The sequence below is a fragment of the Lichenostomus cassidix genome, chromosome 1 (assembly GCF_008360975.1).
Source record: "Lichenostomus cassidix isolate B80296 chromosome 1, HeHo_3.0, whole genome shotgun sequence".
Lineage (NCBI taxonomy): Eukaryota > Metazoa > Chordata > Aves > Passeriformes > Meliphagidae > Lichenostomus > Lichenostomus cassidix.
Genome location: NC_139479.1, coordinates 69,089,736 through 69,233,914, shown reverse-complemented (window position 1 = coordinate 69,233,914; position 144,179 = coordinate 69,089,736). Strand labels below are relative to the sequence as shown.

The following is a 144,179-nucleotide window of genomic DNA, read 5'->3' as shown; positions in this document are numbered from 1 at the left end:
ATAGCTGCGCAATTTCCTTGCACACCAGACAAAACCAGCTGTTTTGCAAATCCCCTCAGTGTCTTTGGAAGCCTTGCTGGGAGAGCCCTGCAGGCACTTCTGACACAGAGCTGCCTGTGCCTCCTGAGTGATGGGCAGACAATGCTTGGGGCTGATGAGCAGCTGCTTGATCAGATCTCATCCAGCCCTCACTCCATGGGTGAAGAGGTGAGGCTGTCATTTGCAATCACACACTTCTCCAGCTCCCCTGGAGGCTCAGGCAGTGCTGGGTGGGTCTGAGGGGAGGAGGGAAGGTGGTAGCCTCGGGCAGCAAGGTGCTGGTCAGTCAGGCTGGCTGGCCTGTGTGTGCCCTGGGGCTCAGCACAACATGCTCCATGGCTCAAGATGCTGTGGGGGACCCACTGTCAGAAGGGACAGTCTGCTGGAAAACCTCCTTTTCTCTGACTGAAAAGTTGAAGAGCGTGTGGGTGCTTGAAGGCAGATCTAATGGGCTGAAGGAGCAGACCAGCTCATGGCCTGCAGCTGCCTTACACAGCACCTGGTTCCTCATGGCACTTCAAGTGTCTGCCGGGATCTCCAGTCTGGCAGCCCCCTGGGGATTTATTGCTCGTGGGGTTCAGTGTGTTCAAGGGGATCCTGAAGGGTGCAGGGCCACAGGCAGGAGAAGGGGTTGCTGCAGCTTTTATTTCCACTGTGTTTTTTCACAGAATGTTGCAATATGGGGCAGAAAAGCCCCAGTGTCCTCCGGAGAGGACACTGGAATATATAGATGTCATCACTGTTATTGAATCTGCAGTTTATTCCTTAATTAAAGGCATTTCTAGAGAAAATGGTTAAACATCCACACTGAAAACCATTTTCACTGGCTGGAAACCTAATTAATTGATTGTAAAAATTACTTTCCTTGAGACTGGCACCTAAAACAGTAGTATTTAAACAGGGTAGTTTATGCTCCTTACAAGTACAGCTTTGTTGATCCTTAACATTCTTTGTGTAACTCTTAATAATGCCAGGTTTTAAAATATTGATTATGCTAATTATCTATAAAATGTTAATTGATATCCAAGGGCTATTCAGGACAAAATCATGTGCATAAAGAGAAATGACGCAAAATATGGCTTGTAAGAGAGGTTACTGATCTTCACGGAGATGTATCAGGGCAGATTATTGTATATATGTATAGATTTCTTTCCCTTCTTGGTATTTCAGTCATCTTTTGATCTGAAAATCTTACCGCATCAATGGCTTGGAGCAGATGCAGCTGGGGATCAGGATCTCCCAAATAAATCATCACCCATCCCCTCAGGCTTTCAAATCACAGGGTAATGCAAGAGGGGACAAAATCCCCCCAAAACCCAAAACATGTCAAACCACAAAGCAGGGAAGGATGTATGTGGATATGTCGTGGACTGTGAAAATACTGAAGGTGAAGCCATCGCCAAGAGAAGTTAAAAGTTGTACCAGAATGAAAACTACCTGGGGAAAAACACAAACCAGCATTCTGGAGATACCTAGGAGGGGCATGAATACGAGGGTGCTGAATGGCAGGTGAGCAGTGGTGTGGTTTGGTGCTGGGCAGTACCAGGACCTGCTGCTCCTCCACATGCCAGGGGCTGGGCATGCAGCTGAGTCCCCTTTGCATTCCCAGATGGCATCAACATTCCCTAGTGCTGCTCCTGCCCAAGCTAAGCTCCACTCTCTCTTGAGCTGGTGATGTGCTGGTGCCTGGCAGGGGCACACTGGTGAGTGAGCCCAGGGAAGGCACTGTCCCTGCTGTGCAGGGGCTAGCCGAGGTGGGTGTCAGGGCTGGGTGGTGGCCAGCGCTCATCTCCGCTTAATGCCACATTCCACGGAAGAGAATGTGATATGAATCAGCAAATGTAGCTCAGACTCCATCTCAGGCTTTTACTGTTCAAGCTTCACACAGAGGGTGCTATTTCTAATAAATATTTTAGGCAGTAAAATGTCCTTCAGAGAGGGCTGCTACGTTTCTGTTGTGTGCCTTCTTGCTCAGAGAAGCCCGCCTTAGCTGCTTCAAATATTCAAATGCTTGATATATAGTAACTGTTTTATGGAAAAATGCCTCCGGGTGAGATGTGTTTAATAGAGAGAGGCTAATATGTGAGTGATTTATCTCATTTTCCTAAGTTCATGCCTGTAATTCAATAACCCCATGAGCTACACTTAACTGTATTCAATAAAGATGATCTAGAGGAGATGTTCGTGCAGGTGAAGGATTCAAGAACTGGAGGAAAGGTTGTTATAAATAAGTGGGTTTGAAGTAAACAGGGAGCTCAGGCAGAACTCTCCCCCAGGATAAATGTCTTGAGCATCATTAAACCAGTACAAATGGCTCTGTGAGCTGCAAAGATTTCTTCCTCTGAAAGGAAAAAGCTGTGAGAGAGACTTTCATTAGGGAGAAAATGCCACCGTGTGCTCCGGCCGTGACCCACATCCTGCAGCAATCCTTCGCGAGCTGTCATCTTGGGGAGCATCCCCAGCAGAGCGTGCCGGATCCTCTGGCAGTGAGGCGTTGTTATGAAGGGCACAGGAAGGTAGTTTAACAAGCAGACAGAGGAAGGAGGTGTGACAGCCCAGGGCTTTATTCTCCACCTGCTTTAGAAAACCTTCAGACACATATTTGGGTGTGCAAAGTGCTTTACAGACCGTGCTGCGTGCAAACTGACAGCATGACAAGGAAATGCAGTCTCTAAATAGCTGTTCAGGGCTGTAATTGCCCAGTTTGATTGTAAAAGTAAAGTAAACAGCACTGGCAGCTGAGTCACCCAATTGCAGACCTGAAGCACTTCTAAGTTAGGTCTAAAAATATCTTGTGTGCTTCTAAGTTACTGGCTGTATGGAGAAGAAAAGGGCACTGAAAAATAAAGGCATCACAGCATTGACAGTGACTGCACAAAGGGCTTTGAGATGAGTTGTGAGTGCTGTCCCTGGCCCAGTGCTGTGGGCAGCACAGCTGTGTGGCAGTCCCAACACTGGTGGCTTACTGTGTGCAGCTGGAGGTGCCAGCCTGGGCCACAACCAGGCTCTCAGCCTCTGCCCCACTGCCAAGTGTGACAACCTGCCCGAGACAGCCAGGGAGCATTCCTAGTTGAAGGTGTGGAGCAGTTGCAATAGCAGGGGAAATGTAGTGGTTTTCAGCCAAAAAGGTGGTAGAAGGGGCCTTGGGACAGCAAATAGGCCATGGCCACTCATTGCCTTTTCCCAGCCAACACCTTGGAGGCATGGAGCAAAAGCAGGAGGCAGCAGCTTCAAAGCAGAGAGGTGCTTTCACACCGCATGTCATTACATAGTGCGGCTCTGCCATGGGAGTCTGTCAGTGCCAGCCACAGCTTCAAAACGTGGCAGGAAAAAATCATGAACCAAAAATAATTTAAACTCTATTGCCTAACTAACTAACAAATGGCTCACTAACTCTGGCCCAGGAGGTTCCTTGGATCCCCAGGGATGGGGAGGAGAGGTTGGAAGGTGCTACAACATAGGTTCACCCTGTCCTCACCCTCCTCCCATGGCATCTGCTGCTGCTAGGGACAAGCTGTGGGGTCAGATGGACATTTGGTCTGACCAAGGGTGACTGCCCCTCTGTGAGAAGCAGCCTCACACAGTGGGGGCAGCTGTCCCTGAGCCACCACGTGAAGGTCACTCTGTGGCTGCAGCCTGGCAAACCTGCTGTGCTCATCCCCCAGTCCTGCAGTGTGTCCACTTGCCCAGCACAGCTGAAGCCTTTTGATACGATGCATTTGCCAGGTCATCATCGCCTGACAGTCAAAGCCCAAAATCTTCAAAAATTTGAAAATCAGCCCTGGACCAAAGTGAGTAAGAGGAGACACTGAGCTGGCAGGGTTAGAGCTGACCAGAGCAAAGGAGCCAGAACCCTTGAGGCACCTGATGCTGCTACCACAGCTCCTGGTGCCAGTACCACCAAGAGCTTGGGCATTGCTGGAGGGAGTGGGAAGAGCCTAGGGAGCTGTAGAATAGTTGGCAGAGACAGAAAGGAGAGCAGATGGAGGAGAGGACAAACATGAGCAGGGGGAGCACCCCAATCTGTGCAACCCACTGTGGTACACATGCTACTAGCTCCTATTTTTGACTTCTCTTCCCAGTAATTACTGCATTGGAATAAACAAGCTAGCTCTTACCCCCTGCAGAGATTCTGGTGTTTCTGGTGCCCACAATCCTCTCAAAGACCCAGCAGCCAGGGCAGGAAGGGAGCTATAGATCTTGTTTCTAGACTGATGCATCATTGCCACAGATGGAGCTGGCAGCAGCAGCCTGGGCTGAGGCACAGCCAGCTGCTTAGTTTGTCTGGGATGGAGCTTGGGATGACTAGAGCAGTGAAAGGGATTTTCCAAAGCATGTGTCACAAAGATGACAGCTTTTGGTTTTCCTGCTACTTTCAGAAGGGACTTTTCTTGGCATGAGCTCATCTGTTTGTAAGGTTTGGCAGGGGCAGCCAAATGCCTCACCCTGCATGGGCTGCATGCAGCCTCACAGCACCTCTCTTGGTCCTCGCCAGGGCCGAAGAGATGCCTGGCCCTGGCATCCCACACCACCCATTCCAGCCAGTCCAATGAGCCAAGAGGCTCAGCAAGAAACCTGAATATACTCAAGTCTCTGGGGTGAAAGTTTGGAGGGACATGTTAAAGCACTGCAGCTACATCCCAGGAAACAAGTCTGTCTGAACCCTGAGTCCAGGAAAACCTCCAAGGGTTTCTTTAGGTCAGTCACTCTTGTGCCTTTCCAAGTGTTGAGGAAAGGTCATTTTTTCCAGCTGATTCAAACAAAGACTAATGTTGATGTTTTCCCAAAAACCTTCCAAATAGGTTTTTGAGCAAAGCTGTACAGGCCAAGAGTGGGAATAACAGGGATGTGGAAAGGCCCTGGAGAGCAGAAAAACCTCCCTTCTGGATTACATTTGTTCCCCAGTCTTTCCATAAAGTAGTTAATTGAGCTCTCCCCCCCCCCCTCCCCCCGCTTTGGTTGTCATTCTTTTTGGTTGTTGAAATGTTTGTAGCTGCCATTTATGTAAAACACCCTACTAAAATTTGTCCCAGTTGTCTTTTCTCTCAAAAGCTGCAGAAATATGACTTATTATATTAGGCACAGATCTATCACCTCAGTGATCTCCCTCCTTCACATACTTTGCAGTTCTCTCTTTAGCATCTCTGGTTGTTGTGTTGTTTGCACACACTGTAACTATTTTGCATCCCATCTGCCCTCAACAGTGGCACCCTGGTCACCTACATCAGCATCCATGCAGGTAAAAGTCTGGGGTAATCTGAAAGACACAGTAAAACCAGCAAATCTTTCTCTCTCTCTCTGGATCTGAATAAACCAACCCTTATAAATATGCAGAGTAATAAAACCTTTAATGCAGTGTGATTAAAATGTTACGGTTCCCCCAGCAACCCAAAGGTGGCTGCCTTGCACGTGCCGAGGGTCTGAGATGGCTTTGCTGAAAAATTAATGCCTTCATCTGCCTTGGTGCCACAGCCGGGTCAGGGTTGCCATGGGAATGGGAGGTCAGGCTCTGCCTGGTGTGAACGTGGGGAAACGCTCTGCTCCCCTGCCCTGCCCTGCTCTCCAGTGCCTTGGGGACTGGCAGCTGCCTCCTCCACCTGCCTGCTCCCAGCACGGTGCCTGAGAGCAGCTTCCTGGCCTTCAGTCCAGCCCCACAGATGTCCCCCCCCTCACCTGGAACCTCTGTTTCAAACATCTTTTCTTCATCTTTCCCTCAGCACTCAGTGCTTCCCAAAATGTGTTCTCTTTTTTTTTTCTTTCTTTTAGTCCTCAGTCCCCAGTGAGGCTTGTCACGCTGCCACGGGTCTTCTCCTTAATCAGCTCTGGGTCAGTCCTCTCAGCTCACTCTCTCCTTACTTTTCCCTGTACACCCTTACTGGGGGCACAAGCACCTGCTGAGCCCTTTTAGGTGAGGGCTCAGCAAATAATTTGTATAAAATATATTTGATGAATGTTCTGAATACTTTGGGTGGCTGATCCCATGCCCCATGCCCCTTGTTTGCTCAGGGCAGTTTGTGAATCTAGTCCAGAAACAGCATTGGTCCTCCAAGGCTGTCAAGTACAGTGAAATATGAAATTTGGTTTTTGGAGGGGAGCTCTGGAAGTAATGCAGGTAAGGAACCCTGTGGGCAGGAGCATGCCCAAAGTGAGAATAAGCTATGAATTCTGTGAGAGTAATTAGCCTTTAGGAGTTCTCAGCCAGGATTTATGAGCTCTCTGTCACACTGGGATTTTAATGAAGACAGAGTGTCTTTCTCAGAGATTCACTCCTGCTTGGGCACAAATTGCTGGGCTGGATGCAGGAGCTCCCAGCTGTGGTTTTATGGCCAGTTACACAGGAGGTTGGGCAGCTGATGGCAATGGCCCCTTGGCCTTCCCAGTTATGACTCTATGAATTTCAAATTGCTCATTCACTGGTAATATGTGTAATTTACACTGAATGAAATGTCACCCAGCCAGTGGCCAGGAGCAATGCCATGTGGCTGCTGCCACAGCCTGAGGCAGCCAGCACAGGGAGAGGCAGCTTCCCACTGGCAGCCCCCACTGTGCCCCATGCAGCTTCCATCACTGCAGCTTGTTAAAAAGCTCACTTTCGAGGAGTTGGGCACACAAGGAAATCATAATAATCCAATGCTTCCTCCAGGTGTAACAGGCACTTCCCATACATCTGTGCACTGGGAGCGTGAACAGGACATTGGCTGTGAACAAAACAATTGGTGATTTTCACAAATCTCTTTACAGATATTTTTCTTCCCTCTCCATCACCACCTCCCCTAGTAGTAGATAACCCTCTTGCTCTTCTTTCTTCCTCCCACTTTCCATGCTAAAGTGCAACTTCAGTAGGAGATGTCTACCTCTGCTTGCTGTACCATCACTATGCATTCAAGTCTGTAATCTCTGTTTTATTTTCACCCATTTTATCTGTAGGTAGCATTACTCAGAGACTGTTACTCCAGAACTGTGAATAAACGTTCAGATTTTTTTTCCATTTTCCCTATAATTTCAGTGTGATTAGAGATGTACCCTGTTAAATCAAATAGATGAGAGGCTAATGAGAGGTCCTGTTTTAACTCCATGTGAAGGGCAGGCAGGGAACAGTAGGTTGCAAGGGATCTTTCTCCTGCAGGACAGATACTGCAGTAAATGGTGGTCTTTTACTGAGGACTGGAAGCATGGAGAAATCCTTGAAAATGAGGATCCAGGATTTACAGACACTTGTGTCCTGCTGTCTGCCTTGGTTTTGTGGGGATCAACAAGTCTCTGGGTCCAGGGATTTCACCTAGAGAGCAACATGACTGGTGCAGCAGATCTGTCCATGTGTGGTGTCTCCTGGCAGAACTAGAGAGAAGGTACCTTGGCAGTTTGGAAGCAAGTCATTCCCCACTCACTTCTTGTTAGTGGAAAGTTAGAAGCTAGGCTGCTATTCCTAGCCTGTAGATTCATGCCATTACATGAGAACTGCAGCTTTCATTTTTGCAAAAAGTGAGAAAACTTGTAAATAAAAGACCTCATGTGTATTGGAATTCACCTTGAAATTCATTAGCTTTATTGCTGATTTGTTGAGCAAGGTCAAGAGCCTTCACACTGTTAAGGATGTACCCAACAAAATGAACAGCATTTGAGCACTTGGCCACTCTTCAGGATTGTGAAGGGATGAGCAAAGCCAAAATACAAACCCAGCTTCAACTGTGTTTGGCTTTTCCCCTTAACTCCCACTGCAGTGCATCAAGATGATTTAATCCAGGGCAAAATAGGCAGACAAGGACTGGGCCCAGGAGCAGCCTGTGAAATTCAGCCCCAGCCAGCAGCACTGCTTGGAAGCAGAAGCAACCCCTGGATACCTCTCAGATCCATCTCAAAGGATGGGATGAGCAGCTGGCTGTTAGTGTATTTAATTAGTGTCACATTAGCTGAGCTGCAGATGTGGTTGGGATGTGGGAAGCAGAGAGGAGCTCTGTGGAGGGGCAGTGATGAGGATGTGCCCCACAAGTGTGAGGCCCTGGCACTGTGTGTGGCACCTGCCCTTGGACTGCTGCTGAGTACCGTGCTTGAAATACATTTGTGAGTGCTGCTTGTGTCCACTGGACACAGATTACCTAAAAGTAATCAGTCAAGCCCTGGAGAGGTCTATGAAAATCACAGAGTGTGAAGAGCAAACGGGACAGCTCGGTTTTTAAATTAATGTAACCAGTTTCACTGTGAATTCTTGTTAACCTAGGTTGGCTTTTCTGTCTGAATATTCATCATGAAGTGAGCTCTCCTCAGTTGCCCTGAGCTCTGCCAACAGCACAGTCACCTGAACACAGGGAAGATCTTGCATTCCTCTTTGAAGACTAATAAACAGACATAGCAGCAATTGTTCCATGAAGGTCTCCCATTTATCAGATTGATGATGGAAACCAGGATCAGCCTCTGTGCCTGACCGGTCTGGGACTGCCGTGCTGGAGGCTCTAGGTTTGCACCATCAGAGCCCATGGGCAGCCTGTCTTTTGGGAAAGGGTGCTGGGCAGGACCTGGGCACAGGCCAGCTTCTCTCCAGGTGCTGCAGCAGTGATGCTTTCCTGGCCGGCAAGGAGCTGCTCTGCTTCCTGGACAGGCAGCTGCGTCTCCATGGGGCTACAGGCACTGCCCAGCAGGCCAGCGCTGCCCCAGCCTTCCTGACATTCCCTGCAGCTCCTAAGGTTGTTTTGGCAAGCTTAGCTGACTTCTTCCCTGCGCAGGCATCGGATGATTTGGGCAAGGCCTGCCCGGGTGATCAGGGCGGGGCGGAGCTGGGCTGAGGGCAGCGCGGCCTGCCCGGCTCTCCCTCCCCTTCCACACAGAGCCTTGCGAGCTCTGCCAGCCACAGCAGCTCTGCCGAGGAGAGATGGACGGGATTTGGGAGAGTTCGGACGGACTGGTGATGGCAACGCCTCCAGCCTTAGCACTGAGCGGTGCCAGGTGAGTGCTGAGCTGTCCGATTGCAAACAGAGCTGCGCCACTCCCTCACCCGGGAGAGGGACCTCCCGGCCCAGCACAGCCACAGCCAGCACAGCACGCCTTCGGGGCGAGGGAATGTTTTAGATTTGGTGTGGAAAGGACCGTCTGGGAGCTCTGCCTCACTGGTTCCGATCCTCAGCAGCCCCCGGCGATCACCTCCTCCCATTTCACCCACAGACTGAGCCACCTCGTCACCGCCTTCCTCCCCTGGCAGTACCCCCTCTTGCAGCTCCCAGCCCATCCCCATGCTGGATCACTCCCTGCAGTGTCTCTGCCTGCCCCGCTGCCCGCTCCAGCAAGCGCCGGGGAGCTGGGAGAGGCGCCCGAGTGTAGTACGGGATCGCACCGTAAGAGGGAGATGATTCCCTGTGGATTTTCCGGGGGACCTGTAGCCCTGTCCCGAGCGGTGGGTGCCGCTGGAAAAGGTGGGCCATGGTGGGCACAGAGCTCTGGCAGAGGGAAGAAGAAAAGGACATCTCAGGATACCTCACCTTGGGAGTGTGGTGTCCTTTCCATGGGTTGGCAATAGATCTTGGAAAGGCTGCTATACCCGAAGGATAATTTCAGGTAGTGTGTTGCAACACAAAAAGGGCTGCAATCTCTTCTAGCCAAACTGTTTTAAATATTATTCTCTGTAAAGTCAGTTTCTAATAGCTCCAAAGGAGAAAAATACTAATTTTGTTGCAAAACCAGCCTTCCTTCTCCAAGTGAAGGAACGTTTTTCCCTGGGTGTGAAGTTCATACTTAGACCTTTTGAACTTTGCTTTTTGAACTTCACAAAATAAGGGAAAACCAGATCAACCAAAACATATGTACTATTGAGGGTATCTTGCATTATCACCCTGGCTGCCTCAAAAACAGCACCACGCTCCTCTGTGTTCATTTCTGGAAGAGACTTGAATTCAGGGACAAGGTGTGAGACATTTTGAAAAGTCGTCCTTAAAGTGTTGAGATATTTCCCACCTCCTCCTCCTCTTCCCATCGCACCTTTTTTTTTTCCCCCTTCCTTCTCTCCAAGCCTTGTCACGGGAGGTTAAGGAGCAGAATTACATTAACTGCCTCTTTCTTCCAGTCCACAGCAATCTCTCGAGTGGCAGACATTGTTTTTGCCAAGACTGTTTGAAGCTGGAAAGGGCCTGAACTTTGCCAAGTTCAGATGTTCCTGTGATGGCTGACGAACAGACTGAAGTGTCCAACACACAGCAGCTTCCTCTGCTCCTCCTGCACCCTGGTGCTTCCAGAAAATGCTTTCAAGCCACAAAAAATCTTGCTTGAGGTTGCTGTTCTCTGCTTGGCTCCACAGAATGTGCATGGCCTCCCAAGGCATTAGGGAGAAGGCAGAGAGAGAAGGAGAGCAGCCTGCAATGAGAGGCTACGGTGGAATCTCCTCAGCATCTCTGCTGAGCCAAAGGTTTTGGGCTGCCAGCCTTTTGCATCAAGAGACGCCAGAAAAAGTCAAAAGGCAGGTACCAAGCAAGGAAGTCTCAAGCCTGTGGGTTGGTCTCCAACAAGAGGGATGGGAGTAGGGAAACACTCAAGGGTGGGACTGTGAGGAGAGAGTGGAGCAGATCTATGGTAGCTTTGGCCTCCCCCACATTCCCGTCCCAAGAAACTTGTGTCCATAGGTTGCAGCATGCAGCAGGTCCTTGACCCTGAGAGACGAGGCAGAGATGTTGCAGCCCTTCAGTTTAACATTGAACACTATCAGGAGAGGGAAGGATCCCCTCTCCCAGATCTTAGAGAGCATCACGTGGAAGCACCAAGTGGAGATTGCTGCACCATAGCTGGTAGCAGATTTGCTCAGAGGGATGAAGACAAACTCATAGATTTCTTGCCTTCCCTTTATGGCCAGCAAGTCTGAGTTGTGAGCACTTGTTCTCTAGAGCTAAAAGCTGTAAACACCAAGGCAGCTCCATTTCCAGTTTGCCACTGGAGAAAGTGGCTGAGTGAGCAACCTACCAGAAAGTTTCCCAAAAGGCAGGATCACCTCTAGTGAGCTCCTGCCTAGGTCAGAGCTGCTTTGTGTCAGACATTTTACCAAAGGACAATTGCTTTTCTGAAGAGCTTGTATTAACATCATCTTCTGCTTTCTTCTTGCATTTCTTTTTGTATTTCTTTCTATGGTGCTTGCTGAAAGAAAAAAAAAAAAGAGAAAGCAAAAAGCACCCCAAAACAAAACTAAACCCCAAAACAAACAATCAAAAAAACCAAAACCAAGCTACCCTAAACATCATCCTAAACAAATATCAAAGAGTTGTTCCCTATGCTAAGGTGCTGCAGTCAGCGTACATGAAAGCAACAACTACATGGATGTGTCCAAGGAGCTCACTGAAGAGCCAGGAGAATGTGAGACATGGCTAGGGCTATTTGGGAGCTGACAGCAGCGCCACATTTCTCTCCCAGAAACACGTGGTTTTCCAAGGCACATGGCCAAGGTGGAACTACTGTTCTAAACCCTGGAAAGGACTGGCCCAGAGCATGCTTCAGTAAGAGGCAGCAGAGCCTGCTTTGAGCAGGTCCTGCTTTGTCTTTTTGCAGCAGATGGAATAATTTTGATGGAAGACAAGAGGGTGATTGACTCTTTGGTGCAGGCAGGCAGAGTACTCATGCAGATCTCCAGCACCCTCTCCCTCTGACAAAGAAGAAGGAGGACCTCCACAATACCCACACAGATTAAAAAAAAAAAAAAAATCTAAAATTCAACATCATTGCCTTTGGACATTGAGCTTCTTATTAGATGCACGTTAATTTCCAGTGATGTTTTGAGCCCAAAGAAATTAATTTTCTTTTTATTAAAATATTTTCCTTGTAACTTCCAGAGGACTAGCCTTTGAAGTATCTCTTTTCCAAGAAAAAAATAGGAGTGGGTGACAAATGTCTACCCAGAAATAAAAGGAAAAGAGAAGTCAATACTTCCTCACCAAGCTATAGTGTTCAAATCGAATTCCCCTTCCCAGCTGTGCCCTTGGCCCAGTTAAGGAATGATGGGAGGTGTTCAATAGTCTATCAATAGTCTGTCAGCTGGACTGGGGCTCTGGTGACCCTGGCCTTCATTGCATCTCCATGAACAAACAATCAGCTCTGCACTTGCTCAAGATCCAAGAAGTTCATGAGGGCTTAAATCCATCCTCACCTCATCTGCCACTGCCACCCTTCCAGGTTCTCTTTTAATGTCCTGGTCAGACTTTATTGATCAGACTTTGGGGCTGCTGCTCAGGAAGAACAAAGTGTGTATCACCTTCTGGGAGGGAAACAGCTGCTTTGTCAGACTTTGAAATTTGACAGTTGTTTGATTGCCTGAAACTTCCCCTAAATTATAGAGAAGGATCCTGGGAGGAGTGTTTAGGGTGTTCTCAGGATCCATGGGAAGCTCCATGGAGCTGATCAGGAGACTAATTTTTTCTAAACTCACTTATGGTCCAAATCAGAATAGTAGCGTAGACGCATCCTTTGCATCCTTTGCCAAGCATCCAACATAGCTAAGCTAATGTCCGCTTTAAGAGAAGTAAAATTGTCGTCAAAAGCCAGACTGCCTTGACTATAAAGGCAGTTTTACTCCTTTTGTGCTGCCACAGCTTTCACCCAGAATACAGTGAAGCTGTGTGTCTGCAAGGATGCAAGATCAGAATCAAATATGCTCTTCAACTCTCCAAAGGCACCAGTCTGTGCCTGTGCAAGGCCACTGGCTCCTTCCAGATGAGCTGAGCTCACCAGGATGGAGAAGAACTCCCCATGGCCCTGTTTTGCCATAGAGCCATTTTACTCTGTGTATATGCTGGCTGTTCATCTGCAAATGCAATGCAGAATTGGCCCCTAAAAGAGAGTTCAAGTCAGCGATGGAAACATTTTTACTTAAATGAGCTTGTAGACAAAGACAAACAAAAGAGACTCTCTGGAGTCCATTAATTAACAGCATTATGTCATCTGCAAGACTGCAGTAGGTAAGTACTGTCCAAGTGTTCTCAGCAATTTCAGCCTCAGAGCATTGTAGATTTGCTTTGGTTAAGAAAAAGCTGTCTTTCTAGGGTTGCTCTCTGTTAATAAGGCTTCTGCTACTGCACAAATTTGGGCTGTCTAATTATGCATGCCTTTTGTTTGAAAGTTTATGTAACTAGCAAGTCAGAGCTTCTTTTCAGAGTGTTTGAATGGTATCTCTTCAAGAGGTCAAGGGAGGAAGTGTGAGATAATAGAGCAAAAAACAAATCAGAATCAGCCTCTTTCAAGTGCATCCAGGGGTTACAGTGGCTTCAGCATGATTTGGGAACCAAGGAATTTCTCAGTAGCCTGAAACTGATGTAGTAAAAGAGACAAAGATAGGGGAGGGAGCTTATGAATAGAAACAATAGGTGCTGCAGTGGCTGCTGATAATATCTTTGCAGAATTAGGACATTATTCTTCCTGGTGCCCAAAGCTTGTGTGGATTTTTGTTGGTTGTTTTGTTGTTGTTGTTGCCTTTTTTTGTTTTTTCTGGAGAAGCTTTTCTGTGTATTTGTTCACTTAAGGTTACAGCCTTGCTGATGGAGTGAGCTTTCTGGTATCCCTCTAGCTCCATCAAGGACTATAACATACAGCTCATGTAGCCTCTTTCTTTAGCTAACATGGGGGTAAACATGTGAGTGCATTTAAATTGTGGATGCAGTGCTCAAACTAGGAGCTGGGAGGGAATTTTACAGCCATTAGCCAGCCTACTGAAACCAAAGCAGTAAAACTTACCCAAGCACTCACAGCCTGTAATTCTCCGAGTGGCATGTTATCCAAGGGAATTTATACACATTTACCAGGGAGATGTCAGTCAGGAAATTTATTGTGTCTCTTAAACCCAGCCTTTTCAAAACACAATTATTCCTCTCTGTCGACTGTGCAGGGAACTGGGGTGCAGTAGGATGGTGCTGCGCGAGCTCACCATTGCTGCAACAATGCTCTGCTCCCTTTCCACCCCCTCTCTGCCCTCTCTGAGCATGGATTGTCTCCATCCTTCCTTCTGCAGGCTCCATCACTCCCCTTTGCCCCCCCAGAGCCCACTAATGCCAGTGGGTCAGCAGGAAAACAGCCCCTGCTTGCTTTGTCTGTGGAGACTGACTTTAGGGCCTGGAAAATGGGGAGCCAAGGCCTTAATGTCTGACCCATTTCATACTGTCATTTTCAGCCAAAGTGACCTAGAGATTTCACCCTGAGGTGATAACCAAAGCTGAGCCATGTTTATTCAACTGGCTTAATTCTCCTCCCTTGTGAAACTTTCTAGCCACAGCCCATTGATATTATTTGGGTTAGTTCATGCTCGCAGAGGAAAACAAGGCCTTCAGAAGCTCTGCTGTGCTGATTGTGACATTTGCTGGAGGGAGAAGGATGGAAATAAGGCAATATTTAAACAGGCATCTGGGCTGCAAGTAGACAGCAAAATATATGAGTTTCACCATTTCTTTTTCCTGTGATCAGTTACAGGATGTATTATATTATAGCAATGTATTACATTATCTTGTCTGGAGACCAGGGAAAAGGCACTCTGTAGATATTTAAGGTAGTCCTTATTTCCAGTCTGACTCCTAAACTTCCTTCTCAGCATTTGCTTTCTTACCTCCGACTCCAGCCCTAAGGTTTATAAACCAGTGCCACACAGGGGAAGAGGTCTCTGCTTCTGGATGGCAGAGGTTGACACTGTGATGGTGGGATGGTGCCTTCAGCCCTTTCTTCTGAGAGCAGAGATATGTTTTAGGTAAGAGAGCCTAAGCAAACAGACACATTGTGTTGCAGGGCTGAGATTAAAACTGTATTTATGCTTTGGTGGCAATTTAGTTTGTAATCTTCTAAAAGAAACCTGAACTTATCTCTTGGTGGGTAAATGGGGCTTTGTCTTACCAGCAGTGTCTGTGTTTACTCTTGGGGTGAGCTCAGAAGAGCCTGGTGAAGGTGAGGTGCTCATCTGCAGGTATCACAACTATATTTACAAGCACAGATTTACTCCTGACCAATCACACAAAAATTACTGGCAGAGGCTATAGATTTCTGTAAGAAGAAGTCAGAAAGCAAAGGAAGCATTTTCTCTTCCTTGATTTTTTTTCAGCCCTCTCACAAAGCACAGCCTTGTAGGAGTTTCTGTTTCCTGCAATTGAATTTCCCATCTTGTCAGAACAAGATGGCTTTTTGAAAAAAAAAAAAGTCCAAATAATTGCTCTGAAAATATGATGTTTTTGCAACCAGTCTTACTTGTACTTTTATTTTAAACCATGATCTATCCACCAAAGCATTTGGAAAACTTTGTAATATTGATTAACTGTGAACTACCTTCTAATTATGTCACCTCTATATTTAACATCATTAGGGACACATTAGCTTTACTAAACCTTACAAAACTTGGTCTCAAAAAATAAATCTAAATTCTCAAATACCAAATCAACTTGACTGCCTAGTCTGAGTTCATTCCACTTAAAGAAATTACCAGATTCCAAAAATTTATTGACCTAGTGTTCAATTAAATATAGGTAATTATTGGTAGGAAAAAGGTGGATCATCCATATTTCTGTTTCTGTTTTCTTTTGATGTATATTACCTGAGTTAGAAAGGCTTTTCTTGGCTGAACACAGGCCATGTTTTGGGGCAGTTCTCCGTGAAGCAGATGGAGATCTTGCCTGTATGATTTCCTCTTTCTTATCATCCTAGGGATCCTGGGGATATATGGCAGTGGGGTTTCAGCTATGGTATAAAGTGGGCTTATAAACAGGGTAAACCAGAGACTCCTCAAAAGGCACTGGATATTATTTCTCTAGAGGAAAGGTATATCCCAGTTGGGGAAAAGAAAAAATCGTACTGGAACACGTAAGGGGAAAAGCTTAGCCATTTAACTGTAACACTCAAGAGGATGCATTGGGTACTGATACAGTCCAAAAATACAGGAATAATCTGTTAGCCAAATGCAGTGTCACAGGTCCTGGGCAATTGCATGTGGCTTGTGAATAATGGCTCTGCAGCACAGCTGAGCACTCTCCCTTGGGAGGCCCTTGGTGACACCAACTAATGTGTCTGAAGAGAGTCATCATTGATGGGAAAATTCAACAAGACCAATATCACAAATCAAAATAAATTTGGGGTTCACCAATCCTACGTGGATTTGACCACTGTCATAATTAGAAGCAAACCAAAGCTTTAGTCTGTAGAAACATCAAATCTGTCTGCTTTGAATCCTGCCTGCGTGATTCTGTGCAGTGATTCTCTGTGCACACCCACACCCTTTCTTAGAGGTAAGAGATGATGCATATTGCCTGGGAAAGCAGTAAAATGCAAATTCTTTACCAGAGAAATGGCCTATTGTTGGGCAAAGGTGTGCCTCCCCAGTCCATCCAGGGCTGACACAGATTATGCACTCCTAGCTGATCCTCAGACTGCTTTGGGTAAAACCCATCAATTTAATCCAAATCATCTTCAGTTTTATCAGGAAAGAGATTGGATATCTGGAATGGAAAAGTGCATTTTGAAGCAGTAAATTGCAGGTGTCTGTTTTGTTTGCTAAAGCTATTTGTGTTGTTACTTGAAAAATGGCATACAACAGGTTTGAGTCATTGCTGAACAGCTGAATTATAAAATTACTAATCTATGGGCTAATTGCACTGACGGTTTATTATGTTAAGTTGTATTAGACATGTGGGGTTTATTTGTTGCCTGACACAAACAAGGATAATTTTTCCTGGCACCACCCACTCATACCTTGTACGTACTGCCACTAGGGACTTGGAAAAAAAGCTGCAGTAATAAAATTTTAAATATTCTTACTGTAATCTCTTGCTTGAGGGGCTAATGCTGCTAAACACAGAAGGCTTTGTAAAGTGTTGTGTGTAATGAAGGATGAGCTACAAGAACAGAACTAAAGGAACAATACCATTATCACAAATTGCAAACTTCTTCAGAGTGATGCTTGGCAGTAAATTACAGGCTGTCTGCAACTTCCTTTTTGCAGCTGTGAGACGTTTACTATCGGAACATGCAACCTTAAATTAAAGGGCAGAAAGAAATTTGGGAAACACAGGAAAAATACATGCACATTGCAAAGGCGTATATAATGTGCATAGGGGATTTGTCTCCTGGCCAAAGCACTGTCCTTTTGCCACTAAAATTTCTCTTTAATTCACTTTTTATGCAAAGGATTTAGATGCTAATCTGCCAATGAAAACTTTTTTTTAACATGTTGCTTGTTAGATTTTTTTTTTCTCAAAAGCAACCTAAAAATCTATACAGCAGCCAGATTGGACAGCCCTTTCTCCAAGGAATGTAATGTCTCTCAGAGAGTTATTCTTCCATTTCTTTCACCAGTATCCTCTGCAGTTTGCCTTTAGCCTGTGGCTTTGTTCCTTGTTGGACTCTCAGAGGCATTGAATTCCCACTGGAGCTGCTGATATTGAGTGAGATTTGCAGGTAGCAGCTTTAGAAATTCAGTGGATTATCTCAGTAATTATAGAAGGAAATGCTGGTATTTTGTCTCCTAAATTCATCAATTTCATCAGAGATCTGGAAATTTTTTATCAAATGTTGGAAGGGCTGAAATAACTAGGGGAAAAACTGTTCCAAGTAGTCAGTAGTAGAGGGAGGAGTATCCCAAGGAGTGTGGGGCATTTTCAGCAAGATTTTACTTGCATCTAGATGCTCAAATCCTTTTGAAACTCCAGGTCACTGGCCTAATTTCTTGATGATGCTGCACCTGCTTTAAATTGCTCTCCTCAGGCAAAATGACCATAAAACCAGAATAGTTAAGAGCTGACTCTGTCTCTATGGACAAGGAACAGGGATAATGGATCCTACATGTCCCATATCAGCTGGGAATTTCTTCTGCTATGTGGTGCTTGGCTAAAAAGCATCTTAATACAGTGTTACAGCCCCTTTGCTACAGTGCAAAACCAAAGGTGCTGGGCATGATCTCACGTTTTTCAGGACCTTGATCTGTCATACTCAGAAAAGCACATTAACACACATAGCATAGAGCTGTTAGGAGCTGATGGGAATTATCTGCATGCACTACAGAGCCATGGGAGAAAGTAAGGTTTCTTACAGGAATTAGAAAACCTTTATACCAGACAGGTTACTTAGGGCCTCAGTGAAACTGCTGCTCCAGCTGAGTGACTGTAATGGATGCTCTGCAACTGCTGAACATCTCTTTCCCACTCTTACTCACATTGCTCTGGGAAAATGGTGAGAATGTTAGTGCCTTCAGGTGTTTGATGTGTGTAGCTGCTAACAGAGAGAGAAATCAGAAATTCCCTCGGCCCCCAAAGTATCAGGGATTTATTGAACGTGTTAAGCTCAAAATCTTGTTATGGACGAAAAGGAAGCACACTGTGTAGGGGTGAGAATCTGCTGTTAACATAACTGAAATCTAAATGATCTGATCAAAAGACTTCTTATTAAACCAGATCTAATTCATATAGAAAAGAAAGGAAATAAAAGCAAAAAATACTACTATAGAAAAAGTTTCAATAACAACAATACAGTTAAAATTGTTATACCCACTCCTAATGTCAGGTCCTTCTTCCAGTGTTTTGCAAACTGCCCTTCTGGGTGCTTAGATTGATGGCTTCATACCGAGGGGATAGAGGGCAACAGCACCCCTGTATACGTTGTCAGGTTGATGGTTTCTTCCTCCTCCCCTTAGGAGCCAATTGGGATAACTCCTGCAAGTTTGCTAATTTGGTTCACACCTTGATTTTCCACTCTGCATTGCAACCAAATCCACATACATGATATCTTTTACTAAAGTTAGATACTTGTTCTTTGCTGTTTGCTACCCCTGAAATGTGCATTGTGTAACTCCCAGATCTTCATTTCTGTGACTGACCATTGGTGAGTTGTTTACAGCCCTGGGCTTTGCCATCTCAGACTCTGCCCTTTTTCTTATCATCCTGCCTTCCTCTACACCCCTTCACTGTGTTTAGACATGAAGGCTTCATTCTGCGTGGAAGAGCTCTTTGTTGCTACTGTCAATGTAAACATTATGGTTATAGCTTGCAAAAACAAGCAAAAGGAAAACTAATCAAGCATAGCCGCCTGGTCATTAAGGAAAAAAAAAAAGAAAAAAAGCAGATACAGCTTACCGTGCTTAAAAGGAAGCTCTAGGCAGATTAAGGAAAGTTCAGATGAAAAAGGCTAATGAACCTTAGCCCTGGGACCTTGGAAACTCAGCACTGCATGTAAGGACCCATTTTGAGCAGTGGCAGTGCTGTGGTGGCAGGGTTATGGGTGCTGGTGCTTGAAATGTTTAAGCCTCTCAGTAAAGCTTAGCACTTGTGACTCATCCTTCGTCCTATCTAGCGTGATTTGTGACAAACAGGGCGAGCTCTTCACTCCTCACCACGTGCACACTCACTTTCTGCCACAATACGCTGACTCCAGCCTTAGTGGACACAATTATTCTTTTGGTACTACCAGGCTCACCTTACATGCCACTGGCTCACCCATCTGTCCTTGCTGATGTCAGCCTCTGCTCCTTGTGGTGACCCCTGATACCCCAAAGAATGTTCTGTGGTGACTGCAGTCATTTGCATGAAGACAGCATCCACAGCCATCCCAAAGCCAGGCTTCCTGGAGGGCCAAGCAAAGTCAAAAGAGTTCAGATCACATGTGGAGTTGAAAGACCCCCCTACTCCTTGCAGATATATGGAGTGGGGACTGGAAGGGTGGGGGCTACAACTCCAGAGTAGAAAGATTCTTGCAGATTGTGGCTAGGAAAAGTTAGGGAAGAAAATAAAAATGGGGGTTGAGCTACTTTGATGCTGTCACTCTCACACTGTGTCAATATCTTCCCATCAAAAGCTGACCATAGGATCAGCCAGCTGCACAAACAGCTGTATCTCACATATATGTATATGTAATAACAGCAAGTTAACAATAACATATTAATAAGGAAGAATCTTGTGGTTGGACACTGAAGAACCCAAGAAATCTTTCCAAGATAAAAATTTATCATTAGCAGCATATAAAATATCCAAAGAGCAAGAAATAAGAAGTAGGCTAATCATTAAAGCGCTGAAGGTGTGGAGAAGTCAAGAAAAAAGGCAGATTTCTTACTAACAGAAAAAGTAGTTAAGGAACACAAGTGAGAAAAGGTTATTATCCATTGATTTGCATTTCTGAAGCAGCTAGCTCAAAATTTTCTCAGTGCTTGGATGTAGGAGTGAGGACAGCACCACTGGAGATCTCAATGTGGAAATACAAGTGCCCAGGAGGTCTAGACAACAGCAGAACAGTCTAGGATAGTCTCGGAGAGCTCAGGTCACACTAGCTCTTCTGCAACATGAACAGAAATGGCAGTAAAGAAGGTTAGAAAAATTCTGATCCAAATGCTGCATTTAAAAATTCATGGGACCTCCAGTACTGGCTGAAGACAGATATTACAGAGGTGAAGAAAGGCTTCTGGGAACCTCCAGAATGAGTGTTAGAGCTTAGAGTATGATCTTTTATTCAAGTTACTTGCAGAAACCTGTCTCAGAAAAACCCAGCACTCAGAGGGGCTGACTGAAACACAAATGCTTCCTCTTCTCAGCTGGTTGTGTAATTCTTGGTGACAGAGTAGGTTAAGCTTTGAGAATGTTGTGTTCGCCAAGCAGAAATTGCCAAATGCTGTGCAATCACTCCAGGTTTTAGGAGTTGGCAGTCAGCTGTGCTGTGCCTCAGAGCTGGACTTTCTCCCTCATACTTCATGCTGGGAATGTTGGAAATATTTTTTGGGCACATCTGGGTAAGTTCACCTTGTGCTTCTGGCCACAGCAACCTGTGGCACAGCCAGGTCATGTTTGTGGAGTGGGAAAGGAAGTTCTGTTCAGCCCTTTCTGAAAGATACTGGCAGTGAGAGAGAACTTGGGCAGCAGGGTTGGAGACACTCAGCTGAAGACAAAAATAAGTATTGAAAGAGAAGACAATTATGAAGCTAAACCAGTAGGAGTGATCTGGGCCTCTGTTATGCTGTCTTGGAAAACTTTCAAAGCCTTTTTAAGCAATTGGCATGAAGCTTTCTGCTAGCTATAAAAATGCCTTTTGAGAATCATCTCCCATTTGTACTTTTCCAATTCATGCTTTTAATGTCAAAAGTGCAAACTTGCTTGACAGCCTGAGGTAATGGAGTTCAGCCCAGGCAACATCAGTAGGTATCTCAGCATTATTCCTGCCCTGCAAGTCAGCCCTGCCTTGGAGAGAAGTGTCTTGGGGTGATAAAGCAGGTCTGTTGGTAAGGCTGTTCCCATCCTTTATGTGGCTGCTGAGCAGGTATGAAATAAATCTGGGTTGCCGTAGAGGCTCTGATCCTGATACCTGTTGAGAAGAAGCTGCCTTAGCCAATAGGTGAACCTCACCTATCTAACACAAGGTTAGATAACTCTCCTCCTTGGCTGGCTTAAAGGCAGCAGCCACGACCATGAGGCAGGAAATAATTTCACTTAGAAAGCATTGTGTGTATGGTGCACTTTACACAAGTTTCTGCTCCACTGAAGTGGAAGGAAATTCAGCATGTAAATGAGAACTTGTCTGAGTAAAGACAGATTCAGTGCCTCGTTCAGTACTCCTGAAAATGAAAATGTAGCTATGCAAGACTACAGACTTCAACCTATATTTCTTTCTTGATGCTCTGCATCACATAGAATTTGGAAAGTTGTCTTCCTGAGTCATCACTAGAACTATACATCCTGGAGCTGAGGAAAGGAGTCAGCACCCTCCATGCTGGCACCACAGCATGAGCACAGGGCTTCCCTGTGCCACAGCAGTGCCAGGGTGACTCCTGAGACAGCTGAAAATACATCAGAGTAGGCCTAAGGCTCTGCTCAACTTCAATGATCTTTTCAGGTAGTGAGGCTCCTTCCACGCTCAGCAGAGAAAGAGTGGGACAGTAAATGAGCCCCTGCTCTGTCTCAGTCACGGGAGATCCTGGTGTTTCTCCATTCACAACAGCAGGACTCTTACCAGATGTGCCAACTGATTGAGTTGCCTAAAACCATGGTGTCAGCATGCCTCCTGTGCACCCAGATGTGCTCTTGTGCCAAACCCAGCTTGAATAATCTGGACCTCTATATTCCATTAGCATTCCTTTAAGTTCTCCAATCTTCTCTTTTGAATGTAATGCATTTTTAATACTGCAAACATCAGTGTGTAATTCAGTGCATATGTTTTGGGAGTGGGGAGTCTATGAGAATGCCAAGCAAATCAATAAAGTTTTAGCACACCATTAGTCATTGTTGCGATGCCACGAGGCATTTTGTATGCCCTTTAGTAGGGAGGGGGAAAAAAAAAAGGAAAGCTGCTATATGTGTAGTAAAATTTGATTTGAGAGGAAGAGTTTGCATCTGAATTGCATGAAGTCTATTAAAATTTTGGTCTTCCGCAGACTAATAGGATTATGCCATTCCCAAACTGATTGTTTCCAAGCAACGATGCAGATCCTAGTATGTGTTTGCTTATCTCTTTAGTTTGCTGCTAAACCAGAGAAGCTTCCAAAGATAGCTGCAAAACTGATGATATCAGGTGTTATACATAAATTTGAAGACACTGTTCTGAAAAGACGGTCCATTTATCTTCTCTTTGGAGGCTGAAAGAGTGAATTAGGATTTGTGTAAGGCAATTGGAAAGGGATTTTTATTTTATTTTTTTAACAAAGGAAATGACCTGCACTGTCACCAGCATGGAATGCTCCAGTGTGCCATTTCCATTTGTACACAAACACTTTGCTGTGTTCAGGGGGAACTGCTCTCTCTGAGGAACAAATCCTAAGTGTATCTATGAATAGCATTCCAAGGCTTCAGAAACTGCAGTTCCACAAGGCTTTTCAAATGCTCTTAAGCATGGCTGTCTGAAGGGCCAAATCTTCCCTACTTTACTAATTAAAAGCTTCCTTCATGTATTATAAAGGAATGCACAGCTATATAGACTGTATACTAAATAATAAATAGCCAGTTGCAAATGAAGTTGCCATTTTATATTCAGAACTGTCCAAGTAGTGTGGAGATTTTGAAAAGTGCATTGGGAGGAGATCAGAGTATTTTCTCTCTTTTCTGGATGCTTTTGGATTTGATGACATAATGGGATAAATATAATTTAAGAATCCATGTTTACTCTTCTGGTATTCAAAATAGGCTGCCTAAAGAACTCTGTTGCTTAACATCATTCATGCATTTTCTTTATAGTAAAGAAGTGTGCATTAATACATAATTTAATATGAAGAAATGGCTTTTCAGTGTTCTCTGACAGCTGCATAAAGAACATAGTGCAGCTCTGTGGACATCTGAATTTCCATAGAAAGCAATCGATCACCTCAGAAGAAAAATACATCAGCTATTTAGTGGTATAAAGCAACAAAACACGAAGTTTAGGATTTGAAGTGAAAAATACTACTATTGATAGAAATTTTAGAAGAAATTTATTGTGGCAGAATGTAATTACCCAACTGGATGGAGTGCTGTGATTTATGTTTGTACCCGTGTAAAGTGCTTGGAGATGATTAATAATGGGCTCAATCCTTTATACTCATAACAACACTTGTGGCACAATAGCACTGTAATGATCTGTCACTCCAGCTATTGTGTTATTGGATGTATAAAACCCCTGCATTAGGTAAGCATGGAATCCTGGGGCTGGTGAGCAGGCAGATGAAGCCCCCTCCTTATTTGCATTGCACTTTTACCAGGGAACTAATAAGGGCTCAAAGCCCTGGTGCGCCAGATGCTGAGCAGTGCTTGAAATGAAAGATGGCTTTCCCTTTCAGAGTTCACAATTTAATTATGTGATGGGAATCAATAGATAGATAGAGCAGAAAAGGAGGGCTTCATCATAGGAGTTGTTGCACTTCGTATAATAAACACCAGCCAGAGTCCGTCATCTGTCTGCATCTCTTACAAGACACACTATTTGATGGAAAATGAAATTATCTTGTGTACAAGTTGAAGGCAGATCATTTCTTTTCATTGGTACTTCAGCAGTAGCCAAAGATAACTGAGATTGTACTCTTCAGAGTTTGAATGCCCAATGATTTGCAGTCAAAGAAAGTAAAATATAGGAGAGAGACTCCGAAAACATCATGTATGATGAGATAGTATCCCCCTTAATTTGGCTCCATGGCTTTTTGAAGGAAGTAGTGCAGTGAGGAAAAGGCAGTGAGGCTGGAGCATTTTCCTTGGCTAATTTAATGGTGGTGCACAATGACTAAAAAGAAAAACAAAGTGAGAGAGATGGTGAACAGAAGTGAGAATATGGTGGAGAAGAGGGAGGCAAAAGAGAGGCATCTCTCTTTATAGAGATGTAAAGAGAGTGAGGCTGAGATGAAGACTTTGCAGGGGATTGTGAGGAGCCAATAAGCAGAGATTGAGTGTCCCAAGGGAAATTAGCAGTGTAATGATACCTGGTGTCTGATCTTGCAGTTGTTTAAGCCAACCTGGCTGCCTTGGCCCTGAAGCTGGCACTTCCTATACTGAACAACAGGACTTGACATTTGCAAGCAAAATCACCTGGTTGCTGAAAGAAGTGATAATTTGCTCAGAATTTCCACCATGCCAGTGAAAGAAAATAGTATTTGTCGGATAAAGGAACAACACAGGAGAGGAAGCAGGAAAAAATTTCTGTAAAATGTATGTATTTTTAATAAAATCACCAAAGTCAAAATTGTGCTGTCTGGCACTGGAAAGAGGAAACAGTTATATTGGAAGAGGCATCCGTATTTACACCAGTGTCAATGAGGAAAATTTGACTGATGTTCTCCCCCTCAGGAAGGCTGTGATTTTGAGTAGCTGTGTGGTTAGAACAGTCCAGAACCGGTTTTATTTTGTGATGACTTTGGCCGATGCTTCCTCTCTTGGCTGAAGCACACACTGCTTTATTTCTCTTCCTTAATTTTGTGCTTTGCTTGCATCCTCTCTCCTCCTCCTCCTTTACAAAACTGTGAGGTTCCGAGATACAAGTAAAAAAAAGAGAGAGAGAAAAAAAAGAGAAAAATAACAGAAAGAAAACTGACAACCAATTTCACATTGCCCTTTTCAAAGGACATGACAAGTTATGGAAAATACAGCGGAGCACTGGCGATAAATGCATGCAGCAAAGACGTCTCGCCAAGCCTGCTGCCCCTCCCGGCCGGCTGCGGCGGGCCCCGCGGGGATGGGGAGGCAGTCTCGGGGTCCGGGGGGCGGGCAGCCCCTCTCCCGGCCTGCCTGTCCCGCTCTCTGCTCGCCTGTTCCCTCCCTGCCCTGCCATCCCTCCGTGCCCCTGTCCCTCCGGCGCGCCCTGTCCATGGTGCTGAGCGCCATCTCCAGCCCTCGCTCCTCGCCCCGCGCCCGCAGCACGGGAAGCATTCTTCTTTCAGGTTCCGTAGGCTTCTACCTTGATTACTGCTGCCTCCGCGGTGCAACAGATGTTTGCCAGCCTGGATTTTCCTCTTTTAGCCACCCTAAGAAGGCAGGGAGATTAATTAAAGACAGGGTCCCTATAGGTGAATCAGCTCTTCATGCACTCAGTGGGCTCTCTCACTTTCCCTGGTTGTATCTTCATCAGTTGCTTGCATAGGAGAGAGGATTAGATCAACACTGAAAATGCCTTCTGCTTTGACTTGTTTGTGTGTTTACTTTTAATTTTTAGGATAACTGCAGAAATAATGAGAAACAGCAGGGAACAAGAAACTGATTGAGATTGATCGTTTTGTGTATTTGGCTTGTGATGACCTTTGGGGAAAGTGGGTATTTAATTTTTACTGATGTTGTAAAGGCACAGACAGAGTCCTGACCTTTCTGATCCGGGGTGACCACTATGAGCATCCCACTGAGAATTAATTACAATTGCCTGGAGCGGCTCCAAGCAGCATTTATTCGAGCACTATAAATGTGGTAAAACCGCTCAGTATGCCTGGGAGAAGCCATTCCATGTGCCTGCTGTGATATCAAAGAGAAGCTCAGACTTGTCGGTTTGCTGTATTGTTTTGCTGTTCATTAACAAGACCGAAATAGGAGAGACAGCATTAGAACTCGAGGGCAAACATTTCCCATCATTCTGCTCTCCACACAGATACTTTTGTATTAGATTAAGGCACAACAGATAGAAGTAAGCAGAACAAAAATCAAACGCCTCCCCAAGAGACAGGACATGGTGCAATTCTCTGATCGTACAAAGCACACTACAACAGCTTCTTCTAGCAACCTCCTAGAAATGTAAAGTGGAAGTGAACAGAATGCTCCACACAAGAACTCTGTAAAAGAAGGTACTTAACACTCAAGGTATGCTATGATGCCATTCAGCACCCAGCACAAAGCTGGAACTATTAATCCCATGGGACCTTAAATCCTTTTCCTCAGAGATCAGCCTAAAAATGGAAGATCAGTTACATGTTCAAAGTTTCGGCAGAACTATTTTCTATAAGATATGATCATTTTGTCTGATTCTCTGCCAAAAGAACTGGAATTGAATAAGAAGGTTTAAATACAAATTGTAAAACCATCAATTTTTTTTTTTTGAGAAAGATTTAATTGGGAATGATGATGAAAAAGCCAGAAATGTGGATTAACCTAAAATGGAAAGGGCAGCCAAGTTACAGCAGATGGTTTTTCTTGTTCTTTGAGTGCCTTATAATGAGAAAAATATGCTATGTAATGACAGTTGTTTCTAAACTGACTTTTTTTTTTTTTTTCCCAGCTGGGGGAGCATGTGTGAGATGTGGTTTCCCATGCAGCACTGGTTGAAAAAGGAGAATAGAAAAGACATAGCTGCAGACAGTCTGTATTGAACTGTTTTTGTTGCAGAGTTCCGGAGCTCAGTTTGATGTATGATAGGAAAGACAGCCATCTCCCATTGCAGCTAAAACCAAATGAGCAAATAGCCTCTATTTCTCCTTGCTGCCTCGCCTCCCTGAGCATCTACATTGCATAAAGACTCTGCCACTCTCTTTCTGCAGCAGAGCCTCCCAATAGCCCTTTCTGTGGGTTGGCCAAGATTTCTCTATTCTGACAGGCTTTTGTTCTGTCTTATTGTGGTTGCTGTTATTTCTTTCCAGTATCACTTAAGAATATCATACTTTCCTACGACTGAAAAACCGCTGTTTAGAATTACTTAAAATCTCCCCCTCCTTCCATTTTTTTATTCCTTCCGATCCAAAATGGTGTTGAGAGGGGGAGAGGCTGAAAGAAAACTGAAGAGGCAGCCTATTCTGTATGACATATGCTCAATTTCTCAGCAAGGCTTAATTACCATTGGGAGTTCGGACTTGTGTTCCTTTTGACACAGCGAGCACTCAGAGTGCAGCCAATGCCTCTTGCCTATTCCAGTTTGCATGCACATGGATAAGATTTGATTGCGTGCTGGGGCACATGGATATGAATTGTATATGAGAAAGGAGATTGTAGGCATGTCCCCTGAAGACCATAGGCATCTGTGCAGCTTTCAGGCAGATGTAAGACCCACAGAAAATGATACTTCTCGTGTTCTTTTCATATCAGGTTTCATCTTGCAAAGAAACTGACCCAGAAAGTACAGCTGGAACTTTGAAACCCCCATGTAGCTCAGGCAGAAGGGCCTACAATAACACAAGGGTGAGGGAGCTCTGCAGGACTGAGCTCATGACTGATATCTGAAGGGACTCGTGCTTCATGCTTCATGGGTACACAAGTCTAATTGGAGACAGCAGGAGGCTTAGGATATAATGTGCAAGATGGAAACCTATCACGGTGATTGCTCTTCAACTTTGCATAACAACATCTGCATTGTGCTTTGAGGAAGAGCATGATTTTCCTTGCTTTTGAGTCTAAAATGCAGCAAAATTGTATTAGCTCTAGCCAAAAAGAATAAAAGCTAGAGAATTTGCATGCTGAAGCTATGTTTTTAATGACAAGAAAGAATAAGCTTCAAAAAAGGAATCCAATAAATATAGAACTCTAAAACTTCATTACAAAGAAAATTGTCATTTTCAAGATTAATCATAGTGATGTTGACCTTCAGTCATGTCAGCAAACACTCAAGTACAAATTACTTACTGCTGCTCAAAATCTAAGGACTTCCTGTAAGTGAAAATCCAACTTTTGCCTACCTGGTATCCAGGCTTTCAGAGTCTATTCTGAAATACAGTTTTGTGTCTCTCAGGCAAATACTAAGTGTTCCATACTAGAAAAAATATATAAGTAATCAAATTTAATGCACTCATGAATTTTAAGGAAATTTTTAACTTCAGCTCATTTTAAAATATTGGTAGAGAGAGAGGTTTTTAACATTGCTAGATGTTCTTTTAAGAAGATGTAATCAGATAATAGTTTGGAAAGCAGTAATCAGATAATAGTTAGCAAAGGTTCACTACTACAATAGAAAACTCTTGCTTGAGATTCTCCAGGGATGTGTCCTGAGTTTGGTAATGTTTTGTATTTACTTCAGGGACCTGGATGATGAAGTAGAAAATATGTTCAGCACATTTGCAGATGTCACAAAGCTGGTGGAGTAGCAATCAAAGTGATCCTGACAAATGAGACAACTGGCCAAAAAAAACCAAGGATGAACTTACTTCAAAGAGGAGAATGCAAGGTCTGCACTTAATCTGGAAAAATCAAGTGCATTAACACAGAATGGGAAACAGCTGACTAGGCAGAAGTTTTGCTGAAAAAGATGTTGAGGTTACAGTGACTCACAAGTGGGATATGTATCAACAATGTCATACTATTGCAGTAAAAGCAAACACACAGCTTTGCTATTGAGAGCTGCATGTCTAGTTCTGGGCAGTGAACTTCAGCAAATGTGGAGGCAATTCAAAAGAAAGAAAGGAAAATGACCAGAGAATTAGAAAACATGTCCAATGAGGCAAGAATGAAAGAGCTAGGGGTTTAATTTATTGAATGAATGACTGGAGAGATGTGAGAAGCTTTCAAATAATCACAGGTTGTCATCTGTTCTCCGTATCCATTGTGGATATCAAGAGAAAAGAATGTGCTAAAATTGCATCATGGAAGAGTTACATTAGGTTTTAGTAAAAAGTTTTTGACAATAGACACTAGGCAAGAATGCATGAGAAAATTGTGAAATTCTCTACTTTAGATTAAATACCTTAAAATAATCAAGCAGACATCAGTTCAGAACCATATTTCTCTCATTTAGGTAGACTTGGCACAGGGAAGTGGATTAAGATATCTCTTTCTGCCATTTTGGCCCCATTTCCCATATCTCTATCACTACACTCCCAATTTAATTTTAGTGTGAACTTTTCTATTTGCAGCTAATTTACATGTATTTTTGAAAGGTGGTCTGAGTAAAAATCCATCTCACCTCTGAGATTCATACATTTAAGTTTCTTCTGGTGCTCTCCAACCTTTACCTCTACATCCATACCTTAATCCTTTACATCTCAGCTTCTTCCACTCTGGAACACCAAATGCCAAGTCCACTGGGCTTGATCACCTAACTGGTGATCCTACTTTGTCCAGCACCTGGGGTCAGGGAGTTGGAGAGTGGCATCTCAACTGGAAAATATACTCCTTTGTCAAGCTGCTGGAAGGAGACGGTGTCACTGGCCTTGTGTCACTCCCCTGTCACATAACGGGATATAACAGGGCACTTGTCACAGGATTCCTTAGAGGAAGCCATGTACAATTGGACAGGGCAAGTTCAGAAACATTTTGTACTCATTGCTGTGCATTTTTGTACACATATTTGAACCCTGCCATCTAAATGGCTGTGCATGCACAGAAGCTGATTCTTGTGAGGCAGACACTGAGATCTGTAATTCCATGCTCCTATGACAGATTTATTCCTGTGAGATATGTATGGCTGAAAGAAAAGGATGCTTTTATATTTTCTATATTTTTATTAATTTTTTACATTTTAAATAATTTTTTACTGTGCCACTCATGTTTGTTTGCTAAGTAATATGCCTTCTAACAATTCCAGGAGAATATTTTTTGTTGGCACCCACTATGACTTTTGTAATTGAATTAAAAAAAAGAAAAATATTTTAACGTAACTAATCCTTTCATCACAGCCACCTCCTTCATTATTCCTCCCTCACCTTACCTCACATACTAGACTGCAGCTAATGTCTGTCCAAAAAGGTGGGATGCTGCTGAGACATTCTAAGGTCTTGAACAAGCTTGGGTTTGGCTCTGAAATTTTGGGCATGCATGTGTCATTCAAAGTACTTTCATATCTAAGGCAAATCACAGGGGTTCAAATATAAGCCAAAGGCACATCTTGTTATGATAGCTTATCTTCACTCTGTCCCCTTGACTTTCCTAAAGTTAGAGATGGTAATGGAGTACAACACTGAGGCACTCACTCTTTTCTGTGCATGAGAAGAGAGATTTCTAAGGGGCCCTATGGGACCTAGATGATAACCTCTTGCTGAAAGTCAGTGGGAAATGGATGGTAAACTTTACCCTTGATACTACAAGAGAGACAGACAAATCAGATGGAGTGAGGATACCAGTAACTATTGGACATTAGGCTGGGAGCAATCCAACAAAGTTATCATGAATCTTTCAATATCCATGTCTGTTTATGGGCTTAGCAGAGTGAAAAAGCAGCTAGGGACTTCCCAGAACACTGCATAAATCCTTTGACACTGAACAACATGTTGCTATTCCTTACCCTTTTATTTTTCTCCAGGAAAGCCTATTTTTACCTGTATAAGAGATTTTTTTCTCCCTTGACATTATACCACTGTTATGATTGGTGGCCATAATACAAAGAGGCACAGAAGTTCAGGAAAGGACTGCTGGATTTGTAAAAAGCTATAGTGAATCCAGCTACGAGAAGAAAAAATTAGCTCATACTTTGCTGATGGAAGACTACTCTTTAAAACCTTTTACACTGTCCTGTTTGCAGAAACCCAGCTATCCTTGTGACCTCCCCTCCCTTCCTCTCCCCTCCCCTTCCCCCCCTTCCCCCTTCCATTTTCGCTAGATATTCACCCTGGTCCTTGATTTTTAGTTTCATCCCATCAGTCCTAACTGTGCCCTGCACCACACTAAATCCATAGTGAACTACTGACTACAGCTTTCTGCATATAATTTTTTAATCTCTCAGGGAACTTGGAATCATGTCTTTAATGTGTTTGTTTTTATAAAGGGAGCTTGTTCAACTGGCAACGCTGTAAAACCATTAAGAGACTCTGTTCACTCCCACTGTAGATCACCAGTCCTTGCTTCATAGGATATCCTGCTACACTGCCCTCCCAAAATGTCATGGCCAGCAAGGAAAAACGAGTGCTTTGCATAGCAAATAGTTTTTATGACTTACAGTTAATGGACCTTACTATTAATCGGCAGAATTACAACTCCTGTTTAGTTGATGAAAGTAGCTGTCTTGAAAAGTTATTAGGCTTCCTTTTGTTCTTGCTTCCCTGCTTTTTTTTCCCTCAAGATTGATTACACAGTGACTCTTTGAACTTATATTGAATGTTTCCTTTGAGGATCTACTTGCATCTTGGTTTCATATTCTTTGTTAGTCTTCCAGTATTCCAGCCATCCAGGGATAGCAGAGGGAAAACAATAAAGAAAAAGCAAAATAATTAATAGTCTCAGGAAATAAATAGTCCTGAAAAATATGAGTCATATGGTAATATCAATAACAATGGAAACATGAACAGCATGAGAATTACACATGCAGCCTTATCAAGGCTAAAAAGTTTAGTGACAAAGGAAAATAAACTCCATTAAGAGAGATGTAGTGATTCATAGACATCTTAGGTTGTGCAATGTCTGTATCTGCTGGCTATCCTAAATCAATTACTTCAGTCAAGACATAGTTCCCCTTTCTCTGGGGTGCGGCTGCGGATGGAGGGAAAGCAATTTATTTCAAAAGCTGATTCAGCAAGAAACTCTGCAGGGGCCTATCAATGTACCATTAATAATCAGAGATGCTGTAATGATTACTGGTGGCGTTGTAAGTCATTTGCGCAACACTATTTATTTTAACATTATTCAGCAATTTTGTGTTTCCTGAAAGACAAAAAGGTTCTCATATCATGAAATATACTCTTCAGCAGGAAGCAACAAGCAGTGTAACAGGCTTTCAAAATATTGTTTCTTCTTACGCTGTATCTTTTTTTTTTTGTGAAATTAACTATTCAAGAAAAGGAGTTCCTTATAAATTTGATCTAAACCAGTGATATTATAAGCAGACATTAAGAAAAACGCCGTGCTCACTTCCACTAACTCATCTTGGTGTCAGTCTCCAATAACCCTCCCTTTTCATTACCCTGTGAAGTCTGATTCTTCCTTCAAGTGAAATGAATAGAAGATCAATCCTGAAAATCTCTTAGTGTGCCAGTCTAAACATCTATTTACTGCCTTCAGAGGGCTTTTCTGAAGCATGATTTAACTTAAAAATAATACTGGTTCATGCAAATGCTGATTCAATTATTCTTTGCATTTAATTTAACCACCTTTCTTTTTCTCTTAATGAAAACTCAATACAGATTCAACACAAGTTGTCCGGCATATTTGCCTTATTTGCAAATTCAAAGGCAAGGTCAAAGCAGCAGTAATAAAGCTGTGCTTGAGTTCCTTTTTTACAAGATCTAGATGTTATTAGAAATGCCACTAAAAATGTCATGAATACAGAGGAGAAAAATGAAAGCTAAGAAGTAATCCAGGAGACTGGGAAGCAGCTGGAACGAAATAAATGTTAATTAATACCTTGCATCACACAGTCTACTCACTTGTATTGAGCAGAAGAAAAGTACTGGTAGAGATAGGTCTGTTTGAAATTAATATTTTTCAAACCTCAAGATCCCATTTTCAGCATGAAAAAAGGACCACTGAATGAGCATGAATGCAGCTGTATTTTAACAATAGCAAGTCACTCTCCATTTTATTTTACAGTCTCTGAAGAGTTTCCACTTGCTGCATATGTGTTTTAGGGAAAATACTCTTTTTTGGATAGAGAACAGATTTTTCTCAAAACCTTGGGACTTTTTTGCACTTAGGATTTTTGTCCCACTAAGCCCTTTTGCTGGGTAAAAAGCCTGCTGCTTTCTTCTTTTAGGGTTATGTTACTTAATGACTTATTTTCTGTTTGCTTTGCTAGCGACCATAAAACTGTCACCATCTGCAGTTCAAAGCTGGCTTGCTGCTTTTTGCTATGTAACCTGGAGTGATTACAGCAATGGCTCTCAGCTATAGCTTCTTACCACAACTGATACCACTATCTAAAATATAAATAATTTTCCTGAAAATTATAGCAATGCTGCATATTGGTTTTCTTGTGAAAAGGAGGAGTTTGTGAACCTGCAACTTTGCTGTAAGGCAAGATGTGGGGTAACTGAAATGGTACAACTGGGTTTGAGTCCAGTAAACTTTTGGTTGCTGGAGACGGTGTTTAAAAAACTCTGCTTTCAGCTGTGATTATTTTTATTGACTAGATAGTATTTATTCAATATTCCTGAGGCAGTGGCTGCCCCTTCAGCTTTCCATAGCCCGAGACACGAGTGCCTCACCGTACCTTGGGGTCCAAGTGTCTGCAGTGGAGCAGCCTGAGCCTGCATGGATAAGGTTGGATTGGCTGCCCATCATCGCAGTGGGCTACTGCCTGGTCCTCTTCTGTAGAGCATCATTCCCAGTCGTGATCGTGGGGGAGTTCCCGACCTCTCTGTCCCATACAAAGGCCAAGCAGAGACTCTATCGATCTGGACAGCCTGCTGAACTGAGCAGAGCAGCTGGTCGTCATCTTCATGAGCATGCAGGTTTTGGGTGAACTGAGTTAGTCATCATCAGCTATTGAAGCCCCCCGGCCGGTAAAATCCATTTGGCCATTGTTCTACCCACCCTGCCCCTCCGAAGTCTGATTCATTTCCCACCTACTTTTTTCCTAAAGGCTTTGAGGCGCGCAACAAAAGCCCCGCTCCGGGGATAACCACAAAGCACGGCAACTCAGGCAAAGCGGGAAAGGGCACATTGTCGGGCTGGGTCGGCAGCTGCAGCCCTCGCAGTGCACCTGCCCAGCGGGGCCATGGCCCCGCCAGCGAGCGAGAGCCCGTCTGCATAAACATGCATCTCCTGGGGGCCCGGATGACCGGGAGCCGGATTCAGCAGGAATTGGGTCGCAAGGGCAAGGAAAGGGCAGGGGGGACGGGTGGGTGCGCCTGTGGCAGTCAGGATTGAGGGCAGAAGCGCCGCAGAGGCCTCTCGCGGGCACAAGAGGGGCCGGGGAGGTGGGGGGTGGCAGCACAGACCCCACGAGCGACGTGGAGGGAGACGCCAGATGGCCCCGGGGGCTGCGAGGGACTGGGCACCGCTGTCCCACAGCCGGGGCCGGGCGGGGAAGGGGTGGCTCGGGCAGCGGGGGAAGGAAGAGGCGGCTGTTCCCGAGGGGCACGGGGGGCTCGGGGGCCGCCTGGGAGCCCCAGGGCAGCCCCCATTCCTGGGGGCTTGGGCGGCCGCACGGGGCCAGGCGGGAGCCAGGCCGGCGCTGGCAGGGGTCGAAGCGGCGTCTCTCAGCAGAGAGACGAAAGGATGAAGGGAGGGATGGAGGAAGGAGGGAGAGGAAAGGATGGAGGGAGAGAACTGCCCTCCCTGCGCACGGCCGCTCGCCAGCCCCAGGTAGCGGCCGCTGATTGACAGCTCTCCCCGCCCTTCCAGCGCTCTCATTGGTCACTCCCCACGCCGATCAGCGATCCGCGCCGCAGGGCCCTGCTCCCCATTGGCCGGGCTCGCCCCGCCCCTCCCGCACGGGCCATAGGGGCGGTGAGGGGGCGGGGCCGAGGCTGAGGGGCGGGGCGGCGGCGGCTTAGCCCGCGAAGGCGGCGGCGGCCGGAGCGGGGATCGGCGGCGGCTGGAGCGGGATGGGACGGAGCGCGGTGCCAGGTGGGTGCGGGGCTCCGCTCCAGCCCCCGCAGCCACCGTGCGGGGAGGGCGGGCGGCGGCGCTCAGGGGGTCCTTTCCCCGCCTGGGAGGAGCGCGGAAGGGGAGCAGCCGCTCTTTAGCGGTCTGCAGCCCTCGGGGATAATCCCGGCGCTGCCCTGCGGGAGCCCCTTTCTCCTCCCGGCCGCGGCGGGGGCGCCGGTGGGTGGCTCTGGAGCTGCTGGCTGTGCTCCGCTGGCCCGGGCTGAGCTGCCCGTCTTCGGGCCCTCTCGCCTCATCTTTGTTCCGAGTGCTCCCGCCGGCCTCGGCCCCTCGCCGGTCCCCGGAGCCGCGGGGCGCGTTCCCTTTCCCCCGCCGCGCTCGGGTGGAGGCTCCGGAGCCCTCCCTGCGCGGGGTCGGGGACAGGCCCCCGAGCTGCTCCCCCTGCTCCCCGGAGCGCTCCGTGCGGGCAGCGGCAGCGAGCACGGCGCCCATGGCCGGAGCCTCCCGCCCGGAGCTCTGTCCCCGCTCTTGCTGCCCCCCGAGCGGCCCCGCGGCGGGGCACCGGCACGGCTTGCCCATGGCCAGCGCTCTTCAAGTGCTTGCCAATAATCGTCTTTGGCTTTGAAGGGCGCTGCGAGTCCTTGACAGCTCGGGAACTTTGAAACCTTTCCCCGCCCCACCGCGATTTGGCTTTTTTTTGGTGGGTTAATTGTTTTTTTCGACTTGGTTCTTAAGTGAATGTGTCGCTGAGAAGCAGCTGGGAGTCTGAGTGAGTGCAGGCGTGTGAAGACAGGGATTTATCTCAGCTGCTGAATGTCTAACACTGACCTAAAAGCAGTTAAGAAATGCTTTGTTTATTCTCCTTTTTTTCTGATACAGTTCAGCAATCGCTGCAGATAACAGAAGAGCTGATAGTTTGAGGTTGAGCAGTAATCTGTGAAGTGGGGCCAGTGCTTGAGTGATGGGTTATTGGATACACTTGTGAGATTCCTTGATAGAAAACACTTCAGAGCACAAATGGTTTAGTGTGTGTGCTGTTTGTGCAGGAATAGGAAAAAGCTGTCTAGCTGTAGTTCTTTGTGCCCCTTTGGTAAACTACAGGGAGTGAGGAGACAGTATTCCTATTAAAAAAAGATAGAGCCAAATTATGAAAGCAGCCAGGAACTTTAAGAAACTTTAAATCTGGGGGTGAGGAGGTTGTTTTGTCTTGCCTATCAACCAAGACAGGCCTTTCCCCCCCCCCCCCCTTCTTTTTAAAGCTTTTCATAGGGAATAAAAAATACTGCATTTATAGGAGACAGCCTGTTGTTTTGACTTTGGCTGATACAGTGTTTTCCATAAACTAATAGTGAGTGTACTTGAAGAAAGGAATGAAGTAATGGAATAAGGCTGCAATTCTTATCCTCCAGTCTCCTGTCCCACACCACAGTGATCTGTAGTTCAGATGCTAAGTTATGTGGCCTCTAACACATGGAGGCGGACATGCTATGAAATAAATATGTTAGAGCAGTGCTCTAAGCTGGAAATATGTTAAAGTTACAGGTTACAGTGCTTGCAGAATTAAAGGATTCGGGGTTAAATCCTGTGTTGGAGCCATGGAACTGAGCTTTGTTAGTTGTTATGCCACAGCTTTTTGCCTTCAAGTTCTCATCAGAAGAAAATACGCTAAGATGGAAGGACAGCTATCTGCCCACAGGCCCTAAGTCATTCTTAGTCAGAATTAGGATGTTTTATCTGCAGCTATTCATTTGAGACCAGGACCATACTATGTTTCCCTTAAATGATGTGGAAACTTGATTTGTTTCCAGCTGAATTTTGGAGATGAGTTGTGCAAAGCAAACTTTTTCTGTCCCTTGCTGGAAGATTAGTTTTGTGTTTATATAGCTAGTGGCAGTATGAATGGAGTTATTAGGCAGTGAACACAGAAGTTTTGTTGTACATGAAATAATATATAATTGAGCCAGTCCTCTTCTCGTTTTCCATGGCTATTTTCCTCAAATAAAGAGAAAATAGAAAACATTTTTTTAATCAGATACTGAAACAATAGTCTTGATTGTACTGAATAGTTATGGAAATTGAATAGTCTTTGTTAATCTTTCCATTTGTCCATGGAAGTATTAAAAATGATTTTACATGTCAGAAGTAGAATTGCTTGTGCTTTAAAAAGGTATTTTCATAGCAGGAACAAGTTATTGAGGCTTCATGTTTGGTTTTTACGGTACAACACATGTGACATTTCATAGTTAATAACAGCATAAACCTGTTTTGTTTTTCAGTATATGCCTTGTCTGTGCAACATGTCTCAAAGGATTATGATTTTAGGAGTAGCAATATAAACTCCTTGCACATCAGCTACTCTTTGGTGTGCCTACTTTAGCTCAGGTTTATTTAGTTTATTCTCCAGTGAGAAGGTACAGAGCACTTATTTTTTTGAAACAAGAATAACACAGTCTGTGGGCAATATTCCTGTATGGAGGAAAGAGAAAGAAAAGCCATCATCTGACAGATGAGAGAGTATTTGAACTGTCTTATACAGTGATGAGAAGGACAGGGTTTCTGAAAACCTAACCAAACCAGAGCAGATACTTTGGTGAAGAATTCCAGAAGAGCTGATGGTAGCTGAGTGTTTCAGTCACTGCATTAGTGTCACCTGCACAGTGAATTAAATTTCACGCCTTTGCAAGTCTTTCTTTTTTGATTAAACTTCCTGCATGGACAGTCACATCTTCGTATACGCTTTGTTCTTTTGAGCAGTCCCAGAGCACTGCCTTCCAGAGTTCTCCTGACTGCTTTCTGTGTGGAAGGAGCAAAAAAATTGTCGCAGTTAATTTCAGCCTGCTCTTGCAGGCCTGTCCTTAGATGATGTGCACTTAATATTGTCTTGTAACTGCACTTGAATCTGATACAGGTTGTGTAATAGAACCCTTCTTGGATTTTTCAATTCAAATGCAATGTGTTGTTACTTCCTGGTTCATGTATGGCTCCAGTGAAAACTTTTGGGCAAGTTGTGGTCATTGCTTGTGACTTGTTTTTGTTTTATTTTTACTTGCATAGGATCCTGAGCTACAGGCAGTGTTATCACATGAATTACACTACTAGTGTAAGTTACTGACCAGGCTGTATGTGTCCAGTGGGTTATGATACTAAGTTTTGTTAATTATCTCAATAGACGAAATACGTTAATACACAGTACTGATGGGGAGCAATTGGTTTTGTAAGGCTAATTTTTTAGTTCTCTAATCTTAAAGCCATTTAGTCTATGGAGATCATTGATAGGATCAGATTACAAATGTCTTCCAGTGTAGGATATAACTGTACTTTGCCTTCAGAAGCTTCCCTGTACAAGGAGTATGATAAGTTGCAAGCTGTCACTGCTTATTCTCTGAAAAGAAAAGGTGGAGGTAGAAGGTGACTATTAACTTCTCCATATGGAAGACTCACATACAGAATACCTGTAATCTAAGAAGAATTAGTGTCTTGACTGAGAATTAAATCCAGGCACCTTGAGCCTTAGCTCTGTAGCAGAACTGCTACAGCACTCACATTCTCTCCTGAGAACTTAGTCTGCCTTTAGAGGTAATAATGAAAATAACCTCAAGTACACTAGTTATTTGTTCAATTTTAACCAACTGTTTTCCTTCACGTTTAACTATTATTTAGATCTAAGCAAACCATTGGTAAAAGCTGTTGAGGTGTTGGATTGGGCTGTTTTCTTAACTGGAAAGGCACGGTTGTTTTCCACCCCTCTTTTGAAAATTCAAATAACTGAAATATTTTTAGCTACTGATAGATGTAATTTTTTCTGCCACAAGAGGAAATAAAACATCTGGGAAGAAATTAAGAAATTTGTTTGTGCAAACAGCTGGAGATCAAAATGGTAGCCTTTGTACTGATTTAAGCTGCAAACTTGGAGCTTATCTTTGGTTTCTTTTCTTTTGGCAGGCAAGGTAGCTGGAGAATTTTTTTGAAGGCTTCTAAGTACAGTAAATATTTGTTGGATTTGCTGGTTTTTATTTGTGTTAAGGATTTATAGGTGTCTGGAATTTCAGCACATTGTGAATTAGTTTTTCCTTTCACATACTGGAATATTCTTACATTGAACTGATGGTGTTTTCTGGGTCTAGAAATGACCCAGAATGTATGGGGATTTTTTTTTTTTTTTGTGGACCTCTCAGTTCAGTAGAATTTTAGTTGCTCTTTAAAGATTCTTGGAGCTCCTTCCTATCGTTGCTAACAAATATAATCTCTTTATTCTAACAGAGATTTGGTAGCCAAATTCAGTGATAGGGGACAGCATGTGTTTCTGTTGAGTGTAGAACATTGTGTGCCAGATTTATTAAATACTTCAGTTTTGTATATTCATTATATTTGTATCACTTGCATACTTGAACTGATTTACTAATTTATATTTTCAAGTATATGTTTTAGAAGCAGAAAAATTGAGTGTCATTCAGTACTTCAGCTGATGGATCCCAGATTTCTTGGGCATCTTCACATTGACAAACCACTTTGCTCGTAACAAGTAATAGTTGGAGAGCTTGTGTATGTAATGGGTGATGCATAATGCATCAAAACATGTTAATAGTATCCAGTGAATGTTGGAATTGATTTCTCGATGTTTGTTTTGAAATCCTGTCATTGAAAAGGTCAGTATCAAGTGATGCCAAGGAAAACCATTTATCTGCTATGGACTTGGTTTTGTCCTAACAGAGCAATAGGCAGCTGTGGGGACTAATGTGCTAGAAGACAAGGCCTGCAAAGCTTGTTTTATTTTGAAACTTCAAACGGCCTTTGGAAACACTTCTTTGAGAAGTTCTTCTGCCTCATTACGTGTGAATGAATAAGTGAAGTTTGAACTTGTGAATTAGAAGGGAGGCTTTAGAGGAAATGTGGCTTTTTGGCTTTTTCTGCAGCAGTTAGATCTTGCTGATGAGTATTCTACAGAATGTTGAAATTCTCTGGAACTTATATCAGCACAGGTTTACTGCAGAGTTATTTCCTGGGAAAGTAGTGGTTCTCTTTTTAAAGCTTGACTGTTGCTTTGAAAGCTTAAACAGCTGCAAACATGGACAAGAATACATCACTTCAACTGAAGCCTTTGATTTCATGCTGAATTTGAAGACACTCTTGTATCAATGTTTTTCGCAAATGGAATATTGAAGCTTCTTTTAACCTCTGCATGCCAACTCGAGTTGGAGTGGGTCTGCAGTTAGGTCTTAAGTCATAGTTGAAGAGGATGTATTGGAACAAATGGTTTGGTTACAGTTTCAGGTTATTTAACTGAATAGTAGGAGAAGGGTGTTTAGATTGCTAGACAAGCAGATATGCTAGCCATGTGCTTTCTATCTGCCCTTCTTTTGGCAGAAGGAGCCAGGAACTAGTATTTCACAGCGTCTTTTTTTTTTTTTCCTTGATGGAGGAGATCCTGTCTCCTTCTGCTTGGTCAGCTTGCTTCTCTTGAAGCTTTCCCTTCTTCAGGTCTTGGACATCTCCACTGTAGCTATCACTGTGTGTTTATAGGAAGTAAAGAGTTGTAAAGCTTGGGCATGGTAAGTGTGATACAGCTGAATGCTGAAATGAGGAGGTACAAATGCCTTGCAGAGGAGTGTCTGTGAGTGCACCGAGGTATAATCTCACAGCCCTCACACGAAGTGTAGCTATTGTAACATTTGCCTCTATCATCAAGCACTGCTCATGCTCTTGTAGACTATCCTGAAATTTCAGGTGTTCTTTGATTCAGGGTGGGTAGCTCCACCCAAGCACACAGTGAACATTGGGAGCTATGCCTCGTTGTAGCTCAGGCCATTAATTCTGTAAAGACTGATCTTCATGTCTTGTTGCAGAATTTCTGTGCTGGATTTGCACTGGTAATGACAAGAGAAACTGCCATGTTGCTGAACTAGTAATTGGTTACATTTTTAACCTTAAGAATTTCTATTATCCTGAAATAGCTGCATCTGAGATACTTTTGTAACATCATTGGGATTCTGATCTTTTTTGTAAACTACTTACCATCCTTCTGAAGAAGGTGTGTGCTTTGCAAAGCGTTGTTATGGTTGCTGTGCTAACAATTCTGAGGGCCTTGAAGCTTGCATGGATCTGCAGCTTGCTGCCATGCCTGGTCACTCAGCTGGCTGAAGCATTGTCTGACTAGTTGGCTTGAAGCTGAGCAGGTTTAGCAATCTTAAGTAATTTCTACATATTGGAGGGTGATGGCACAGTTCTGTTCAATGGGATTTAGAACTCTATTTGCAAAAGCTGGGGAGAGGCAGGTAATACTCCACTGTTGGGGAAAATTTCAGAACTTAATGTTGTCTTAGCTGCTTGAAATGGACTGTTTTATGTTACTTAGTAAATTGATCCAGTTACTATTTCTGTGAGTTATTAGTGAAGGACAGAGTCAAATATTGTAGCAGATTGCATCTTAAAATTCTGGTTTTCTGAAATGTGCAGAATAAATTCTATGTAGTATATAGTTGAATTTTCATGTTTCTCTTAGCCATTTTGAGTTTTAATCTGAAACTATTGAGGCAGCAGTGAAATAACTACCTTTATTGGTAATATTATTGCTGCCTGTGGCAACTGCTGAAACCCCAAATCCATTGCTTTCTCTCCCTGTTCCATGCTTTAAAATGAAGCTGTTAATGCTTTGTATGCTACTTCCTCATTTGCATTTTCTGTTCCACTTCCTCTTGCTGCAAACTCTCGCTGATGCACTCTTTTCTGAAGTCTTTTACTTCCCTTCAAAATTGTCTTCTATATCCTAGTGTTCCCTGTTAAAAAAAAAAAAAAAAACAACAAAATGTTATGATGAACTTCTGCTTTGTGTCATTTCTAGTAAAACCCACAGATGCCTTATTTTTAGAGAGTGAAATAGTTGGAGACATAAAAAAAACCAAAAGCCAACAAACCACAACAAAAGCCCTTCCCAGTGCCACATGCATCCCTGAAGAAATTTAAAATGGAGGGAAGTAGATGCAAGACATGAAGTGTAAAATCCTTGCCAAATATAAATCCTTTTTCCCTTCACTGAGCAAACTGCTTACTATCAAATTTCTTTAAGCCACAGAATGTTGTTTTTGGCAGGAACATCAGAAAGAGTTTTCTTTCTTTTAAACAGTTGTTGTTTGGAAAACAAGCATATGTTTGGCATCATCATGGATTTCTAAAAGAGGAAAAAGTGATTTTATTTTCAAAACATATAGTGGAACTGTATTTTCAGCAGAATCAAATGTTAAATGCTTCTGGAAGCTTAAATACAATACTGTGTCCCTACAGTTGGTTGTCAAGGTTGAAACAACAAGCACAGTTAGCCCCGAAGCTGCTAAATGCTAATCTGAGTTTGGAAAGAGTTTTTCTCTGCCAAGTTAGCTGAGGAAGTTAGAGAAGCACACAGGCAGCCTGTAACATTAAAGTTTTTTCAGGCAAACTTAAATGTTGAGGTTCAGGTACAAAAAAAATGCAGCTTCATTTTATACTTTTGGTAATGGTGATGTTAACTGTAAGACCTGTGACTCTAAAACTGTATCCCCACTATTATTCATCTTGGTGGAATTATGGCTGTTAATGCTTTTGAATATGAAGCATTAGAAAATACACTGAATTAGGTTTTGTGAACTTAAGGAGTGGCAGTCTAAATAGTGAACAGCTTTGATTTGTTGGTCAAAGATAACTTTCTTCGTGCCTCATCACAGAACAACAAACAGAGCATAGAGCAGTCTGGGTTACTCAAAGAAGTTTGTCTATGTTCATTGAGTTGCAGGGACAGGCTAAGAAAGGAGAAAAATCCCATGCTTTAGCACTGAGTGGGAAACATCAGGGAGATTTAACTGTGGGTGTGGGAAGTATGGGTGTTGAATCTAGAGCAATTAAACCAGTGAATTTAATTGAGGGTTACTGAGAGTTGTATTCTCTTTAAGATGTTCAGCCTGATACTTTAGAGCTAAAATATGGAGGAAACTTTCAAACAAAAGCTTGTCTGAAATACAAAGCTTGAAGGACAAGGGTTCTTTTGTCACAAGTGTATTTTTGAGACTTCTAAATCCACTTTGAACAAAATACTAAAATAAATGTAACTGTAGGAAGATAAGACTGTAGAAATAATTGAATTCCACTGTGGATTAGTTAATTTGCATTATATTAGTGGTGTTCTCTAAAATATGCCTTCCATACTTTTTTTGCTCATTTCTGAAGGTGTATAATGAGGTGTTCATCCTCTTTTCTTGTTCAAAGTATTAGGACTTGCTGATTTAAATCAGATTCTTATTCGGTGTTAACAGAAGAACAAATTTTGCCGAAGTGGGAAGCTTGAGCAGAGTGCTTTTCTTTGGGCTTGAAACAACTTTTGGTGATTTTGAATATAAGAGAACGTGACCTATGGAACAGCTGGCCCATAAGTAGTAGTTTTGTTGCAGAATATAGTTTTTGGATGTTAACTTGGTAATAGGCCACTCCTAAATAAAGGCCTTTCTCAAGAGCAAAGTATCTCTATACTGTTGTTATACTTGAAAATGAGGTAGTTGTGAAAACATAGGATCTTGAAAGTGTTGGGGACACTCACCTCTTTAAAAAAAAAAGGTGTGATTCCCATGGTAATCTGCAACAAGATTTTCTAAAATAAAGCCAGTATGCATCTGCACTGTGCAGAAAGAAAAACTGTATTATTTGGGATCAGATGATAGTTTTAAGTGGAAATTCATAAAGGAGGCTTTGAAAAAAAACAAACCCCAAACAACAGCAAGACCTCCAAATAAACAAGGTTCCACCTTGGATGATCTGTGTTAGTTCATTGTACTTGATGCAGAGTGTGCTGTGGGTTTCATAACCTGTAATAATCTAAATGGTCAGCTCAGATGATTGTGGTGCTTATACCACCTCACCACTTGTTGGCTGTAGAGGTCACGTCTGAAGAGCTACATGAGCATTTCAAACCAAGGTTGGGTGTGGTAGAAGAGTAAAGGCATCAAATTCTGGATCTGGTGAGGCTTTATTTGCAACTTCCAACACATCTGCAGTGCATGTGCTGGTGCTCTTTGAACAAAAGCTTAATCCACTGAATATCAGTAGTTTTAATCAAGCCTCCTTGTTTGGTTGTATTTTATTCCTCTCCTGCTCTTTTGCCAGCACCAAGCAGCTGTTAAATGAAGAGGGCAAGAGGAAGCCATGTGTCACAGCTGTGCAGCTCTGGCCCTGCCCTCTGGGAAGAGGACCTGTTACTCTTCAAAGCATTGTGTGGTTTCTGCTTTTTTTATATGGAGGTGGGAAGATGTGGATTTGCAACTGTGCCAGGTTTCCTGCTGTCTCTTCTCTCTTTCTTCCATCCCAGAGCGAAGTGGTCAGTAATAACCAAAATATCTGGTTGCTTCCATTTCTGAATGTAAGCCACACGTTGCTCTGGAGCTGTCAGCTGCTGCCTGGGCAGGCATGGCATTGCCCTGGGATGTGGCATACCTTCTTTCCTGTGATACATCCTGTGCCTCCACTCCTGCCTACATAGGGTTAAACAGAATAGCTGCTCTTCAAATGAAAAAAAAATCCTGCATGTTAATTGGCAGCCCATGCCTTTCAGCAGCCAGTTGCCACATTTAATGCTTTTTTTCCCCCCCAAAGTCAAGATATTTTGCATCTTACATGATGTAAATCTGTAATTAATTACTGGAAATCTAAATTATTTATAGTTTTCAAAATGTTCAGTAGAGGAAGGCGAAGTTGAAATGGGTATTTTCTAGTTGTTGGAAGACTGAGGAAGGGATGCAGACAAGACACCAATCCAGAATAGGATAATTTACCTGCAGTCATATTATTATGGAGAAATTTGAGATGTGTATGTTGTAGTTATGGATTAAGTATTTTAGGTTTTCTTTGTGGTCAGATCATATCTTTGTTACTGTTTCTAAATCTGTTAATGGAAATGACTTTCTAAGATGCTGCATTTGTGGCAGCTGACTGCCTCTTCTTCTTCCCCACAGTAGAAAATACTTAAAATGGCTGTGAATGTCATAGTGAAATAATCTGAAAAATAGGATTTATTGAGTTTGTGGGAATGTTTAATGGGAACAGGTGAAACTAGTCTCTTCATTTAGCATCAACTGCATGGTGTTGAATCTGATGGTAAAGCAGTAGATAACCTGTATGGGTTATGTAATTAGGATAACGAAGTTGATACTTTTCATTACCCATATTAAAAAGTGTTTTAAAATTCCCTTTTATGAAAACAGGTCTTAATTAAAACCATAAAAATCTCATGGTAACAGCAGGCATGATGGTTTTAAGACCTTCTTTTCAAAAGAAAGACCTTCAACCTTCTTTTCAAAAGAAAAAGTGGACTTTATTTCATATACTTCTCTATTTCTGGTGATTTGTTTGATCTTCCTAAACTGCTAAGCTCCTCTACATTGAGTGAGATTTGAGGTCACAGATCCATGCAAAACTGCTTCAGTTTAACTGGCTTATAAATAAAAATGTTAATAACAAAAGAAACCCAAAAGAAACAAACAAAACTACCTGTCTCATCTGGCCCTTTAAAAACAGGAGGAGGGAGGGGGGAAAAAACCCTAGAGAAAATGGGATAGACCTGAACCGTGTAGTTAATACTAGAGTATGCCAGTCTCTTTCAAGAGCAGCTTTCCAGCTGGGGTGTAAAATGGAATGATTCAATACGTAAGTTTCACCTGTTAAAATGCTTTAATTTCTCTCTCTACTTACCCTCCTTATTTCTTTACATAATAATGTCCTTGACTGAACCCCATAGGTCAGCTGTAAGGAGTCACTAACTGTTTAATTCCATTGAGTTTTAATTTTATAAATGGTGGCTCTTTAGTGATTAATCTGTATGATACTTCTGTCTGTTAAAAAACAATTTAAATGCTTTTTGAGTCTTTAAAATTGGGGGGAAACTCCACACTTTTCACAAATATCTTCCACTCTGTGTCCTAGTGATAAAACATACTGAGTTTATGTATATAGAGGGATCTGTATCTGTAGATACACAAAGCTTTATAAGTACTGAGAACTTAACTACAGTATTAGCTATATGCATACCTAAGTATGTGCATATGGGAGAGAGCTGTTTATGAGAGTAGAAAATTTCTGTTGGAAGAGACCTACAGCCATCATCCAGTCCAACTGCCTGACTGCTTCAGGGATGGCCAAAACTAAAGCCTGTTGTTAAGGACATTGTTCAAATGTCTCTTAAACACTGTCAAGGACTGAGGCATAAACCACCTCTCTGGGAAGCCTGCTTGATTGTGTGACACCCAAACCCTCCCCCCTTGGTAAGGAAACACTTCCTGCTGTCCAGCCTGAGCCTCCCCTGGAACAGGTTTGAACCATTCCCATGTATCCTGTCCCTGGGGTGCCTGGGAGAAGAGCTCAGCACCTCCCTCTCCACATCCCTTTCTCAGGAAGCTGTGGAGAGCAATAAGGTAGCTGCTCAACCTCTGTTTCTTCAAGCTAGACAAACCCCAAGTTCTCAGCCACTCATCACAGGACTTTTCCTCCCAGCCCCTTCTCCAGCTTTGTTAAGCTGCTCTGGACACATTCAAGCACTTCCACAACCTTCTTAAGCTGTGTGGCCCAGAACTCCAGGAGATACTCGAGGTGAGGCTGCAGCAGCGCTGAATGCAGCAGGACAATCCCTTCTTTTGCCCAGCCAGTGATGCTGTTTGATGCACCCTGGGACAGGGTTTGCCCTCCTGCCTGCCAGGCATCACTGCTGACTCAGATTGAGCTGCTGCACACTAGGAACACCAGATCCTTCTCTGCAGGGCTGCTTTCCATCCATTCCTCCCCCAGTTTTCTCTTGTGCCTGGCATTCATTCATCCTGGGTGCAGAATCAAGCATTTGGACTTGTTAAATTTCATGCTATAAATCAAAGCCCAATGTTCCAATCTATGTAGATCCTTCTGCAAAGCCCCCTGTTCCTCAAGAAAGCTAAAAGTACCTCCCAGTTTGGTATCACCAGCAAACTCCAGGTTCACCAGTAATGGTGCACTGAACTCCTACATCCTGATCGTTGATAAGTGCTGGAACAGGACTGACCCTGGAACGGATCCTTGAGGAGCACCGCTGGGGACTGGTCACCAGCTCAGGATGTAGCCTCATTCACTACAACCCTTTGAGCTCTGCCCTTCAGCCAGTCCTTCACCCAGCACACCATGGACCCACTCATCCTGCAGCTGAACCAGCTTGTCCAGAAGGATGCCTTCCTAAAAATCCAGAAAAACTGCATCTACTGCATTCCCTTCATCCACTAGATGTGTGAACTTAGCAGAAAAGTTTATCAAATTCGTTTATTAGTTATGACTTTCCTTTTGTGAACCCATATTGACTGTGCCTGATAATTGCATTATTCTTTAAATGCCTTTTGGCATTACCCAGTACAATCTTTTTGTCCATAATTTTTCCAAGAACTGAGGCTGCATGAGCTGGTCTGTAGTTTCCTGCATCCAGCTGCACTCAGCTCTGAGGCTCCCAATCTAAGAAGGATGTGGACATGTTGGAGCAAGTCCAGAGGAAGACCATGATAATAATCAGAGGGTTATAGCACATCTCCTGTGAAGACAAGCTCAGAGAGCTGGGGCTGTTCAGCCTGGGGAAGAGAAGACTTTTTGTGACATGACAAGAAGTAATGGCTTTATACTGGAAGAGGGTAGATTGGCAGAAATTCTTTACTCAGTAGGTGGTGAGGCACTGGAACAAGTTGCTCAGAGGTGTTGTGTGGTCTCCCCATCCCTGGAAGTGTTCAAGGCCAGGTTGGATGTGACTGAGCAGCCTGGTCTAGTGGAAGGTGTCCCTGCCCATGGCAAGGGAGTTGGAGCAAGATGGTCATTACAGTAATTTCTAATCTAAACCGTTCTGTAATTCTATGAAAAAAAGCTCGGAATACCATTGTTTTTAATTTACCCCTAGTAGTCACTTAATCACCTCCAACAAGTCCAGTGTTTTTTTTAGACCTCTTGCTATTTATATACTTTAAAAAGCCATTTAAGGGATCATAAAGCAGTTCCCAATGGGAGCAAGCTTCATATCTCAGTTGGGTTTTTTAATAAAGGATGTGGCCTCTTAGGAGGACATAATAACAGGGAAGATGAAATTTTTTCCATGTCCCCAGCTCTATACCACAAGGCATCATTCTGTCAGCTGGGGTGAAGGGTGTGCCCTCTATTCTCCAAGCATTAAATCTGAGTGCTCTTACATTTTTTTGTTTCTTTCACCACCAACCTATAGGGGAATTAGCCATGGAGTCATGTGAGTGGTTGCTTTCAGCTAGATCCAGATGTAAAAATATGTCTTGGCCCTGAATGGTGTGTGCTAGAGAGAGCAGCTGCTTACTTGATCCAGGCTGTGACCATCTGCATAATTCTGATTCCATGGAATTGAAGCTGGCTGTCAGCTATGGCAGTGCTGAATCATTTAGTAGGACCTTGGTGCTGTCTCCTTCCCTGTTGCACTTCTTTATAGATGTGGCATTTTCCCCCTTTTAAAAATTATGTAAGTTCTGTTTAATTTCTTTTTTCCCCCCCCGCACATTCTGAAGCTTACTGGATTTCATTTATCAATCTTGAGGTGTCTCATTTTAGTGGTTTATGGGGGTGTGTGTATATATATATGATATTGTTGGCTGATGCTTTTCAGCAGGGTTGTGTGACCTGTGCTGATTCATGCTTCCCTTACTCTGCCACTTCTCTCTAATGTTACAAAACTGTAGCATACAAGCTGCATGACCATCTACTATTTATGGAGAAGTATGTGTGAAGAAAATCTTAAGTTTTGTCCAGCACAAGGTGAAATCTGGTATTTGCTTTGAATGTCAGCTGTTAATTATCTGACAATATTTTTGTATTGCTTTTGTTACCAAACTCAGGTATTAAAACGAAGCATTTAACTTGAAAGTCTTTCCCATCATCTAGCCTTTGACTAATCCCCTTAATGAACCCACAGGTTTTCTGTCTGGAATACTTACACAAAGCATCTCTCTAGATGTTCATGCTTTTTAGCAGTGTCTGCTAACAACAAGAAGTGAGGGTGAATGCTCCATAAAGTAGAATTCAAGGGATCTTTCTATTTTAAGAAACATATTCTTAAATATTAGTAACTGAAAAACTGTGCTATGTAATGCTGGGTGGGAAATAACTGAACTTACAGAGATGCTCTCTGCTGAGGATGACCCATTTTTAATGTTGTTACGTGAGTGGTGATCCACTCCACTAAAGCCATCAGCATTCCTTTTGTGAAGTATTAGGGAGGCATCTCTAAAGGCTGGGAATGGAGCTAGGAGGAAGCTCTTTGCTATTCCGTAAAGATGTGTACACTGAACTTACGGAGAAGAGTGCAGGGCTGTATTGGGAGAAGGAGCAGGCTGATAGTACATGAAAGACTTGTACTGTGGTATCAGGATTATTACCTGTGAAGATCTAGGGATGGTGAATGCTGCCAGCAAACCATTTCAAGTGTTTGAAAACATTTTGATATTGATATCCCATCTGAAATCTGTTCCTTGTCAGAGGAGTTGGTCTTCTTTCTTTCCCGGTGGTGGAAGAACCCTTTCTTTTTGGATCAAAGATAAGAGAGCTACTTCCTGTCTGCTGTGGTTGGCACTAGTAATTTGTGGTATAATCTTTGTTTGGCTTCATTTGCAGTAAAGAGTAACTGCTGACCATTAAGAAGGGAGTGTAGTCCTGAGCAAACCTCTAGCTGTTGTGGTACTAAAGAGGTGATAGATGTGGGGATGGTCATGCTTCTTACCAGCCAAGAATGTCTGACAAACCACTGCTGTTACTGGCTGGCTCATAGGCTCAATGGGCTGGCTTTTGTAGATTGCAAAATCTCTGAAGATCAAGTGTTTAACCTCAGATAAATTCCACAGGATGTTTAGGATTTTGCAAGCCTGATGTTTAGATGGCTTTCCTCTGTCCAGTACTGAAGGGCTGCTTTAGTCAGTCAAGTTGTGTGAATATTTGGACCATAATCCCATGAGTAAAAAAGGAATAAAAGAGATACCAGGTACTCCACACAGGTTAGGTATTTTTAATTTATTTGCCTGAGCTCTAAAGGAAAACTTCAAGAGCTTGAACTTGTTTGTTCCTTGAAAGGAATTGGTGGCAAAGGACACGTTGGGTGCTGTGACTAAGTCTGACCATCAGAGTGGTTCTCAAGAAGATGCAGAGTGGCTAATTGTCCCTTGGGGGCTTGTCAAAGAGCAGATTGCTCTCCACGTTCCAAGTACAGTGTTTATCCCAACTAATTCTGCATTTCTGGATGCTGTGGAGACTCAAGACTGTGGACTAGACAACAGCAAGTGAATCTTTAATTAAACACCACCTGGAAAACATGAGCTGCCGTGTCTTTATGCTGCTCCTGTTCTGTGCCCAAATTTAAGACTGGGATATGGATCAAGTCTAGTTTCAAGATAAACTTTTGAGTTTTCTTGATCAATCTCATGAAAGCTGCTTAGGATGGGCTACTGAGAGGCCCCTTAGTTTTAAGTAATTGATTGTATGGCTCTTTAACAGAAAAGCCCCCATCCCACTGTAGAAGTACTTAAGATCAAGGGGGACCTAACCACTAACTGATGTGCAGTTCTACTCTTTGAACACTTCAGAGCCTGTCTGGGTTTTTGAAATGTGTGTTGCAGAGTTACAGTAGTTTTCAAGATTGAGTTTCATGCTTTTAAGATTGAAACAATCAGGAAGTTAACAAGGCAAACCAGTATTGAGGATTTAAACTACTTCCTTTTTTGTGTGTATGCACTGGTAAAGCAGTACTAGAATTCAAACTATAGTGGTAAGCTTTGGATCTCCATATATGAAAGCATGTTTTAACACCCCCACCCCCCCCCGAAAGCAGACTTCAAAATAAAATCCTTTTCTTGCCATTTTCATGATGACCTGCCATTTGGATACTTTTAATCCTCAATCTGGGTAAAAGTTATGTCTTGCATTAAATCCTTTATGGGTTTTTTCCTGTGGATTTTGGAAGTAATCCTATGTGTGCCATATAGCTTGTGCTTCAGATTGCTTGCCTACAATATCGTCATTTCTAGTTCTGTTTAGAAAGCTTTAAAATGTCAATTTTAAACAAAATTCAACTGGATATAAGTTTCTTAACCAGAAGTCAGTGCTACACATTCTGCATGTCTAAATTCTTATCCTGTTGAAACTGTTTAGTACTTTCTGTAATTTAGTCTGTGAATGCATCAAATGGGGCACTTTGCAGAGGAGTCAGTGATGTTCTTGGTAATGAGTAAGAATCTTTTTATAATGGCTTTTGTTGGGTTTTTTTTTCCTCTTGGGGATTTCATGGGAAAGAAAGAATCCATTATAAAGGGAATGTGTGTGGTTTTCACAGTTGTGGCAGTAGATAGGTATTGCTGGAGTGTTAGTGGTGTACCAAAACTTATTTTCCTTTCTGTATCTCGTGTTGTGTTTTCATCATAGCCATTCATCTTAAATGCAGAACACAGAGTTAAAGAGTCCAGCGTTTCTCCTCTGGCTTATCCTGGGTCTTTTTCAATATTCAACTTAAAAAACCCCAAAAACCTGACTACAGAAAAAAACTCTAAAACTGCTTGACATTGACCATGTCTTGATTTTTATTTTTTTTAAAAATTTTTTCCCCTTTTAAGGATTTATACCAAAATATATGTCAAGATAGTTTATTTGATTTTATTTCACTGTGAAAGCTGAGTCTCATCCTCGCTATGTGGCAATTCTCAGCTTTCTTTCCATCCCCAAATAGGTCATATATTATCTGAGTGAGGAGTTCTTTCAGCACAGGATGGATTCAGGCATCCTGTTCATGTAGTGCAGCACTACAGAGGTTGTGTAGATGTGAATGATGGACGTGGTAAACTGCAGCGTGTGGTGCCAATGTGGGGAACTGAGAACTTCATAAGGTGCTTTTGCTGCTGAGGATAATGTAATGTGTAAATACATTCTCAGCCACGCTGGTAGTACTGGGGGGTTTAAGACCTATATAAGTTCCAGTCACCTTGTATTACAAGTGCTCTGTGATGTCTGTTCTGTAGTGTTTTTAATGGAGTACTATTTGCTCTAAAGCAGATTTACTATTTCCTGAACCACAAGCATACTTAAATCATTTGTTGAAGTTGCTTATAGAATCACAAAATAGCCTGAGTTGGAAAGAATCTTAAAGAACATCTACTTCCAATCCCATTGCCATGGGCAGAACACTTTCCACTAGACCAGGCCGCTCAAAGTGCTATCCAATCAGGCCTTGAACACTTCCATAACTTCTCTGAGTAACCTGTTCCAGTGTCTCACCACTCTAACAGTAAAGAATTTCTTTATAATATATAACCTAAACTTATCCTCTTTTAAAGCCATTCCCCCTTGTCTTTTCATTACATGCCTTTGTGAAAAGTCCATCTCCAGGTCTCTTGTTGGTCTCGGTACTGGAAGGTGCTGTAAAGTCTCCCTGGAACCTTCTCTCCTCCAGGCTCCTGTGTTCATAGGACAAAGTGCTCCAGCCCCTCCAGAATTCCTCCTGGAATCTCATCAGCAGGTCCATGTCCATCTCATGTTAACTTTGGGTAATAGGATCCTGTCTGACATAACTTAGTTGGGTTTGTAAGCTGTGTTTGGAGGCACTTTCCCCATGTAGTACACTTATCTTGATAATGAGAACATGAATGAATGATATGTGTGTGAGCCTTTTATAATATGTCTCTTCCAAACAGTATTTTCTCTAAGCATGCAAACATTTAAATGAGGACCAAGACAGTGATGAACGCGTAGATTTTGCTAGCAAATTAACTAGAGGACAATATTTTATTTGATATAGGTGGTTACTGCACCAGTGCTTACTGGAATCAAGGTTTGGACACAACAAAGCTCTGTTATTCTAAGGGAGGATGAAGGAAAGTGAGGAAGGCAGGTGGTGACAGTGAGCAAGCAGGGTGCTGCTGTCTTGCCTTTGAGAAATCTGTGTGGTGACTTTAACAGTGTCTTGCTCTTACAGATGCTTTGTCTTTCTTACAAATCCTGGTTTGTAATTTTGTCCTTCAGATAAAGAAGTTTTTTTTCCTCTTGTAAATTTTAATTCTCTGAAATATTTAGGCAAAAAAATGCATAGTAGCACTCTTTAAAAATATGGTAGTAGTATTAGCCTCCAATAAACTTGTGGTCTGTCTTAGAGATAATTTTTGTACAGTTCTTGCAAAAAGAGCATTTATATCTTACCACAAAACCCCTTAATTTATAAAAAATTAGTTTATGACTAAATGTTAATCTAGAAGTCAGAATGTTCTCTTGATGCTAGGAACTGTAATATTTTCATGGGAGCATCTCAATACTTAATTTTTGTGAGAGATTATCATTGCTTTTTTTACTCTTGTTTTAGTGGGTTTGTGTTTATTAACATTTAATTTGCTGTGACGAATCTGAGGGACTTAAATATGGTGTTTTATTGTGCTTTACTGTAGGCTTTATATCATTTTTCGATCCCCATTGTTTTCATGGGGGTAAATGTTACTTTCTCTGCAGATACTTCTATTTAAAAATTGATTATAAAATAACACAAGCAATTTTCTTACCTTAAACTAAGCTGTAACATGAAATATTTAGCACAAAACAGTTAAAACTGTCTGGATTCTACTCATGCATATTTTACTGAGGTTTTTTTTTTTTTTAGCTGATCACTGAACCAAAACCCATTTTTAATGCATATTTTTAATTATTCTGTTACTGAAGACTAAGCTAAATTTGTCTTTGTTTGCAGGAAAAGCCACCTGAGTGTGCTAGGAAGTTAGAGAACAGCTGTCTTCTCAAACGTGTCAACAGAACAGATATTCTGTACTCCTTTTTAAATGGTAAGTTGTTCAAGAGAGCTCTTACTGAGCATTCCTTGTCACTTACTTTGCATTTGTGTGAATCAATTACAAATAGCATTAAAGACTGTGATAAGTCCCTTGAACTGAAGACCAGTGATGAATTTTGGAAACTTGTCCAGAAGGTTTTGAGTTAGTGTTGGGAAGGAGGTTTATATTTTTGTGATGTTGAAGGTATGCTGTATTAGGCCCTGAAACAAATGTCAAAAGCATTACTAACCCAGGAGACTAGAAGCATTTAAATACTAACCTTCTTTTGTAGAAAACCAAAATAAATTTACTTTATTTATGGTTGTTCATGAAATACTGGATTTATAAATTTGCATCTGTTAATTACTTTTACCCTGTATAATCTGTACTTTGTTGATGTATTGTCTAAGAGATTTAAACTAAATCTGCTGAGGTTGAATGTTTGTTTACCTCAAAGTGCAACGGATAATAAAAGATTTATATTTATTGATATTAAACTAGCTGTGTGGGGAAATATTCCCCTGCCCCCAATCTGTTTCAGCTGCCACACTCAACACCAGGGACCTTTAGATGAGGACTATCTGTTGTGCTGGTGGAAGAGTAGCACTTCCCTCACAGTGTGACAGAGTGGGACACACTGTGGGTGGTGCTAACGAAGGACTACTGCCAAAATCCAGACAATTTTGTTACAATAAGTAAAGCTGGTAAGTGTGTGTATGTGGATATTTCCAGGGAGCTGCAGCTTGTTGGCTTCTGCAGTGGGAAAGAGAACTTTTGAGCAGGGGAAGAAGCTGAAGAACAGATTCATTGTTCTTCCTTCTGAGAGCCTGAGGTTAAAAGTAGTATTAGCTACTTGTAAGAGAGACAAGTATGAAAAACAAGTATGCAGCAGTGCTTTAGGAGACTGTTGTTTAGGATCCTGTTCTCCTCTGTCCTAGAGCTGATTCTGTCTATAACCCTATAAAGGATCTGGCTATGATCCTTTGCCACGCTTTTCCCCTCAGCTGAAATTCACTTATGCTTATTTCAGTGTTGAGTTCCGAGTATATGCTTGATGATACTCAAGATTCTTACCAGCATGTCTGTTCTGAAAGAGATTGCACTTTAAGTTAGGAAAAAGAAGAATTCTGGAAAATGCATGCATTCACAATTTCAAGTAGGAAACTGTTTGGAGGAATGAAGGAGTCAGGAAGCAATGTAGTACCCACAGAAGTGTGAGAGTGGAAGTTTAAGCCCAGCTTTTACACAGAGTTTAATTGAAGTGTCTAGTGTTTAACTAGCCTGGAGTTTAATGTAACTGAAATGTGTATAAAGACAATGCTGAACATACTTGAGAATAATCAGCCTTGGAATTTTTTTAAAAAAATTAAAACCTAATTCTGGTAAACAATCTAATTTTTGGTTGAACATTGATCATTCATGTATCACAATTCTAATTGGACATACAATTTGGGAATTACCTGATCAATAAAATGAGAAACTTGTACTTAAAATAATTGTTGATTTCTACAGAAATGTAATTTTTTTTCTTTTTAAATTTCTATTAAAAGAATTTCACTTACAAGTCATATAAAAAAGTTTAAACAGCTTAATTCACCTGTTCTGGCGTAAGACATTTGAATTTGAAATTAAGTTACTAATTTTGTCACTTGGATTATAGTTGTGCCTTGTTTTGCTTCTCTGGACTTCCTGCTGTGTTTTGCTAATATAAATGCCCCCAAAAGTTGTCAGGTTGATAAAAATACTATACTAAACATTTGTAAAAGTTGCTGATTGCTTAAAATACCATCCTGTGTGAGTATCTTTTGTGAGCACTATCTTTTCTAAGCTTCTGTTACAAACCTACAATACTACAATACAAAAGTGTCTTCCACAAAGAAAGTTAGAGAGCATGTAATCAGGAGTGAAATACCAGATGCAGGGCTTGAAAATAGCCCCTGATGCTTTCCAGCCCCAGCTGTTGGAATTCTTTTGTCATCGCGTACAAGCAATTCTAAGAAATATACCTTTACACTTAGTTTGGCAGATAAAAATGTTTTGTATTCAGTTACATGTTTTGGAAAAAGATGTGAAAATTGTTTGTGATTGCTGTGTGGATAATACTCTTCCAGTCTTTAGAAATATTTTTATTGGGAAAGCAACTTGGGTATTTTTAGTCAGGGTTAAACCGAATTTGTATGCCAAGACTTTTGCCTGTACTATCTGACTCTTCAGTCATGTAACCTGTGTCCTTTAACCTTCATGGCTGCTAAATTATAGAATTACTTAGTAACTTAAATCTGTGATTTAAAACAAACTATTAAAAATAATTTCCTGAAGGAAAGAAGCTTTTCAGAATAGGGCAGAGTAAGTTTGAAAAGTATATTGGGCAGGAGAGAAATAGTCTCTGGAGAATGTTGGAAGGTTTTTGGACTACTTGACCAGCCAAAATCTGTAGATCTGTAATTGTAGAGAAGTGGATGGGGGGAGTAGTGGGACAATGTTTTCTCAATGGTCTCATGGGGGTGGAAGAAGACCTGTGAGAGGGGCAGAAGTATCCCAGAATTCTTGCATTACAGACGGTAAAGCCAAAATGAAGTGGAACTGGTTTTGGGAGAGACTAACTTAAAACATGATAGAGAAGTGATCACAGTTTATCTTGAGGTACATGTATTTCTATGAGCTTTTCTTGTTTTCTGTCTGATTTTGATGTTCAGAGAGGCCGAATGTTTTGAGCTTAACTTTCTCCTGTCTGGGGTTAAACTCTTTTCAGTATGCACTTATTTACATTTTGGACTTGACTGCCTGGAGTTGAATTAAATTGCAGCCTGGCAAAATGGGTTTGATGTTAACAAATTTCTTCGTGTATTAAAACTGGCGTCTGCACTGTGAGAGCCTTAGCACGCTCATCACATATAGAAGTATTCTTTGTTATCACTGTCTGAGACTAGGAAATTTTCATTTCTGCAAATAAATGCAGTCATTGGCCTCTTCTCTGAACTTTTCTGTGATTGGCATCATAATAACTTCCTTCTGAATTATGCAGCTAGTGCACAGGGATCTGCTTGAAGATGAGGTTTAAATCTTGGTTGCCTGTGCAATGATTAAATAAATCAGTTTCTAAATTTAACTGATGTAGTTAAATTGCTTCTTGAACTGTGTGTAGATTAGTCTCTAATGGCTTGATTTTTTTCCGTATGTGCTTGTAGTCTATGTAGATTACATTGATTATTTTAAAATGTAGTTAAGAGCAATGTAAGTATTGATGGGTTTGTTACATAATTTGGTGAGGTGTGTGGAAGATCCGTATAATCATAGGTAACTTTAAAATACAGATTTTGGGAGTTGGAGTCAATGTGTTTGTGCCTACAGTTACCCTATCAGTCCATTAAAAACCTGGTCTCCAGTCACAACAGGTTTTGCTCCGTTTGATGTGATACTCAGCCTCAGGAAGGGTGCCAGCAACCACAGCATTGCCCACTGGAGCCTCATCACAGAGATAGCAACAGCAGTCCTTTTTCTGCTCAGCAGCCAGCTGGTCACAGCTGTAGTTAAAAAATCTATTCCTCCTGGATTGTGGGATCTCATCAGCTCAATGGGTTTTAAACTAATAATTGCATTTCACAGGAGATTTTATCACCAGTATAACAGCAACAGCAGTGCTGTGAGGGAGGCAAGTTTAGAGTAGGTTCACTTCAGAATTCTGTTATATGTTTTGAAGCAAACTCATGGCAAAGTTTACTTCAAAATATGTTGCAGAATTCTGAACTGAACCTAACCATTGTGGAACTGGAGGAGGGGAAAATAATCAGTTGGGTTTTGGGTTTTTTAGCTCTTTAGAGATAGGTGCTCTAATTAATTTCAAGCTGCTTTCTTCACGTTTACAAGAGACTGTGATCTCAGGAGTGATCATCAGGATCCAGCTGGATGTCTGCCCTTTCTTTTTTAAATTCAGGCATAAAAGTAAAACATACTTCATCAATACTCATGGCAGTCTTATACCTTAATTATAAATAAAACATTAACTTTTAAAGCTTCCTTTTTTTTGTGTGCAGTTTGTGTATTTTACATAATGGGTCAGGTTCGAAGGGACCACAGTGAGGCATGTGGTCCAACCTCCCTGCTCAAGCAGGGCCATCCTGGAGCACATGGCACAGGATTGTGTCCAGATGGTTCTTGAGTATCTCCAATGAGGGAGGCTCCACACCCTCTCTGGACAGCCTGTTACAGTGTGTGATCACTGCACAGTAGAGAAGTTCTTCCTTGTGTTCAGTTGGAACTTCTGTGCATCAGTGTCTGCCCGCTGCCTTCTGTCCTATTGCTTGACACCACTGACCCTTCAAGATTAAACAGACTGCCTTTAAATAATCTGGTTGCAGCTACAAGGCAGCCTCAGCTGTGCGTTAAAACAGTTTAAAAAGAGTCATTAATGGCTCCTGATAGTTAAAAAAATAGAGCACTCAGTCTTTGCAGATAGCTGCCTGATCTGAAGCCTGTCAGCATTCAGTTAGCTAGGTACATTTTCCTCATTATTTGGGGAGAAGCAGCGTTTGGTTCTGAGGGTTTGTGGAAAGAGCTGATGTGCTGTGGGGTGTGTTGGAAGAGTTTTCATATTCAAATAGGATCACAGCCTTTGAATAGGATATTTTACCCTGACAGTGGGAGGGGGGTTTGGAATGTCTCTGGGGGGTGGATAGGAAAGGGGGAGGAGCAACTGCCCTCTCCAGTTCTTTTAGTTACTGGGGTCTTTTCTTCTGAGAGTAAGAAACAGTCTTTAAAATCTGTCTCTGAATAGTAAACAGTTTTAATAATAAAACCACCAAAAATGTTTTGTACCAAGTGGGGCTTGTTGGCAAACACTGGATTGTAAACCTGCAGGTGTGAAAGGGTGGTTGGAGGAATTAGCTTGTATCTCTCCTCTTGGTTACCAGTGCCTCCAACTCTTGTTGGACCAGGTTGCAACTTCCAAAGTAATAGTGAGACTTGGCATTGCAGAAGTGAGGTGTGGAGAGCAGAGTCCAAGGCAGTAGAGGAAAGCAGCTGTAGGGCATGTGAAGGACACAAATCTTGGTTGCTGTGTTGGCAACTGGAGTAGAGAGTATGCATAAAGCAGTGTTGCTGAATGTGAAGGAGGAGATAAGGCCCTGTCAGTAGGCCTCCTATAAAGGAAGGAAAGGTTGGACTGTGGTTCTAAAATATGGACAGGGCACCTTATCAGTATAAAACTCAGCAGCTCCTCTTCAGGTGTTTGGCTATGGAATCCTGATAGATGTAGTTGGGAAATATGAATGTGATCTGTTCAACCTGAGATCTACTTCTATACTATTTTATGAGTGGTGAATAATGGTACACAGGTAAGAAATGTTCTGTTCGCTATTAATTACAAGATCTATTTGGATTAAATTTGGATTTTAGATTCAAAACATAGAGAGAATGGTTCCTTAATTTTTTTTAACAGTTTGTCCTTGATTCCATCTTAGTCTCTTGGAAAAGTAAAAGGGAACCTTCACAATTTACCAGGAATTAAGGGCAACTGCTTTCTTTAAGATATGATGGTACCTTTCAATGGATAACTGACTTCTTGTTCCTGAGGAGAGGTTACCAATTTTCATCTTGAATTTCTATCCATGCTCCTGTTTCAGAGTACTGTATATTTATTTTAAAAAGTAGGATTTTTATGTTCCCTTTTTTAAAATAAATTTGGTCTTAAATATATGCTACTTGTTTCCTTTTGTAAACAAACCGCAGAAATCAATGTATACCAGGTTAGCATTCACTAAAAGCATGCTTTTCAGAAAGAGATGGATAAGGTACAGAGATAAACTCCTTGTGTGGCTGAAAAGATAAGCAGAATTTGTAATGTGCACATGGGATGTCTGTTTTCTTCTGTTCAGTAAATTTTTTGTTGATCTCAGACTTTGCTGAGGTGGTTTTGGGAAATGTGGCAGCAGAAGGTGACTGAAAATTGCAAGAGCTCTGAGCTCTTTAGTGTCATTGGTTTGTGTTCTGCCATAAGATGGACTCAGACTAGAGAGCATGACTTATGAGGAGCAGCTGAAGATGCTAGGTGTAAGCTTGGGGAAGAGAGTACCTTATTGCTGTCTACAACTTCCTTGTGAGGGGGGTGGAAAGGGAGGTGCTGATCCAGCCTGTCAGCTGTCCAGTGGCAAGACTCAAGGCAATGACATAAAGCTGCATCAAGGAAGTTTAGATTGGATGTTAGGGAAAAGTTGTTCACTGAGAGTGGTAGTCAGGCTCTAGAACAGGCTCTGCAGGGAAGTGGTCATGACCCTAAGCCTGTCAGAGTACAAGAGGCATTTGGACAACACTGTTAAGTACCTGCTTTTACTTTTGGGTTGCCTTGTGTGGTCAGGAGCTGGACTGGACTATCCTCATGAGTCTCTTCCAACTCAGCATATTCTATGACTCAATTACAATTCTTTTAATATGGCAATATTGGTGCAGTTCCTTGTAGGAAGCAGTTGCTAGCCTTTCAGGTCTTACCTAGTCGCTTGTGCTTAGCTTGGTGTTCACCTACACAACTAAACACTGTATCTGGGTATGAAATGGAAGTTCAGCTTAAATTGCTTTATTTGTTGGATTTTTTTCTTTCGTCCTGAAGCAGATTGAGTGCTCTCACTATCACTTCCATGCTCTCAGATATAAGGGTAGTAATTCCATAAACTGCTTTGACTTCTTTGCCCTGGATTAGATTTTTGCTGACTTCCAATCTGATTCCAGCTGGAGAAGCAGCTCAGCCAGGAGCAGTAGCTATAATAGCACAAATGTTGAAATGGGAATGGGGAAAAGAATGCATTTAATTAAATCAAGGAGTGGTTGGCTCAGAGCTGTCTTTAAAGGCACAACTTTAAGTGATCTTAAGGCAATGACTGTTTTTTGCTTCTGGAAAGGAAACATAACTCATCTTGTGGTTGAAGCATTTGTTGCTATGTATCGATGTGATCTGGGTCCAATTTCTGATCCTTCTACAGTTATGATGCTGACCAGCACACAAGTGGCTTTGTGCCTCTCAGCGGTATAATTGAGATGCTGCTTCTTGCCTTTCTCATGTTTGGAGAATAAATTTGATGTCAGGGTGTACAAACATTGTAGGAATGCAGGTGTTAGGTAACCTTCCTGTAATACACTTTGTGATGCTCCGTGGCGGTTATTGTCTTGCTAGGTTTAGGCAGTCTGTTCGTCTTTACATGGGTTTTAGTTGCTTGTATTGCCAGTATTTTGCTGTGTGTTTGTCTGCCAGTTAGTAAGGAAGATGAGATCTTTCCCCAAGGATTGGGTGGCTGAGAGCATTATAGGGAGTGAGAGGACCAACGAAGCTCTGACTCCTGTACATAGGATTTTTTTTTTATTCCCTCCTTTTCCACGGAGCCTTCATTTGTAAGTATTGGAGGGAAGCACAGTTAAAACTACTGTGACATGTTTTCAGCATTAAAATGATTTTTTTTCTTTTTAACCTATATTTGCCTCTTCTTCCATCTTGTCAAAATTAAAACAAAATAAAACTGCTCTTTTTCAGCCTTCATGCAGTAAATTAAGGCATGCTGAAACAACATTGTAGGATGTATTATGCTGTAGGTTTGGTTTGGATCCAGGATTATATTTATGATGGAAATTCCTCAGATATGAAGTGTATGAACTCCTTTGGATGAGTCTGAAACCAAAAGGTTGTCTGTAGGAGCATATGTGATGATGTCAGCATCTGGTAGGCCATAGACTGGGGGAGCACTAGTTTGGAGTAAATATTCCTGTTTCCCTGCAAAAAAAGTGTGTGCAAGATGGACTCGGGATCATCATTAATAGCTGTTCTCCTCTGAAGGTGTTTATGCTCCTATCGTACCACCAACTTGCCAATTCAGTTTCTGAAATCTTTGAACATCCCCAGAGGCTCAGAGGTGAAAAACTTGATGGGTCATGCTATTCTTCATTGTGGACTCCATGTGTTTTGACGGTCTGTGCTTTTATTACACTATGTAAGACAATTTTCTTTCCAGCTCACCCTTAGCATTCACCCACACTTGGCATTGACTGAAAGAGGGGAATTACAGACATAGCTATAAATCAGTGTGATGCTTTCAAGTACTCATTGTTAGGTTCTGAAATTTCATAGACCCTTAAAAAAGCTAAGTTTACGTTTTCAAGACATATTTTTATATATATAGGTCTTGAAGAAAGACAGACAAAAGTTTCCACAAGGGGTATTTTAACACACTGATTTGAAATACAGGAATAAAGCAGATTTAAAAAACTTTTTATTATCATTGATAACCTCTGCATCCCCAGTAATCTTAGATGCGATTTGATGATTGATTTTTAGCTAGGAGAAAAAGTTGCTTAAGCCTATTTTTAGTGATTGTACATGGTAAGAATGCTTTTTTTCCTTGAGGCTGGTTTCTGGAGCACTTTCACCCTGCCAGCTCCATGGAGATGTGTTGATACAATGCCAGATTTCATGGAACACAACTTTCCAGCCTTCAAGTGTTGAAAGGGGATTTTTACAGAAGACTAACTGCTGAATTCTGTCTGAGACTCACTATGGTTTTATAGTAGCTTATTTTTTCTCACAAAGGGAGTTACTGTATGTGTAACAAGGAAATCTCTTTAATGCTGAAAATGTTTTGTATGCCTGTGTTACTGTATCGAAGCATGTTACCTGTAGTACTGCCTGACACTGATTTTAGCTTTAACACCCCCAAAAAAAACTCCAACAGAAAAAAAAACCCACTCCAGCCCAAGAAATTAAAAAAAACAAAAAAAAACCCCAAGAAACAACTCCAAAAACCCCAAACCCAATTAAAAAAAATTACTAAAACCTCAAAACAGCAGCAAAAGTAAAAATCTGAGGCCAGCATTATATGTTGAATTATTAAGATGTTGATGGTGGGCAGAACCTTGATACCTGAATTTGTGATCCTAGAAGGAGGGACGATCTGTCACACAAGAGCCAGAAACACCTAGAGGGAAGGTATTGTTTTGCATCTGGGGAGATGCAGCTGCTTAAAATCTCAGTGTGCTTCACATATCAAAAACAAATATGTCAAGTGTGTTTAGATTTACATTTGTTACTGCAGTTTCATGTCTCTTAGTACTCAGTTTCTGGTGAGAGGTACAAATGGATGTCCTCCTGTGTAAGTTAGTTTTGAAAAAATTTCTTCAGCATTGATAAGGGCAGGAGAAGGAGTATGATCCACCTTGATTTCTGCTGGACCCTGTGTTGCTTGCTTGTGATTCAGTGGTTGGAGTACAGGGTGCTCCTGTCCTTCTGGTAACTGGATGTTCTGCTGTGCCATCTCTAACTGTTACTATTTCATTTTATGAACTGAAAAATTACACATGGCTTATTTCTCATGCGTCAAACAGGAATGGTTTCTGTGATTGACTTGAAGATGTTAACTGTGTGGAAGACAGTGGGGAAGATTACCTGGAAGAGGGAAATAGCATCTTAAATGCTCAGGTTACTGTGCCCAGGCAGATAACCTGTAGGAAAGACATGAAATGTGTCCCCACCCTGGGAAGGTCTCTGAGCAGAGCTCAGCCTTCCTTAAGCACCAGAGTGAAATAACCACAGCACAAAAAGCTGTTTTAAGAGGGAGTCTTGATAAGGCTGCTTGTGCTTTGTGGTGATTTTTTTTTTTTTTTGGGGTGGTGGGTTGGTTTTTTTTGTGTTGTTTCTCTTTGGGTTTTTTTTTTATTTTTACGGCTGTCTTGAGTGTTGCTCTTTGTCACTCATAGTGTCTTTTCTGATTTATACACCAGTCCTTGATTGCATGGCACTCTGTGATAATGCTGTTGTATGGTAGCTACCAGAGGATGGACTTCATGGGAACAGATGGCACACTTGGCTCAGGATAAAAATAGTTGGGAGTTTTTGTCAGTTCACTTAGACTCAGCTGTTGGATCCAAACACAAAATATTTAGTTCCATTTTTCCATGAAAGCACCCAAAATAAATCTGCTTTTTCCCCCACATAGACTAGTTGCCATTTCCAGTTTTCTGATAAATAGGGAAAGTCAAGTGTTGGTAGGAGTGTCAAAATCAGGGAAATTTGTGGTGTGGGTATGAAGCTTCACCTTGAGGAACTCTAGGGATGTTGCTTTATTTTGTAATAATTTAAATCTTCATGGGCTGTCCATGTGTTTTCTGACACATGCCAGACAACTGCTCCTGCTGTTGTGTGGCTGTTCAAATGGATATTGAAGCTGCTTTGACTGCAAGGTATTTTAAGGATTGTGATACAGTGTGGTAGCCTGAAAAAGCATCATTTCAGTTGTTTCCCAGTGGTAAAGTCTCTCCTGCCTAGGGAGAACTGGGAGTGGAGGTAGTTTGTTAGGAACAGAGGTGGAGAATGTATCCTGACAATTCAACATTAATCTTGAGTGCTTTTTCTTTTGCTGTTTGACCTACATTATTGGTCTCTTCCATCATCTCTGTGTGTCATATGTATAATAAATGTGTATAAATTGTGTGTATATATAGAACATAAATATGCATGAACTGCACTAGTGTGTATATGAATGTATGTTATCCAGAAGATTTCTTGTATGGAAAAGAACTGTAAGAAAAGTTGACACTTCCCTGTGACATTTTAAATTTTGGATTAACTAACTATGTGAAAACCTAACACTTCCATGTGACACTTTAGATCAACTGCTGTGGCGTAAGAGTTTAAGAGCAGATCTTTTTTTTCCCTGAAAAATCCTGTTTTAAATGGTTTTTCATGGTAAACATTAGATATGAGAAGTGGGTAGCACTGTGTATTGCCATAAAATGGATATCATTTGACATAAAAGAGAATCCTTGATCCCTTTTTTACTTTCCCTTCCAATTTAAGGTTAATTGGACATCTGAGAAACAAATTACTGAGTTTACTTCTGGTTTAGCGTGAGGTCATTGGAGGATCTGAATAGCATGTTGTCCCTGCAGGAGGGCTCCTGAGGCCTCACCAGGTGGCCTTTATCACATGGACTGTGACCCAGACAGTTATTTCAAGCACTTTAAATCCAGTAAGGCTCTGTTAAATGGGATCAATATAAGTCTGCAAGCCTAGCTGCAACTTAGGGTTTCTTTCTATAATCAAGGCATTTGCTTCTGATAACCCTTGCTGTTTGTGGAGGAGGAAAGCTGAGACAAATGTACTTTAAATAGTCTGCAGGAGCTGTTTGTACATTCTTGTAGTCTAAAACGCTAAGAAAAGGCTTGTTTATAGTTGCAGACTTCCAATATTCTATTACAAGTTGTTCCAGCATCAAATTGTCAGAAATAGTGTAAAAAAGTTATATGGTAATGATTCATGTCGCAGAATTTTTCCATTTCTGTAGTGTAGATAAAATGTGGCTTTCTGTAACTAAACTCTTAAAAGAATGTGCATCAGATAACCAAAACACATATAAAGTAAGCACTGCAAAGTGTTTAATGCCATCGTTCAAGAGACTGTATTGAAAGAATCATGCTTAAAATAGTTTCTCAGTGACGTATTGTAAATTGGGACATGAAAAGCCACTCTGTCTTATTATTTTAATTGTCAGATAGACAAGGAATTTTTTTGTAACAATGCTTTTTGGACTGCAGTCCAAAAAGATCCTGGAATAGGTGGGTAGTGAACAAAGAAATTTTCTTAGGTGGGAAATAACCCTGGTATGGTTAATTAAATAACAATTATATGTTAATTAAGTACCAGTACTTATTAAATAGCAGTTCTCTTGGTTTTGTAATAATTTTTTATTATTTTTTCCCAATTATTATTTGTTGCTTTATGGTGTTGCTATACTAGAAAAATTAACAGGTAGTAAATAGGTGGGTATCACTAGTGTTGCAGTATGCAGCAAGTTACTTGACCCATGATTTACCTTTAATGCTTAATTCATCATAGCCAGTTAATGGGAGTACTTCTGAGTTTTGAAATAGCGGCCTATGGACATTTTCTCAACTGTCTGGGCTGCTGAGTTTTGCTGCAGAGAGTGAGAGCTGTGTGGCTCTGTCTGCATAACAAACTCTGCTCACATCTGATTAAGATCCAAGCCTGTTTCCAGATGACATCTGGAAACATTTCGACCTGCTAGTGGAGGGCTGTTCCTGACCTAATTAGCTCGGTGTTACAACCAGCTCTCTGCTGCTTTGTGATTTTGTTCCTTTTGACTTCATCCGGTTTATACTTCTCACTGAATGTTACCATTTAGGGTACTAAAGGTCAAAACAAAATTAGATTTTACAATCTGCTGCTTTTCCAGTCAGTGTTTCAGTACTTCTAAATTTTCATACATGTAATCATTGGGTATTCCAAGTACAAAGAGCTGAATAATTCAGCAGCCGTATGGCTCGCACATGTCAAGATGATACAGAAGGGGGGATGATCAATCTAAGTCTTCTTTCCTGTGCTGTAGGACAAAGCACTGCTTCCTCCTCTTTCTTAACTCTGTTCTGAATTTCTCCTAGTTGTGGCTGGGTGCTTCTTTTCAAGAAAGAGGTGGTATTTTTAAAGGGTAAATGTCACTTGAGATGTAGACAGTAAACTGTAGGAAGGTATTTATATTTTTGTTTCTTTCAATTCCACTTAAAAAACAAAAGGCTAACACTATTTCTTTATATGCACAAGCAAAATGGTTTTTAACTTCTGTGCCAATCTGGACAAATAAAATTTAAACAAGCTCCAGCAAATGCATAGTGTGCATCTTTGCAGTAAAGACAAATAATAAAACCAAAGAGAAACAAAAGGTGACTCAGTTCAGTTCTGTTTTCTTGAATAGGAGAAGGGATGATAATAAATTCTTGGGGTATAATACTGAAAGGTCATATGAAAGAAAACCGAGTTTTCAGTGCAGCATTGAAACAAGTTTGTTCTTAGGATAGCAAAACCAAAATAAATGCTCTTACATGATTTGAAAAGACATTTTTCCTTTCTCGTGTGCATGTGTAACATTTACACTGTATTTGGCATTAGTCTAGCAGTATTACGTTGAAATAGTACAATTGATAGTGGCAGTAAGGTTTTTATTGTTTTTTTAAACGTATGAATGCAGCGGAACAGATGTTCAGAACAGCATGGAATATTCCTTGTTCCCCATCCCCACCATCCCTTTCACACCGAGCCATCTGGAAGGGACTATGAGCAGGATGAGCAGCCATCACGCTAAGAACAAGATTAACGTGTCGGCATCTTTTGTTGGTACTTTAAACTGGTCACTGTTCAGTGGAGAGAAACAATGTGAAGTCTCGTGATTCCCCGTGTGCTAAGATCATCCACATGGCTATGGAAAGAAGGGAGAAGAGAAAATGTGATTTATGTGGAACAATTAATAAATTTAATGCTAGTCAGTCTGAACTTAGACCCATACAGGCAGAAACCAACTTTTTCCCCATTCAGCTGTATGGATGTGTTTAGCCACCTCTTACCATTAAGCACGTGGCAGGTAATAGCAGGTAATCTGTTAAATCTATTAATAGGTAATCTGTTAAAACAGATTCAAATTTACTTATTTGTGAAAAAAATTCTGTACATGTTTTCCAGGGTTTTTCAGTTTATGCTCTTCACGAACTTTTTTTTTTACCCTGAATTTTTCTTTTTTACAGCAACAAGTATATCGTGTGTGGGTGTCTTTCAGTTTACTCAGTGGGATTTCTTTAGTAGCCTTTAGCCTTATGTCTTTTGGGAGAAAGTGTAATTAGTGTTCTGGCTTAATGAACAAAATTTTGGTTAGAGAAAGGACAGCTTGTGGTCTAGAAGCGAGAGACTCTAGTCATGTGTGAAGGTGCCCTGGATCATCTGTATTCTGATACAGAACGAGTAGAAAAGGGTGGGTGGATCTTATGCTGGCAGAGTGATTGGATTCAGTACAGCAAGCCATTGTATTGTGCACTCTGTGAACTTCTGTGAGATTTCAGGTAAGCAAATCTGTTTCTAAATAGATATCTGAGTAACACTGTGTGTCAAGGAAGACTAAAATGTGTTAGTGAAGGAGAAATTGTATTTCAAAGATTAACACACAGATTCAGTGGGACCACAGTGTATTTATTGCATTTGTGTTTCTTTCAATGAAGAGAATTTTAAAGAATGGGAATATGAAATCAGATTCAGGAAGGCTATTTGAAAATGAGATGCCCAAAGTGTGAAACTACTACTGTAGTGGTGTAAGGTGGAAGATAATTAGAAGAAAGTGACACAACCCAAAATCTCAGCTTTCAGATCTCAATTTTCAGAATAAAGATAAGTGTGAGATAAAGAAAAGAGGAGTAAAACTGGTTGAGGAATATGCATAGATGTTCTGGGGAAAGCTTATCCTGTGCAGAAGTAGGGTGATGAAATTAACTAAATATTAGTGTTTAAAAAAAATGTACTTCAGCATGAAATCTATACCATGTATATGCTTTTCCTGTATTTTTATATCTTTAAGTAACAGGAGTAAAAAAATCCAATGTAATTTACTGGCAAAGATATTTGCATAGTGGGCAGTGGAAAAAATGCTGTGAGTATAAATTGCAAAGGCCATTAATTTTTACAGTGAGAACTTCATACATTCCATATTCCATAGGTATGTTGCAGCTGGGCCTGAAAAGTGGCATTCCTGGAAATTGAGATAAACCAGTGTTAGCCTTTAGTAAACTGGCTTCATTAGCAGAGAGTGAGAAATACCTTCAGTTCTTCCTTGCACATTGATGAAGCCATTTAATTGGATGACGTGTATGTGAACCCTTATTTTGGAGGAGGAGATCAAATATCATTATCTGTCTGTAATTCATAATGATAAGCTTTTTATTTCCTTAGAAACTGCTGTGAAAAGTATTGTGAGTGGGAAAAAATATTCTTGGGATTGTGGCTTTGCAATGTTGCAGTTCTATTGAGAGGAGAAAATAAGTGCAATAACTTTGGAATGGTCCTCCAGTCTTCTTTTCTTCATTGAGGAACTCTTATTTGGCAGTGAACTGTAGACACAAGTATTTAGGCAGAAGTTGATGAGATGTTTGATGCTATCCAAGAACGGCAGGTTCCCAAAGATCATCTTGAACTACAGCTGACAGGTAATGCAAACACGGGGTTCTAAAACAAAGGGAAAAATACCCCAAAATATTCATCCTGGAAGCAGTAGAGAAAGTAAGTCAATTTCTGACTGCATGGTTGGTAATGTTTTAAAGCCTCTTATATTACAGTCTGTAGTGTCAAGGAAAGAAGAGCTACTTACTTTTTGGTTGAATCATTTCAGGGCCTCTTTTTTCTGCATTTGTGAATGTTATCTTTTCTATGCCTGTTTACAGTTAATGTGAAATACTGAGAACTAAATTTAAAGAACCTGTAAATGTTCACTACTGTGAAGATCCGTTTATTTTTTAATTAGTGGAAATTCCTGAATTAATGTGTTCACCTTTTAATAGTTCTGCCAACTTCTGTGTTGCAGGCCCGCTGTGTTAAGAGGTAGCTATTGTTTGCTTATTACGTGTTTTTTGGAGATGTGAAGACTTGACTAGGAAAATACACATCCATAGAATTTTAGATTGTAGATAAACAAAACTAATCACCATCCCTTCCCTTGTTGTCCTTTCTCTTGTCATTCCTTAATGTCTTGATTTCCTTCATAATATCAGTGGACCATAAAATCTGCCCTGAAGATCTCAGCACAGACAAAAACTCTGCCAGCTAAAGAAAAGAAAACAAAACAACCGTCCAAGTTGGTGATCCTTTAGAAACAGCTCATTGCAACAGACATTAAAGAGCTCTATTAAAGAAACAAAATAGCTTTAGGGATTTCTGTGCCCATTTCATCATCACTAATACTTAGATTGGTATCATTCGAGAGGAAGATCACAAGTGGTGGTTTGATACTGAGAAGAAAAAACCTGCTTTTGTTCCAGCCTTGGCTGTCATTCCTTTCATGTAGATCTGGCAATCAGGAGGAAGATCTGTGAAAACAATGGTGATGGAATTGGCTATATTGAATTGTAGTGAGGAGGACATTTTCTGGGCATTTCACTTTACATGTATTGTTGAAAGATATGGTTTGTTTTGGATAAGAAAAGTTTTTGATTTTTAGCTATCCTTGGGAAATAGAATTCTATTATACTTACGCATATTTCTATCAAAAGTCTGCCCTTGCATTGGCAAACTCCTCTAAAAATCAAGAGTTGCATTAAAAATTACATAAAATGTGAAAAAACCTGTATATTAACTAAAAAATTACACTGTCCTTTAGATTGAGATAGCGCTAATAAAAATAAAATACTTGGTACTTAAAGCATAATTGTGGTTTAGTAAAACTTTTTCTTTTGATACTCGTTACATAGTAATGTGGCTGAGAGAGGAATTGCATACTTGGTAGAACTCAAATAGCTAGAAGAGGTTGTTAAAAATGAGTCTTGTTTGGATGCCTTTTTGAGAAAAAATAATTCTGGGGCTTAGCACTGTTAAACAATAACTGAAGGCTAAATATTCTATATTGTTTTGCAGTATACAAAATGTGGATTCAGATTTTTGTTAAAATGAAGCCAGTTAAAAAAAAAAAACAAAAACGAAAACCACAAAACTTTTAAAAGTACAGATGAATGACATTAGCCAAATCTTGAATTCAGTAGTTTCCAGAATATATCCTAGTTATGGCTTATTTGTTTTTAACTTGTCATTACTCATCAGATAGTAAATGGCATTCAGAGATGACAAGTAGGAAAGGTTCAAAACATCAGGTTCTCGGTCATTTAGGATAAGGAAAAACCAGAAAGGAGCATGCTTTAGAGACATATTTATTCCTTTCCTGCCCTTAGGATAAGAAGGATAGCAGTATTTGCTATCCATGTAGCTCTTTCTTGGTGTCTTGTGAAGGATGTAGGGCCTTTGGTGGACAGGGAGTTCTGTGATAAGGGCACCTCCATGGGGAAAAAAAATGGGGATGAGAGAGCATCTCTACACATGGTGCTTGGGGTCTTTCATGTTTCTGCTTTCCCTTCTATTCCTACTTGGCACATAGGTGAATCTTGAAGGTGGTTGACACCAGGCTATCTAGAATTACCAACCTGAACAGGAAAATGGACAATATTACCTAATTTGGTGTCATTCCAGAGATGGAAATTGTGTGTTGAATTGACTGTTAGGACATTAGATATGGGAAAACATAACTGTCTGTAAAGGTTTTAAATGTTGAAATGCCCTAGACGTGGTGACTGCGATTAGGAGGTAGCATAACTTGATTGTGTGGCTTGAGGTGAGGAAACTGACAGTATTTCTCTGGTTTTGATGAGGTGAAATGCAGTTCTAGATTCAGACTGAAATTTAGGTGAGTGCCTATCAGAGCTTACATATGAGGTATTTGAGCTCACTGTGTCAATCTTGGTATCTATCAAGAGATGCAGGCGTTTGGTTGCTCTCTGGGCTTCTGCTGAGCTCATATGTTTGTAGTCATACAAATGTAGGTGCTTAATCTTGAATGGAATCCCATCTGCTACATTACTCATGGCAAGCTGCATATTCAGTCTGTCTCATTTTTCTCCATAGGAGGAGAATTATGGTATGTTCTCCTTTTATCGAGATCTGAGAGATTCATCAATGGAAAGCTCTAAAGCTCTCTGAAAAGAATAGACTATATTCAGGAAGAATTTAGGATTGATGTATGGTAAGCTCTTTTTCATGGTAAAATGTTCAGCTTTGTCATATTTTACTAGAGGATATAAGAAGAAACCTCTGAAGAGCTTAAAAAAGGGATTGAACAGTGTCTTTGAGAAAATGTAATAAGTATAAACATTCACAAGTAGAGGGGGTGTTTAATGAATTGGAATTGGTTTTGTGGTATTAGTGAATATGTAAAGAACTTAAGGAACCATGAAATTCAGGTACATATTTTTAGCACTTGTGTAAATTACAATGCCTTTTTGGGGATGTCAAAGGACAAAAGGCAGGTTTGGGGAACAGCTGGTGCTTCAAGTTTTTGCCAGTAGCTCAAATATTTGAAAAACCCAGCTTGTCTCTTGTAATAGCTGTGCTCTGCTGTTGTTTGGAAAAATTGCACATGGTGTTTGTCATCTTTCAAGTTTGTTACTGTACATCTGCTTTCTGCATGATTTTTTAAGGATCTCACTTGCCAAGGCAGTGTCAGATTTCTTGCATGCAGTTTAACAGCTGCTGTCCTGGGGAAGGTGGTCTGCATTGACCTGGAGTGGTACTTCTGTGACTGTGGGGGAGGCATGCAAAGAAAAGCAAAAATGCTTTGATTATGTCTTTCTGTACCCTACTTGCCTCTACAGCAATAACTACTGGGATAAGTGTCTTCTAATTTTAAGACAAAAGGCAAGTTGTTATGGAGTTGTTATGCAAGTTTTCATGGGAGGGGAGGAGGGAAGAAGAAAAAGGGAGGTGAGAATACTGGGGAAGCATACAAAATCTGAATTTTAATGGGTTGATCTGAGCTAATTCAAGCTTTTGATGTCCTGTCCTTTCAGCATGTGTGTGGAAATCGAGTTGCTGATGCCTGGAGGGTTTGGAGAGCAGTGTCCGTTTGTACTCCAGTCAGAGTTCAGTCCAGCCAGATGTCACATCTGATCCATGTCCAATGAGGCTTTAGTGGGATGTTATGCGACATCTCACCCTCTTAGTTTTTCTTCTCTCCCCATTTGACTCCTCTGGTTTTGCTAGTCTGACACTAGTGTCTCATACATTTCCACTTCAGCCAGTTGTATGTGTGCAGTATAGCATCCTTCTAGATCCTTTATCTCTTGTGCTAGATGCAGCTGATGGTTTAAAGCCAGCTGTCAGGCATAGGTGGCTTCACAGTGTAGATGAACCTGTTTATCCAAACTGTAAGTCTTTGGGTTCATTGTATACTTAGCTGGGGTAAAATGTGTAAAAAAAAAATTACAAACTTAGGATTGGGACCAATGTTTTGCACTGACACAATTTATGAAAATAATAATTTATTTGCATTGGATTTTTCAATTATTTGTGGATGGAAGGTATTCTGGTGTGGGCTGGGGTAATTTTTTTTTTCACAATGTCTAGTAGGGAGCTGTGTTTTGGATTTGAGCTCAGCCCAGGGTTGATAAATCAGAGGTATTTTTGTGACTGCTGAGCAGGGCTTAAAGAGAGCCAAGGCCTTTTCTGCTTCTTGTACTTCGATATTGGCAAGGAGAATGCTGGGGATGCTTGGGAGGTTGGGATGAGATACAGCCGGGACAGGCAACCCAGAGTGACCAGGGGAATATTCCAGACCATATGACATCATGCTCAGTGTATAAAGTTGGGACAGGAAGGAGGAAGAAGACAGGGATGTTTGGAGTGATGGTGCAATACTTTGACTTCCCAAGTCACCGTTCTGTGTAATGGAGCCCTGCTCTTCTGGGGATGGCTGAACACCTGCCTGGCTGTGGGAAGCAGTGAATTAATTCCTTGTTTTGCTTTGCTTGCATGAGCAGCTTTTGCTTTCCCTATTAAACTGTCTTTTATCTCAACCCATGAGTTTTCTATATTTCACTCTTTAGTTTCTCTCCCTGAGAGCTGGTGGGGGAGGGAGTGAGCAACCATGTGGGGCATGGCTGTTGGCTGGGGTTAAACCACGACAGAAGGGAAGAGAAGTTATTAAACCTCTGTATTGCAAAATTGAATATGATTTCTAAGTGCCAGTGTATTTAATATAGTGACATCACAGTGAATATCTTGTCTAGGAAGAAACTGGGACTAAGTGTGACTCAAAACAGGTGGAAGATCAATGTGGAAGGCAGTGGAATTGTCACTGCAAATTCTTGTTTTCTGCTCCAGGTAACACACTCCCGTCAGTCCAGTTGCATCTCATGAAGACCCTGCAATTCAGAGGCCTATTTTGTCTTGATTTCTTGTCTAACCACTTGTTACATAGATTTTGAAATTAATTTAGCCTTAGTTCTCATGCATTTTCTTTAAGAAAGATTAAGTTCATCTGAGTTGCGTGTGGTGAAGAAGGTAATAGTGCTTTAGTAGTAAGGACACAACCATTTCCTTAGTAATGGGTTAGTATCTTAATGGGTGTGTAAGTGTTTAATTAGTTAGGTAAAGGTTTGAAAATAGAAGAAACTTACTGCAGTTGCAGAGTTCTTTTTTTCTTTTCCTCTAATCAGGAGCAGGTAGTGGATTGCTTAATTTGTTGCATACATTTACTCATCAGAGTTCAGTTTATCTTTTAGAATTAAACTTAAACCTGAAATGAGGTTGCTAAATAATAATTAAAATCATGCATTCAAATATGAAAGTTGTTTATTTTCCCCTACCCTCAGCCCTGGTGTGTGCTTTAACCTGCTCTTTACAGAGATGGGATGTCTCGGGTTGGTCTGCAACTCCCCTGGTAGCTCTTGAACACACTGGACCGTTTCATCAAAAATTGACGAGAAAATGAAAAGCTTAAACTGCAGTTGTATGTTTTCTTCAAATTAGCTTTTAAAGGCAAGAAAGAACATTATGGGGAGAAGGGACTTAAATTGCAGCTCCTGGTGGAAGGCATTCTGATGTACTCAGTGTGGTAGGTGTTTGAAGAGGTATCAGACAATTAGCTGGGCAGTGTGCAGCCAGCTTCCGACTGGGCTCAGTGTGTTGTGTGGGCTAGTGAGGAAGCTGGGTGGACTGCAGAAGGTAAGGGGAAGAGGCAGCTCTGAGAATGCTAGGCAGAAAGCCATGGGAAAAACAGGCTTTATTCTGGTGGCATTGTCATATAAAAATATAATTTAACACTAATTTATTTCTTACAAATTATGTGTATATGAAATGTATTTTCACTGTAATATTTACATTACAGTGAAAGAATTCCTCATAATGACTATTTTGTAGCTCCAGTGCACTAGCCTGTTTACAGAATGATGGTGCTGGATGTTGCTCTTCAGTAATAGTGAATTTCCAGTTTTGACTTATTTTTGATCAAGTTCAGAAAAGTGTCTTCAATGGATGTGAAGTAGTATTTTGAAATGCAGCTGTTTGTAGAGGAATACCAAAATACAGAACAGAAACAGGAAGTTTTTTTAATCAAGTAAAAATAGTTCCTCTGTTACCTCTGATGTGTTGTGCAAAATTTAGCAAACTCAGCTAACCTTAAACTCTGACATACTCTGTCTTATATTAAGAAAGATGTAAAGTATAACTCAAGACTGCTGCTTAGAAGTCATATGCCTATTCCTTCCTGACCTATTATGAAATAGTCTTACAGTTAAATATTTTTTTCGTTCATTAAAGTTGTTAAGCTTTTAGAAATGTTCTTGAGAATAAAATGTTTTAAATCTTTGTGCAGGAAGTCATTACAAAAATTACTGTGCAACATTTGAAAGACAAAAAGATTTTTTAATTTACTAATGTGATTTTAATTAGAGAAATTGAAAGGCTACTTTAATTGCTTTAGTGCCATAAAAATGAAACTTTCAGCAAAGTTTTTTCCAAATGAACTTATGTCCTTGGTAGTAATATAACTTCTTGTTCCAGAAAATTTTGTTGCCATGTGGTTTTAAACAGAGTATTATTCATGAATGGTACCTGGATTGAATTGTTGGTGTTAAAAATGTAATCAAGTTGACTATTGTGTTAATGTAATTTTAAAGAAAACTGCTTTAGATGTTTTTGTTTTATATTGCCTCCCTTTTGGCAGAATTCTGTCCGACTTGGGCATCCTTGGTCTCAAAGCTGCTCTCTGCAGGACAGTGTTTTCTATGCCATTATGCCCTTTTGTGACGCTTTGAGATCTCTTTTTGTATTTGTTTTCCCCATCTGTCATGGTTTAGAAATGGTACTCCCCAATTTAGTTCTCCCCTGAGGTTTTCCAAACCACGCTCCCCTTCTCCCTCTCTTCTGCATCCCAGCCCCCTGGGTGGCCAGAGAGGAGAATTGGATGCACAAAAGACAAAGATCACAGCTTGATATAAGAACAATTTACTGGAAACAGCAATGAGATAAGAAAACATACAGTTGCAGCAACAATATTAGTAGAAAAGTAGAAAATATTAGTAGAAAAGTATATAAAAGGAATGATTCATATGCAAAAATGCTTACTGCAGAGCCTGACCTGACTGCAGTCACTTTGTTCCTGACTGTAGAGGAATGCCCTGCTCCTTGGAAATGAGAGAGGAATCCCTTTTCCCTGCCCCTGGCAATGGTGTGAGATGGCATCAAGTAATGCAGGCCCCTCATTTCTGGGCTGGAACCAAGACACCATCCTCATTTGTTTCATTTTTCCAAGAAAACCGGTTCTGACAACCTTAGTTTTCTCAGATAAATGTCTTCCTGCATCTGGCATGTTCCCAAAAGCAGTTCAATGCATGCCCTTACCCCGTTCAGAATGCCATGCAGCATCACCTGTGGAAAACTCTGTTCTTCCTCATCCAGCCTAATTCTGAGAGGCACTTGCCTTTATGTGTCAGATGAGTTTATCATTTTCACTGAAAACTGGGGTAGGTTGGTGTCTGACGTAGTCAGGGGGCTGTGGTGCTTGGTTGGTCTGTTGGTGGCCAGCTTGCCAAGGCAGGATGCCAGCTTGCTCCAGACAGCGACCTTTCCTGCCACTCCTGTGGGGACTGCCAGTTTTTTATAAATGCAAATGTGCACTGAAGTCCAGTGATTCTGGAACTGCAGCACAAGTCTGTGCATGCAGTAAATCTTTCACCAAATCTACAGCAAAAAGCCTACATTACCTATATTGCCTGTGTTCTCTGCTGCTCTGCAGTGCTCTTGTGTTGTGGCTTGAATGTACAGCTCCAGAGCTCGGTAGGAATTGTCCAGTATCTTACAGTGGGAAGGCTGAAGCAAGGGCTTTAAAAGAAGAAAGGTGAAGTATTTTTTTGTAGAAAAAAGCCTGAATGTGTGCTACACTGATTTGGAGCTCTTTATTTCATTTTTGTAAATACCGTATGTATTTGTTTGTAAATTCCAGATTGTGAGCCATGCCTTTGGTGAAAAGGAACATTGAACCACGGCATCTCTGCCGAGGAGCTCTGCCAGAGGGAATTACAAGTGAACTGGAATGTGTAACCAATAGCACCCTTGCTGCTATCATACGCCAGCTAAGCAGCTTAAGTAAGTATCTGTAACTTCCTTCAAGTATTTGATTCCTGAGGAAAAACTGAAGAGCTGAAAAGCTTTAAGATGGATTGTTTTAAATGGCAAAATTACGGTACGGGACATTACCACTTATGTATTGTAATAATATGATATTTCATTGCTTTTATGCTCTTCTATATTTTGAAGTTTATTTAGGAAATGAAAAACCCATCCAACACCCCCCCACCCCAAAACCCCACTCCAAAAAGCAAATTAACAAAAAACCAAAGAAGCAAAAAACCAAAAAACAACAACAAAAAAACCCACCCCAAAAACAAACAAAAAATAAAACACCACCAAAAAAATACCCTGACCAAAAAACAGGAGCATGGAAAACCAGAAATGTTTCTAAGGTGAGAGAAATAAGTGCAAGAAACAAGACCAGCACTTGAGGTCTTCTTGCCTTTCAGTTTTACAGGATGGAGCCAGCAAACTCTTCTGCCTCTTGGCATCGAGTGACACATTTGCCTGAAATTTCAGTTTTTCGTACTGTGCTAATATTTCTTAAGCCCTCTCTTTTTTATGTATGTGTGTGTTCAATTCATATGAATGAAATTAAGCACATTGAAATGATTCCATTTGCTGAACGAGCCTGTAGGCTACTTTTGAGGCAGGCTAACATCAGCTCTCTACAGAGTAGCCTACACATCACACCTGTCAGGTGACACCAACACTAGCAATTCTAGAAGCGTGACTGGAGTGTTTGCAAGATGAACAATATTTTTAATGAAGAGGATGAGAGATGTTTTTCAGACAGTGTTTAACAATCAGCAGCTGTTGTTTGTGCTGATAATGCTGGTCCTAGAAAAGAAATTACTGCTTCGTCAGTTGCTTCACTTTGTAAATGGAAGTGGTTAAAGACTGAGAGTCTGTATGGAGCTCAGGCAGTGGGGCCCACTGGTGTTCAGTTTATGATGATAGGAAAAAGCCTGTGCTTGGGGAAAGAGGACTAGAAACACAGCATTTCCTCTTTGCAGTAGTCAGTAATTTAGGGATTTTTCTGAGCTGGAGGTTGTCTGAATCATCCTATGTAATGATCATTTGTAAAACTATCACGTGTGGTGTTGCTCAGATCTGTTGAAGTAGGGATTGCACCTTTTTCTTGCCCAATGACCTGTGGCAGAATGTCCCACAGTGGAAGTTGACCTGTTTCTTCCTTTTGATACCTTGTCATTCTGATGTAATGAAAAATAATGAAAGGTGATTTCATCTTGTGCATTTCCATAAAAATATGTGATTTTATTAAATGTTTATCCTGTTCTCCTAGTGATATCTTTTCCAGGGTGAAGTGTCCTGATCCATTAGTGATCTTTTTGAATAGAAACCATTTTGTATTTCTGATCACTGTTATTTCTGCTTTGTATATGTAGTTAGGATATGTTGTGGGTGTTTTAAGGTGGACTGTTGAGGACTTCAGATGACATTCAAAACAGACTTTTTCTGTTTTATCATTATTTCCCTAAGAATTTGTAGAATTTTGATCATTGCTAAACATGGGGTTACTATTTTCAGATAAGCTTCAAGTGGACCTCTGATGGTTCTTGAACAGCAGCTGACAATTTAGTGGCTAATGTTATTTACAGTTAATTTGTGTTTGCATTGTAATTGAGTTTCATTCACTTTTCTCAGACAGTTGCTTAGTAGTGATGTCCTTAAGTCTCAGAAGAGTGAGAAGAATGGCTAATGTTCTAATTACACTAAAGGATACCTGATACAACCTCATTTTGGTATTATACAATGATTGGCCAAGTGTGGATAATACACTTTTTACTTGTCTGACTTGCTAGGAATGTCTAGCTTTCATTTATCCAGATTTGGTCTTGGGGCTAATCTGTTATACTGTGTATTTAGATCCTCTTATGATTGTTGCTGACGAGCTGACTACTTATATCCATATCCTGCAATTTTCCCTTAGTGGATTTCTAGGGTCATCTGAAGTCTTTGTAGATAGCCCCTAAAGTTCTGTTAGTGTCAGGTTAAAGATCTTTGCAAATAAATGATGTGTTCTTTGTTTTAACAGATGAATACATGGTATTTAATGAGTGAAAATACCACCAGCATGCTCATTCACAGTCTGAAATATGTCATGTTTGCAGAGGGCTTTTTCTGCAGACAGCATTTGCTTTACCTGTCTTGTGAGCCAGCTGGGAGCAGGGAAATGATCACAGAGAAATGCTGTGCTGGAGCTGAAGTAGTATGTCCTGCTGACAGCATCAGAGCTGGTTGGTGTTCCCACAGCTTGAGGCATAGAGAGAGAGAGCAAGTACAGATCTATCTTGCAGTCACACTTTTTTTTTAGTGTTTCACTGTGAGTTGAGTGTGGATTTTAAAAACTGGCAGGTCTGTACTGTTGCATACAAATTTGGCTTGCCTCTGCTCTTTTCAGGAGACGTGAACAAGTTCCTATCCAAAGGCAAAGTGCTCTCAGGGGTGCTTTTTTTGTATTACGTTTTCAGATTCTGGTTCATTTCCAGCCAGCTGGCTTGGAGCACAGGCAGACTGAGCAGCATTCTGTATGAAACTGCACTTTAATATAAGGGAGAATCTTGTCTAGGGGATTCACCTCCACTTGGGAGGAGAGAATCTGCTAGAGGGGAAGGACGGGGAGCATTTGCAGCCCATACCTGTAAGCACCATGGAGGAAGTGTAATCTGTGGAGAATGGGAAGACTTTTTCTTTCATGCAGAGAACAACATCCAACAACTTGCCTCCTAGAATTTCCTTGGAAGGATCGGGCCATTGGCTTAGTTTCACTAGTTTTCATGCAGGCCTGAGCACACTATATTCATCTGTGTCACTCTCCTCTGTAATACTGCTGACTCAGGCTGGGTTGAAAAGGTTGGGTTTTTTTGCCATTAAGTATCATGCTAGAGGTATTGTGAGAAAAAGGAGATCAGAATCTAAACCTAGTCAGTAACGGCCTACCACTTCTGCACTTTAAAAAAAGCAGAGGGGGAAAGCACAATTCCAATGTTTCTAGTTAATCCAGTTACAAATGGGTGGGTGGAAGCACTGTCTTCTGCTCCATATTGTGATAAAATGAGCAGTCCAAGGAGAGCAGCAGTGCAGTGCTGTCTCCCTTTGGGGCAGCCCTTGAGTCATCTTTATCCCAGTGTCTGACAGAATCACAGAATCAGTTAGGTTGGAAAAGACCTCTGAGATCAAGCCCAACCTGTGACCAAACACCATCATGGCAGGACTGTGGCACTGAGTGCCATGTCCAGTCACCTTCAGACACCTGAATGCCAGGTGATGACATTACCTTTTCACATTGATAATGCATGTTCATGGCATGAAAAATGGTAACCATTTTAATGCATGGAAAGTCTTTCTGTTAACTTGAGTGTGTTCATCCCTGAACTTGTGCTCTGGAACAAGGAATGCAAAGGAAAGCTGTACTTTTAGACTCGAATTGTGTGAACAGAAACTAGACAGAGCGATAACCATGTTGGGTTTCCAGTCTTCAGACATGCCAGCCCCATCATTGCATTCTTCTGTTACAACACTGAGCATTTTCCCTGTTGACAGAAAATACCTTTGGGGCAATGTATCTGACGTGTTAATGCACACTTTCTTATGCATTATGTGAAAATCAGTTGTAATTAATTCAGGTGATGATTGGTCTCTGCTAGAGATGTTATAAACTGGCATGGGGAGATCTTTCATGTTATTACTGTAGAACTTGGGTAGAGGTATTATTTAAATAGTCTTTGTGATCTCCACAAATATTTCATAATGCTTGGAAATTTATTTTGTGAACAATGAAATACACAACTTTATGAAGATCACTTGTGGAAATGCTAGAAAGAGGCACTTTGGTTAATTGACATTAAAAACTATTGAGAGCAGGAATTTGCTGAGGCAGCATCATGACTACCCACAACTACTTTGGTGCTTGGAGGGAACCTTAGAAGGAAAGACTGCGTAATTTCTTTGGTAGATTTTTAAATTAATGTATAGGCTGTCCATATGTTGGGCAACACCTAATGTTTTTAAGTTATTGTCTTACAGTACCAAAATCAGCTCTTAAATTTTTAAGATACATGCTTGCAATTTCAGATAGGTTTTTTTTCCCCTTGTTTCTGTTTTGTTAAAAATCTAATTTAAAAGATGGCAACATAGAAAACACTTGAAGTATTACTTTATTTCTAAAACTTACTGCATCATGTTAATCACAACAGCATGTCCAATACTGCTTTACTATGTCACTGTTTTCATAGACAGGAGATTGACAGTCTGTCTTTCACATGTTCTAGGATAGCAAGTGTATTAAAAAAAATCAAATATTAAAAGAAGTATGTTCCCACTTTGCCTTCTGAAAGATGGCTGACAAGTATCCATCTCCTTGCTTCTCTAGGGGTGATGTGTTTAATCCTGGAATGTGGCAGTTCTCCCTCAGCAGGCTGATTTCAATATATTAGCATAAACTAACATCTATTAAAATTGATTGAGCTCTGAATACTGGTGGCTGAAGAATGTAATAACTGCTCTATTTAGCTGAAGAGTTGAAAAGCTTATTTTTTCCCTAGCTTGGAATAACATCTTCATTTAGAGCAACTAAATCAAGTGGGGATTTTAAATGAATTTCAACTAGCTGCTGGAAAGCACTTAGACACTTTTAGTGTGAAGGTGGTTGAACACTGGCACAGGTAGCCCAGAGGAGTTGTGGAGCCTCCATCCTTGAAAGTGTTCAAAACCCAGCTGGTCAGAATCCTGGCAATCCTGCTCTGTCTTATCATGCTTTGAGCAGGGAGATGGACCAGATGATTTTGAACTTCAGCTATTCTATGGTTGTGTGTGACTTTTGTTTTGGACGGGGAGGAGATTAGGAGCAGGTAGGCAGCATACCTTTCTTATCCACATTCCACATATATATGAAGCAGAGTTTGCATGTACTGAAATATCTTAACATTTTGGGTTAGTTACTGGCTGACCTTACATGTAGTCATGGAAAGTCCTCCATTTGAATGCAATCACTTTTTTAAAAATTTGGTTTTTTATTCACAGTGTTTTCCAATAATGTTTTAGTCTAGTTGTTGTTCCAGGAGAGGTTTAGTTTGGACATTGGGAGGAATTTCTTCACAAAAAGTGTGATTAGACGTTGGAATAGGCTGACTAGGGAGATTGTGAGGTCACCATCCCTTGGAGGTGTTTAAGGAAAGACTGGATGTAGCACTTGGTGCCATGGTCTGGTTGACATGATAGTCATAGGTTGGACTCCATCATCTCAGAGGTCTTTTCCAACCTAATTGATTCAGTGATTTGGTGATCTGGACTAGACTGCCCACTCTCACAGTGATTGAGAACATGCAGCAGGTGGAAGGGAGGCTGAAAAGGTTGTGCACCAAAGTCCAGTGTGGCTGTGGGTAAATGTGGTCAGTGCCCTCTGACCGTCTCTCAGATGATCCACAGACAGCAATGTATGCAGTCAGCATTTGTAGAGGTAAGTGGGCTGCCTTGCAGGAGAATCCTCATTTTTATCTGCTTCACTCTGCTTTAATTTGATGTTGGCCTGTGCTTATGCTTAAAATTAAATCTTAGCTACTATGGATTGCAAGATTTTAATTTCAGAATGTACTTCAGAAGCTTTTATGGACTGCAGTAACTTTAGGCCTTTTCATCACAGAGGCAGGTTTTAATGCTCATTTGTCTGTCAGTTGGCACTAGTTCAGCTACACAAGGATTAGAATTTGTAAGTCTTCCTGTGTTTTTAAAAAGACTACTAACCAGGATGTCCAGAAGAATAGACTTCAGGCAGAATTTGTGGTATATTTTGATATTTTTGTGCAAATCTGTTGTGCCAAATTTTGCTGAATGACAAACTGTGCTGTTATAATCCTACAGCTACTATGTTTTATTATACTTCATTATATTGAAGCCATTTGTCTTGTGTTTTGTAAGCCACCAGCAAAGGGATTTCCTTGTCTATTTTCTTACACAGGCAAACATGCTGAAGACATATTTGGTGAATTGTTTAATGAGGCCAACAGCTTCTACATCAGAGCAAATTCCCTCCAAGACAGAATTGATCGCCTTGCTGTCAAAGTCACCCAGCTGGATTCAACAGTGGAAGAGGGTAGGTAATTGCATGAAAGCACTGAGCCAGAAGTGATGTTGACAAGACCACAGTATTTAATTGCACAGTAACCTCTGTCTTTTCCAAGTAATCTTGTACCGATAGTTCATCTTGTTGTCTTAGTAAGGCAAGCTGGGAATAATCACTTTAGCAGAGCAAGTAAAAGTGTTCTTGAGTCAAGAAGCCCCTGTAGTAATAAAGCTAGTAAACTTCCTTTTTCACAAGGAAAACTTTGAGTTTGTGAGTGTAGTCAATCATAAATTAATAAATCTAGACCGTACTAGAAGTAAATCAGAAATAAGTCAGAATACTGGAATATATTTGAGACACAAGGTGTCCCTAATAATTTCAGGGTAGGGTAGTCACAAACTACACTCGTAGTGTCTGCTCTGGGGTCATCAGAGATCTTTAAATTCTCTGTGTCTAAACAAGGCTCTGTGTTTGGATCAACTAGGTGAAATTCTTTAGGGAGTTCTAGTCACTAGAAACAGTATTTCCTTTAAAAAGTTGATACCCCACTTATGTGCTTGGCCATTCACCTAATAAATACACAGTAAAACCAAAACTTAAAAGATTTGAGTAACATCATTATATTGTTTGAAAACATTTATTTAGGTAAATAAAGCATTTTTCTGTCTAGCTTTGAAAGCTGTTAACATGCATCCTGGCTTCCATGCTACATGTCTGAGCCAGCCACTGCATGTACTTCCTGTTTAGATGATTCCTGACATTTACTAAAATGTAAAAGCTTTTTGTATCAGGACAGCAATGTAATATTGACTCAGTAGTAGTTAATGCTACTTGTGATATATTTAATAGTGCTATTTATATGGCTTATAGATTTTACCTGCCATTTAATTTTTTTACAGTTTATATATTTATAGTGCCAGTTATTAGTACCAATATTAAATTTTACTGTTGATGTCTAATAGTGTAATAGTGTAATATTTAGTGTTCATTTTTCAGGTGGTTACTGTCTGTAATCTATTACGTCTCATTGTTTTATGGCTCTGGAACATATTAACTGTTAAAGTATCACAGTTGCCCAAAGAAGCTGTGGATTGCTCTATCCCTGAAGAAACCTGGTTTAGTGAAAGTTGTCCTTGTCCATGGTAGCAGGATTGGAATGAGATAAGTTTTAAAGTCCCCTCCAAATCAAACCACACCAATTTTTTGGTACAAGCACCTGCATTTTACTGGCCTAGTAGTCAAGAGCTATATGGGAACATAAATTAAGCTCTTAGGGGATCACTATTGAGCTTAATGCTTGAGGCATATTGTACTGGTACTGTGAGCAAACTAGATGATATTCATATATTGTACTTGTTCTGTGCTGAGGTGGATGGTGTCCATCTTTGTGATTTCTAAGATAAATATTTTTGGAAATTCAGTTCTTATCTTGGTTTTGCTGCTGTTTCTTTTTTATTTATTTATTTAATTTTTTAATGCCTCATTAATGTCTCAATTGTGTTATGCAGTACCACCCAGCTACTATTCGGAGTTTGGAGAATAATTAAGAGCAATCTATTGGAAGGGCAAACTAGTGTATGGACTGAAAATTTAATCAGTGTTTATTTTAAATTGACAGCAGTTGTTACTCTTGCATTGCTAATCATGCTTCATATTAATAAGCTGTATATACAAACTGCTGTCACCTTAGTGTCAGTAGTAAATTTCATTAGCTATTTCTCTGTAGAAGTTGAAGTCTTTATAATAATTCATTGTGCTGTCAGAAGTAGTATGTTTCTGGATAGCTTAGGCATTTAAGCAAAATGTCAATTGCAAGGTTGTTTTAAAAAACCCTTCAGATTTGATTGCATCAGTGATTTCATATATTCTTAGCTTTGACTAATATAGTGTATATAAAAATATTTTATACTTATAATAATACGGTTGAAAAAACATTTTAAAATAATTGAGGTGACATTTTCAAAAGCATGTAAATAACTTACGCTAAAAATGCCCAGAAAAATGGATTTTTTACTGTTTTGGATGTCTTCCTACAAGACATACAAGAATGAAACAATTCAGATATATAGATCTAAAAAAATCTGCCTGAAATACCTTATAGACAAGTTTAAATAGAAAATACTTTCAAAATGGTGTTTTGGTACTTCAGATGGTGTGAATGGGGGAATGAGTATTAGACATGGAATATTCTGTTTTTAATTTTTTGCTATTTTAAAAGTTACAGAAGAAATGAAGTAGTTCTTGGAGTAAGAAGCAAGACTTCAGCACAGATAACAAAAATAGTTGGGCAGAGAAGTCTGAGTAGGATTTGGTGTGACATCATGACAAACAATAATAGAGTAAAATTTTATCCCTTTCTCTTTTTTCAGGTCGTCATTATAGTACATTTTTGGCCATTACTGTTCAGTTACCTTGTGAAATTTTTCAGTTCGTTCTTGAGACTCAATAAATTAGATGAATGGGCAAGAAATATTAGATGAAATGTCAGTGGGAATAAAAGGAGACTAAGCCAGGGCATTTTGTTTGCACAGGTCCTACAGCTTACACTCTTCTAAAGCACTTGGATCAAATCCAGAAGTGGTCACAGTCATTGTAGACAAACCAGTGAAGACTTAAACATCTCGTTCAACTGCAGTCTAAAAGCTGTATTTCAGAGTGCTTAGGAGTGGAAGATGGCATCAAGAGCTTACTGCCACTTTTAAATTGTGATTGGCCTTTAACTGGATCTTGATAAAAGTGACAGGAACAATTAAAACCAACTTAAATCTTTCATTTGAAAAGCAAGAATGAAAAGCCTGGTATTGTTTCCCCCAGAGCTGTGTATGTGAAAGGATAAAATGGAAGTATGAGAGTGCAAGTATTTCTCTCTGTAGAGACGTGAAGAAAACTTAAGACCAAGGAGTGTTCAATTATATGGGAAGACTTAGTAGTTGAAAGAGAGTAAAATAAGTGGAACTCTGTCTCTCACAGGAGGTTGTTGCAGCTGTAATTTAAGTATTCTTAGAATAGGGTGGAAAGTGTATGGATACTATGTGTAATTATAAAACTTGCTGTGTCAGAGGAATACCAGATCTTGCGTTTCGGTATTGAAGCCAGTCTGTCTGCTGTTAGAAGTCCAGGATAAACCTTGTAAAAAGGGGAAATCATTGGACATCTGCATGTGATAGAATTCTTGCATCATCTTCCAAGACACAGTCCATGGTTCCATTATTTTACGTGAGGTTCTGGACCAAGTGAGACTTAAATCTGTTTTGTTAGAGTCATTCTTACATGCCTTTGTGCTTAAATATCAGGATTATCCACCAAGGAAAAAATCTATCTTTCTGTATCTTGCAGAAAATGTTTCAAAGAGTTAATGAAAAATGGATGTTGTTTATCCACTTTCATTCATTTCAGACCTGTGATAAATATTTCTGTTTCTGATAGTATCCTTACAAGACATCAACATGAAAAAAGCATTCAAGAGCTCAACAGTTCAAGACCAGCAGGTAGTTTCAAAGAACAGCATTCCGAACCCAGTGGCTGATATTTATAATCAAAGTGACAAACCACCACCTCTGAATATTCTTTCACCTTATAGGTAAGGAAATATCGATTGTTTACATTCTTGTACTTTGCCTTGTATTTCCAAATCATATGCAGAGAATAATTACAGCAGAAGGGAAAAGTTATATTGATTATTGAGATTTGATTCTTCAGGAGTTCCCTGTTCATGGAAACAAAAATTGCTATTGACATGCTTAAAATTATAAGTCATATTTAACAAAAGTCATTGTATTTCAACTCAAGTCTTACATGGCAGCACAAGATCAGAGAACAAGGGCCATTGATTATGTAAAAAGTGAAAAAAATAATACACTAAACTAGCTTCCTTGGTGTCTTTGTCCAGAAAGTTGTGTTTGTTGCTTTTGCCTTCTCACTGTTTCCCCTCTTGCCCCCAGCATATACACAGGGTACAGTCTGTACCCTTCCTTTTCCTGATTACTTGCTGGTCAATACAAGAGCAGCAAGCAGGACTGTGTTTTCTGTTTTCTTTTCCCATTTCCATTATTGTTGTTCATGAAATGAGTGCAGTTTGTCTGAAGGATATGGACAACAGGGTTTTACTGTGTTCTTCAACTTTTAAGAGGTATTAAGAGGTGAGGTGTCTGTATAAAACTCAATCTGCAATAAATTTTAATTTTTTTTAAGAATGGAGTATCAGAGCATTTGCAGTGTATTTGATTTTTAAGGATTTTTAATTGGAAGGTAAATTTGTAGGATTTATGGTCAAAGGATGTGCTTTTGCTGCTGCTGCAAACAGTGGTGGTATTTGTTTATGGACATCCAGTTAGTAAGGGTAGTTACTGATTAGCTTGAAGCTTGGATGATCACCAAAGGTAAGGTTTCTAGATTTAAAACATGCAAATTTATGTATTTTTAGCTTTTCTTCTGCTGTTTTTCCAGGGATGATAAGAAAGATGGATTGAAGTTTTATACCGATCCTTCCTATTTTTTTGATCTTTGGAAAGAAAAAATGTTACAAGATACTGAAGATAAGCGAAAAGAAAAGAGGAGACAAAAGGTAAAAGCAGAAACATAATAGCACATTTGTGCATTACAATTTTATGTGCAGTTGTCCAGCCATAAAAATTGCCAGGTCATACTTGGTTTGTGTGTATGGAAAGACTGTTCCTCTTTGTGTGGCTGTAGATCCAGTGCATTCCATTTTTATAGCTTATCCTGTCTATTTTAAGAAGGCAGCAAATTGAATTTTAGGAGTACTTGGTTATCTTCCAAGATACTTTCTTGAATCCTTTGCCAGTATCTGCTTATTGGTACCCAGAAGAATGGCCCTGTTGTGTTCCAGAAAAAGACATTGTAATGGGAGGGGAAAGGAATTGGGATTATAGTTTTTTCCATTCCAATTTCCCAGGTTTTCCACTCTGATTTTAAAGGAAAAAATACAGATGCTTTTATAAGAATTTATAAAATCACTTGAACATTTCTTTATTCCTTTAGAATGATTTGTACAAAACTACTTTATATATAAATATAAAAGTTGCTTTTAGACTTTGTCTTAGGCATCACATCCCGCTTATTTCCATCCCTGGTATATTTTTTGTAGAGTTTACATGTCTTATTACAGTCTGCAAACCAAATGTAAATATGCTCAATCTCAGTTATGTAGGATTATAGCCATACATCAACGAAATACCCCTTGATAAATTCTAGCTGAAGTGCAATTTGATTTGATTAAATATATGCCAAGCCCAGCAAAGAACAAAGCAGCATAGATTTCAGTTTGCATGGATAAAGTTCACTTTGTGACAGGAAGAAATCTCAGTTGTAGCTTTCCAGAAGATGGTTTACAAATGAGCATTTTATGATCTGGATCCTTTAGAGAGCAGGATGGTTTGGATGAGATGTCTCCAAGGCACACTTTGTTCCACAGGTTTTTCTTTTGTTGTCCTTACAGTAGCAGTAACCAGGAATGAGTCCAGAGCATTTATTAACAATTTGGTACCTGAACTTAAATTTTCAATCTATTAAATAAGAATTCATTACTCAATTTGTACTCTGTAGAAGCACAAAACTTGATAGTTGTTGAGAAACTGTGCAGGTGAAATAAATGTGTATTGTTTAGCAAATTACAAGCTAGACATCCAAATGCCATCCTTCTCAGCTGACCAAACACAACTACTTTTTAGCCTAGTTTTCAGGCACTCAGTGAGGTCTGAGAGTAGTTTCCCAGTATTATTTCCGTAATTTACCCTAAGTGCTCGAGCTGTTGCAGCAGGAGGTTTGTGAGGAGTTTGATTTTCTTGCCTCAAATATCATGCTTTTCGTTTCTGTATACAGTTTAATTGGAAAAATCTAACAGGCTTCCTCTGATTTGGCTCCTCCAGGTGAACTTTTGTTCTGAAGAAAACTGTAATTTTTATTCTTTAGGTTTAAAATCTGTGTAGTCTATTTTGTTTACATTCAGTAAATCATTGTCTGAGAGTTCAATGTAGTTTTGACTTGGTATATATCAGTAGTATTCTGAATTGAATGACTGTAGATAGGGCAATTGTAAACAAAGGAAAGGTGTTTTCATTTGCTTTTTATAGCTTCTGCTTTTTATCTGAGAATAATTAGCTATTAAAAGAAGTAAAAAAAAATTGGAAAGCTTGTATTTCAGAAATCATTCTTGATGACTTGTTTTTTGATAGGATTTTATAAATCTGTGATCAGGAAAATACTCTAGGCTTGTGCTTCCAGTTTTTTGAAAGTATTGCAAATACTTGCTGAAGCTACTTTCTGTTACTAGCTCTTAATTCTTTATTAAGATGCTTGAAATATTACTTGCTAATTCTTGATGCAAACATCAAACTTACAATTAACTCAACCCTGTTTGAAGGCTCTAATGTATTTTGTTTTTGCTGAAATAACTTCCTGCCAACACGAATGACGTACCTGGCTTAATCTTCATGATGTTTTCTGGCTTAATCTACAGCACCCACTTGTCTGCCACAGCTTCTATTACACTTGGTTAAAAAAAGTAACTTCTCTTAATATTACTTTAATTTCCTGAGAAATATTTCAAACTGTAGTCATCTGGAGAGGCTGCAGATCCCCTAGAGCTCTGTCATCTTTGCCCTGGCTACTAAATCTAGAGCTGTCACCATTGTCAAGGGAATGAAACTACTACTGGAACAACTTCAAACTACTCTTAGAGGTATATGTAGCTTTGTCAGCTGCTAGTAATAGGGCTGCCCCACTGTTTTGGATGACATTTAATGTTTTAGAGATGTATTGATATAATGTTTAATAAAAAAATCAATACCAATAGGATTTGGTACTGCTAGACTAAAAAGTATTCCAGTGTATTTATACATCAGCATGCTTACACATGCTGTACTGGAACAACCTATCCATCTGAAATCTGAACCAATTGAAACCAACTAAGCTTTGTGTTTATTTTTTGTTGTTTATACATCCATATGTATTTACCTTTTCTAAAAAAAACTATTTAAAACTAAACTTTTAAATAGTAAGCAGTAACTGTAAGTAGTCATGTGAACCCTCCTTATTGTACAGGAATTGTATTAAAATGATTGTCTTCCCAATATCATCGTATATTGGTCAAAAGGTGGATATTTATTTCATTTAGAATCTTGCATGAAATATGTAATTGTGACTCCTAGATGACAAAATTATTCTGAAAGAAAACTAAGTGTTTTCAGTGAACCAAAAGGCTTATTTGTACTTCTCAAATCCAACATGACTCAGTAACAAAATCTTAACGAGTGAATCAGGATAAAAGTCACAAATTAAAAAAAACCCAAAACATTTGCAGCAAGTAATTGAAAAAGATGGATGTAAAGCTTTTAAAGAGCATGTATTCAACCATGGCAATTAGAAAACTTTATATATTTAAAATAAAGCATGACTGACACTGTGTCCTTTCTGCTCCAAATCCACTGTCTGAAAAAGTGGTTATCAGACATAAAAAGTGTGCGATTCTGAAAAGTTTGTGGAGGAAAAATATTTTGGGAGAACTGATTAAGAACCAAGATGATCATCTTTATTTAACATAATTCAGACCAAAAGTGTGTTTACTGCAGGAATGAGCAAGAGTTGTCGAAACATTTGGGTGTTGAACTACAAAAAGTCTCTTCTGTCATTCTAACTGTTAGCAGGATCAGCAGGTCCCTCATGCAGACATGCATGAACGAGCAAGAGATCCAAAATAAGGGCAAGTAAGCAATTTGATAGTCTTTTGTTAGTTATACAATGCCAAATACATTATTTCAGAATTATGTACTTGGTGCTGTTTGACAGTTGGAGTAAAAGTCCTGTTCAGCTATGATGTACTTTTTGTTGAGCTAGCTTTCCAGCTCTTATCCCTTACTTTGTGGGTCTAGGTTCCCCAGTAAAAGGCTTGCCTACCAGCATTTGACCAAGCTCTTCTCTCAGTACAATTCACTGACTGCATTCTCAGAATAGCAATATAATTCTTTCCTGATAAACTATTTTTCTAGCAGCCAAAGGCCTAATACCAACCTACTAATCAATAAAACATGTATTCTAAGACGTGGGATCTAGAGCTGATTAAAAAAACCCCTATTCCCTTGTAAGTACTGAGAAAAGGAGTAGCAGACAAATACCCTTCTCAGTTTGAATTGAGCAAACTTGTTCATTTTATGTACTGAAGCACCAGTATGATTTTTATATTCATTCTGACTAGTCAGAAGTAGTGAGAACAGCATTTCCGAGGTGTGAAAGCACTGAGTCCCAATATTAGGAGATCTTACTGTCAGTAAGGTGAAGATAAATAAGTGAGAATGAACACTTGGATGAGAATGACATTGGTTGAGGCTGATGTTATATTATATTGAAAGATGTAAGCAGTTAAGTTTGTCATGAAGCTCTCAAGTTGTAATATACTACTGGCCTGAGTATTACTGACTCACTGCAGAGAGAATTAGTGTAATTCATTTTTATATAAGGTAATGGGAAGCAGTGATGAGGAGAAACTAGGAGGAATTTCTGTAGTTAATCAGATCTGAGAAGAGAGAGGAAATTAAAACAAACAGCAATAATTTCACATAGACTATGGAATAGGAAAAATGTGTCCAATTTCTTCATACTTCTCCAGGCCCTGCTGATTGCGACCCTAGTTAATAATGAGAATTGCCTTGAGCTTATTTAACATTCTCAGAAGTTTGATTTGCAGAAGATGAAAATTACAAGTGCTTCAGGGTGGTCTAAATAAAAGACGTGATGTCAGAAGAAGTTAAACTTTCTGGCTTTTAAAATTGGTCACATTTCTGTATTGGGAAAACCAGTAGATGGGTATCACAGTAGCCTGTGCATCCTACTGAACAAAGGCAAATCAAAAGTCCTGCTACTAATGAGGTTCATAGCGTAAGGAGATGACATTCTTATTTTCAGTGCAGACAAATTTTTGTGAAGACTTGGCTTCATCTGTAAATCTGGTCTTATTTTCATGCACTCTAACTGCATTTTAACCAGCTTTTTTCCTTTCCTTTTTTCTCTCTCTTTGCATGCTTTATTTCTTTTGTTTGGACATTAGGAGCAAAAGCGTATAGATGGCACCACCCGTGAGGTGAAAAAGGTTAGAAAAGCCAGGAACAGACGCCAGGAGTGGAATATGATGGCATATGACAAAGAGCTTAGACCTGACAACAGGTTGTCTCAAAGTGTGTACCATGGAGCATCTTCCGAGGGATCACTGTCCCCAGATACTAGGTCTGTTTACAGCAAAGCTGTTTGTTATACCACAGTTGTATGTTCAGCAATACTGAGTAGAATTAGGTGTTTTTACAGGATGGGAATAGTTAGACAAAACATACAATGCACGTTTAAAACATTCTTTTCAAAATTATTTTAAAGCATAAATGACGTAACAGATTCTGTAATGATTGTTTTTTCTTCCTCAGCTTCACGTGAGCATTTTGGCATCAAAATGTTATGCACTGCAGAGAAAGAAGTGTTTGCTGCATGCTTTATATTTGCTCTTCAGTAGCTGTAGTTACAAAAGCATTTAAGCCTCTACTAAATCATGTCAGTAGCTCTTCCTTAGTGTCTAGTCTGTTGTTTGGTGCTCTTCTGGTAGCTTAATAAATATTTTTCTGTGATCTGCTCAGCCACGAATATGTTTGCCTCAAAGAGAATGCTTTAATGGAAGAAGAGTTCAGCTTTATTGATGTTACATTAGGCTAAAAAGCAAGCTACTAAACCAGATGAGATGTTATTGCTTGAAATAACAAAAATCTCTGCGTAGAGACATGCAGCACAATTCATCTTCATTGACTGAGATTCCCTTTGAGCTCAGTGGGAGTTACCTTTTCCTGATGTGCATTGAAGTCTTAGTTTTTTCACTAAGCTGGTCCCATCAGAGAATTTTCCCACTTATTTTATATCCTCTGTTGTGATTAAGTGCTAGCAATAAAGATAGAAATAAATAGAGTCCACTGGAAAAAGTGTTTTAAATTGTTGGATGGCTGAGTTGAGGGGGCAGCTACCACTGCAAGGGTGTGGACTGATACCTTTATTCCACTATCCAGTGGAGATTAATTAAACAAAAAAAATCTGCTCAGAATTTTGTAATGTTGTGGTCTTTGTGAAAAGTAATGACCTTTCAATTGAAACACAGTGTTTAATATCGCTGTTGGTCTTTCAGTAATGTATTCAGATTCCCTCCCTGTCTAAAAATGTTTGGTTTTTTTCTTTACAGTTTCTAATGTAAAACCGTGTCTCCTGTTAGTCTTAATGAAACATTGCAGACTGACAAAACTTTCCATAGGTTGATCTAGTAAAAGGTGTGGGTTTTTTCATCAGTTCTGTTTCACACATTTTGAATTTTTTTTCAGCTTTAACACCTTGCTTCCAAGATTCCTGAGTTCAAATTATCATATTGAAGTGATTTGTTTTTTATCTCCTAGCAATGTCAACATGTATTTGGCTGTTTGCAGATATCTGTGAGACTTGCAATCTGTAGGATTTTTTTTAAAGCAGAAGTTGTAGGATGCATCTCTATGTTGGATTTTGATGTTGTGGTATGACAGATACCTTGCACTTACATAAGCCTTTTATGTTTTATAAATTATGCAGTATTTTACATTTCAGTGTATCAAATATCTGAGATTGAATCCTGGAATCTGTTTTGCATCTATGAAGGGTTAATTCTGCGAATGGTAGTGAGGCGGAGAGAAGACTTTTTATTTTTTCATCTTGGAGTTATCTTAAGCTATAAAAAACCCATACATATAGAAATAAGTACTGGTTTGAGAGATGTTTTCATGCTGCCAGCTACTGCCTGAGCAGTATTTTGTAAGTCAGGTCCCAAAGAAGTGTATTTGTTTATACTGTGTTTTATTTCCTAATGCTAAAGTTAAAAAATAAGGTCATATTTCTTCTTGTTTGCTAATTGTAAGACTTCAGCATTAAATGTTGACATCCCAATGTTTGGACTGTGAGAATTTACAATGTATTTGTTATACTTATTGTGCTTTAGAGAGAGAAACACAAGCTGAATCCAAACAGGAACCAGCAAATTAATGTGAGAAAAGTAAGAACAAGAAAAGAAGAGTGGGAGAGAAGGAAAATGGGCATTGAGTTCATGAGTGACGCAAAGAAAATGGAACAGGCAGGAAGCATGAAAGAGGACAAAATGCCCAAAGGGTTTGTTATTTTGTTTTACTCAAAGCCCTGGCTTTTTGTTGCTTCCCTTGCTTCCAGTCTCACAGATAAGTGCATCAGTTTACTGTGTTCACTAAAAGCCAGGCTGCACCATTGTTCATTACTAAAACAAGTCTTCACAGTAATGGGATGAAAAGATCCTTTTGCTCCCTCTCTTGGGCTTATTTGACAGAGCATCCTAGACTTTGTATCTTTATGAACTCTCTGCTCAACTAATATTTACATTTCCCAGTTTCTTTAAACCTTTCCAACAAAATTAATTGTGCAAAAAAAAAATAAAAAGCATTTTCTAACTTTCAAAATTGGGTTTCTCTGCACTGGTAAAATACGTTCTTCTGCATAATTGCAAGTGCTTGTAGTATTGCATTTCTTTTTCTGCTACCATTGCTAACTTGAGGCAGGCTGGTAAGTATTATCATTTCAAACCATGGACTGTCAAAATCATTGACAAAAACCATAAGCTTCCTTATGGCTACTAAAATTCTTGTGCTTTCTGTCGACTTAAGAGGGAGTGGTGCTTGATAAATCGGGGAGTCCTTTTGCAAGAAAAACAATGCTGATTGTCTTTTTTTTAGCTTTTTTTGTCAGTTGTTTATATAATGCCACTACACTCACATAATCAGTTCTTCTGCATCAATTTACTTCAATTTTAGGTCCCATGCATCTGATGTTACAGATTATTCTTACCCTGCTACTCCGAATCATTCCCTGCATCAGCAGATAGCAATGCCTTCCTATGGAGCAGGCGATGGTCCACAGTACATGGCAGCAGCCCAAAGCCATGAGCACGAATACAGACCACCCTCCACCACTGTACGGCACGCTACTCTCAACAGACCTCAGCAGCCACCTCCACCTCCACCCCAGCCTTCAGATGGCCAGCACACCTCAGTACCTGTGGTACCAGCAGAATATGGGTAAATCTCCTGATTTATTCTAGTGGATTCTTGGCAAAGCCAGAGGAATACATGTTTTTTGTAGCCATCGTAACATGTAATGCATCAAGAAAAAAGACCCCAAATACATTAGTTACCTCCTTGGGGAGGACAGAAAAAATTGGTGTAATTTCTGTGTATGGACTGAATTTAAGTGAAGAAATAGTGAAGGCAGAAATAATGAACTGTGTATTGAATCTGGTGAAGTCAATATAGTTGTAAAATATTAAAGGTGCCTAATACAATATTGAAATGGGGATAATTTTCCTTTGAAGTGGAAAGTAGTTACAGGATAATTTGGATAATATTTTAAACTTCAGGGAATGTGCAGAAAGAGTATTGTTGATTGTGATTAATGTGGCAGTTTCTGTTGCATTCCTGAAATTACTTTTTAGAGGAGCTTGTCATAGAATTGGAAGGGGTCTCCTCAGATACAAATTCTGTACTGCCACAGGAGGAATGCCACTTTATAATTCAAGATCAAGATTTATCAAACTCCTGTGTAGATATTTTGCCTTAATGCATTCTGAAGGAAGGCTTGCTCCAGAGTACTGGTTTTCCTGTAGCAAGAAAACATCTATTTTGTAATGAGTCTGTGTCTGTTCTTTTGTGTAAATAGCTTAAACTTTCAAGCTGTAACCCCAGGAAAGCTGTAGTCATCCTTGCCCATGTTGTTCTATACTATGCAAGCCAAGGTTTGTCCTCCTTGCTTGATGCATCCTGGGATAGCATTTGCCTGATTCATGGCTAGGGTGCTGCAGATGACTCAGTTAGGAGTGGATGCTCCAGCCTGACTTTCTCTGTTGTTTCCCATGTGTAAGGCATTATTGTGCTTAGTCCTCAGGTCCATGACCATTGTCAGGGTGTTGCAGTTGTCACACACTGGCATGTGTCACTCAATGCCATCACTCACTTTGCTTCAGCTCCTGTCTCCTGTGTCTAGTTCTTTACCTACTTCAAAACTCTTATCAATTCTCTTTTTTTTTTCTGCTTAAGATTTATTTTAGTGACATTTTAACAAAGAAATGAGCTCTTCCCGGTGCCTCCTATTTAAAGAATCAATCAAATGTATCAATGGTTTAATGGTATTTAAACTGATAAACTTATCCAAAGAAGCACGTGAGAGACATTTACCTTTGGGCAAATCTTTCCTGTCCATTGTTCTCCATATCTGTGTCCTCTATAACATCTTGGTCTTCTATGGAATTAAAGGGCATAGTCTGCAGTTTTCTTGGTCTCTTCATCAAAGACTTTGTACTTAATGGTCCCACAGAGTAGATGTTTAATAAGAAATACAGCTTTATACCTAACTAGGTAGGAGAATTAAGATAAAAAGCTCACTTTGTAGAGTGCTGAAAGGACACTGTCTTTTACTTCAACATTTGTCATAAATCTCAATACCTCACCAATATTTGACAATTCATACATGTATAATCACTTGCATATTTAAGTCACCAGTTTAATTTGCTTTTGATTTTTGTTTTACTTGAGGTTGGATGAGTGCAGTTTGAGGGGTGATGATTCTGTAAGTCCTAACTTTCAATGCATTAAATGTTTTTGTTTTGTTTCATATAGGATGCTCCCAGCTCAGATGGTGGATTATTACAATCCTGCAGGTCCTCCCCCTCCTCCTCCTCCCCCTATGATTCCTTCAGCACAAACTGCATTTGTTAGTCCCCTTCAGCTTCCTGTGCCACCTTCGCATTCCGGACTGGTGACTGGCTCTACATATGCAGCTGCTCATCCTCCTCCTTCTGGTGGGCTTGTTGTCACTGCTCCTCCTCCTCCTGGCCCACCTCCTCCCCCTCCAGGCCCTCCTGCTGCAGGTGCATCCCTCTCTTCCTCCCCCATGCACGCTGCTCCGGCGTCAGAGGCCAAGCAGGCACCAATGAGCGATGCACGGAGCGATCTTCTGGCTGCCATCAGGATGGGTAAGTGCACACTGAGCTTTACGTATTCATTGTTTTCAGTGAGAGCACAGTGTTTTCCACTGAAATGAGTTCATGGCTTCTTTTCCCAGCTGGGCCAATGTCATTAACCACAGGTACCACATGCCTGTTCTGACATTTGTCAGCCGTGAGTTTGGATCTTTCCAAGTGCTGAAAGATGCACAGCTTTGTCAAGCATGTTCTAGTGTTTGTGTGGACATAATCTAATGAAAACAGTACTTGTGTTCATAATGTAAAGTGCCAGTAGATGTACATGGATTTTTGCTTCTGTTCAAAAGAACTGAGTAATCCAACATCAGGCTTCAGCCCACTGAATTTCTAACCAGTGACTAATGGCTCTTCCTGACCTCGCTTACAATATGGAGCTGCAGGTCTAATGGTATTTCCAAATACAGTTTTGAAAACTCTCATCTTCAGATCAAAACGACCTGTATAGTCTTGAATATTTAGCTTTAAGATACAGCAGTTTCAGAAGCCCAGAAGCATTCAGTCTCTGAGAATGAATTCCCATCTGCCTTTTTTGTCTTTCCCTCTTCCTAGCTCAGGGAGGCTCTCTTAACTCAGTGCTTGCTTTCTTTTTTCCCCTCCTTCTTCCTGAGTATATCGTAAGAATACAGTATACAGCGTTGAGTTTAAAATGTCTCTAGCCTGGCAGGCTCTGTCTGAGGGTAATTGTCTCTGCAGGAATCCAGCTGAAGAAGGTGCAGGAGCAGCGTGAGCAGGAGGCGAAGCGCGAGCCCGTTGGCAATGACGTGGCCACCATCCTGTCGCGGCGCATTGCCGTGGAGTACAGCGATTCCGACGACGACTCCGAGTTTGATGAGAACGACTGGTCAGATTGAGCCAAGCCTGCTGGCAACTGCATTAAATACTTGGCTTCGGCGATTGCTTTCTTAGCAAGGTGTAAAGCAGGACGTTGACGTGTATTAAGGCTAGTGAGGAAAGTGCTAAAATTGAGTTGGTATTATTCAGAATGCTGTAGCTTAGCAACTCTGGTAATAATGATGTGATTATGCTTATGCAGATCAGAAACTTGTCTTACTTTCAGTATTTACTGCATAATACTTAAGTGCCACTAAATGTAGCAACTCTTGTGCTGCGTGCAAAATATGCTGCAGTTGTTGCACTGTTACAGAACCAGCATTTTATTTTACTTTCCTGTTCTTGAAGGGATAAAATATATTTTTTTGACTTTACATCTTGTTCTTTTAATTATGTAAGCAATTTAGATACTTGTGAATTGTTCTGGTTGTTAGTCTTTGAGGGCAGTTAACTGTATGGCTGAGTGAAGTGTTGAGTTCCATAAATGTAACTTCTAGCTTTTTTATTAGGTACTAATTATGCCCACCTTAGTCTATTTTTTAACCACTTCTGGGCTTAAGTTTTTATGCATACAGAATTGCTTTTATACTATTTTCCTTTTTATCTTAAACATGTAGCAGATGATGAAGTGTATACTTTGAAGAATGAATCCACATGATCCAAAAAGAGCATTTGGTGAGCAGACAGGATATGTCTGTAACAGTAGCAGCTCTTGAGTTGCTGGCTGCTTGGTGAGGAGAGTGTTAGGGGGGTCTCTGCTGGGTAGGAGATGCATGTCTGTACTATAAACGAAAATGAAAATACCTGTAGAGCTTTTCAGTCTTATGATAAGACCAGCTGGATGCAGAATAGATCTGATTGAACCCCTGTGGCTATTGCAGTGTTGAAATGCTACTGTTATTACTAAAGATTGGAACAGTCCAGATCTAGCAATCAGATACATTTCACAAGTATTAAACTTGGTCTTTATGCGTGTAGGTATAAATGTGTGTAAATAAGTTCTGTTGTTGTTGATTTGTACATGTGTAGTCATGTAGCACATTTATTCAGAACTCTTACTTTGAATGTATTTCTTTCCCAGTACATCCCATGGATAAAACACAGGCAGTTGAAGCAGTTTTGATGGCTGTTGAGGTACTATGCCATATATATACATATATATATATATACGTATATATATATACACACACACACACTTTTTTGGTCCATAAAGTCTGCTTTGACTGTCTCTGTTTTTCTTCTTTTTTTTTTTTTTTTTAATTTTCTTTTTTAAAATCAGCAATACAGTATTAAACTTCTTTTTTGTTTGGTTTGGTTTTTTTTTTCTCTTCTGGACCAAGAGTCAGGCTGCTGCTTTGCCTAATGAGGCTTTTAAAAATTTATTCATAGCAGGGGAAGAGTTCTTTCCTTACCAGATTACAGTTTTAATCTTTGTAACAGAAGTCTGTGTTATTCCAGGTCTAACATTTGGTAAAGCTCCTTTGTTCTGTGAGGCCCTCCCCATGTGTTCTTAAAAGAAGTATGTAAAATAAAAAGAGAAATGGAAAGTGATTATCTAACCTGTGTTTACACCATTAAGAGTTTTAGTCCTGAGAATGTAACAGTCTAACACGGTGTTTGCATGCAAACTGTTGGCTACTGCATTGCTGTTTAATCTGCATATGAATTTTCAATCTGTGGCGGCTGCCTTTATGGTAGAGGGGTAACGTGCTGATGTTAACATTTATCACACAAAGTGTGACCAATCTCTGTGTAGGGTGAGCAACCACAGCTCTTGGTAACCAGGGGCAGCTAAAGGTACTCACTGATCTCTGTCCCAGTTGGAGCTGGTTTTGTTTTGCCTTAAAATGCAGAGCTGAAGTCTGTCTAATTTGTGTCCTGGAGTCTGAGGTCTGTGTGTCCACCAGGGAGGACAGAATTTAGGCTGTAGCCCGATGGTGGTTTTCATCACTGTGTGGGAGATGGCTTGTCCTTGCCATCGTGGTGTGCTTGCACAGTGGCCTGCAAAGTGATTCTTTGGAGATGTAGCTGAAGGTGCAGCTGCGACCTCAGTGTTGCATCACTGTGTAGGTGGTGAGAGCACTCTCCATGTTCTTTTGATACATGCTGAAATGAAATGTCTCAGCAGAAAATTCTTTCCAATCTACTGAAATTTGATACGACAGAAAATATATTTTATGAGCACAGAAGTTGAGTGTGTCTGAAATTTTGTAATTTGTGCTTATTTTAAATAATAAGCATTAAACAAGCAATCGGTTGTGACCAGTGAAGATAGTGTAGATTTTTCAGTCATAGTAGCCAACCTGTTTTTCTGAACCTGCAATGTTGTCATTTTCCTTTTGGTATTTTATGGAGGAAATGTGAATTGAATTTAGTGATGTAAACACTATTCTAGGCTGTTTTTATCAGTTTTATCATACTTTGGGTTGTGCATAAGTAACAAATACGAATAAAGTCTCACTTTTGAGCCTGTGTTTCTTTCCTTAGATTAGTAAGATTTTGCTGTTTATCTTATCTTTATCTTACTGATAATGGAAATGAAAATGGAAGGCTTCCAACTGTTATCTGTGAGTCCAGAGAACTGTGATGTTCCTGGGATGAAGGCTGAAGTCTACAAAACCAGATTAGAATCCCTTGAGGTACTGCTGCTCCTCCAAACATCCATACTTTTTTCTTTTGCAGCCTTGATTCAAGTTCCACGTTCCTGGCTGGTCTAAGCAAGTATTAATTTCCCTACAGGTAGCTTTAGGGATTTTTTCAGTGCAATGCATTAAATCCCAGCTTTGCTTCCAGAAAGAACAAGGCAGAAAATGCAAGTTATATTAGCAACTTTTCTTCCCCACTTTTTTAATAAGAAGTCATCTCTTTGTAGGTTAGTGACACCAAGCACAATACTGCAAAATACAAACCCATGTAGGCCTACTAGAAAAATACTTTAAATCTTGTAATTGTAATCAGATTAAAGCCAGGAGAGGCTTTTCATCCTACTGGGAAGAACTTATATAAACCAATTGTGTAATATAGTAGCTTAATTGTAAATGAAACAGATTTGTTTATGCATCTTAGACTCGGTTGTTTCTTAGGAAAATAAATTAATCTTTATTTTGTTCAGCTGAAAACTCCAGTCCCTTTGGCGCTCAGTTCTTACTTATCTCAAATTTTCCACTTTTTGATTTGAACTTAATTCAAGTAATTCAGAGCACAGGCACCAATTCTACATAGAAACTGAATATTCAAGCTTGAATTTTTTTTGTTCAGAGGTTCTCTCAGTAAAGCATTTATAACTGCTCGTTGGAGCTCGATTGGAGTTAGGACTGATGGTCACTCAGCATGCTGCTTCTACTGCTTTTGTGGTTGCCCTTTCAATTTTAAAGAATTTTTGTGGAGCTAAACTGAGCTGTAGTTTTGGGTATTTGAGATTTCTCTTTACCAAGATGAATGGAGAAGAAAAACACCTTTATTGTAAGAGGGGGTGCATACTGTTGAGAGCAAGCTCCAAACTGAGCTCATTTTCAGTGTGTGGATGGAGTTGGGAGGAAGGGAAATGACTCCTTTGGAAATTGGTTCTTGATGTATTTTTCAGCTATGTTCTCTCTTGTGTGCTGGGCACTGTCTTAATAATGAAGAGATGTTCTCTTCCCCTTGAAACAACATACCTAAGGGTACAGCAAGGATGTAATTTTTAAATATATTTAAAATCTCAGTGTAAACTGAACTGAGTGCAAATTTGATAATAATGAAGACTTCATTAGAATCTCATGGCTGGAAGCTGAAGTTGCACAAATTAAATTTTGAGCTGAGGTATTAGTTCTAGACAAGAAGTAAAATAAATATTAGAGCAGCTTATTCAGAGATGTTTTTTTTACAGTGGATTTTTTTTTTAAGGTGACACATTTTTTCCTTCTGAAAAACCAAATAAACAGAAATATTCAGCATGCTGTAGTCTGCTTTGGGGAGAGGTGCTTGCCCTGTAGGGGTGTGAATTTTTACTTTTAAGTCTGAAACATTCCTGGTAAGAGTGAGTCCATACATATGTGAACTCACACATGCACCAAAGTCCAAGGATTTTTAGCATATTGAGGCAGATCTGCACTCAGGTGCTTAAACATTGAGAGTGATAGACAGGGAATGAAAATAAATTATGATCCCTGCTAGAATCCCTCAGGCCCTGGTGTCTGCCAGAAAACAGTCATGAGAGACCTGAGCTTGTCACTGAACACCCTTCCCAGTTTTCTTGGATTTTAAAGGGAGTGTGGCTACTACAGGAATGTGGATTCCCAACTGACTATCATCTTTCATTAAGAGAAGAAGAGAAGGAACAAGAACACTGAAAAAAAAAAAGTTGTTTAGGTACAAAACAGGGAGAAGGAATATCGTATTTTACTTTCTCTACTAGCACGCAAAGAATGTCTTTTCATGTGCTGTCAAGTCTCTTCTGTAGGTTTCTCTGGAGAAATGTGTTTCCATCTGGGTGACATAGATGTGCACTCCTACAAATGGAAAGCAGTCTCAGGTTTGTGCTGGGCTGGGCTTTTCAGCTACGTAAGAAGACAAGTTGCCCCTAAGATTCTTAGCTAAATATAGTAGTCTCTTGGAGATTAATTCTTACTGCTGCAGATAGAGAACTTCTTATCTGATTAGCCAGAGCAGGCTGGAGTTCTGTGCTTTTCTCTTGGTAAGGGGTTACATGCAGAGTGATTTGGAGATTAGCGCTGAGGGCAACTGTTTTGAGATTTCTCAGCAGCTTGTCATCAGTGTGTTGCCTTCCTGAGTCACCCGGCATTTCATTCACTCTGTGCTGTCATACCACGTGAAAACTGCTCTGTTCAGCAGTCGCTTGTTGCCAGTGAAGTGTAGGGCAGAGGAGGGAAGGGAGGCCTGGGAATCTGCCTGAGTTATCCTAATGCCAGTTAATGCTGGCAGCCTGTCACCTCACTCCAGGGCAGCAGCTCTGAACACAAGTCCTGCCAACCTCACTGAAGGGGGTGGCAGAGCTCTCTTTCCTCTGTTCCTGGAAATCAGGTGTTCTCTTGCTATCTGCCAGTGCTGATGAATTTTTTAGTCAGTTCCCTGAGTCACCCTACTGTTAATGTTTGATGTTTCTAGTACTAGAGTTTACCTTTCTAGTCCCTTACCAGTTATCTTTCTCTGACTTGCTGAATGGCCCATGCCCACTGCTTGTCCAGCCATTGTGGCAATGCCCTTGCTCTCCTGAGCTCCACAGCCCAGCACGGGCTGTCACCTGCAGCCTGTCCCTCTGCCTCCTCCTCTCGTGAGTCTCCTCCTGGATTTTAGTAGATAATTTGCATGTTACCAGCCAAGGATATTCCCCTTCCCTGCTTTGGAAGGACATGTGGTTTGGTTGGTTGGCCATGGTGTCCTTGCCTTGGATAGATCCTCGTTCTGTGACTGTGCTGGTAACAGTGGGTGCTAAAAGGGTGCTGCTTCAGAGTGCAGGGCTTTGCTTCTCTGTGGAGGAAGATGATGGTAATAGGGTTGTTTAGCACAGGCTTAGCTTAGTGAAATGTGACTCTTCTAAAGTTGCTGCTTATTCCAGCCATGTGAGGCCTCACCTTAGCCTTGCATAGAACATTCTTTCAGGTTTGTTCACATTAATTTTCTCTGGTCTGGTTTTTGGTTTTCTCTGGTATACCTGCATTGGTTTGTTTTACTGCTCTTTTTGTGTTTCCTTCCAAATTTAGTATGCTTCCTAAAACTTCTCAGGGTGCCTTCACACAGCTGGCTAAACTGCTTATGATTGCCATTATGTTGTAATCATTATTTCTGTATTTAAGGAAGAAGGATTTTTGTTTCATATTCTCAGAGTGACAGAGAAAGTAACCCTTTCAAGGATGGCTGTTAAAAGTTTGCCCATAAATTTATTTCTACATGATTTGTATTTATGATGCAGTTTAGAATGTAACAACTGTTTAGAAGTTTCGCATACAGCAGTTGGCTAAGTTTTTGTATTGCTGGGGAAGACCTTTTGTGTAGGTTCATCAGAATATTTAATCTGTGTCAAGACTGTTAAGGTGTATAATGTGTGCAGTGCAGTGCTGTGCTCTTGATTAGTTACAGGCGTCTGCAGTTCCTTGGGGCCTTTGGGGTTTACCTTAAAATACCTGGATCCTGCTGACTCACTGCTGCTCCCAGTGCCAGTCACTGATTTGCCATAAGTGATGCAAAGCACCACTGGGACATTTCACAAATGTTTTAAGAAAGATAAGCAAGATTGCTGCCTTGTACCCAACCAGCTGCCATCAGACAAGCACTTACCTGAAAGCAGTATCCCATTTTTGATCATCCCCTGTACTCTGTTCAAAACCCACAGTGACTATCACAACAGCCCATGCTTTTAAAAAGTTCTAAGAGCCATCTTTATTCTATAAGTTGACATGGTCTGCCTAGAAAACTGAATTTAGGTCTACCACTGCTTTTAAGTGGTAGACCTAAATTCAGTTTTTTTAAGCACCCTTTAAGTAAAGGGTGCTCCATCTCTCTCCTGTGGTGCCCCTCCTGTCCTATATTCTCAGCTACATTTCTAGAATTTATGTGAATAATTTATATGGCTTGATAGATTTTATTTGTACTTTGCTGAAAGACATAATAAATCCTTACTTTAGGAATTTTCAAACCTAGTTAAAATACACCAAATGGTGAGGCAGCTGCCAACAGCTAGAATTATTTGAGGTAGGAGATGAGGGAGTTGTCTATAACATTGCTGCTTATTTACTGTGTTAGCAGAGTAAAAGCATTTAAGCATGGATGCCTCACTTATATGGGAATAATAATAGCACAGATCTGTGGCATTCTTCTGTCTCTTAAATGGGAGGTAGGAAAATAAAGATTTTTAGGGCAGAGATATGGAAGAAGAGAAAGGTCAGGATTTTTTTTTTGTGTTCTAAACAATAGGAGAAAATATTTTGGTGAAATTGATGATACTTCTCTTTGTTTTATCTCCATATGGAAGCCTCCAAATGGTGAGGCTATGTTTTAACCTTTTCCCTGAAGATCACCTTCCCTATTTTATTCTCTTCACCTTATCAGCTGCAGTATGCAATGACCTTTCTCTTTGATTCAGCCATCTGCCTGCTTCAGCTTTTATTTCCTTCACTGATCAGATGAGACATGAGGGTACAAACGGCACTGGCGGCGCTGCTGGCCTCGATACCTGATTAGGATAAATAGACTTAAGCTGACATTTTAAATAGTAAATAGGTCTTTTTTAAAATTCATGAATACAAGAATTGCTAAAGGAGTCTAGTGAACTGGTAATGTGTTCTGCTCAGAAAGCAAAACATGCAGTACTCAGGGTGGTAGTATATATAAAAGGAATATGTGAGCAAAGCAGAGCTGTAAAGTGCTGCTCTGTTCTAAAGCTTCCAGATGTGAGCTTTGCACAATTGCTGCAATTACCAGCCTGCTGCAGGTATTGTTTCCCTCTGGGTTTGGGCAGCAACCATTTATTTTCACCCAACTGCTTGAATGCTAACAGGGATATCAGTGCTATAGAAAGGATGCAGAAAAATTTATTTCCTGAGGAAGTGTATGTGGAATGAAATGGAGAGGTAGTGGGATGAAAAGACAAAATCTCCCTCTGAGAATATCACTGGTCTTGGCAGGACAGAACTGAAGATACAGGAGGCACCATTAGTTTCTTAGCACAAAATTAAAGAAAATAAAGTAGAATTTGAAAGTTCCAGGCCTTGAGGTCCAGGGCATGGGTACTGTCTCATCTCATCAGTCCTAATGGCTGAAACTGCAGCCTAGACAGCCCTGATGTCAGCTGGCTGGTGAGATCGTGTCCGTGTGACTCTGAAGTGGGACTCAAAGGGAGCCAATCTGTAGACCAGGGCACGGCAGGTGCTGGGCTTCAGTTCTGCTTCATGCAAGCTAAATGCCTGGTGCTGTAGTGAGAGCAAGTGTCGTGCCTGCATCTGGCAGCAATCAATTTCATGTGCTGGTCCACAGTGGGAATTACAGCATGGCGGGACAGTGAGCAGATTTGCTTCCAAAGTGCTTCTGATCTAAAGTACCAGTATGGAGTCCAGAGCCTGAGCAGTGTCTGTGCTCTGTGTGACTGTCAAACAGCCCCATTCTCATGGCTCTTCATCCTTCCTTGCCACACTCGCTCACTCCTGGCTGCTGCTGTTGTCATCCTTCAACATCATCTGTTGCTCAGCCTGGGAGAGGCAAACACTCGTATCTCTGTGCTGAATGTCTGGCAAAGTGTTGGCAGTAGCTGGGGAAGCCTTGCTAATGAGCGGGTGTTGCTGCAAGCAGCGTGGTGCAGCACCTCTCCTACGCAGCCTGAGCAGCAGCCGAAACAGCCGCCTTCTCTGGAGCTCATCCTTGCACACGAGCCAAGCAGGATTAACTGATAGTAAAAATCTATTGGCTGGTAATTACACTTTAGTATTTGATTTAAATACAAAGCCAGATAATGCAGAAAGCATGAAAATGTTTCAAAATGCTCATTCATCTGTTACAAATTCCCTGCCCAGCGAGATGCTTTTTTTTACCCAGGAGAGGAGCCTGGCATTTGGCTCCTGCAATGCTGCAGTGGTGTCAGGAGAGCTGCAGGAGGGCACTTACAGCTTTTGGATTGAGCCTGCTCAATAGCTGGGAAATCACTATATTTGAGCCTCCTGCAATTCTTTGTCACTTTGATTGGGAAGGGACATGCCAGGAACAGGCTTCTATTATGGACCTGCACTAGGCTTCTGTCCTCATCTTGTACCCAAAGCTTTAAAATCCTGTGACAAGGAAATGAGGTGCTGCTGTGAGATTTCTGTCTCCTGTAGACCAACCAGGTAAGAGGGACAGTCTTTCTGTGGCAAGAGACTGACCTCCAGTGGACAAATGGGGCAATCATAAGAGCTTGGTCTAAGTAAAATTTAGCTGCACGAGGACAGAGAGAGAAGACATTCGAATTAGAGAAATGTTCCTCTCTCAGTAATTGAGTGGTAGTGTACTAAATGTGGATGTACAGCAGAATCTTAGTGTGTGTGCAACTGTGCTGACTGCTGAAGGCTCAGAATCTTAGGGTCCTTGGCAAACTTGAAACAAAGTTCTCTGAAGTGTAAAACTGCCACGGAGCTAAAAGCACTGGAGTGACAAGGTCTGACAGCCAAGGAACTTGCTGCACCTTGGCTGAGCTCCCACCTCTAAATGTCCTCACAAGTTCCTTGAGCCTGCCCTGGTTGTGAGGTGATGTGATGAAGAGGAGACCTCCAAGGAAGTTGGGAAAAGAATATGAATTGCAGCAGCTTAATGTTGGATGTTTTAAACTTTTTATTCACAGAAACACAAGGGCTTAAGGTAAGAAGAAATCTCTGGAAGTCTTCTGATCCAGCACCCCTGCTCAAGCAGAACGACCTAGGGCTGTTTGCCCAGGACCACATCCATATGGCTTTTGAGTATCTCCAAGGAATGAGATTCCACAGCCTCTCTGGGCAATCTGTGCTAGTGCCCAGTCGGGGTCACAGTGAAAGAGCTTTTCCTGACGTTCAGAGGGAACCTCTTGTGTGTCCTTCTGTGCCCATTGCCTTCAGTTGTGTGCTTGAGCCCTACGGATGCTGCCCATCAATGCTTAATAACTGTGTTGCTGGAAATGCAATGCTTGAGTTTAAAATCTTGTGAGTCCCTCTTTTTACAGGGAAGATGATATATGACTAGAAGTGGATGTGCTGTCCAGTGTCTGAGTAACATGGTAATAAAAGCCCCTGAAGAAAGAAGTTAGTAGCACAGCAAGTTTTATCATCAAACTTCCAATGGCTGTAGCTGAGCCTAATATGAAATTAGAAGACCTTGGTTTTTCTTCTCCAGCCTTGCTTGGGTGATGTGCTTTGAATTTCACCACACAGTGAGGCTTTCTAATGCCTATCAGCAGCCTAATGAGAAATAGTCTGAGGGCCTTCTTGGGTCTGATAAGTCTGTTTTTCAAGGAGGTGAGAGTTTTGTGGCTGCCTTGTAGAAAAGGACTGGAGGGTCAGGGTGGGGTTTTGGCAGACTTAAGTTTTCCCACATTGTGTTGTGTGCAAGCACAGGTTTGGATGGGGAGGTGATTTGAAATGCATCTCTTAGTCAGGAAGGGAAGTACGTTCAGCAACAAGAGCAAGTGCTGTTTCCTTAGACTCCAGTGCTCCTTTGTGTGGTGCAGTCAGTCCTAACAGAAAGCCTTTGCTCTCTCATAGGACCACAGGGTAGTTCAGGCAGGAGAGGGCCTCAGGAGTTCTCTTGTCCAATGTCCTGCTCACAGCAGGGTCAAACCATGCTGCTCCAGGCTTGATGCCTAGAGTAAGATTTGGGTTTTTCCCCCCAGTGTGTGACAAGGACATTCATGACAGAGTTAAGCTTTCCCCTGCCTAAGTGCAACGATTCAGATGTGGGTCCCACCCCTGTCTTCATCACTGAGCAGAAACAAATGCTTCCTGCTCACCAAGGGAAGAGCACACAGGAAACACCTCGCTGCGGTACAGGGAGAGCTGTTGGCAGTGCTCACGTTCCCTGCTCCCCAGGGGGATGTTAGGGGAGAAGCTGGCTGGGCTGCTGTGTGGGAGATCTTACCATGTTTATGCTGCTGCTTTACTTTCTCTCCTCTGGAAGTTCTCCAAATACTTGAAAGATTTGAATAGCTGCTGGCGGAAGACATTGCTGTCTTCCCCTGTCCACCTCGGGTAAAAAGAAAGGCGTTGATTATTCCCCTGGGACAGTGATGGTGAGTGATGCTTTCTGCAGCACTGCCGTGTACACCACTCCTTCTCTCAGAAGAAATACATCCCAAATTTTCCTTATGGTGTTTGATGATGTGCCTGTGGATGTGACTATTTATGGGCAAAGGCCTAACCAGATTTCATTGGGTGTGTTGTTGCCTGGACCTTGCCTGTTGGTATGAGAATAGATCAATGCTTGAATGACAACTAATCTATATTGTGAAATATATTATACAATCTTTAATTTACATAGAGATGAAGTCTGCTTATAGGGAGTGGAAATCAATATTGGCTTTTATATCATCCTCTGGGTAGAATATTAAGTCTGAAATTCCGTAATATCTAAACTGCATCAAGAGATTACAAGTCAATAGTACTAATAGAGTAGAAAAGATCATTTTATCCTCTCTTAATAAACTTGATATACCTGCAGTTTCCAGATGGGGTTTTTGTTCTTTCAGAATGTGTTGCAGGCTTTGTAATTTTATTACTGTTTGAGGTTATGGCCAGAAGCTTGCAATGCAGCTGGTGTATAAACACAGAAAGAAAAGGTGGTCCCTGCAGTCTAATCTGAATTTGAGGGGTAGTTGGTGGGCAGCTACATTGTCTGAACAGGAGCCTTGGCTTTTTCCTAATTCAAAGCCCATGAGCAGAGTGATTTGCTATGGACCAAACTGTACTCAATTTAATGCTGTACTGATACCAAGCAGGGGGTGGATTCAGATTAAACCAAGCCTTCTCTGCAAAGAACCCATTGCCAGTGCATTCTTACAGGGAATGGTGTGATTCCCAGTCCAGCATCCATCTCTGCTGTGTCTTGGACAGGCATTGCTGCCACTTGATATTTTTTTGTTCTTTCCTTTGAGCTAACTGGAGCCATAACACAATCTGCTCCAGCCATTCTGAAGGCTCTATTTTTCTACACTTTTGCTTTGATTCTGAATAGATGGCAAAAGTGACAGTGAAAGAAAACACTTCAGTCAGAACAACGTCTCTTTCCAAAGGCATGTCACAACAGGAAATACAATTAAAATTGACTGAATGCCCATGGTTGTACATAAAACCTTGTGCTGTGATCCACAGTAGCAGAGCACAGTGAACATGATGTACTGGAGTATTGATGCTCTCTGGCTGTTTCTCTGTAGCTTCTCCAAGTTGTGCTATTTCTCTTTCACCCTCTTTGCCCCCCTCCCCCTCCCCAAATGCTCTCTCTTCTTCTGTATGATGAATACAGTCATTAATCCAAGATTAACTTTATTCAGATTCTTTACATCACCTCTTCTCCTCTGGTTTTAATCAGCTTTGCACAACCAAGTTAGGTCTGTGTTAAATCTGCTGTGCTTACAAAGGGGCAAGAAGAACCAGCAGGTGCAAGTGGACCGAAGTAGGGGGAGGAGGATGACAAAATTGTGGGAGTGGGAGGATAATAGGTGGCTTTTTGGATGGGCTGTTTTAATAGCTTGAAAAACTACCTTTTTCAGAGAACATGTAATGACTTCCAGGTAAATTACTCAAAACGGACTTATTTAGTCTAAGGTTTTCTCAGAATTTCTAGGGGAATAGAATTTAAAGTGTTGAGCCAGTTTGATTGATAACCTTTGTAATGCAGCTGCTTTTGTGTGTACAGCAAAACCATGTATACACAGAATTTTTTCTGTAAAACTGCATCTCTACTGCAGCATTTAAAGCCTATACCTACCATGCGTTTCTTATTTCCCGTGCTGTCATGAGGAATTAGTTTGATTTCTTTGGTTGTGCCCTATCTAGGCAAAAAAATATGGAAGAATTATTTAGATACTGCAAATTTCATTAAATATATTGATGTTTTCTAGGAAACAGAGCAGATTCTGAATTATTTCTTTCAAAGTAATTAACCTGGTTTACAGATAATTCCATTGAAATGCCTAGAATTTGTGAATTGTACAATTATCACATTTTCCTGTCTCTCTAGATCTCTAGCCAAAACCAGTTCCAGGGCTGACATTTTGTTTTGTGTTTGCATTTCAGCTCTGCCAGATGACTGCTGTTTCTTTAAATGAACTAGGCTAAAAAAGCCTCATGTGAACAGGTGGCAAGAAATAGAGCAGACAGGATTCTTTTCATCATTCTGTTCCTAGATTGCCTCCTTAGCCATGAATCTCTTTTAGGATTCCATGTAGCAACATACATACTTTTCCTGGCCCGCTAGTATTTTTACTAATTCCAGGTCAGTTTGAAAGCGGACCTGAAGAGAAGCTTATGCACATCAAATTTGCAAATTTCACTTGTAAGTACTGAAGGCTGGGACTTTAAGCCACGGAAGTACAGCTTAAGGATAGGCATGGACAAAAGCAAAGTCAAGAGCAATATGAAATGGTACAATGTAATCTGTACTGTTATAGCAGAGCTCTGAAAAGCTCTTAGCACTCAGCACCCACTGAGAAGGTGACTGTTCTGAAAGATCTGATTTATTTCATACATTATAGAAGTGTTTGCGATTATCTTTATCTGGGCACCTGTGTCAGTTGCTGTATTACTGACTTACGGTATGGGGCACGGTGTTGCAAAGATGTCTGGTCTCTGAAAGCAGATGGCTTGCTATGATACTGCTGATGTAAATGTGCAATGAAGCCAAAAAAGTGACTCAGCACTGGATCTGGTATGAGTTACTGCTCTGGGTAGCAGCACTGGCACAGCCTGATGACAAAGGAACATGGAAACTGAACCACTGCCTCACTGCAGCGCCATTCAAAGAGGAGGTGGCAATTCCAGAATTGTATTTGCTGTCAAGGTATTTCAGGGACATGCAAAGGGGCTAGATGGTACAACTGCTATGAATTTCTTACCACTCTGTGTTGGAGAGGGCTTAGGGCTTGATTTGTTCTCAGTGAGCCACCTAGTTGTGATGCTCTCTGTTTCTGCACTGACCTTAGACAGACCCAGCCTAATGCATGCTCAGCATTTTTCCTTTCTCATTAATTTTTAACCATCCTGTGGACTTCCCAGGTGTTCTTTCAGCTGTCAACTCTGGCTGTGCCACAGCTGCTGCTGCTGAAGCACTCAGTGTGACCCTCTGTGCTGCTCACTTCAGGCAGAGGAAGAACAACAAGACTCTAGAATGGCCTGTGAACTGCAAATTACTCTGCCAGGTAGGAGAGCAAAAGCAAAGCAAATGAGGGTGTCTTCTAATTAAATGTAATGACAAGGAGGCCAAAGAGCATCCCCTGCTAATTCCTGAACTACTTTGGCAGGAGGCAGAGTGGAAGTAGAAAAGGATACCTGCCAGAATGGGACAGGAAAAGAAAACCAGGACACAAAGGGAGGTGGCACTGCAGCTTGTCCTGCATGTCCCCCTGGACTTTGGTCAGGGCACCACTGCCCCACTGCTCACACCAGGACTGCCTTGCAGCAGCTTTGGGGTCCTTCAGCTCCTGATGCTTTGCTTCCCTCGAGAGAGTGTTACACAAGCAATCTCTCATTAGTAGGCAAATCTTTTGGATGAGACAGCACTGTAACTAGCTGCTCTGGTTTTAATCTTTTCCTAATCCTTGCAGGAATATGCATGCGCCTAAGATAATTTTAGTAATGTGGTTTCTGTAATTCCTTTTTATTGGTTATATAGAGCTGAGGGAAAGCCCTGGTGTCCTGGGAGTTGTAGTCATAAAGACAAAACTTCTTTCTTCGGTTTATTTCAGTTTCTTTGTCTTTCAAGTGAGAATGCACTCCGGTGCACCTCAGATCAGCTTCTTGGCAGGGCTCATGCCATTAGCTCGTGCAAGATTTCATGCTGTGCCAGAGGTAGGTGGCAGGTACCCTGCACAGCTGGAGTGCAGCTCTGCTGGGCTGTGTAAGCTCTACTTCATTTTGTTGCTCAGACCCCTCTTGGGGAAACACCAACAGCAAGCAGGTTCCCCCAGGAACTCTCCTCAGCTGCTCCTTCTCTTGTCAGGGAGCAGAGTGGTGATGGACAGGCTTTACCTTATGGATGGGTGTAAATGTGTGTGTTATACCGTTATTTTTGGTATCTGGAGCTTCATAATTTCTCTGTTATTAGTCTCCACTGTGGAATACATTCCACATGGAAGGGATTCTCCACACACCTCCATTTCCACAAGTGTTCAGGGGGTGAAGTAAGCATGTGTCCCCCAAGTCTCACTTTCTACACCTTCCTGAGAACTTCCGTCCTACCCAAAGCAAAGAGGTTTGGTGGCCTTTGGTGGCCAGTAGAGTAATCCAGGTCAGAGAGCCCAGGCTTCAATGACACGGAGGGACCTATTTTTTACCCTTTTTGTGTAGGTATGGTTTTTCCCCCCACACATGAAAAGTTAGGAAATAATGTTTTTCTTTTAAGGTGAAACCTGGCACAGTTTATAACCCACATTCTCCTAAAGACAAGCCTTCCCCCATCCTCCCCTGATCTCCAGACTCTCACTGGCAGCCTCACACCCTCCAAGGCTGAGTTGCTGAGGGTTTGTAGGGCAGCTTCTGCTCTGTTTCAGGGTGGGCTCACAAGTCCTTAGGAGTGAGCACTTGGGGTTTTCAGTGACCAACTGCAAATAAATTGGGGACATGTTTCTCTGTCTGGCTGATGGAGAAGGAAGCTGCCAGGTGAGCAGGTTTTGGCTGGGCAGGATGGTGGTGGGCCCACTGTAATTGGTCCAGATAGCTGATATGGAGACTTCCATCAGATATTTTTGAATATGAAAGTTTCTAAACATGCATGCAATATAAGTCAGGGACAAGTTCTTGTTGCACATTCAAGACTTTCAATGAAAATTTTCAACAGGACAAAAACCTAAAAGTAGTTTAAACAGGTTCCTAGCAAGGGGTTTTTACAAGTGGCTGGGACAGTGACAAATGAGCTGTTACCTCACTTACTCAGGTGGTTTGGTCAATTGTAAAGGCAGAGCCAGGATTTCTATAAACTGTGGATGTGTAGTATTTTGTTCTATTATAGCAGCAAAATTGTATTATATCTAGAGAGATAATGCCAGACATAATAATATGGAAAATAGTATTAGCGAATATATATTAGTTTAGCAAAGTACCAGCTGCCATAGAAAATGTTCATGTCATAACCATTAGTATTTGGTTAGTAATGCTGGCAGTGGCAGGTTTTTTTTCCTGCCTTTTTTCCCCCCGTGACTTCAGCATTGGTATTCCTGGCGACTGGAAGGCTCACTCCATCCAGAAATTGTGCAAGCTTTTCTTTGTAGCTCAGTCCTACGGAGGACAGGAAATCTTTAGGTTACTTTGGTGCTCTTGGTTCTTTTCCAGTCTGTGAATAAAAGAGTCAGACATCAAAGGAATAATGGATCAGTCACCACCAACTAGACTGATACCCTCAAATTATTTCAAGTAGAGAAATAAATCATGGTGAACTCATAATTGTGATTGATAGTTCTGTTTTTCAATTTGCATTAAACACAGGTTATCTATGATTCTAAGGTGAGGACCATGGTATGTTGTGCTAGGTACCCTGCACACACAAAGTCCTGTTTGAACTCCTTCAGATGATATGGCCCTGCAGACTTGAAGTATGTCAGCAACTTGGGCTGGAGCTGAGTGACTGTGAGCTGTTTGGTTTGACAAAGAACATGTTTTAATGGTATTGGGAATTTTTTCCCAGTCAGAATCCAAATACTAATGCTGCCTTGCACTGTAACTCTGATCTTTGTGCTGTTCTGGTGTATCTGTTGAGTAGACTGACACAAATGTGTAAATTTTTTCTTTTAAATACTATTTCTGCCTCTGATACGACATAAATGCATTGTGGGCAATGAAGACCTTGGTGTAATTTTAATTAATTTTATTTCCAGTGCTTATGCCCCAAGGCAGATCTTACTGTAATGCTTAAAATTTTAAAATGTGTTACCTTCTGTGAGGACCCAATGTTATGAATAATGGGGAAAATACTTAAAATGATGAAGAGCATAGCGTAAAAATTGAAAAAAAAGAAGGGGCTCATTCTTTCTCTGCCCTTCCCCTTTGGTAGGCACCAAAGTTATTTATTACTGTTCAAGATAGCAGATATCAAGAGGCAGAGAAGGAAGATCCAGTATGTAAGTTGTGGAGGCTGTGTCAATGTCTCTGCTGTGACCACGGTCATTGATTCCTTTTGTTTAACACCAAAAACATCTACTAGATCTTTGAGCCAGACCACCAGTATTTTATAAGCTCTTTTAATCTTTCAGTCATTTATTCTTCTACCAAACCCAGTAGTTTATGCTTGGCTCAAGCCATCCCAGCAGCTGATCTACATGTCAGGAGATGGAGATCCCCCCTTTCCTAGGGAGTGTCTTCCAGTGCTTGGTCTCTATCTACCTCCTTGTTATGACCAAAAGATAAGACAAGGAGTAATAGGTACAAATTGAAAGAGGGGAAATTTAGGTTGGATATTAGGGAGAAATTTTTTACTCTGAGGGTGGTGAAACACTAGAAGAAGTTGCCCAGAGAAGCTGTGGATGCCCCAGCCCTGGCAGAGTTCAAGGCCAGGCTGGATAAAGCCTTGAGCAACCAGGTCCAGTGGGAGGTGTCCCTGCCCATGGCAGGGGGATTGGGACTGGGTGATCTTTAAGGTCCATTCCAACCCCTTAACATTCTATGATTCTATGATAATGCTCTGTCAAGGCCTAAGCCTTCCAGATCACGGTATGGACCCCCACAGGTGTGTCTCATTCTCTGTGAGAACCACAGGGTAATTCAGGTCGGCAGGGACCTCAGGAGATCTCTGATCGAACCTCTGTCTCAAGCCAGGGTCAGACGAGATTGCTCAGGTTTTTTTCCAGCAGAGTCCTGAAAACCTCCAAGAGGGATTGCACAACCTCTCTAGCCAACCTGTGCCACTGCCTGGCTATCCTGATGGGGAAATTGTTTGTCCTTATATCCAGTCTCCTCCTCACGTTTTCACTTGGGCCTGTAGTCTCTCAGCATGCACCACATGAAGATCCTGGATGTTGTCTTGGTAACACCCCACAAGCATTGCTGGGTCCTTGTGAAGCCACATCTCCTCCAGGCTGAATGAGCTAAGCTCCTGCAGTCTCCTCACAGGCTGTTGTGCAACCTCTGACTTACCTGTATGGGTGTGTGTTTATAAAACAAACACCTTAACACCCAAATTCAGCACAAGGTGATGCCAATTTGTTGAGCAGCCTGATCTCTGTTATCTTGATGACAATTTGAGTATTATAAAGCCCTTGTAGGTTAAAGGACAGATGTTTTATGTACGTTTTATATAAATGTCAGAGCTTCCCATCAGTTCCTCTCCAGTAATTTCATCTTCTAAATTTGATTTTGTATCAAAACTCAGGCATCAAGATCAAAATCCTTTCCTCCAGGCTTGTCCAAGCTGAGTCCCTCTCAGCTACCCTGCTGGTTTCTAAGCTTTTTTTGTCTCACAGTTATCTGAAGTACCATCTCCATACCTGACCAGCTACCCAGACCTCTCTTTCTCCTGATGGTGAACCAGAAGGAAAGCAAAGCTATCAAAAAGTTTCCACATTGCTTCCTGAATTCTTTTACAACGTTCACTGTAGATAAGATGAGCTCTCACATAACACAGGCACCACCTCATTACCCCATTTATTTCTGGAACACCATATCCCCGCCGTGATGCTGTGCACTCAGAAGCAACATCCTGCTCTTCCACTTACATATTTGTTCTGGTTTTACCATCAGTAACAAACCCGTAATCTCTCCCGGGCAGGATTTTGTTTCGAGTTCTGGTTCTCACAGTCAGCTGCTACAACACAGGGGCAATTACAGTGCCTGACAACTGCTGCCAGGTGGTTTTTAGATGGAGTTTTAAGGATTGCTTTTGACTTGGGAAGCTGCAAATGGCCTGTGACTTTTCTGCAGGAAACTGTACCTCTGCTGCAGTTGAACCAATAGATGCTGGTTGCAAAACATGTCTTGGGCTCCAGCTTCACTGGGAAAGAAAGCATCTGGTAAAACCCTCATTGGAAGTGAGGCCTTTAGTAACTTTTAATGGGTCAAATAACCCTTAGGCCTCACAGATTTTAACCTGATGCACTGCCCAGAAACTCTCAGTTGCTGTCTCTCCCCTTGGATTTTCCCTGGCTCACACTGGAGGCATATATGCAGCGTGCAAGGGAGGTGGTGCACAGTGCCCAAAGCATCACAGAGTCTGTGAAGTATCAGTATCATTCCCTTACCCCACTCCTGGAAGCCTTTCAAACTGCTATCTCTTTTTTACACTGCTGTTTGCTTGTTATGCCAGCCTGTTTTACACTTTTTTATGTTTTTATGTTAACCTTTATAACTGCTATATGGTGGTGCACTCGTCCAGATGGTATAAGCTACTGTCAGGGAGACATACAGGTGGTGTGATGGAACCTAGTTTTTTCCAGGAGTGGAAGTTGTTCAAAACTTTTAAATAAGTGTTAAATTGAATGTAATAATTTCCTTTAGACATTAATCCCACAAATGCACAGTGACAGAGAGCACTAGTCTTATCTGCCACATTCTCACAGCAAACACTTAGGGAAGCAAGAAGGAAGAGCAGCAGATATTTGTGTTTGCCACATGCTTGATATGACCTCTTTGAGCTCACTCTGCCATCTGTTGTGAAGCACTTTGCATGTGTTTGTCAAGGCTTCTGTGTCTTTCAAAACAGTATTTCTACCTTATCATAAATGGTCTGAATTATTTCATATATGGCCCCATCTTTCCAAGTATATTGACATCTTTACAGGTACTTAGCTGCTGCTCAGGATTTTTGCTGCTGACTTCCAGTGTGGGGCTTGGAGCCCTGCTGACTTTTGTCTCAGAACAGCTTTCCAACAGGAAGCACTCTCTACAGTGATATAGTATCACGCAAACTATTCACAGGGGAAACTTCACCTACGGCTGCAACGCAGCTGCGTCTGATGTTAAATATGGAATCCACTGATATTTTGACACAAGGGGAAGACCTGTGCTTGGGGAAGTCCTTTTATCATATGATTAAGCTGTCATTTAAATGGTGTGAGAAATAACTTCTAAGCAGAGGAAAAAAGAACAGTCTTTTTGCAAATGACTGCTGAAGGTGAGGTGATTGAAAGGGACATAGAGCAGCATTTTGTTCTGTTTTTAACTTGTCTTTAATGAAACATTGTATCATTTTGTGAAGCAGCAGAAATTATGGAGATTCTGCTGTTTAGATCTCTGGAGACAGAAGTGTGTGATCAATGACTGCTCATTAAAACAGCCTCTAATAGAATCAAGCAGAAGCAGAAAAACACTGAGGAGAATAAGGGAAACTACTGAGCTCTGATGAATGCTTTATCTCATCTCTGAAGAATGCAACATTCCTTGGTAAGGCAAATTAAGAGTAAATGCGAAGGGAAAACATTGAATTGATACGAGCTGGAAGCCAATAAGCTGTTGTGGGTCTGCTGTGTGTGCACTCTTCCCAGCACAGCCTCGCTGCATGTCCTCAGGGCAAGGCTGCCTTATGACACACACCCAGCTAGCCAGGTGAATCCTAGAGGGAAGATGCACCACGGATGACTGACCAGCAAACATATCCTGGACAGGTAAATGTCTGTTCCTACACCTGCTTGCAACCTAGGATCACCAGGGAAGGAACATCAGCCTCCCAGAACAGTGCCTGCTGCAGTCTGTCCCTCACACCAACTCTCCCCAGGCCACAGGGGTGTGGTGACCACAGCAGCAGCAAACAGCATCCCAAGGAACGGTCTCTTGGCTCCCCTTTTGCCAGCAGAAACAGCCAAATTTAGCAAAGGCAGGTTGCTGCTGCCATCTGAGCAAGGCTACCGCTGTTCCTGGGGAAGAAGGCAGCTTGTGAGCTCGATTCCACAGCTGACATGCAGCTGCTGAATTTCAGCCAGCCTGAACCACCCTGTGATGGCAGGCACAGCGGTTTGCAGATCTAACACCAGACACATCTATTGGCAAGCTTATGTTTTTGTAAAGGCTATGCACAAGCTGTGGCTTGATGGAAGGCAAACAGTTTCCAGAAAAAGCATGATGGAGGAAATGGACCGAACATTAAGAAACCACACCATTTTTCTATGACCTCTTCCTAGGAGAGAGTAAAAACCAAAACCAACCTCAGCACAGAGAGCTCCAGGGACACTAATATAGGCTGTTTAATTAAGCAACAAAACCCAGATCTGTTTTATTAGCTCCCACAAAAAGCTGTGAAGGGATTGGGAATCCGGCATTGACAATAAATCCTGGAGCCCATCTGAGCAAGAAACAAGGCTGCAGTAGGATCCAAAGCATCAAGGGAGAGATAAGCTGCTGCTGTGTGGCTCTGGCTCAGTGTAACATATGCTGCCTTGCCAGGCAGTGAACTCAACCAGATCTGCAGAGTAATAGAGCCAAGGGAGTGTCTGCAGGCTGTGCAGGGACCACCCCCTCCACTCCAACAGTCCCCTGGGCCAGCAGGAGTGAAGTGAGAGCTTGCCCTTGCTTCTCTCTGAAAGCAGTGGGGCTATCTCATCTGCTTGGATATCAGGGAGTGTTTTTTTCTTGGGCTAAACTGGCAAATAGCAAATGCTTCCTTCTCCAGCCCGAAGCACTGGCAGACGCATGGTTTGCTTAACAGTAACTTCCATGAACGTCCCTGCATTGCCATCACCAGTGGTACCATTGAGAAAGTCCAGCTCTTGGAAAAAGCAAAATGGGAGCTGGAGGCTGCAGCAATGGATGCCATGTGAGAGAGAAGTCCCCTCTTTGTCACCCCTCGCGCAAAGGTGGAAGAGTAGGAATAGCCAGGGGAGTGAAGGAAATCCTGAGGTTATTTTGAGATGTTGGACTCTTCTGCCCCCACATAGGCTTGTCTAATGCCTGAAACTGGAGTTGTGAGGGCTCTCTCCCACTTTAGGTCGCCATATCCTCAGAATTCCCTTTGTAAGCTGAATGATTTGGAATGCGTTGATCCTTGCTCTGGAAACTGTAAGTGTGTTTTTGATCTTGACAGCTCAAAATGATGATGATGGCAAATTCAATGTATCTTAGAAAATGTGTTTATATAGGCTTTCTGTCAAGCACCATTTAAATGCCATACATCATGATAAAAACGAAGGTGAAAGCAACTCTGCTAGGTCACTGGATGGAAGACAGTGTCCTGGTTACATTAAAATATCTTTTGTTGTCAGATAAAAAATGCCTGTATTGACAGGCCACCAGCTTTACAATTAGTGCAAAATACGGTGATGAAAGGCTTTGGCAGATATGAAAGAAAATCCCAATAAAATTCACAAGCAGAATATGCTCAAGGAAGAGCTGATCTCCAGGTACTAACCAATGTTGGTTGTAAAATGCTGTACAGCAGTGGGGTTGCTCAGCTCACATCCACATTACAGGAATGCAAAGTAGTAACAACCCCATGGAGCATTTTTGTTATGAGGATAACATTTCAATTAAAAAAAAAACAGTAAAAAGAAAAATTAAATTTGAGCTGCTAATTTTAAAAGCAATTTTAGAGAAAAAAAAAACCTTGGAAATGCATGATTACAGATAATTTCAAAATAACTTTTAAATGGAGGATTTAAAAAATATCTGCAAATGGAGTTGTCTTTGTCATGCATGCCAGATTGATGATCTCTCCTGTAACATTTTCAGCAATGAATGTAAAATCTCCATTAACTGCACAGGGCTCACGCTTTACATACACATCAAAGATTCATGGTATAGGACAGTGGTGAGGTAGTAGACACTCTGACATCCTGCTATAACTAAGATTCACAAGAATTTCCTAAGAAGGTAAGATGCTGCACTGTGTCCAAAAGTCCATCAAACACAGCAGCCCATCTCTGGTGTGATTTACAGACACTTAAAGGAACCTGGAATGATGCAGTCAAGTACCCTTGAACTAAAGAACACTGAAACTACACTTTTTAATTTCCACTTGTGGACCCCATATAAAGAAACTTTGTTTTGCTTACTGTAGCATGGAAATTATTTCATGTCCTGACAGCTTTCAACAGTTTTATCCTTGTAAGTGGCCATTTTTTGTTGGCCACATATGCTTTCTGTTGCATACCCTTTATTAATACTTCTGTTACCCTCTGCTTAGTTTCAGACTCAGCTGGCATACCTGATATCCACCTATAGTGCATAAAGATGTATACAATTTGCCCTCTTCTGATAATTCCACCTGTTAGGATGAGATATGTGGAAGGGGCCAATACAGAAATGCCAAGACATTTGAACCATCCAACCCTGCTATTCCTGGCTTGTTCCTGGTCCTCCTGACGGCAGAAGCTGGTTAAATGTGCACTGTATGGTCGAAACAGGTTCAGTTTATTGTCCGACTTCAGGGTCCACCAATCAAGCCCTAGCTGATCCCCAAACAGCCAGGGCCAGAATATTTCCATATTGGCTTCTCCAGTAGGTGAAACATTTATTTCCCCTCTGTCTCTCATGGTATTTTTCCAATTAATTCTTATTTCTTTTCCAATTTAGTAAAGCTGATGGCTGAAAATTCCTAAGGGTCTCTATTGTGTAGCTGTAGCTCATGTTTATTGTGAGCAAAAAAACATTTATCAAATACATCCTGATCACTATTGTGCTGCAATCCTTTTGGCTGTAGTTTAACCACATAGAAACAAACTGGGTCTCTAATTCTGCACCATGACACCAATTTCTTCATCTCTAGACAACAGAGGTGGTGCCTGAATGCCTGATGTGAGAGGTGGAGAGGACAGCTGTGTCTGGCAGAAGTAAGATCTCCTCCAGGATCCATCTGACAGTAGTTCTGCACAGTATAAAGGATGTAGTCTCACTCTTGATCATTTACCTGGATATCTGTCAGTCACTGTACTATTTCTGTCACAAGCCACATTTCAATGGCTATGGTACACAATAGTCAGTCCTATGGTTAGAGATGTAACTCATTCCATCAATTTATATGCCTGGAAAAGAAGATGGGTGTTCAAAAAAAAACATTCAGAGGAATTAAGATACACATTTTATAAAAAAACTGATTTGGAAAATGAGACGTTCCACCATTTTCTTTTAGCCTGTCTAAAACAGTCAAATTGGATATACAGAGCTGTGATCATGCATCTGATTTTTCAGTTACTTAATTCTAAGATTAGGACCAAACTTCTAAAAAAAAATCTAGGTTAACATAGTTTCTTACTTTCATAGTAACTTTCACCTCTCCCAGTGAATGACTGCTAACTCAAATATTAAGTATTTACATCCATTTAGCAAGACCAATTTAGTAGAACCTCTTATAATCCATACTGCATTTTGTTCCCCAAAACTGAGTGCATACAATGTTAATAAAAGGCAGCGTGTCAGAAGAGAATGCAGAATAGATAAATTAACTTGAATAAGAAAGGTAGACATGGAAGGTCAATCTGGCCCTTACTTGCAACTCTACATTCAAGAATTCCTGTTAGCTCTGCTTTCAGAGTTTTCATCTGTAGTGCCTTGTATTTCCTTCTGCAGTGTTAGTAGATGCAGGGGATCTACAGAAGTTCAACTTAAATTTGCACATCTGGATTTAATCCCCCAGGTCTAGTCAGTGTCACCTGTCATCTCTTGGCACTGGAACATACTTAGATGTTATACTTGTAGAAAAGATATAGTTTTGTTATTTGAAACAGAATGGGGAATTCAATGAAATGAAACAACCAACCACTTCTTTTTTAAAAAGGAAAATTTATTTATGGCTACATACACCACATATAAAATTAACATTTAACTGAAACATGTAATTGTTTCAATAATTTATGACTAAACACAATGTTGACTACAAAACTGTACAGTTTATATTTAGTAACCAATTCTTACAGCTTAGTGCAATTGTAACATTTTATAAAGAAAATAATTTGTGCCTTTTTTAAATAAAGTGCATTAAATGACTATCTTGTATACAACAAGAAGCTCTGTAGTTGCAATTCAAAGCTTTAAGCTTAAGGGAAACTGAGGCAAAAATGTTTCACTTCCTGTTAAAATCACTTCATACACTGGCAAGCTATGGTTCAAACTTCAACCACAGTTAAATTAAAAAAATCAAAACAAACCAAAACAGAACTAAATTAGTATAAGAAATAACCACAGGCCTTTATGTATGAAACCAGTAATTGGTTCTCATATGAAAAGCACAACATGCAGAATTTCAGTCCACCTGGCTCCTAGTGAGATGTGTAGCATGAGAACTATCCTCCATGCAGATGCTTTTGCTAAAGCTTTTAGAATTCAGCATGGAACTACAGTACAGTCAGCAGTATCAGGTGTCTGCCTGAATCATACAGTATTTACTAGGAAAAGTTCTCTCTGAGGATTTGATGAGATGAACATAGTAAACTACAGGTTATTTTTAATTGCATTTGGCAACAAAAAACATGGGGGTCTAGTTAGTAAGCCTAGAACATTACAAGTGGTTCTACTAGCCCAGGGTATTCTGAATTTCACAGCCTGAAGTTAAAGACAGAGTTTACAGCTTTATTTCAGAGGCATACTTATAGCACTTACCCTATGAAATTCCATTTGTAAACACATTTACAATCAACTTCTGTAGATTTTGGCTGTGACAGTAAAGCTCAGACAAAGCAAAGAAGAACTTTAGCCCCAAAGAGTAAAAAGCTATTGACATCAAAATGGATAGAGGTGTAAAGTGTCTGTCTCTCTCTCTCTAGAAACAATGACAAAACCAAGAACGCCCATTTCCTTTGGCTGGCTCTGGCTAGGGCCCAACAGGAAAGTCCATATTCTTCTCCACCAGCATACATTTATGGAACTGCTATCAGCTTCAATAAAAAATATATTATAGCACATGCAAGTCGCCCTAGAGATTGCCTGACTATTTTGCTGTATGTGTAATCCAGGCAGTTTACCTGCCTCTTCAGCTGCAATACTCATTCCACACTTTTGGCACAAATCACACACACTGTTCCTGCATTCTGGAAAAGTGCATTTTCTTCCTAGAGGGACCAGGCTGAGTTCAGAAGCAGATTACTGTACCTTCAGCTGCCCAGCTCTGGGATAGCTGCCGTGTAAAAAGCTGTGTGCTGGAGTGTGCTAACTCCCAGCAACCACTCACCCTCCTCCTCCTAGACTAAAGAAACTCTCTGCTTATACTCAGGGCAATAAGAAAGAAAAGAGCTCCAGTGTGGCTGGAATGTGATTGAAGAAGGCTCCCTGTTTTCTACCATGTCTTCAGAAAGCTCTGTGCTGAGAGCAGAGCTCCCTTCCAAACCCATCGTGCTGTGAGCTGAGACCAACACTGCAGAAAAGCCTCACCTCTGTGCTCTTTTCTCGTGAACCCTCTGGAACTGAGGCACCACAAGGTGGATTGAGTGTTGGTTATATATTATGGGGGCTACATTGTCAGAGGGCAACCAAAGAGTGGCAAAACAAAAACCCATGGATAGGGCACAACTGCCCACACTCCATGGGGACAGAACCTTTTGTCCTTTTCTGGATGTGGCTATTGCAATTTTCGAAGGGCCAGGTCATGCTGCTTTCATTTGCATACCATAAAGTATCTCATTCCTGAAATAAGAAGAAGCCAAATTCCTCATTATTTTGGTGGGTTTAATCTTAGTGAACACTGAAGTAAGAGGAAAATTCTGTGGGTGCCATTAAGTAATCAATGGATTAGAGCTCTATACCTTGGCCCTAAATCTCACCTAGACCTTTTTCCTAGGAAACTCCTGAAGTATATACATACTTTGTGTGCCCTTTAAAAATGAATGCATAAATTTTTTGAGAAGCTCTAATATTCCCCAGGTTAGCATCAGCCAGTGCAAGATGTGCATCTGTGTGCCATGACTGTGTGGAATCATGATCTGTGCAGTCCTGTTACCAAAACACCTATGAAAGACAGATAAAGAGTGAGCAAGAGTGGAGAGAAGTGTGTGGAGAAAGTTATCTGCTACATAGGCCCATGCTTGTGACAAATATCCTTCCTGCATTCTGTACCATCTGTGGTCAAAGAACACATTGCTGTAATCTCAAAGCTGGCAGTGGGATTGGTCCAAATTAAAGACATGAGAATTTGCTTCTCTTCGGAAACCTCTAACCTGTCTTTGTTTGCTGAAGTATCAGTTTCCACTGAATCTTTCAGCGTTTGCAAGACTCATACAAGTTGGGCAATATTTTTCTTTAATCATAAGCAACTGCCTCAGCAAAGAGGCTACACTTTAATCACATCCACAATGAAGGTGTAGAGCATAATATATAGCATGTCGTACATATAAAAATAAATATAATAGTAATAATAATGTATATATATATAAAATAATGTATATATATATAATATTTAAGTATGTAATTATGCTATTTAAAAGTGATAGCTCATCATACTTAATCAAGTTAATGGCACACTAAAATACTCTAAGAAACTGTTTCTCTATTCAGCATGTAATATAATTAGTATGTTAAACCTGGGCATAGGTATTTCCTTTTAAGAATAAGTTTATACTTAAAAGAAAAAAAATCCATTTTGTTGGCATCTATTTCTTAAAAGTGGAAGGCCCCTCCATTTTCTACAGTAAATTATTGCAGGATGCAGTCTTCAGCATGTGCAGTTAGTATTGGCTTGTTTTTGCCTTGTGAAACCAGGACTAGGCCTGTGCTTGGACATCATGGTAGATCATATGGTTGGGATCAAATGGTTAGAGGAAAGAACAACATTACCAGTGTAAAGAAAACAGTAGCAGGCCACTTGTTTTCCCTCCCCACAGGTGAATCAGACATTTCCAGTGTAAGGAAAATGCTCACTAATGTTGTTCAATGAGAAAGTGCTGCTGATATAGTTGACTGGGTTATAACAAGTTATTAAAAACTTTGTAAATAAGCTCTTACCTAGGAATGCACAACTGTACTTATGAAAGGCAGGTACTTAGAATCATTTAGATTGAAAAAAACCTTTAGGATCACTGAGTCCAACTGCAAACCAATGTTTGTCTTGAAACAAAATGAACTGTTTGTCTTGAAACAAAAAGCACTGCTGGGGGCTGAGATGGTGGGGAGGTGAAGGAGAAAAAAAAAAATAACCCAACCTGTAATCCTATGGCCATCAGTTGAATTACTAATACACTACACTTGTAATTCAAGGAAGCCCCTAAATGTGCAATGAACGTCCATAAGTACTCCATGCTTTTTGAGAGGTATGTGCTACTTACAGATATCAGACAACTAAATCCATTCATTAGTTCTGGGACAAAACACACTTCCCCCTACCTGGGAGGGGGAAACACATAATACTGCCTTGTTCAATTAAATATCTGGCATGTCAGCAAGTGTGTAAAAATTGCCTTGGCATATGCAAAGTACCAGACTAAGCTTTGGGGAGGTGAGGACAATTTCCTTAAAAGCCAATTCAAGGTATCTGTGACGGCAACTTTAACTGACTGTCGTTATTAAAATGAGTTTTACTCTCTGAACCAATTTGCAAAGAATCTTCACTGGAAAAACCTCTCCCTATCCTTTCAGTGGGGCACTGAACTAGTCTGCATCACAGCAGTGACACACTTATTAACTGCAATATGGTTTCATCTAACCTACATTCAGGTTTCGGTTTTTACCTTCTCTTCTACAAGAAGTTTGTGTAACAGTGAAATGTGCAACTCTTTCTTCTTGTGGGGCCTACAAGATCACAATAATTTAGTGAATAAACTGCAGCATGGACTTTTTTAGTGCAAAGGCATACTGTTTTCAAAGAAACATTTACTGCAAAGTTACAGGCTCAGCTGCTCTCCCAAAGAAACAGAAATACATGATGGCTTACTGTAAAATAATCTGCTGGTGGTCCTACTTTGAATTTTCATCATTTTTCCACACAAATCCTCTTCTGATTTCAAGTGGAGCCATGCGAAACTGTGCTAACAAGACAAGTAATAATCTGAATAAAGCATGGGACAACATTTTCAAGGAAGGTGGACCTCACTTCTGATCATATCTCCTCCTCTCTGCTCTCTGAACACCACTCAAGAAGGGCAGCCACACTGCCAGCCTCAAGGACACGGGACAGCTGCACCACGCCCTGCAACAGAGGCAGCCCCAGGGGCCTTCTCGGGTGCTCTGTGTACCTCGGGCAAGGTTCCAAAAAGACAGTTCAAAACAACCTTCTCACAGGGGATGCATTTATTCAAGCATCTTTCCCAGCCAAGCTCAAGCACCAAACCACAAAGTCTTCCATCTCTCATCTTTCATCATCTACTTAATATGAATGTAGATATCCTTGCAGTTCATCCAGATTTCTGATCCATTAAAAGGAACTGCATATTCTTGATCTGAAGAAGACAGCAGCACCCAGTTTTAAGGGGTAATTTCCTCTTGTACCAAAAACGTATCTTCAGACAGGAGACCTTTCAAGTTTATTGGGAGTACCATCATTCTTTCACTGACAGATGAGGGAGATACACATGCCTAATTTATCTTTCCTGATCTATTGCTTATTCATGAGATATAAATTATACCACTCCCTTTTAGTTCCTTCCTTTCAGTTCTCTACAAGGAGAGATTGAGAGACCTTATTTTTTGTCCATTGAACATCTCTGGACTACCACTAAGCCAATCTAGAACCATTCAGTGTCTCAGATAAAGTGCCAGCATACCTGGGTTTTTAAATAGCAACTACTCTGTCCAACTCTTATTTTTATTTATTTATTGTACAGAGAAAAACCAGATGATATATACTTTCTCTTCATAAAAGTCAGAGCCAACATTTTGAAAACATTGCTCTGAGTGTTACAGAACCACTTTTTAAAAAAAAATTTTGAAGTAATGAGTGCATAGCTATGCTTCAGGAACTTGATTTGTAGCAATGCTATTTTATCCCAACTTCCAGTCACACAGCAGGTTGCTTATCACCTTGGGGAAATGAAGTCACATGTATTTTATTTTTAAAAGCTAAAAAATCCCTAAGAAAATAAAGCAACAGAATAATAGCTCTTTGGCAGCAGCATGAGCACTGGTCTAAGCCAAAGTTCACTGCCGTCCATAGAGGAGTTTTAGTGACTCCAAGATGCCTCAAGGCTGGTCCCTGAACACTAAAAGATGGATGCAACTGCTTATGTCACTGAGGATCCATGGCAGGAAGATATAGCAGCAATATCAGGCCTTTCAGTTTGCTTCCAAATAGCCTGGGTATTGGTGGGGGTTTTCTTCACTGATATCATAATCAAGCTGTCTTCAGAATGGGCTAGCACCATTTATCACTGTCATCTTGATGAGCACGACAAATTTGGGTATTCTTGGGATTAAGTTCCAACTGGAAATCCTGAATGCTATTAAGTTATCCACAGAATGCTGTGCAGCTAAGTGCCAAACAATGAAAAGAATAAAACTCCCCACTGCAGTACATAATTTTTCAGCAGATAGCACAAATTCAGGACCTAAGAATTAAGGTAAAATGTTATTGCTGTGTAATTCTATTCAAGAACTCAATGATTATAACACAAATCAACCACAAATAATGTCCCACATTGGTCTGATAGTATCTGCTTAACAAAGGAAGACTTATGCGTACTGGAAGTCTTTATGCAAGTTACTGGTCTTTGTCTAAAGTATATATTGCTTCCTCTCTATTGCTCTGAGTTTACTCAGCAGTTTATAGTATCCATATCATGGAGGATTTTATTGCTCTTGTGCTAAAAACATATTTTTCCTTATTGCTGAAATACTACTAATTAGGGGAAATGGTTTAAAAAAAAAAAAAAAAAAAGAAGACAACTAAAACCAAAAATCCTCTCCCAAGCTTTGAGGATGAAGATATGAAAAACTGACCACAACAAATTTTTCCCATCAAGATACAACCTGTTACTAACTTTGGGTCAACAGTGTTAACAAATAAGCACAAACTTCAATTCTTTAAACTAAATTATGTAACAAGAAAAAAAAAATCTTTTGTCATTAAAATGCAGATATGAAAGCTACTTTACTGTACACAGAATGGCAAATCTAACCCCCCTGGTCTTACGCACTGTTGCTGCTTGACAGGACAACAAAATATCAGAAACTGCAAGTTGGCTGGATTTCTGCCAGTTTCAGGAGGACCTTGGATGGATATTGGCACCTCACCAAACACAACTGGGGCCTCCACTGTCATTCTGAAGTGTTTGGCTGTCAAGCAATTCTTCTGTGCAGGTGAGCAGATTTGTACCCACAGCTCTGCCCCTATTTCCCAGAGCTCATTTGGAGGTGTGTTATGTAGCACCTATCCCAGTGCTGCAGACCATGGTAAAGTTTGGCCTGACGGCTGCAGGCAAATCTTTGCCATTGACTTTCAGTAGGTTTTTCTGGCCTGTGCTGCACAGTCTCAATTTAATAACATATTTCTGGAAGAAGTAAAATCCTCACAGGAGGTCACAGCAGTAGCTTGGGAGGCAGACTCATGTTTCTCATCTGTTTGTGGTGGAAGGTAACCATGCACAACTCCTCAAACAAGGGCAAATCACATCCCTATGAGCTAGCTTTGTGGGATTGCTATAATTAATCCTCCTTCCCTCCATTTGACTTGCTCTGCTCCTCAGGAGAGAAGCTTCCAATTACAAATCTCTCTGCTCTGGCACAAAGAAGAGGTCGGCTCCCTCGGCACAGTGGAGAGCCTCTGCGGAATTGAACAGCCTGTGGAGTGAGGAAGATGACAAGGACACTAGGTGAAACAGCATGAGGAGAGGGCAGGACATTATCTCCCTCTGTGCTGTTTTTCTCTGGCTTCCCTACCACACAGGTGTTGCCTAGAGAAAAACACTAATGCCTGTGAGGTTATCCAAGAGGATGAGAACAGGTCTGCAAAATGAAAACAACAGTTGCCCTCAGGACTGAACTTTGGTCACAGCTGTAGCTGCTCATCTTCATCATACTATTGGCATTTGATACAGAAGAACAAATAAGGGAAAAAGCAGAGGGAGCAAAGTTTGCATGACTTTAACTTATTTCTTCTTTTAAAAGTACCATCCCACATGATTCAGCCTCTCTACATTATCCATCTCGTGACTTTTACTGCCATTATTTCCCAATAGTTTGCATACTTACAAAACTGCACACATATGTGTCATGGATATTTATGAAGTGAGTATTTCTTATACAAAAAATTGTAACAAAATTCAATGACTAGAGTTTCATTAGCATTCAGAAATAGATAAAGAACACCAATACCCTACACTGAGCAGAGGTCATAGTTTAACTTGCTGAGCATCTGTAAATCACAGGGAAGCCAGGGAAGCTTCAAATTCACAGCTCTACTGGGTTGTGCCATGCAATTATTAAACTAATCAGATTACCAAGTGAGAACCAAATATCATGAAGGTTGAACCAAGTAAATAATGGAATTTAAACCCAGCATTGCAACTAAAATTAATTATTGCTCATAAAGTTCTCTACAGAGCCTTGTTTACAGACAACTCACATTTGAGATTCAGCTTTGTGTATAGCATATAATTCTTAACGTCACAGAAACTTTGCCACAAAAAGCTACAAGTCATCCAAATGTCCACGCGAAAAGGACAGATTCCATTTGGAAAAATCCAGACCAGCAGCGCAGTTGTCTCTACTATCTCTACTACACAGGTATATTTTTTCACTGAACTGTAAATATTGCTATTTTTACACTTGAGTTTTGGATTTTTTTTTTTAATGGAAGGTACCGAAGCAACAATACAATATGCTGACTTTGACATTCAAGGGAGTATAACCTCCTGCTGATGCCAGGGCACGAACACACTGAGCTCCCATCAACACTAATGGAAGTGGTACTCTAAACTCCCATGCACTGACATGAGGGTACACTGTAAGTTTCACGAAGACAAGTGCCAGGAAGATTTCTCTCTCTGACAATCAAGTCTTCAAATTGGAAAACAATGCTTTATTTCTAGTGCATTCTAATGTGGCTTCAGTGAAAGGTTAGAAGCAGTTTGAAATTTAACCACTCACGAGAGGAAGCTCTGCTTTCTAGACCAGAACTATAATGAAGTCCTATAATGAAGTGAACCGACGTGTACAGGGCAAAGAATGAAAATGCCAGAAAAGGAGAAAACACTGTTTCATCTTGCAGTTCTGGTTGCATATAATTATGAACCAGATATGCTCTGAGAATTTATAAATGTTGGTATTTAAAATTACATAGGGGAACAGTGAAAACAAATGGTAATAGTTTTGACTTGATAACAAATGTAGGGGAACCATTTCATGTAGTACTAAATACATGCTGCAAGCAATCTGTAGGTTATTTTATTAAACATTTCTTATACTCTTCTGAAAAGATAAACTTGTCTGAGAAACCTCGTTTTCAATCTATTACAAATGCATAGCCAAAAGAGGCCATATTGTTTCATCAATTTCAAAGATACCCCCATTACTTTTAAAATTAATAGCATAGCTCCAATGTCCCACATGCAAGTGAAAACATATGCCTGACTTCTGAAAAGGAAAGCAATGCATATCTCTTGCTTTAACATCCAGCCAGAACACATGAGAGAACAGGTAACTCTTGAAAACAATTGTCAACCTAATTCATGCTGATACGTAAAATAAAAAACTGCACAAGTACTTTCTCACTTAGAGCAAATTTGTTGCACTGAGATTATTACAATAAATACCATATGAACCAGTACAATTGGCCATTATTTTGAAGAGTATTCTCATGATATACAGATGGGGTAACAGGACTTGGCTTAGGGGTTTTATTCTGTTAAAAAAAAAATTAAAGAGGAAAAAAATATCCTAACAACAGATTGTAACATGCAGTATGACTAAATTTAATCACATAAACAATTTTAATGAAGTATGCTGTTTCAATCTAATTTTAATTAGAAAACTTAATGTAAAATCGTGGCAAACATGGCAAAGTCTGGGTAATATGACAAAAAGACCCTGAGCAACATTATAAATCTGCAAGAACACTGATTATTTTGATTTTGGAAATCTTCCTTAAACCACTCAATTGATTTCATTCGCTGGGGTTTTCTGTTTACAAAAAGGTCAGTCCATCCTGTGGTTTTTATCTGAACCCATCACGCACCATTTAATGAATGCATCTAAACCAAAGACAGAATGTCTGGAAAGTAACATGTAAAGGAGTGTCCTCCTGGCTGCCAATCAGACATCACTGGGTGATCTTGCTCTCTGAGACAGGTTAGAAGGAATACAGCCACAACAGACGAGCCAAAGTGCTTTCTGTATCTCCTGGTTTCTAAAAGCATATATTACAGGATTGATGATGGAATTGTAGGTAGCTGGCAGGAGGGTGGCATAGGTGTATATAGAAGGATAGGTGTAATCTGCTATTAAAGAATAGAGTGTAAAAGGCATCCAGCAAGCAGCAAAAGTCCCCAAAATAATGGCCAAAGTAGACACTCCTTTTCGGGTGGTCACATAGTGGGAAGTGGCCAGGAAATGGTGTTGCAAGGCAATCTGATGGGCATGGCGCATCACGATTTTACAGATCTGAATGTAGAGCTGCAGCATGAGGGCAAACATAAGCAAGAAAGAGACCGAAAGGACAGCTGCATTATTTTTAGTGAGTGGTCTGATAACACTGCAGGTGGATTCATCTCTGAGGCAGTTCCAGCCCATTACAGGCAGCAGTCCAATACAGATAGATGCTCCCCAGAGCAATATAAGCATGACATAGGTAAAAGTGACAGTCCTCTCTGAATTGTAAGTCAGAGCATAATACAGGGAGAGGTAACGATCAACAGTAATAGCCAGCAAGCTGCCAACAGATGCTGAGAAAGAGGCAACAATCAGTCCAATCGTAACCAGTTTCGTAGCTTCTGATTGCAGAAGGTAGGCAAAAACAAAATTGATGATCAATCCAATGCCCGCTAAGAGATCTGCCAGCGCCAGGCTGCCTATTAGGAGGAACATGGGGGCGCGAAGACTGGGATTATGGAAAATGATCAGAACCACAATGGCATTTTCGCAGGAGATAAGGGTCCCTGAAGTACACAAGACAATGTCCCAGGGGTTTACCAAAAGCTCTGGCTCAGGGTCTACGGCAGGAACCAGGGAGGAGCCTGCAGCTGAGGCATTCTCTGTAGAGCTGGCTTCTACATGATCCTGAGGCAGCCAGCTCAAATTAACCTTCAGGTCTTCATTCATTTTAACCCCTGTCTTCTTCAACAGAAAGACATTGTTTTTAATGTTCAGCCACAGCACCGGATACATCACCCCCCCGGAGCATGCAACGCCCTAGACAGCAACACCAGCCTGATGTGCAGGCAGGCACTTGTTACATAAATGTGACAATAGAAAATAAAAACAAAAACGGGGGAGGGGGAAGGATATTATAAACTGCCCGAGATAATCCTCCAAGGGACTGATGCACGGAGGCTGAGTGATCCTTAGGGTAACTTGCGCGGGGAGGGAGGCACGGGCACGGGCGGCAAACCATGAAGCACTCCAGCCCCCTTGAAAGCCCGCAGTTTGGGGTGGGGGCTGGCTGCGGGGCGGCTAAACCCCGCTATCCTGCAGCCACGATCTCAACGCCGATTATTTTTGGTCACGGAGGGAGCGGACACGATGGGGAAGAAGAAGGGGAGGGGGAATATGTTTCACCGACCCCCAGTGAGGAAACCCCGCCCGGGCTGGGGCAGAGTGGGGCGATATCCTCTGAGAACTTACAAACTCGACGCGGACACCACACACACACACACACCCCGCACCCCCAGCGGCGCTTCACCTGGGCTGTCCCCCGGCGGCTCGGAGGCAGGCAGGCAGGCAGGCAGGATGGATGGATGAAGGAGGAGGAGGAGGAGGCACGGCGGGGTCGCCGCGGTCCCTTCCAGGCGCCAGCGGGGCCGGCGCCGCGCGGGGGGAGCTGAGGGCGCAGCGCAGGTGCGCGCCCCCCCGCGCGCCCGCGCAGGGCGTGTGCGTGTGCGCGAGCGGGTGAGGGAGCGCGAGCGAGGCAGCGAGGCACGGAGGGAGTGAGGGGGCGGGGGCGCGCCTCGTGCGCGCGCGTGCGCAGGTGCGCGCGGCGGAGGCGGTGAGGGCACAAAGAGGGCGGACGCCCCCGGCCCGCTCCTCCTCCGCCGAGGTGCCGCCGCGCCCTGCCCCGGGGCCCTGCCGGCCCGCTGGCCGCCCAGGAGCTGCCCCTCGATGGTCTCTTCAGGGACCAGCCGGCTCTTCCCTTACAGCAAGAGCCTCCTGAAAATTATTGACGTGAAAATTATACTGTGGCGGGGGTCAAGTGCTGGCGGCACGGGCTTGCCCAGAAAGGTTGTGGTGTGTCTGCCCTTGGAGGTAACTCAAAAGCTGATGGCATGGCCATCCCTGGTAGTGTGTGAGGCCAGGTTGGATGCGGTCCGGAGTTACCTGATCTAGTGGATGGCGTTCCTGCCCACAAGAATTTGACACTAGATGGTCTCTAAAGTTCCTTCCAACCCAAACTATTCTACAGTTCTGTGGTCCTGAATGACCTGTTGTAGCTGACGGTGCTTTGAGCAGTGGGGCTGGACCAGCCCATCTCCAGAGGCACCCTGGAGCCTCAGCCATTCTGTGATCCTGTGGTCTACAACCATATGGAAATGAATCACAGGATCACAGAATCAATTAAGTTGGAAAAGACCTCTGGGATCATCGAGTCCAACCTATGACCAAACACCAGAATGTCAACCAGACCATGGCACTGAGTGCCACAGCCAGTCTTTTTAAACACCTCCAGAGACAGTGACTCCATCGCCTTCCTGGGCAGCCCATTCCAATGACAAATCACCCTTCCTGTGAAGAAATTTCTCCTTATGTCTGACCTAAAGCTGTCCTGGAGCATCTTAAGATTATGTCCTCTTGTCCTGTCATCTGTTAATTGGGAGAAGAGGCTGACCCCCACCTGGCTACACCCTCCTTTCCAGTAGGTCCTGAATGACCTATTCTCACTGACCCTGCTTTGAGCAGTGGGGCTGAACCAGACCACCACCAGGGGCACCCTGGAGCCTCAACCATTCTGTGATTCTGTGGTCTCCAGCCATATGAAACATTTAAAGGAGTGATGCCCAGTATCAGGTCAAGAGAGGTAGCTCCTGGTTGTGCAGGGAGCCTGCTGGAGTAGTGTGGGCATGGGAATGCCTGCTGCCTTTGGATGGTGACATTAGGGACACATGGCCTGATTTACAAAGGTATTGCATATTGAGTAGTGCAGGCAGGCCAGTGGGACTTGGAGCGAGTTGGAAAACAAGCTTGGATATAGGTCACTGGGTCAGAGGAGCCACACCAAACAGCTTTAGACACCAGAGACAGATGAGTTTTGCGCAGAAGGTAGTCTCCCAAGGTACTCTACATAGTCAGTGAAGAGAAGTGTGTCTTCCAGGGCATGTCAAAACAGTGGGTTGAGTTGGTCTACAGACAAGCCTGAGAAATATTAGGAAGACATGCTTTGTCCTCATTTCCACCACTATATAGCTAAAACCCTCTGGAAACTCAGGCTGGGGTGAATGGTTAGAATCTGAAAGGAAGATTTCCTTCTCCCTTGTTGAGTTATGGGCTTGGCAAGCATGCATGGTGCCATCCTTCATTCAGATCAACCTCAGTCACTGTGCTAAACCTTGTGAAACTTTGCTGGATGATTCAAGACGATTCATTCATATTTCTGATGCACTTCCTGCTTTATAACAAGGATTAAAAACGGATATTACCTTGCTGCTGATCATTGTCTTCCAGTTTTATCCAGTGATTTCTTATATGACAGTGTGACAAATACTTTCCTGTGATCTGGACTGAGTATGTTTGGTGTGTTTCATCATCTGTCACTCTTCCATTTAGAACAGTTGCAATAAAAATGCAAAAGCTTTTCTTCAATTGCTTTAACATTTGTTTCATAAATGGTGAAGACAAGGGTTTCAATTGAATATTTTAATTTAAGACTTTGGAGAGCTGTGTTTATTCACTTAGTTAATTTGTGAATGATTTCCATTCCAATTATAGCACATTATAAACAAGCTAATGTTTGTATCCTGTATTGCCAGTTTGTCACTTTTTACTGAGATGGTGGGCTGTCATCATTAGGGCAAGTGGCATTGGCATGGATTTCACCCAGTGAAACAGAACACTTGTAATTTAGAGGAAAATCTCTGTTTAGGTATTGTGAAGATTACCAGATGCAAAAATTAGTGATACATCATAGCTACAGAGCTTTTGTACCACTGCCTTGCTACTTATTTCTGTCTCTCATGAACCTGCTGATAGAGATGTTTGCTGACCCTCAAGCTAGCACAGAACAGCCTAGTGCTGGAACAGGGAGAGGTCGGGCTGTGCTGGCTTTGGACCCAGGATCTTAGGATCTCTGGCTGACGCTGTGACTGCCATGGTGACGTACAAAGATACTCCTGCCCAGCTCAGGTAACACAGTATGACTTTGCATAATACTGGCATATCCTGAGGAAAATATATACCTGTGAGGAGTAATATACCTGTGAAGTCTAGTGCTGTTATTTGTCTTGGTCATAGTCTGGAAGTTTCTCACTCTTCAGGCAGTTTGTGAGCTGCTGCATCCAGGAGATGTGGATGAATTTAACGAACAGACACTTCTTTCCTTCAGGAATCTGTGACTGGCAATACACAGCAACCTCCTCTCCAGGGCCAGGCTGATGCCATGTCCTGAGGGGCTAGTCTGCTTCCAGGACCCTTTGTGCCACGGATGGGGACCCTCTTCATACAGCTGGGGGATGAAAAGTGTCATCTGCTCCACTGCCTTCCTGGTCTGAACAGTAGGAGCATCAGGCTTTGGGATGCGTCCTGAGTTACCAACCAGTAAATTATAGTGCTAGCCACAGAAACTAAACAGTCCAGTTCAAATAGAAACAAAAAAATTATCCTGAAATAACACATTGATGTATTTTTCACCTGAGTCCATAGCATCTAGCAGGCCACCCTTCAGGAAATCCAACAGGGTCCCATGCCTCTCTTATTCCTTGCTAAGCACCTTCTCTCTGTTCTCTCTCTTTGTTTTAACTCCTAGTCTTTAATCCATATAATCAAAACCACCCTGAAGGAGCACCCAGTCATGTGAGAGTCCTCATTACCTGGGGTTATTTTTCCTTTGGATTTTATTGTTCCCCATATTTAGTCTTACAGTAATTTAAATAAAATTAAGAAAGTTCATATACTGGTAGTAACTCTTACAGATAGTAATGGTTTGCTTAACAAAGGAAGTGTGAAACCCCCAAATATATGACAGCAGCATGTGCACATTTTGAAAATGGCTTTTGTTAGAATTTTCTTTCAGGAGATTTCATCTTCACATTGATTTAATCTTTAGTGTTACATGAGTGTCATTTAGCCACTCAGACCATGTAATGAAGCATATTCTTCCCATGCACAGAATTGTGCAGTTATTACTGATCTTTCAGAATCTTTGAACCAGCATACCCTGGGCACTGCACAGCCCATTTAACCTTTGTTTTTTAATTTAACTTTTTATTTTTTTCTCTTCCATTGGTGAATCAGGTATTGAAGCCTTCACTCATCTTTTCTGCATTACTAGGCAAGCTGGAAACAATTAAGAGCATAACTAAAGTAGGGGTTATATAGAGAATATTTTTGGTTTATTCTAAATCCATCTTTGTCCATTTCCAAAGGAAAAAAAGAGAATGGAGAATAAAAGAATGCTTGCCAATTTACATCATTTTAAGAGAAAATAAGTCTTGTCACACAGGCATCATTACAATGGGAAGACATACTTTGTTACTCCAAAGATATAACAGATTTTTGAAAGGCACTTGTCTTACCATATGCCATTATAGCAGAAGTGCCAATTTTCATGAAAATACTTGTGAAGGGGATTAATACCTGTTTTCTTACAACCTCTTAAAACACTAACTTCCAATAGAGCCTGTGCCAGACTTGCAGATATTCCATAACCCACAAAACTGGCAAAGAATGAACGTTGTAAAGAAAGGTGGAAGTAATGGTAAACAAAGAAGACAGCAGAGCATTCAGAGGGTGGGCTTTTGCCACATAACTTGTTCAGACAATTTATTTTTAATACATGCAGCTAAATGCATAACTGTATTTCTAAGAAGAGATGATTTAATCGTACCTACATTATAGGGGACCATGTATGGGACAGCATTGACTGTGCATGGGAAGTAGTTGGTTGTATACAAGTTCCCCATGCAGAGCTGCGACAGAGAGCTCCTGTGACAAAAGGAATCATGATCAGAAGCAGGGAAGTAATTATTACTTCTGGACAGGGAACTGATGAGATCAATATTTGAGAGCTTTATATAGTTCAGGCCAGTGTGTTTTAAAAAGTACTGAGAAATGAGGAAGAATGCAGGAAAGAGTCACAAAAATTATTCTGAAGAACTGAGAAAATGTCTCCTAGTGAAGGATTTATAGAAGTTAGTCTGTTTGGTTAGTCTACAGGAAGATCAAGAGATGCATGGGTTACAGCATACTTTCACCAGAATTTTGAATGACTCTTGAATCTAACAGAAAAGGGTGTAGTGCCTGGAAGCTGAAGTTGGAGAGTTCAGATTCAAAATTAAGCTCAAAAATTTAATGAAGCAAGATAACTAAGCACTGGATCAACACATCCAGGAGAAGTAATGGCTCCATTTCCTTTTAATACATTTTTGGAAACACCCTCATAAAAAGCAAGGTCTGTACAGGCACATGCCAGAATAAAAACCTTACCCCAAATTAGTAGCAATTTAATTTTCTTCTTTTTGCATGCTATTATATCAAGGAGAATTTTCTTATAATTCACAGTTTGTTCTCTTCAGGTGAAAGAACATGATGCTCTTATGGTCTGAGATGTTTGAAAACAGACCCTTTTTCCTTGGGTGCCAAATGATCTCAGTAGTCTGGGCTGCTCTGAGGAGTTGTCCTGTCCTGACAGGCTCCTTGCTTTCATGTCTGGTAAATGTCTCAGTATTCATGGTCTTCCAAATTGTCTGTCTCAGGAGCGTGTTTCCCTGCAAATACATCTCATGTTTTTCTTGGTAGCTACTGTGTCTCTGTCCTGCTCCCTTTTAAGCAGTATACTGCTTTTCTTTTGGTTCTTCTCATAGGTACTTTAAATAACTTTCTTCCTTTTTCTTTTTTTTTTTTTTTTTGGGGTGATTTATCATGGTTGGATTATTCTGGAACTGCAGACAGTGCACTTTGCTTTGACTTTCATAAGCAGCTTTTGGCTAGTTTTTTATTACATTGACAAAAAGTGTGTTCATTACAGTCTTCATTTACTAATTGGGAATAAAGCATGAGATGAATGAATGAGAAGCACTGAGCTTCTTTAGAGCCCCACAAAATGCTTGAAGTTCTTCAAAAGGACACAGAGAACATCAGTGGTCTGCTCACTTCTCAGGGAACAGAAAACAAGGCAAGCATATTAAAGATACTAGAAGGAGTATGTTGCCCTGGGAAAAGTTTGTGTTACAAACCCCTACATTTACCCTTATATTAAGTAGAAATGCTGGCTTGCAGTTGTATTTGGTTGCTCTGTTGGCCAGCAAAATGGAAAATTATTATATTCCAGTGTCCCCAAATGGAAAATTATTTGAGGCATGTTGATTATTCTGCTTATTTTATAAGGAGATAATGGGCATCATGGCTCTTAAAAGCATAGGGAATATTTCTGGGAGTATTCTGGAAAGCATGTTCACTTATAATAGTTCTCTGAACAGTAAGTGACAATAATGTTGAGACATATAAATGATGGTTTAAATGCTCATGCTTGCACATTAATGGAAATTTGGGTAACAGTGCTTGAAGATATATTATCACACTCACAAATGTCATGAAAAGATTATTGAAGTGAAATATGTTACAGTGCATGACATGGGAAATGTTACCTGTGTGAGGAAGTTGCATGGAGAGGTTGTCCAGCAACATGCACTCCTCATACAGAAACTTTAGCTTTATTGTCTGATTATTGCTTTGTGGGATGTTCACTGAGAGGGATTTAGCTGTAGCTTGGCTGGTGGCAAAATCCACTGAATGGAAGGAAGAGTTTGACTTCCTCTTTTGTGTCAAAGAGGAAAATGTCAGAAATTCTGTGTGGGTCCAACGTATCTTTCACAGAAAACGATGCTCCACTCCAATCCGTGTAATCAAATGAAAGTTAAGTTGGTTTTTTCCCTGGGAAAAATCCACTGAAAGAAAAAGCTTTTGGTTACACTCTGAATGACAGCACCTTTCTGAATTGCTTATTTGCAAATACCAGTGTCAGAGATCTGGGCAATCCAAGTGTGTAATAACAAGTGCAATTTAGGACAGGTCAGACAGAAGCTTAATTATTTATGACCATAGTTGACAATGTGGAAAAGTGGGGAGCTGGAAAACATCACTGTTAGTATTTACTTGAAAGGAATATTCTTTTAGTTACTATAAACTTCTGAGCCGGACCTCTGAAATCTTGAATATTAACAATGGGTATCATATATGACCATGTCAGCCGTAGCAGAACTGCTTTTAAGTTTTCTCTCAAAACATCACAACAAAGACACGTTAACAATTGCTTTTTTCATCCATTCATTTTCAAAAGAAGGAAATATACGTGTGTGTGTGTGTGTGTATTCCTTAGGGAATGCATGAGTAAAAGAAAGAATTCTGGACAGGAGCAGAAGCTATTCACCCCATGTTATTAAAAAGGAACACATTTAGTAATATTATAAAACTTCCCTTGACTGGCATATCTAGTCTCACTTCCTTACCTGACTTTCCCAGTTATTTCCTACCTTGGTTAGTGGTCACCACCCTACTTTTTTTCCCAGAGATTATTTTCCAACTCAGCCCTGTCTGTCTCTTTGCATTCAGACTCAATCTATGTCCTTTTGATTATGATACTGCCTTTCTTGACCCCCCGCATGGTGGTCAAGAAAGGTCTTTCTCAGTCTCTCATCACTGAAACACAATTCTATCAAATGGAGCCTTCCCCAGCTGATACTCATCCAGAATGCTGCTTGCAAGGGTCACTTACCTATGGCAGTGCATTGAACAATTTAATCCTCTCTTAACAATCTTCTATTGACCCTTGCCTCTCAAACTTCAGATATGAGAGGCTAATTTTCTCTTCCAATACCCTTCAGGAAACATTAAATGTAGTGTTGAGATGTGTTCACCACCCGTAATGAGCTTCTGGAGCCATCCTCTGCTCCCTATTGGTCCCTTCCTTTGGCACTTGGCAGATGTGTCCCCTGAAAAGTCTTTGTCACCACCTCAATATCACCTTTCAAATGACTGTTAATTCAAATGTAAGAATTATTAGATGAAGTCTTACAGAGTTCAGACTTGTTGATCCAAAGATACACTTTGGTTGTACTAAAAGTTAGGAATCTCAGTGATTACTGAGTTTCATTTGATCTTTGTGCTGTACATGCTGTGTGCCATGTGTATCGCTGGGTCTACTTGGTAGTTTTTACTTCTGTGTATCATGAAAGTGTTATTTTCTATGAAACAGAGGTATTTAATGAGCCTTTCCTGTATTTTTCAATTAATTTATGTGATATCTAATGAAATAGCCTCCTCAGAATCCTCCTACTCTTCTGACTGCTTTTGCTACTGAACTGTCTAGACAGCATCTTCTTGCTTGACTAATACAGACCAAATTAATACACAGAAAAAAACTATTATTGTTGGTTCTGGACATTAGACAGCAGAGCACGGTCCCAATGCCAGATAATGAAACATCCTCACGTGGGCTTCTAACTTTTCCATTGCTCCCAGAATTCCCTTTCAAAGGCAAAGTTGTGGCAACAATTAGAATCTGTGTTTCCTATTGACTCATCTTATGTTCACTCCCACTCTTCTGTTAAACAAATAGTGATAAAATAAAGTTACTATTGCAGTTTTTGTACCATACAGCAGTACTGAAATTTTGAGCACTAGGTTTGTTTTCTTTTGGGATGCCCATCTCAAATACTAATAAACAATTTCTTAAAAAATTTTGTAATTTACAGACATATATTAACAAAATCATTTGACTTGGCATTTAAACTGTAAGCTGCAGAGGTCTCTACAGCAATTTCTGTTTCGGGAGAAGAAAGGGTTTTTTATTATCTGTAGGGCTAACTATAGCCTATCATGAATTATAAACTAGATCACAGACTTCTAATATTTTACTATCTGGACACTGACCCGGAACAACCTCTTTCTGTGGCAATAAAAGTGATTGATTTTCATGGCGCATTCATCCATAGAAGTATTTTCAGCCAAGATGACCAGTTTCTGTAATGAGAATGATTTTGAGTAATAGATTCCTGAAGTTCATAGAGAATGTATCTATTCACAAATCAATTATTTGTAACCAGTATCTGTTCTTACTATGGCATTTATATGCAGGCATGCTAATTATAACTCACTCATATTTTTGGTTCAGTGATCATGCTTATAATGTAATTTTTTTATACTAGCAAATGTTCTCATTTAAATTTTAAAATTGATTTTAAAGCGTGTATATTAGGGTTGAAATTAGGTCTTGAAAATTACATGCTTACTAACATGCATTGTCTAAAAATTAGCGTATTGTCATATTTATTATAATGATGGTATTTCCCTAAATGCCAAATCCTTTATACATCTGACATGTAGAAACTGTGAAGGAAAGAAGAATGGTAAAATATATGACCATGGAGCTGATCATTGAAATGTGGCCTTATAAATCCAGGTCTATAGGGCTGCTACCCTGGTCATAGATGCAGGAGGTGTGTGATTAAGTACCTGAACCTGTGAAGATTTATAAGAGCAATCATTATTCACAGCAGTCACATGAATTAAAAAACGCTACTAGAAAGACGGCTTGAGGATCAGGAGGAAAAGTGTGATGAGCAGAGCTGGTGGTTCATCATGATTTAATTTACATGATTGTAGATCTATAACTGCTCGATGTCACCTGTACATGTGTGGGTTCAGTGCCTGCCTGGTATTTAATGATCCCACAGTCTGGGTAGGGAGCCCAGGGCTGGTACAGTGATGGTGTAAACTGCACAGCTGTAGAGCTGCTGCACACCTGTAACTGGGAGCACTGGGCTGCCTTGGCTCACCCTATTGTATTTGCTAGTGCAATAACAAATACAGGGCCAGGAAATATAGCTGCTCTTTCTATTGTAATAAAGTGTACAAGGAGCTCATGAATACAACATCTATTCAGAGACCTCTGTCCCCATGCCTTTAAGAGGGACGAATATGCAAGGAATTCCTGAGATGAAATGGTTGCAAGAATGATGCCTGATTATGATGATGATTCTATGCTTCAGTCTGGTGGTTTGCAGTGTAATTTTATCTGCTCATTCTGCTAAAAATTGCTCACTGGGGAAATTACAACCACTAAAAGCATTTGGGGATTTCAAGCCTGGTAGAATGATTTTTCTCTCATTTTCCTCTCACTGGCAGGGCTGGAAATACAGCACTTCTTCACAGGGTTGAGAGGAAAGGGGGGTGGGACAAAAACCAGTGAAAGTGGTTCTCCTGGGAGCCTTCCCTTGGGAAAGCACCACTTCTGAATCTAAAGTAATGCTGTTCCAGTGCTTTTGTGTAAAATTAGTCCATACTCATAGCTTAACACTCTGTAGCAAACTCATTCACAGCACTGAAGAAGGTAGCCTTGCTTTTTGTGTCTTATTGCTTTGTTTAGCTCTGTTTTTAACAGCCTTGCTACAGAGGCTGCCATAACCCGTCAGGTTTCAGCAGTTTCCAGGAGAACTGCTATATGTGCCAATAACCACTGCAGAAATGGCCTGACCAGCAGCTGTACAATACTCCATCCTCATTTAGGGATGCAGTGACTGGTACATTTCTTTTTTCCATCTTTCTTCCTAAAGCTCTGTGGCACAGGGATGGTTTATAGTGCACAGAACAGGACAGAAGGTAGCTAAGTGGCCAGATGAAGGAGTACATTGCTGACCAGCTGTAACATGAGAAGTTTCTGAATTTCTGTGTGGTGGCTATTGTGTGGAAAAAGTAAATATACCTATGCTTACATCCTTGTAACTGTAAAGTTCCCATAGCAGAAATGCTCCAAGACATGCACTGCATGCATTCTAGCTTAAATATTTATTCTTCTTAGATGTTTTTGAATAATTCTATAGATATTAATTGTTAGCTTGAGATTAGCCTGTCTACATTATTACCTTGTGTGCTGAGCAGGACAAGCTGTGAGTACAAAAGCTGTGAAGCTCTGAGCTGCAGAGGTGTTAGATCCTGGGTGGTGAATCCAGTGACAGGACCTTGAAGTTGTTATTGCCCTTAACTGTTACAGCATTCCTAAATTTCAGATAGACAAGTTGCAGAAGATTACACCTTTTGGGGGTTAGAATCTTGGTAATATTTTGTCTAAGGTCTTTTAGTATCAGAGCAGCTCTCAGGGAAATTCAATATTAAATAAGTTGAGTAGAACTAACTTCTATTGATGTAGGCCAAGTCAGTTCTCAGTGACATACTGATGCAACATTGATCTACAGCAAGTTTCAAAAATGTTGGTCTGTGGTTTTATCTGTTTGCTGAGTACACATAAGACAGGGAGATCTGGATGCACCATCTGGCAAACATGAGGCATGTATGCTGGTCTGGAAGTGCCACAATTATGACTGTAATTAGCTCCTTGAAAAGGGTGCTTGGAAATGTGACAAGTGTAGTAAGTGAGACAAGAAGGGACAGCAAGTGCATTATTAAGCAAAGCAGTGAGTTAGCACATGGTCATCCCTGATAGTAGCTGGCTGATAATGAATAGGAAAATGTATGGTATGATGTAGAGAAGAAATAAATAGATATACAATAGGAGCTGATATGCACAGTTGTTGGTCTCAGATTGCTGGAGGCTTTCACCTCTCTGTCTGCATTTTGATTCCTAATTTGCTATGCTTTTGTGTACCCTTCTATAAGTGATTAATCTTATGGTTTTAATTTTAATCTTTATTTCAGAACTCAGATCTGTGATGAGTGAAAGATGAAAATTCTGGACTACTCAATAGCTAGTCAGGAGTTGGTAAGAGCCCTATTTATGAGAGAAAGAGATCTAGCAACCAGTAACTGACCCACTATAGTTTCATTTATGCCTGGAATGCGTTTCCTTGATTTTTATT

At 41.0% G+C, this 144,179-nt stretch overlaps 2 protein-coding genes and 1 long non-coding RNA gene across 10 annotated transcripts; 1 reads left to right on the top strand and 2 right to left on the bottom strand.

The window, feature by feature from the left end:
• Nucleotides 1–30,877: 30,877 nt before the first annotated feature.
• Nucleotides 30,878–34,402, bottom strand: LOC146444857 (uncharacterized). The gene is made up of 3 exons (XR_014852674.1): nt 33,789–34,402; nt 33,430–33,654; nt 30,878–31,433 (listed from the first exon to the last, which is right to left on the bottom strand). It is a non-coding gene; the product is annotated as an uncharacterized LOC146444857 (long non-coding RNA).
• A 285-nt stretch (nt 34,403–34,687) lies between these two features.
• On the top strand, nt 34,688–100,023 carry WASF3 (WASP family member 3). Of its 2 annotated transcripts, none has more exons than XM_085062579.1 (10): nt 34,688–34,790; nt 53,509–53,599; nt 76,429–76,571; nt 82,537–82,671; nt 86,068–86,221; nt 87,088–87,205; nt 93,647–93,813; nt 94,485–94,748; nt 96,342–96,697; nt 97,400–100,023. In XM_085062579.1, the coding sequence occupies exons 3-10, from the start codon at nt 76,439–76,441 to the stop codon at nt 97,555–97,557; spliced, it is 1,485 nt and encodes a 494-aa protein (XP_084918705.1). In that variant the 5' UTR covers nt 34,688–34,790; nt 53,509–53,599; nt 76,429–76,438; the 3' UTR covers nt 97,558–100,023. The 2 variants fall into 2 exon arrangements, with proteins under 2 accessions (XP_084918705.1, XP_084918695.1); XM_085062569.1 differs by lacking the exon at nt 93,647–93,813 and adding an exon at nt 91,703–91,878.
• Nucleotides 100,024–112,930: 12,907 nt separating this feature from the next.
• On the bottom strand, nt 112,931–133,002 carry GPR12 (G protein-coupled receptor 12). 7 transcript variants are annotated; one of them, XR_014852671.1, is made up of 4 exons: nt 132,845–132,955; nt 125,948–126,036; nt 121,001–121,115; nt 112,931–113,454 (listed from the first exon to the last, which is right to left on the bottom strand). XR_014852671.1 is itself a non-coding variant. In XM_085062527.1 (2 exons), exon 2 carries the CDS (start codon nt 132,262–132,264, stop codon nt 131,260–131,262), a length of 1,005 nt encoding a protein of 334 aa, XP_084918653.1. In that variant the 5' UTR covers nt 132,265–132,276; nt 132,845–133,002; the 3' UTR covers nt 126,335–131,259. The 7 variants fall into 7 exon arrangements, 1 of the variants encoding a protein (XP_084918653.1); XR_014852667.1 differs by lacking the exon at nt 121,001–121,115 and having other exon boundaries at nt 112,931–113,509; nt 125,948–126,041; nt 132,845–132,961; XR_014852669.1 differs by lacking the exon at nt 121,001–121,115 and having other exon boundaries at nt 125,948–126,041; nt 132,845–132,961.
• Between the last annotated feature and the right edge of the window lie 11,177 nt (nt 133,003–144,179).

Bases quoted from the DNA above. Each gene is read 5' to 3' on its own strand.
- GPR12 (XM_085062527.1), bottom strand. From the start codon at position 132,264: ATGAATGAAGACCTGAAGGTTAATTTGAGCTGGCTGCCTCAGGATCAT.
- WASF3 (XM_085062569.1), top strand. From the start codon at position 76,439: ATGCCTTTGGTGAAAAGGAACATTGAACCACGGCATCTCTGCCGAGGA. The intron at 86,222-87,087 runs GTAAGGAAATAT...CTGTTTTTCCAG, and splicing joins AATATTCTTTCACCTTATAG to GGATGATAAGAAAGATGGAT. The intron at 91,879-94,484 runs GTCTGTTTACAG...CTTCAATTTTAG, and splicing joins TCACTGTCCCCAGATACTAG to GTCCCATGCATCTGATGTTA.